This window comes from Erpetoichthys calabaricus, chromosome 4 (assembly GCF_900747795.2).
Source record: "Erpetoichthys calabaricus chromosome 4, fErpCal1.3, whole genome shotgun sequence".
NCBI lineage: Eukaryota > Metazoa > Chordata > Cladistia > Polypteriformes > Polypteridae > Erpetoichthys > Erpetoichthys calabaricus.
In genome coordinates this window covers 287,421,326-287,565,504 of record NC_041397.2, presented here as the reverse complement: position 1 = coordinate 287,565,504, position 144,179 = coordinate 287,421,326, and the positions used below count along the sequence as shown (strand labels likewise).

At 38.7% G+C, this 144,179-nt stretch overlaps 1 protein-coding gene across 1 annotated transcript; it reads right to left on the bottom strand.

Annotated features, from left to right (window-relative positions):
* Nucleotides 1–81,757: 81,757 nt before the first annotated feature.
* Nucleotides 81,758–143,254, bottom strand: cfap251 (cilia and flagella associated protein 251). The gene is made up of 21 exons (XM_028800874.2): nt 143,190–143,254; nt 138,543–139,311; nt 130,085–130,225; nt 129,860–129,969; nt 129,667–129,775; nt 127,563–127,643; nt 126,339–126,416; nt 124,748–124,792; nt 123,816–124,018; nt 122,123–122,314; nt 119,705–119,955; nt 114,578–114,729; nt 109,163–109,336; nt 105,774–105,958; nt 99,429–99,543; nt 93,720–93,883; nt 91,647–91,737; nt 89,745–89,888; nt 87,586–87,814; nt 85,031–85,132; nt 81,758–82,674 (listed from the first exon to the last, which is right to left on the bottom strand). The coding sequence occupies exons 2-21, from the start codon at nt 139,305–139,307 to the stop codon at nt 82,529–82,531; spliced, it is 3,477 nt and encodes a 1,158-aa protein (XP_028656707.1). The 5' UTR covers nt 139,308–139,311; nt 143,190–143,254; the 3' UTR covers nt 81,758–82,528.
* Nucleotides 143,255–144,179: the final 925 nt, after the last annotated feature.

Genomic DNA, 144,179 nt, shown 5'->3' with positions numbered 1-144,179 from the left:
AGCAAGGAGGTGTTGCAGAGAACTCTCAAGTTTGTCCCTGGTGAGATTGAGTTCCTTTTAATAATAAATAATAATAATTCATTACATTTATATAGCGCTTTTCTCAGTACTCAAAGCGCTATCCACACAGGGAGGAACCGGGGAAGCGAACCCACAATCTTCCACAGTCTCCTTACTGCAAAGCAGAAGCACTACCACTGCGCCACCTGTGAGGACTGTTTTGCCTTTCCAGGTAAAATTACCTTTGAAGTAGCATTTAAGAACAGAGTTCTGTATGATAAATGTGTGAGAATAGTAGAGAAAGACAAAAATGTTAGCTCAATGCTGAAATTTTTTTGAATGTTTGACCGGAAAAAAGGTAAATGTTATTATGTATACGGAGAAAGTCAAATGCAGGATATTTCTAATTGGATGTTGTAATTCTGTGAAGTAAAAACCAGTATGCAGATGACAGATGAAGATGGGACAAAGAATGGACTATACAAATTCAAAAAGGTGATACATTTGCCGCCAGTTGTACAAATCAGTTCAATAAGAGGATATGTTTTTAATCCTGGCCAACCACCAAGTATGTAGAAGGTGTGGTAATGAGGGACATAAAGCAATAGATTGTGAGATGATAAAATATAAGAATTGTAAGGAGGAAGGGCATATTGCAAGTATTGTAGGAGGCCAATATGCAATCTATGTGGACAGGAGACACATGTCTTCAGGGACTGTCCGGTCTCCTATGTGAATATGGTCAAAATGAATGATTATGAGAGAGAAAGTCATTACGCTCTTAGATGAGGAAATGAAGAAATGGAAAGGGAAAGAATTCAAAGAGGTAAGCTGAGGAAATATGGTGAAACAGAGCCTTTAAATACTGAAGTGAGGGATGAAAGAGGGTATGAAGAAGAAGAAGAGAGAAAGAGTAGTGGAGAAAATTACTTTCTAACATTTATGGAAAAGAAGATAGCAAACTGGCGGGATGGTGGCGCAGTGGTAGCCCTGCTGCCTCGCAGTTAGGAGACCTGGGTTCACTTCCTGGGTCCTCCCTGCATGGAGTTTGCATGTTCTCCTTGGTTTCCTCCCACAGTCCAAAGACATGCAGGTTAGGTGCATTGGCAATTCTAAATTGTCCCTAGTGGTGTGTGTGTGTGTATGCCCTGCGGTGTGCTGGTGTCCTGCCTGGGGTTTGTTTCCTGCCTTGCGCCCTGTGTTGGCTGGGAATGGCTCCAGCAGACCAGGATATAGTGGGTTGGATAATGGATGGATGGATTTTTACCATTGTTAGGATGTCAGACCACCTCAGGGGACATTCCAACAGACAACAAAACAGAGCAATTCTTTGAGAAGAAAGCCAGAATTGTTGGGAAATACTCATCAGACCCAGGGAATGGAGATGAACTGAGGTCCTTCGTGTTGTGGTGAGCAGCAGTAACTGTTACGCTACACACATCCTTTTGTAGTTGATTTGAGAAATATATTCTCGATTCATTCCCCATTATATCAGTTACCCCCTTATGTGTTTATAATACAGTGCCCTGGGACAGCTCTACAGTAAAGGGCTAGTCAATAAGAATAAAATTCACTTAAGTGCTTTTCAAAAGAATATTTTTCTGTATTTCATATGCATTTCATTTGCGCTATGGAATAGTTTTCCATAATAAACATTTGTTTATTAGCAACTTCTTTTCATCTATTTCTCCTCTTTTAAGTGTTTGGTCCAAAAAAAAAAAAAAAAAGAAAAGAAGCCCCAAAGTCATCGGGACATTTCCTTGATGTTGTGGGTTAATAACTTCAAACATTAAAATGTAATTTGTTACTTTATATTCTATAAGCAGAGCCATATTTTTAAATACAACTGTTTTCTGTTTGGGTTATTTCAAGTTTAACCCAATGTAGGACAAAGTGGGCATTGCCCATTCTACTCGGCTTTAGTGGCACACCAGGGGCCTCACTCATAATGCCGTACGTAGAATTCGCACTAAAACATGGCATATGGACAAAAGTCAAAATGTGTGTACGCACAAAAAAAATTCAGATGCAGAAAACTGCGTAAGCCAACTTAAACACATTTCCACTACAAAAATCCCGGTCTGTGTGAAATGTAACGCTCGTGCATGTGCCTGCCGCCCGTTCCAGACTCCTCCCAGAATGATGCCTCTTTAAATATGCAAATGAATATAAATATTCCCTTAAATTCATCGTTCTGTGAAAAGACAATAGCAAAAGCACAGGGAAAAAAGAACTTTAGCGAATGCCAAGTGGAGGAAAGGAAAAACGTACTATTTGTTGGTTTAAGCAGTTGTAGAAACAACAAAAGGAAGTTGATTGAAAGTTCAAGTTCACAAAGTCACAAAATGCATGAAAATAAAAAAGAAGTTGTCAGATATCAAAGGCGAGTCATAGCCCACCCTCTGAATGTCATATAGAAGCTTATTAGGGTACAGAGAAAAGAAAAAAATATGGCACAGTGGAAAAAAAGCTTGAAATGTCAACTTTAATCTCAAAATTTCCACTTTAATCACGTAGTTTATTTTGTCATTAAAGTAGAATGTCATAAACTTAGTCTTAAAATATTTTAATTTACTAGTTTCTGAAATCCCATTGTAACTAAAGTAGCACGTTAGCACACTTCATATTCTGTGTGTTCTTCAATGTGCTTTATGTGTGTGAATCACTACTTCTTCTTAAACAGGCTTTCTCTTACGTTGATAGGAGACAGATTTCATTACATTCATGATATTACAGCTCTCTGAACAATTTAAACACTAAAATGTATACTTGATATCATTTTCATGATGAAATGAACTAAAGCATGTATTAAACATGGGGTCACAGTGGCACAGAGGTAGTAATGAGCTGGCACCCTGTCCAGAGGTTGTTCCTGCCTCCCGTAAGATGCTTGCTGCGCGACCTTCGAAGAAATTATTTATTGCAGCAGTACTGTCTCTTTCAAACATACTAATCCCCAATTCCTGTTCTTCCTTTTCTTTTTCCAAATAATCAATCGCCACATAATCAGCTCTTTAATAAATGTCAAGCCATCTGTAAGTTTAGAACACAGATTCTTCAAAACTTTTAAGGAACATTGAAATATCTTCATAGTATATGTTTAATTATCCCATCCATCTATTCATCCAGGACCGTTCCAGTCCCAGCAAAAATACAACACGAGGCAGGAACAATCCCTGAACGGGGCGCCAGCTCATCGCTAACACTGTCCACTGTATCCATACGTTTAATAATAGTATACATTATTTAACACTAGAATTGCCAGAGCCAACAAAAAAACTCATAAATCCGGCCCACCTTAAATCCCCTCGCACCTCTCCGTCAGCGTCTTTTGTCTTCTAAATGTGTCAATAAGCCCAAGCAGCAAGCAGCCTGCTTTACCATCCATCCACCACCTCAGAATGGGCAAGAAGTTCTCCCAGTTCCTGCCTTGATTGATTATCTGGGAGTGAGCTACCCAGAATTATAAGGGAAAGTAATTTGATGTGTGTTTTGTGTCTACAATAATCTATGTAACCCATTTTTAAAACAGAAATGTTTTTCATGTTTTAATAATAAATAACAAAATGTAGACATGAACTGTATAATGTATGAAGGCTGATGGCCAAATATCAAAGTGCAAGTAGGAAGGCAGGCTCTATTGTTGGCATAGAGCTGGACGGTTTGACATCCGTAGCAGAGCAACGGGCACTCAGCAGGCTCCTATCAATTATGGAGAATCCACTACATCCATTAAACAGTGTCATCTCCAGACAGAGGAGCAGTTTCAGCGACAGACTGCTGTCACTGTCCTGCTCCACTGACAGACTGAGAAGATCATTCCTCCCCCAAACTATGCGACTCTTCAATTCCACCAGAGGGGGGTAAACGTTGAGCATTATTCAAGTTATTGTCTGTTTTTTACCTGCATTTTTTATTACTCTTTAATTTAATATTTTTTGCTGCTGGAGTATGTGAATTTCCCCCTGGGATTAATAAAGTATCTATCTATCTATCTATCTATCTATCTATCTATCTATCTATCTATCTATCTATCTATCTATCTATCTATCTATCTATCTATCTATCTATCTATCTATCTATCTATCTATTATACGACAGCTTCCGTGGTGCTGTGGTTAGATCTGCTGACTTATAATCCAGAGGTCGTGAGTTTGAAACCAGTTCCCAAATTTACCGTTTTGAGTAGTGAGCTGCTCTTATTGTTAATATTATACAATAAAAACATATATTTGATTTGTGTCTGTAAATTTATAGTACTTGTAAAAGCATTTTTTTTTTTTCAGTTTTACTCTCTCAGTCACGATCACGATACAACACCCACCCCCCGCCCCAGATCTGACACGGTTACTTTTTATCTGAAAGTGAGAATAACTGTAGATGTGAGTGGTGTTTTGAGACAATGGAACTGGAAATTCTCTGATCTGGAGGAATAAAAGCTGACACACAAATGCTGGTGAATCTGTCTTCTTCGTATCTCACCTTCACTTGATTTTTTTTTTATTCAGTTTTATCGAGTGTTCCTGCTCACGCTGAATTAGTATGCACCTTATGGTCCATGATGTCAAAACCGCATCTGACAAAAAAAACAGAGACATAGGTATATATGATATTTGCAATAACTCATTTTATGACCTGTATAGTACATTTCAGAAAACATTGTGGCACTGATGCAACATTATTCATATTCATTAATTAGTGATCTTTCGATCTTGCTCATGCAGTCTTCACATTTTGGTGCACAGTGCTGTTTCTTTTGTACTCCAAGACATGCAGAGGAAGGAACAGTACAGAGAGGTCAGTCCCGCGCTATATGCAATCATCAGATTCAAATGTTAACAGTTCCCACACACCCAAGGACCGTCCTTCCTACGTTTATGACATGTGTACCTGTTGCAATGTACACACTTCTCTCTGTCAAGCGTGCTATAGCACAAGCCACCGGCCACCCACATGCTCCTGCGCACACTGAAGAAGCTCATGCCTTCTGGTGCACAATGTCAACGCAGCACCGGGCAAAAAAGAAAGAGACAAATATATGTGACATTTTGAAGAAATCATTTTATGATCTGAATAGTACCAGTCAGAAAACATCATCACACTAATGCAATATTTTTTTAAAACGAACAACATGAGATCAGCTGTAAATGTATGGTATTTCTAAAAGCTTTAGCTTTTTTTCAGTTTTATTCTCTCACATTCACGCTCTCCTTCACCCCCCCCCCCCCCCCTTCTGTATCTCTCTTCCTTCCCACATTATTATGACTGTCACCGAGTGAGTAAGTTAAAATTCTTTTTCTTTTCTTATTCCAACTTTAGCTGGATAAAATATATTCTGAAAATAGATCGAACAGTTCTTGATTGTCCAGCTCTGGCTCTTTTCTAATGCCAATACTAGTTAACTATAAAGATGTACTTTACTCAGGTTTTGTAAGCCCACCATAGTAAAGTTTTTTTTTTTGCATGGCTTTCAAAAACATTAAACCCTTTACTATAATTGCCAGATACCTTTATCCAAAGTGAGTTACAAGGATCAGGCAACGGTACAATTGTTTGCATGTATTGTTTTCAACTGAAGCACAGGCAGGGGTCTGCTCCAGAAAGTGAGATTCGATAGTCCTGGATCTCAAAATCAGCACTGATTTGTAATAGCGTGCTGAATCTCATGCAAAACTCAAGATTGCAGCTGGCTGGTTCAATAGGTTGATATGGAGTTAGGCACATTCACAGCAAAATTTATAGGCCCTTATGAATTGAGCAGCGAGCAGAATATCAACCATGGACTGTCAGGTCTGAGAAAGAAAGAGCAGCAACCTTCACGCCTGCAGAGCAATGCAAGAGCAGCAGCTGCCAAGGAAAGGGAGATGGTGTGGAATAATATTAGTGATGGCGTGAATGCATAAAACAGTTAATTAGTGAAATCTGTGGGGACTTTGTGTTTGCAAAATGTACCCCTGGATGATATTGTTTTACTTGAATCATTGTATGCCCTAAAGATTCTGTTCCATTTTTGGAGCATTAAAAATGAAAGAATATGGTCTGTCTTTATTTATTGCATGTTTGACAGTTTTGTCCTCTATAAAATAGAGCAACACAGTTGTCATTTGGTGCTTTGATAAAGATGTGTGTTTCATCCATACAGCCAGTTACATTGGGAAATCCTGTAATATATTTATTCATTTAGAACAGGCTTTTGTCCAAAGCAACTCACAAGGGGTGAAATATTGTTGAGTAACCATCTGTCAATACAAACAGAGCAGTTACCTAAATAAGTAAAAGCAAGAGGAAAAATGGGAACTAAGCTAGTAGTCATAAGCACTATAGACACTAGTAAATGCCACCAGCCTAATGAACTACAATACAATACAGAAGCCATATTGTTGGCTTATTCCATTATAGAACCATGAATTGAAACTGCATCAATAATCATATGGGTATAGGTATTTACTGGAGAGGGTGGTCTTCAGAGCCGTTTCTTTAAAAGGCGAGGGACTCCACAAAGAGGATGAAGTTGGTCAACTTATTCCACCAGCAAATCTATTATCAGTTATTATTGCTCAGTTGTGTAAAATCAGTTTTTCTAAATGTGATTCTGATTCCTCTTTGATGGTGGTTATTTACGTCTGTCTCTGGAAGACAGCCTGTGTGTGTATGTGTATTTATGCAGACACCACTTCGAAATCAGGCACACTTTTGTGATCACTTTGCTAATATCTGCTACATCTCTAGTGTTGTGGAAAAAGCAGAAAAAAACCAAGGGGAAATGTATATGATGTACATTGATATTAACTCAAAGCCATAATGTATAACAATAAACATGTCATGTTTTAGAGGTTTTTAGAACATTAGAACACTCTAGATGAGAACAGGTCATTCAGCCCAACAAAGCTCGCCAGTACTATCCACTTATTTCTTCTTTGCTTGTTCAAATATATATGGATACCTTGGATGTAAAATGTGACCTGTCATGTAGACACTTCTCTGGGCATACCAGACCATCTGATCGGAATCTGATTACCTTTCTCTGGGCAGTATTTAGTAAAGAATTTGTGCTTTTGCATTGATTGTTTGTTCAGGAAAATGCACAATATTTTCAACATTTTGTTTACTTTTTCTGCTTCTTATATAGTGTAGCTGGGATCAGCATTTCTTAGAGGTCATGATTAGGTTCTATCATGAATCATTGTACCCTCAAAACCTGAATCCTTCTTGTTAAACTTGGTCTTTTGCAGGTTAGTTTCAGGGCATTGGTTGCTCCAGTAACTGACCTGGATTTGGTCAAATCTTTCTTTCTGGAGCAGACAAATTCTGCACCCATGTCAAAAACAGGATTAGTGAATCATCTGCGTCTTTGTCCCATCAGATCAAGTAGTTTTGGCTTAAAGGATAAGTTTGATATTTTCAAGTCAGAGTTATTTCTTCACAGTCATGGTACATATTAATTTGCAACGTAAAAATGTGTTCTAAAGTGAAGCATTTTTATAAATTTTAAAAATATGTTGGCAGCTTTTTACAGTTTTTTTTTACAGCAAATTATCTACATCTTTGGCATCACAGATTGTGTAATTCTGACTTAAAGGATAAGTTTTTTCAAGTTAGAGTTATTTCTTCACAATCATGGTACATATTAATTTGTCACAAAAAGTTGTGTTCTAAACTGAAGCATTTTTATAAGTTTTAAAAATATGTTTTCAGTTCTTACAGTTTACAATGGAACTAATAGATACATCTTCTCCACCAGTAATCATTAAAAACACACCTTGAAGTTCTATAGCATTGACACCGTCCAGTTACTTAATGCCATCATTGCACAGTGGAGAAGAAGGCAAGGGAGAGGCAATAAAGCTGAAGTTACAGGTGATTAAACTCAGGATGGACATAAATGGAATTCAAAGTAGAACAGACAGCAGGATAGACAAACTGAGTCAGGAAATATCACAAAAAAATGAAGAATTTGAGACAGCATATGAATGATATAGAGGTTTGTTCAAGCAATAATTTTGACGTTAAGTTGAAAGAAAACTTAGGAAAAATGGACTAAAGCGTTGAGAAAAAACCCCAGCAATTTTGAAAATAAAATCAAAGTATTTGGGGCTCAACTAGAAGAAATAAAGACATCCATCCATCCATCTATATCCAAACTACAGGGTCACGGGGGTCTGCTGGAGCCAATCCCAGCCAACACAGGGCGAAAGGCAGGAGACAAACCCTGGGCAGGGCACCAGCCCACTGCAGGGCGCACACACACACCCACACCCACTAGGGACAATTTAGAATTGACAATGCACCTAACCTACATGTCTTTGGACTGTGGGAGGAAACCAGAGTACCTGGAGGAAACCCACGCAGACACGGGGAGAACATGCAAACTCCACGCAGGGAGGACCCGGGAATCGAACCCAGGTCTCCTTACTGCGAGGCAGCAGCGCTACCACTGCGCCACCGTGCCGCCCAGAAATAAAGACAATGTTTACAAATCACATGGAGAAAGTAGAACAAATGACATCTTCTGCTGAAATAAGAATAACTTCTCTAGAATTTGAATGTAGTGTGCTTCATAATAAATTTGTGGCATCTGTAGATAGTTATATAAGGAAAAACATCAGGATTAAAAGACTACATGAACTAGAGATTTTCCTGTGAAATTTGTAGCAATATTTTTTTCTAAAAAAACCTTTATGTCTTTACCTCTCCAGAGAAGGCAGAACAAGAGGTGAAATGATTGATTCTAACAACTTTTAGAACATGAAGTGAGTACTTTAAATGTAAGGGTCACACAGCATATGGGGAATGCAAAGAAGAATGCAAATAACATGCTGGCACTTGGTTAAGTGTTGGGTTTGCAACTTGTAGCAGTTTCAATATAAAACATTTGCCACTATTATACCTCTCTTATTTTTGTTATACCCCTATTTTTCTTTATATCTGACTATCTTAGTATACGTTGCGGAATGACTTGCCTGCTAATATAAAGGATGCCCCTTTGGTCTAATTTTTTAACTCCAGACTGAAATCTCACAACTTATATCTGGCATACCCTGACTAGAGCTGCTGATTAGCTCTGTATGCTGCATCTCATTTTTTTGGTCTTTTGCACAAATATATAAATATTACGAACTATTACTAACCCTCTTCTATTCTGTTTCTCTATTTTAATGTGCCACTTAGCTCCATTACTCTGCTGCCAGGTTGCTCTCCTGCATATGGGTAATTGGAGCCCTGGAATCAATGGATGGAAAGATCTGTCATCAGATTGGACAGCCCAGCACAGACTCTACCACAGAATGTCCTCATGTAGTTGGCCGAGGTCTCTGGGACTCTCAGTTTGTCTCTTACAAGTGATCATGGTCATCCAGATGTTTCTTCTTCAGGGATGCTGCTGACTGGAGCTTTTGTTTTCCTCCATTGTCAACTATAGTTCAACATGCAAAAACATCTGTATCTGTATGTTTACTAATTCTAAATTTAGTAATTTGTAAAATTTATACTTCCATTTAACTGAGAACTTGTTGCAGCACTCGGCGCATGCACTTAGTGAAAAGTGCAAAAAAATAAATAAATTGAACTGAATTGAATTGAATTTTTCGTTCTCTACTACAAGACTTTGATATTATAATACTGCTGGGTGGACTTTGTGTCGAATGTGATGTGGAGCATCTATTGATGACGAGAGATTCACTGATCTTGACGATGCTGTGATCTTCAAACCAAGATCCAGGCCTTTAATGAACTTTTAGGCACAGCCATCAGCAGTGTGTCTGCCTGTGGAGAGAGTGCTGACCACATTGAGAGGTTTACTTACCTCAGCAGCAACATTCATGTCTCTGGTGACTCTTCCTATGAAGTCAGTAGATGGATTGGGGGAACTTGGGGGGTCAGGAGGTCACTGGAAAGGGGTGTGTGGCACTCCAGATCTCTTTGCAAAAGGACGAAGGTCCAAGTCTTTAGACTCCTGGTCCTCCCTGTCTTGCTATATGGTTGCAAGACGTGGATGTTATGCATTGACCGGAGATGAAGACTTGACTCCTTTGGTACTGTGTCTCTTTGGAGAATCCTATACCTTCCACCACAATTTATCTTCTTTAGTCAATCTTTGTAATACTCAAAGACAACAGAATGAGGCTGATATTTTAGTTCTGGAAAACATCCATCCATCCTCCAACCTGCTATATCCTAACTACAGGGTCACGGGGGCCCAGCCAACACAGAGCACAAGGCAGGAAACAAACCCCGGGCAGGGCACACACACACACACACATCCACACCAAGCACACACTAGGGACAATTTAGGATCACCAATGCACCTAACCTGCATGTCTTTGGACTGTGGGAGGAAACCGGAGCACCCAAAGGAAACCCACGCAGACACGGGGAGAACATGCAAACTCCACGTAGGGAGGACCCGGGAAGTGAACCCAGGTCACCTAACTGCGAGGCAGCAGTGCTACCACTGCACCACTGTGCCACCCATTTTGGAAAACAATAAATTTCTATTTTAATTTTCTACAGTACTTTGTGTGTGTGTTTGTATGGGAGTTGCCATTTTATTTGCTTAGTGGCATGGCCACTACCTTTTTATTTGCCTCGATTCTACGATATTGCATAGTTGCTATGTGTTATGCTTATGTTAATTTTTGTTTTATTGTTGTTTTCATTGTTTCTGAATTTTATATTTTTTTGTTTTTGATGTAATGTCGTTTTTGCTAATATTCTTATGTTCTGTGGGTGGAACCCCAAGACGCAGAGCCACGTTGACATCACCACACCCCTAGAGAAGGAGAAGGTCTTAACAACTACATTGAAGTTCATTGAGAGTTTTTGGAGTGACCATAATTGTGAGTATCATATTTTTCCTGGTTTCTGATTATTTTTCGCATTGTCCTTGGATGATGATTTTATTTTGCAGATTTGAATTTGTGTGCCAGTAGTTTCCTTTTACGCATACCCTTTTGGCAATTTTTTTTTTTTTTTGCTGTTTTCCTTGCTTTGCTTGTTTATTCATTCTTACCTTTGATTATCTGATAAATTCTTTACTTGTGAGGAACAATGCTTTGTGTCTAAGACATCCTTTAAAGGGTATTTTTGTGTTTTTTTTAACTTTTAAAGATGTATTTTGAACTTTAAAAATTAAGATACCAATTTAGGCAAAAGCCTGGCTTTGTAGTTTGGGAACTATCTGTCGTCGATGAGGGTACATCTGGGCAGGTTGGTAAAGGTCCTGGCCTACGTCATGAGACTTTTAGGTGGACTCAAACCCTTCTGCCATGTTTGTGATGCCTCCGCACCACACTACGCATGTGATGAATTAGCATAATGATATCTTGCAGTAAAAACATCATGGGTTCGCTTGCTGGATTCTCCTTGCGTGTAGAGTGCTTTGAGTAAGTAGAGATAGAGATAGATAGATAGATACTGTAGTGAGAAAAGAACTAATTAAATGTAAAGAACTATTATTATTGTAATGATGGCCATATATATGATGGCTGTGATTTGTTATGGTGCTGTTTTAAAGATATTCTTTGTAACAACCCGTAGCCTTTACTCCAGTTACTCTTTTCATTAAGAAAGAAAATGTTTGCTAATTCCCCTTGTTCTTAAAATTTCCTTTACTGATAGAGATTAGTAGGGTGTTGTAACTGTGTTAGCCATTATGAATGTAGTGACAAGTCAAGTAAAATGACACCTTTTATTGGCTAACTAAAAAGATTACAATATGCAAGCTTTCGAGGCAACTCAGCCCCCTTCTTCAGGCAAGATGTAATCTCAAAAGTTTGCATATTGTAATCTTTATAGTTAGCCAATAAAAGGTGTCATTTTACTTGACTTGTCACTACATTCATAGAGATTAGAAAATCTAAACACTAAAAATGTACTAATTTTTTCAAGTATCAAGATAATTTACATGGAAATCACCAAAAATACTGCAGTCATCTGGAAATGATAGTACTGTATATAGTATCTTGATCAGTGGGCAAATTAAAAACAGAAGATAAAAATAGTCGTAAAGTGTATCTGTACCCATCAAGTGTTGCTGAATCCACAAAGTTTTTATACAACAAAAAAAGGCAGTAAAAAGAACAAGTACGAGATGCAGATGCCCTGACAGATCCTATCACTAGTCTAGTTAAAGAAGTTTTAATTGAAGCCTTATGGATGAACCCAAAAAGGTTTGCTTCAACCAGCTTGACATCCGGGGAAAAATGTAAGCACAAGACTTCAATATCGTAGCTCCAGCAGAGAAAATAAAATACTACAAAGTTAAAAAAGAGAAAATAAAAGGAAAACAAAGGAGTGTAGCAGAACACAAGGCAGAAACATCAAAACACTGTGGCACAATTCTCTTGGAATTTGGAAGATGAATACAGCAGCAACAAGAAGGTATAAAAATTTGAAGAAAAGGTAGCAAACGCTTGTAAATGTGACATTTATACACTTTGTGGCCAAAAGTATATGTACACCCCTCCAGATTATTGAGCTCAGGCATTTCATTGCTAACAGGAGTAGAAAATCAAGCACATAAAGTAACTTTTCAATCTCTGTTGGCAAACATTGTTAGTAGAATCATAGAATCAGAGTCATACTGAAGAGCTCAGTGACTTTAAACATGGGCCTATCGTAGGATGCTACCTTGGCCTCAAGTCAGCACGTAAAATTTCTGCTCTGCTATGCCTGCCCTGGTCAACTGCAAGTTGTATTATTGTGAACTGGAAGCATCAACAAAAATGGAACACCACAAAAACTCATGGAAAAGAGTCACTGATTGCAGAAACACATAAATTGTACAAATTGATCCATCCTGTGTGGCATCACTCCCATCACATTTCTAAAAAGTCTCTGTAAGCATCAGCAACACAAGAACTGTGCATCTGGAACTTCATGAAATGCGTTTCAATGGCTGAGCAGCTGTGCCCAAGCCTAAGTTCACTATGCGCAATGCCATTGGCAGACTGGAGTGATGTAAAGCACAGTGCTATTGGACTCTGGACTAGTAGAAATGTGTTTTCTGGAGCGATGAATCAAGCTTCTGTATCTGGCAGTTAGATGGACCAATCTGGGTTTGGTAGATGCTAGGTGAGCTCTACTTAGACGAATGCAAAATGCGTACTATAAAAGTTTATGAAGGAGGGATAATGGTTGAAGGCTGTTTTTCAGGGTTTGGGCTCCCATTATTGGTTTGGTTCCATCATTGACAGTACTGCAGCATACTAAGACACCTGAGATAACTGTCCTCTTTCAACTTTGTGGCAGCAGTTTGGGGTAAGGGCCTTTGCTGTTCCAGCACGACTGTGCCCCTGTACACAAAGCCAGGTCTATAATGACATCGGGGAACTCAAGTGGCCTGCACAGAGCCCTCACCTCAACCCTATTTAACAGCCTTGGGATGATGCCCAACATCAGTACCTGACCACACAAATGCTCATTTGGCAGAAGGAGCATAAATTTCCAGAGAAACACTCTGAGATGTCCAACAAGCTCATATAGGTGGGATGATGGGGTCCACAATCTTTTGGCCATATAGTGTATAATACTTTTGTCACTGAATAAACTTCTGGGTTGCTTAGTCTTATTAAGTAGAAAATATTTGAGCCAATATATTTACATTTATTTAATTGGCTGACACCTTTTAGCTCACAATCTGCCTGGCCTGAAGTCCAAAGCCTTAACCACTACACCACACTGCCTGCAAGTTTCATAAAAAACTATGTCTGCTTTGATCCCCGGTTCTTTTTTACACTTCAATCAGATCATTGCATCATGAGGTGACATGTTCAGGACCCTTCAAGCCAATCATCTGGACCCAATCAACAAACATTTTCCACAACAGTGGATCCATTTGGCTCTGAATGTGAAACAGGTTTCCTAAGCTTTGTTTTTATAACACAAGATTGATTTGGCAAGGACTACTTTTGTGTTTCATCTTCCCATATTACTTCTCTCTTTCAGTTTCTCTTATTGGCTATTCTTTACACTCCAACTTCCAAATCCAGCGTCACCAGCCTTTTATTAGTAGTAATAGTAGTATTGTAAGTGTTGTGTTATAACCTTGAATGCAAGTTATTACGTCTGAAGATCTGCTGTTAGTCTCAAGGGGATTGCATTAGTCCTACCCCTATAGCTGTAACCTAAACTGTAAATACTGGCACAGTCAAGGTTAAAATTTTTATTCTTACAGTAATAATCTGTGAGCAACAACCTGTACCTCTTCACATTACTTAGACCTTTGGCTTTTGTTCTTTTCTTTATGAAAATCTAAATAGGACATCACCTGATATTAGAAACCCCATTTTCTGGGCCTGAGTTTGTAATTTACTTGGCAAATCACAATAAGGTCTATTTTCCTCTATAACATCTGAAAGCCCTAATGTCTTTGGAAATTTCCTACTTGGGACTCCATCCCCTGACATCACCAATTTGGTTAATTCAGTTCTAGGTTTGCAGTAAGACTGAATGCATCCTGATGGCACCTGACATAAGGTTGGAAATGTCTCATTATATCAATGTGCCACTTCTTTTTATACTTAAAAATATGAACAACATGCAATGGAGTGCCTCCCACATCTTAAAGAAAGCTGTTCTTCTTATGAGCACCACATAGGCAGAAAGGAAATATATGACCAGGCAACAAGATTTGTGCCAACTTTACTTCAATGCAGAATACAGTAAATGAATACCCAGCTTCTTTTAATTTTGGCAGATAGCCTTGACAGGATGCGTAATCCAAGCAATATGTTAACTCAATAAAGGACATGCCATAAATTAGTAGAAAATTAAATAGACAGATAGGCAATCAAGTCCCTAAGTGAAGGATGGCACAAAAGAAAATTTAAAAAAATAGCCTTACCTTGTTTTTTTTTTCTTTTTTCTTACTCAGTTACTTTTATAATTTTGTTCTCTGCCTGCTTGATGATTTAACCCACAGGACAGACTAAAGAATTAACAGATTCATAACACTGGTGGGATATGTCAAGTCATGAATGAAGTGATTATCCATTATGTCTACAAATCTACACACAAAAGGAGCACTAATTACAAAGCACTGTTTTACATTGAGGAAGTCTGTGTAAAGGCTTTAAGGGTTTACATTAATGCAATTGTCAGACATACCCAATTTGGGGGAACCACAAACCGCAGGCAAAGTCTGTAATACCAGACAGTAATAGAGTTAGAGGGCGGTGTTGATAAAACCTTCTCCTAATTTACCACCAAGACAGACAAGCTGTAGGAGTTCTAATGTCATTACCTCTACCACTAAACCAGAAATCCAACCCCTTCCATCTTGGACAGAATATAAAGATAGAGCTGGAAGTTGGCATTCGTTGGTTGAACCCATATCTGAGAGTACACATCAACTCTCCAATATTGCTATCCTTCAGATCTGTGATCACTATGACCTACATGGTCATTGATTGGTATTTTCATAACCTCATGATACCCCAACCCTTTTGCTTATGCCACTCATTTTACCACAGTGGCGTAGTCAGCAGGATTTATGTTGGAGAACATGATTGATTCAATGGACCTTTGTGAAGAAGTGCATCCGTAAGCTTGTATTGTGTATAAAGAAATAACTATTTATAGCCATCTTTGTTTGTTTAAACGGTGTCACACACGTGCGCATGGGAGACATCTTATGGGCTCGAATGACTGCGATTACCCACGAACCGGGAGTTGGTGCTCTACATCTTTCTCTCTCTTCCTCTTCAGACCAGCTGACTGACCATTCCACCTCTGGTGTCACTTCCGGTTCTTGCTTCTCTTGACCCACACCTTCCTGTCAACTGGCTAAATAAATCTACCATTGTGTCACCATCATCAGTTCTGTTATGAGCTTCGTCTCTAAAGACTGTTTATTTTTTCACTTGGCAGTTTCAAGTATATGGGGTTATCACATTGGTGACCCCAACTCTTTATCACAATACTTATTAGTGAGCAGTGCTTACCTTTGCCAGAGGGGAAAGTACAGAGGAAGGTCTCCAGTGAGGCGTAGCACTCAAGGTGAGAAGCTCCTACGTGAGAAACACTGCTGGGGTGGAATAACTTGAGTCAGGTGCTGGTACAGACCATAGAGAAAGGAGTGGGTATGAAACAGTGGAGAAAGCTTACGATGCGGAGAGATTGGCTCCACTGCCTGCGGGCGGAGTTCATGTGTAAGTTAGGGGACTCATTAAAAATGAAGAGTTCTGGGTATGGAAACATGGCATGTGGCCAGCTCACGACATAATGTCCCTTTGCAGGGGTCAAATATGGCATTGAATGGGACTGGGGGCAGTAGTCTGTGGCTGAATAAAACAAGGAGTTAAGTGTTAATGATGGGTTCTTTCCGCTGTGTTTGACACATTAGAGTAGACCTGCCTGGAGAAGCAATACTGGGAGTTACTGTTGCCCTTGAGCAACAGAGGGAAAGATAAAGGGGCTTATTAGGTGACCTGGGTGCTACAGGTTCTCTCTGTAAAATACTGTCGACAAATTCTTTTCTTCTTGATTGAACTCGAAGATCGGAAGAAGGAGAAATTTGTGTCATGTAAATACGTCCTTGTTTGCTCTTTGTTCTATTTTTGTGTCATCAGGACTAAGAATATTTTGTGATGAACACTACACTGACATGATTTTTGAATATTTGTTTTTCTTATATGTCACTGTAAATAAAGGGGTACTGTTTTTATTTTTTTCACTTTTACAATTAATTGTCTGTGTATTGTACCCCTTGTAATAAAGGCTCCATATAGCACCCGACCTGGCACAGACTCACTCAGAGGCACATGTAAAAACACACAAGACTTTTATTTTTCTTCACCTGTGGGGCACGTCTTCCCCGTGAACCCCACAGGCAATACACAGTCCCAAAAGCGCTCCAAACACAAAATACAACCCTTTCTTCTCAAACCACCACTCCTCCCAGGCAACCTCGTACTCTTCCTCCCGATTCTGGCCATGAGTGGTGGTTGCCGGCCCTTTTTATAGCCCACCTGGAAGTGCTCCAGGTGCTTGATCACCTGCTTCTGGTTGCAGGGCAGTTCTGTAGAGTTGTCCAGGCCAGCTCAGGGACCCATGCAGCACCCCCTGGCGGCCACCCCAGATCCCAACAGGGCTGTGGAGCACTCCATCTCCCATGGAGCCCTCAGGAAACTGAGGCACCATCCTCAGCCAGGGAGGCTGCCACCAAGCGTCCCGGGGGAGGTATTGAGCAGTCCATGATTGGTCCCCCGGGACATGTGTAGAAGGGCCGTCCGGGACCCCGCCGCATGTCACACCCTCCACCACTGGTCTTGGTTCATGATCTACTAGATGCCCAGAGTTCAAGATTGTGCCAGGGACATATAGACATGAGGTGTCACAATCTTGCATTAATTTAATCCATGGGAGAACAGTGCTGCAACTCCAGGTAAGCGTGAAGTTAGAACTCCCGTTGCTGGTCTGTCCTGGAGGTTAAAGAGAAGAATGTGTTTCCAACAGTGCCCTCTTGTGCTGGGAGGTGGTATTATTGACTTTCGTATACCCATGTGGTTGCCTCCTAATTATATTTGTCTGACAGCAGCATTCTTAACAAGCAGGCCAGTAGTTCTAATGTTTGGCTCAGTCTTGCAAAGCCCACTCCCCGGTTTTCATCATATTGAACTTCTTTTAATTGGAGACATACAGTATGTTAACTAAGCAAGCTCTTATTTCCCAGTTTCTGTGCTTTGATGTAAATCCAGAAATTATAAAAACTAGGTTTGCAAATTATTTTAAAGAAATAATAATAATTATTAAATAATTTAAATATTGCTCTTTAAGACATTTCTCATTTTCATAATTTTCACTATAATTTTTTTCCAGATGTTCTGATTATTTATGCAATTATTTACTAACCAGTAACGGCACACTGCACGATAACGTGCAGTGCAATACACTTGCATTGAGCATTCATAGTATTCATCCTCTTTCTCTGTACGTTCAGCAATCGTTTGCTCAGAGGTTGACGTGCTTGCTGCTTCCTGAGCAGCTCTTTACTCCACCCTAACAGCCGGCTGCTTCTCTTCTTTCGTCGGCATCTTTTCGCGTTAAAACTGATTAAGATAGTTTTTGTGTTGCAATTACTTACTATGTTTTCTTTAATCCTTCACTTAATCTGGCAGTTAAATCTTCAATCTGCCTCAAGAATGATTAGCGAAGGTGGTAGGGAATGAGAACGGCACCCGTACGCATGCGCCGCATGGCCGACCTGCTGCGCGCTGCCGAGAGTTGATTCTACAATAAAATAAAATAAAAATAAAAAGAGTAATAAAATAATCACCCCGAAAGTGGATAGTAGACGTCACGTAGTATATGTGTACCAAATTTCAAGTCAATAGGTGAAACGGTTTGCGAGCTACAGGTGATTTAAAATCCTGGACAGACAAACGAATAGCCACGGTAGCGTATTACAGAGGAAGATGGGCATGGTAAGGGGTACGTATGACTCTGTGTAGACCCATGACCATCTAAATATCTATCAAACAATTAACATGTCAACACTACAAATTTCAGATGGAAACTGTAACATTTAATTGCAAGAAATTCCAACTTTTAAGACTGAGCCGAGTTATCGCACAGCTTGCATGCACAAAAAATATTCTGTTCTATGCACTAACTATGAATAAGCTCAAATATATATTTTAGAGGTATTTTTACAGGTGGAACTCACATTTTTATTGTGAGTTTTATCTGTTCTCAATGTGGTAATCAGCGTGTTTAAATACATCCAATTTCACTGGTCCGTGGCTACTCAACTCCCAAGCAGATAATCAAACTGGAAGACTCAGCAATCTATGGCCCGAATACGTCTGACAAAGATCAAATTGTAGAAAGATGACTTCTACAATATAGAAGACAGAGTAGCAGAGGATTTCCAGACAGAAGTAGGGTCAACCTAATCACAGTAACAAGGAGCAAAGCCACCACCAAATAGACATGACAGTAACCGCAGACAGGTACGGTTGGAGAAAAATTGGGTTAGTGAGGAATATCAGTAAAGAGAACTGTAGTAATGGAGCCACAGATGGATGACCAGAAGGAGCAAACAAGAGGACAGTTTCAAAACTGGTAAAGGAGAGTTTAAAGAACATGGCTTTAGCAGCAAAGTGCAGTCTATGAAATGGTAAACAATGTCAAAGACAGCAGAGCCACAGCCGGAGGTAAGACACACCAAACAGCACCAACCCCGATTGAAGGATCACTATTCCGTAATTTTAATTGGTACTAATATGCAAATCTAACTTTTTTTTGGTACAAAAGTGGTAAGCATATTCCTTTTTAAAATGTTAAGTTGATTTTGTTAACTGCGTTACCAGAAGAACGTTGATTTCTACAGATGTGATGTAGGACATCTGTTGATGAAGAGAGATTCACTGATCTTGACTTTCCTGACGATGAAGTGATCTTCACAGAGTCAATGGAGGCTCTGATCTGGGCTATTGAGAGACTGAGCGAGGAGTCTGAGTGTCTGGGTTTGTGATAATAACCAAGATCCAGGCCTTTAATGACCTCTTGGGCACAGCCATCAGCAGTGTGTCTGTCTGTGGAGAAAATGTCGACCTTGTCGAGAGGTTTACTTACCTCGGCAGTGACATTCATGTCTCTGGTGACTATTCCTATGAAATCAGTAGATGGATTGGGAGAGCATGGGGGGTCATAAGGTCACTGGAAAGGGATGTGTGACACTCCAGATTTCTCTGTAAAATGATGGAGGTCGAAGTCTTTAGAGTTCTTGTGCTTCCTGTTTTGCTATATGGTATTGAGACATGGATGCTATCTGGTGGTCTGAGATGAAGACTGCACTTCCCCGTCTCTTTGGAGAATCCTTGGGCACCACTGGTTTGAATTTGTGTTGAACGAATGGTTACTCACAGAGTCTCATGGCGGCCCATTACCTGCATTGTATAAGTTACGGCACTACAGCCATGTGGCGCGATTCCCGAGGGTGATCTGGCTTGCAGAATCCTCTTTGTTGAGGACCTGAGTGGCTGGACCAGGCCAAGGGGACAGCCACATAATACATGGCTGCAGTAGATAGGTGGTCATTTCAGGGAGGTGGGACTAGACCTAGGGGTTTGACTAATGGGATCCTGAGCTCTTTCGTCGTGTGGTCGGTGTGGTAACATTTTGTACCACTCACTGCATGCTCCTCAACCTGATCTGACCTGATGTTACTCTCATCAGTTAATTTTCTGTGTTCTTTCTGTAAAATGAGCAAAAAAACAAAGCAGACATTTACTGATACAAAGTTTCGGAATTCCATGTTCATAATGTGTGAGTATATGCATGTGTCTGGTGGGGGGCATAGTGAGGTGGGGTGGGGGGGTCTTTTGAGTTTTGACACCCTGGGGCTTGTGGGGCTCTTACTCTGACCTTGAAAAGGAGTCAGACCAGTGGCATAACACTTCTGGAGTGTGAGATGTGATTCACAACTGAATTTGAATTTCTTGGTGATTAGGGTTTAGAGGAGTGTGAGATCATTTTTGAAATAGCATTCCAGGGCAAAGGGAAGATAATTAAAGGTCACACTTGTTATATTTATCATTTTACTCCATTCACCATTCAATTTTCCTTGTTAATCCAATAAAACGTGTTAAAACCACATCTTATCCAGGCAAAACTGGGCACAAGGCAGGAATCAACATGGGAGGAGAAGCCAATTAACATATGACAGCATTGTCTAAATACAGAAAGGTTTCCACTGATGTTATACTCAATTTGTAATAATGCTGTTTCTTTTGTATTCCTTAACATAACCATCTTATTATTCACCTCAAGTGTATCTATAACCTCTTGCAAAAGAGCATTTCATGATGCCTCTTCTGTTTATTTACTTTTAACCTCACCGTAACATTACAAATCACATACTTTATGCATTACCTTCTTTATGTTTGTTGCTAGTCTGTTTTTATGTTGCTATAGCGATTGGTGCCACCCATTTTGGACTCTGTTTAATAATATAATAATTTTCTCCATAATATATTGCACACATCTCACTTTTACTAAAGGTATACAGAGGATTCAAAAAATCTACAGTCCCCTGCATCTTCTGCACAATTTATTCTGTTGCCATTTTTACCTATCAGCTCTCACTTAAGAACCCATAATAACAAAGTGAAAACATATAATCTTTCAATTTATAAAGTATTTAGACCCTTTGCTGTGGTACTTCAGATTGTGGTCAGGTGTATCCTGTTTGTTTAAATTCTCCTTCAGATGTGTCTAGATCTTGAATGGAGTCCACATGTGGCAAATTGGTTTGGACATCATTTAGATGGCACACACACCTGTATATAGAAGTTCTCACAATTAATACTACATGTCAGGACAAAAACCAAACCATGAAGTCCCAGTAACTCTTTGTAGACCGCCATAATCAAAATGTGGTGAGGCGTAGATTAAGGCAGGGGGATAAAAACATTTCTAAAGCTTTGATTGTTCCCAGGAGCATAGAGGCCTCAATAATTGCTAAAGGGAAGAAGTTTGGAACAACAAAACCAAACTAAGTAACCAGGCAAGTAGGGCTTTAGTCAGGGAGGTGACTAATAGCCTAATGGTCAATCTTTCATGGCTTCAGAAGTCCCCTGCTGAGATTGGAGAACATGTTGGAAGGATAACCATCTCAGCAGTACTTCATCAATCAGGTGTTTATGGTAGGGTGGCTAACCTGCTTGGAGTTTCCCAAACAGCATCTGAGAGCATAAGCAAAGCCAATCTCTGGTCTGATGAGACAAATATTGAACTCTTTGGGCAAAACTCCAAGCACTATGTCTGGCAAAAAACAGGCATTGCTCATCACCTGCCTAATACCATCCCTATGGTGAAGTAAATTAGTGGCAGCATCATACTATGGAGGTGTTTCTTAGTGGTGGGGACAGGGAGACTGGTCAGAACTGAAGAAAGGAAGAATGCAGCCAAATACAGAGAGGGTACTTGAAGAAAATCTGTTCTGGACTGAACATTCACAAACTTAGGTGACAGTTCACCTTTTAGCGTGACAATAACCAAAGCATAAAGCCAAGAACACACTGGAGTGGCTTCAGAACAAGCCTCTGACTGTCCTTGAGTGGCCCAGTAAAGCCCACACCAAAACCTCATAGAACATCTGTGGAAAGTTCTGAAGATGGCAGTGTACAGACACTTCCAATCATATCTAACAAAGCTTGAAAGGATCTGCCCAGAAAAAAATGGGATAAACAACTCACATCTAGAACAGAAAAGCTGGTAGAGACTTACCCAAGAAGACTTGAAGCTGTAATTGCTGCCAAAGGGGCTTCTGCAAAAGGACAGAGTTAAAGGTCTGAGTGCTTAAATGAATAAGAGATTAAGTTTTTTGATTTTTTTAATAAATTTGTATCCATTCCAAAAACATATTTTTACTATTGCTATTGAATGTAGATACATTAGATGGGCAAAAATGGCAAAATGTTTACTTTTAAAATTAAATCCACAACAAAATAAAGAGTGCAGAAAGTGAAGGGGTCTGAATACTTTCTGAATCCACTGTATTTGCCTCTTTTATTACTCACATATTTCCCTGCACACTGAACATGTAAAATTCCTCTTTGACATTAGTGCACATAAGACCAAGGTCCCCCCCCCCCTTTACATGTGGGGGGGTAAAAACCTCACCCCCATCCCTGCTTTTTGCAAGTACACTTCATTCATTAAGGCATAGCTTGTCTCACCAAGGGGGACTACCCCAATCCTCCATTTTATAAAGGTTGAGTAACACTGTCCTAGTCCAGATGAACAAATCTGGCATTAGCATTCTATTGACTATGTTCCATGAGAAGGTGAGTAACCAGTCTCCACCATCACTTCCAAATCTATGGCTATCACTGGGGTTTGGGGCCTTCTTTCCACTCCTAATAAACTGAATAACCCTTAGTCCTCAAGGGATTTTCTTGTGTCTACAAACGTCCCCCTCCAGCAGTTCAGTCGGTGATGCAAACATCCTATCCTGCCTCCAGTCATGAGTACCCTCTACAGGTGCCATCCCACATGATGAAAAGATATTCTTCAGGCTAAAAAGGAAGATTGGGTCTTTCTTTAGTATCCAGATCACCAGGTTTTTGGGGCTTGAAAATATATTGTAAATACTGTGCAGAAGAAATCTTAGTCTGTTCTCCTCCATTAACCACACGTCTGCCCATATAATCTTCCTTTCTTTGACCCCTTCCCACCATGTCCATTTCCCCTGCTTCCTCATTTCTACTGTGTGCATGATCTCTGGCACCATCTTTCTTCTCTCTGTTTTTTTGGCCTTTACCCAGCTTGGATGTGTGATACAGTCAATGCGCATTCGTCATTTTTCCACTTCACCAACAATTCTTAGATGGTGTAATCTGGCCTATGCCTGAGTCTGCTGCTACAGCTGACAATTTTTGCCCAGTGCAGACTTTTATTTGAGCTCTCCTCACTTTCGTATCCTTGAAATCAAACACAGGAACACCTGAATGATCTCAACGGGTATGGAGAAGCCATATCAATCATTTGCTGAATATCTTAGGAAGCTGTCAACTAACTGGATATAACATCACATCATCAGTCCCTGTCAATACCACACTACTGTAACGGACAATGTTTCTATTTATGGGAGCATGTTTGTGGTAGCCATCATTGTCAAAGCAATAAATCTCATTCTCTTGTTCTCTCTGTCTTAAGCCTAGAGTGATGATCTGTATGCAACCTTCATTTAAATACCTTGATATAGGAGGAGGAGGAGGTTAGCGCATTGCCGCACCCACCACATGACAAACCAACTCAGGATCCAAAATTAGGACCTGAGTGCAGCCGTGCAGCAGGTGTCGCCTCAGCACCACACTAGTTCAGATGGATATAGAGCTTGATTTAATTCCAAAAAAGTTGCAACTGTATGTAAATTACTCAAAAAACAAAAAGGTGTGATTTGCAAATTTACTTTGACTTGTAACTCAAACAAAGACAGCCTAAAGACAAGGTATTTTATGTTTTACTTAATCAAAGCGTATTGTTTTGCATTTATTTATGAAACATTTCAAAAAAGTTGGGATGGAGTAGTTTAGTACTAATAACGCCGAGACAAGTGAAACAGGTGAAACAATCATGTTCAGGTATATCAGAATCCTCCGAGAAAGGCCTAGACCTTCAAGAGCAAGAATGAGTCAAGCCTCTCCAATTTGCCAAGATGCGTGTCAGCGAATAATTGAGCGCTTTGAGAACAATGTATCCAGAAGACAATCAACACGATTTTGGGCATTTCACCATCTTCAGTGCACAACATAATTAAAAGATTCTAGGAATACTGTCAAATCTGAAAACTACTCCTGAATGCACTTGATCTCGTTTCTCAGACGTCACTGTCTTAAAAATCATCATGCATCTATAATGGAGATCATGACATGGGCTCGGGAATACTTCGGTAAACCTTTGTCAGTCAACACCCACAGCCAAAACACATACAAGTTTAAGGCTTTACTATGCAAACAGAAGTGCCAGACTTCTATGGGCTCTGTCTCATCTGAGATGGAAAGTAGCACTGTGGAATCGTGTTTTGTGGTCGGCAAGTTAACATTTCGAATATTTTTTGGAGAAAAAAGCCATCATGTTTTCCAGGTCAAAGATGAAAAGGACAATCCAATCTGTCATCAGTGTCAGGCACAAACACCAGGGTCTGAAACGGTATGGGAGAGCATCAGTGCCCAAGGCATACGTGAAAGCATTATTAATACAGAAACATATGGACACATTTTGGAGAAACATATGCTACCATCCAAATGTTGTTTTTTTCAGGGACATCCTTGTATTTTCCAGCAGGACAACAGCAAACCACTTTATGCCCACGATAAACAGTGTATGGCACCATAAGCAACGAATGCAGGTAATAGACTGGCCTGTCTGCAGTCCTGATCTGTCACCAATTAAGAATATGTAGCACATTATGTAGTGCAAAAAATGGCAACAAAGACCCCTCAGAACTGTGAAGCTAAAGGCCTGCATAATAGATGAACCGCTTTTCCGTTTGGTAAAGTTAGCAAACTGGTGTTGCCAGCACCCAAACTCTTAATAAGTGTTTTTAAAAGAACTGGAGCTGTGACACAGAGGTAAACACTCAACTGCCCCAACTTTTCTGGAGTGTGTTGCAGCCTTCAGATTTGACATGAGTGTACATTTTTGAAAAACAATTAAATCATCGAATAATGTGATTTTTGAATTTGTGAATTTCCCCTTGGGATTAATAAAGTATCTATCTATCTATCTATCTATCTATCTATCTATCTATCTATCTATCTATCTATCTATCTATCTATCTATCTATCTATCTATCTATCTATCTATCTATCTATCTATCTATCTATCTATCTATCATGTGCTGTTGTGGTGTTTTCAGTATAATACAGGGTGAATATAATTTACAAATCACTCCTTTTTATTATTATTAGCATTTTCTGAATTTCCCCACTGGATTAATAAAGTTTATCTAATCTAATCTAATGTTTCATAATGTCTCAACATTTTTCGAATTGGGGTTGTACCATTCCGCTAGACCAACTGGGAGAAGACTTATCCATTCAATTCACCACAGCAAGGTGTGCAAGGTGACCAACCATCTTAGGTGATAAAGAACAATTTAACAGGAGACAAAATAAATTGTACAGAGAATAAGCAGCACATACGGTATATGGAAATGAAATAAATGTCCTGGCACTTACTTTATGTTATGAGAACTGTTAATGGTAGGTAGAGTGGGGGACCTCAAGGACAGTTCTGAATTTGGATAAGTTCTTGGAGTATTATGGAATTGTTCTGTAATTTCTCATATAATATTCCATTACTGCCACTCACCATTTGCCAACTTTCAAAAGTACTTTTTGATCATTGCATCAGATTTTGTTGGAAGTGTCTCAATGAATTATTGCTCAAAAACAACATGCCAGGTCTTTTGCTGTACAAGATGTTTTATAAAATTATTGGCAAATAAACCTCCAGTTCACATCATTTGTAGGTCTGTGCTTGTAATAAAAATAACAATCTGCCATGATCATCCATGCTGTATTAGTAAACATGTTTAATGCTCAGCTGAGATTGGTTTCACTGCTTGTTTGTTGCCTCTAAATGTTAGCTTATTTTATGTATAATGCTATTTTATTACTTTCCAATAAAAACAAATACTTCATGAGTCTTGACACCATGAATATAGTATAACAAAACGTCTTCTGTTCAGAAAAGAATTGCAATTGGAATTGCTTAAGAGGAGTTTATCATAGTCTGCAGCAGTTACCAAGCTATTGGTTCATGGCAATAAGCCCTAGTGGTTAAGGAGTTGCGAAACAAGCTTGTTTTATACATTCAAGATATTATTTGTGTGTCAGCTTGTTTTACCCTTAGGGTTATCCATCCATCCATTATCCAACCTGCTATATCCTAACTACAGGGTCATGGGGGTCTATGGTGTTGTGGGTCCACAGCTCTCTTAGCAAAGGCCGTTTTAAATAATCACCGCGTTCACGGCTTAGTGAGGGAGTGTGGTAGTTGTGGCTAAAGTGGGTCTCAGGACAATCTGCGGTGTGGGCGTTTCTCACCTAAGTGCACAGGTGAGAGACTGCCCACATCCGTGATTGTTCCTGGGGCTGCTAATGTGCTGCAGCTGCTATGTCCTCTTGGCATATATAGAAGCGCGAGTCGGCAAGAAGTAAGAGAAAAAAAGAAAGATGAATGGAAAGAGAAAGAGACGGAGGTTGCTGGAAGGAAGGGAAGAGAAAGTCGGTGAGATAGAGAGAGAGAGCGCAAAGGCGAACGAGCAAGAACATTCTCGAGTGCAGCTGGACTGTGGGCCCTAGAGAGGTGTGTAGCTAACACCTAGGGCAGTTGATTGTAGTCACTCCCGCTGAGCATTTGGAGAAGAGCGGGAGTGACTAGCGAGGAAGGGGACTCGCCGTGGAAGACAGCGGGAGTCAGGAGATTTTGGCTTATAATCTCCAGTGTGAGAGTCCTGGCCGTTGGAGAGAAGCTAAGTCTCGGTCTGGGATGAGAGCGCGACCGAAGCTAGGATCGGGAGGCCTCCAGACCTGTGTGAGTGAGAGAAGGTCAGCTGCAGAGACAGAGTCTCACCTGCTGCAAGGCCCTAATGGGAGAAGCAGGTGAGATGCTAGTGTAAAAGAAGCACCAGGCATAATTGTTTTAAAGGACTGCTTCCAGCGGTGTTTTAACCTCGGCTTTTAAAGGATTGTTTTTTCTAACGTTTTAACCTTATCGTCTTTTAATGGATTATTTATTGAACTTTGGACACTGCACTGTTGCACTTTTCCACCATCCCATTTGCTATTGTTGCCTCACTGTCTAGCTCATCTCGGTTATAACTATCAACGGTGTTGGGTTCAAGGGCTCCCGAACAGCGGATGGAAGCATGGAGTCGAACCCGCATTGTCACAGGGTCTGCTGGAGCCAATCCCAGCCAACATAGGGCGCAAGGCAGGAAATAAATCCCAGGCAGGGTGCCAGCCCACCGCAGGACACCCACGCAGACACGGGGAGAACATGCAAACTCCACGGAGGACCTGGGAAGCGAACCCAGGTCTCCTAACTGCAAAGCAGCAGCACTACCACTGCACCACTGTGCCGCTGCATATCTCTCTATTATATTAAAATTGTTTTCCATCGTGTCTGTGTTATTCAGCCTTGACCACGCCCCTCCACACCGCTCATCCAATAATTGCACCTACTGCGCACATCCTCTCTCCATGCCACCCTGTGACACTTTCAGTGCTGCTAACTTGCTGTTCAACACAGTTGGTTATAATGGCAAGAGAGAAAAGCAAATTATCTATTCAAGTACATTGAATTTTAGATTGTGATAGAAAAAGAGCAGCAAGAGCTGATAATGAACGTCGAAAAAAAGAAATGAACAAAAAAGAGCTGCATATAATAAAAATCAAGAACAAAGAGAATCGGCCAACAAAACGAAAAACAGAAAAATGTCCCGAACAATATTCTGTCGCACACATTTGAAAAGGAGACAGCTAAAGGGCCTGAGTAATAGTAATTCCATGCCAGACCAGGGGGCATGAAGCGAGGTGCACTAACTGTCTTTCTCAATGCCTTACAGACCGTTCTTGGGAAATCCCACCTGGTTGCGGCACTTCTGATGTTGTCACTTCCGGTTCCGGCACTATCAATGGTGAGACTTTCCGGTCCTGATGACGTCACTTCTGGGTCCAGCGCTACCGATGATGTCACTTCTGCTTCTGGCCCCAATGACGTGACCTCCTCCACTGACCGTTAAAGCCGCCATCTTACTTCCACATCATCAGTTCTGTTTTGGACTCAGTCTTGTGAACAACTCACAATTATTTTCAGACCTTTTCACAGCCAAGGCACATTATATGGGTGGCTGCCCCAAACCTTTATGATGTCTTCTTGTTGTTCTTGTGACAATGCGAACAGAAATGCAAAAAAGAAACATTTATAGAATGTAAGTAAGAGGAGAAAGTAAATTATAATATTGTTTTTGATGAGGTGTTAATGTAATTTATTTTTTATTTACATTTTATTATGCTTTACCTTTTTACTTCTACTTTTTCTTTTTTAATTTTTACTATGTTTTATTATTCACTGGTATTAAAAATAGACATTTGTAGTGAGATACTCAAGTAACTGATTTTCTACCTATGATAACTAAGGACCAAACTGTTCTTCGTCTCCAACCCATCATACTCTTCTATATACCAACTCTTTAAATACAATCGCTTTCTCTAAGGGAGGAGTGCCCTGATGCCCTTCGAGTGGCTCAGCCATGAGAGAGTGGGCGCTCAGCGTCCACCCTTGAGGGTTGGCGAGAGAAGAATTCAGGGGGCGGAGCCCTGTAGTAAAATAATAAAAGAAGTTCTATAATAGAGCAAACTTGCTGAAATGCATAAAAGATGCTCTCTTTTGTGGTTGTCTATGGATTCTTGTAACTAATCACTTTTTCCACATTAAAATATGTAAGAACTCCAATTGTTTTACAGTTTTCTTCAGTCACTTTGAAACTTTTCTCAATATCAGAATTGAAATTCTCAAAGCTACTCGTCCAACCTTCATGCCATCTTGTCACTTGTGCATATCATAAAAGCAATGTCTCATTGTTTTAAACAAACTACAAATGCGTCAGCACATGTATGCCAATGATTATGTACAAGTGTTTGATGTTTCCTGCATTATCAACTTCTTATGTCATGTTGTTCAAAATGTATTATACTGGTTCTCTGTTGAATAGTCTTACTCCCCAACACATTGAGGGATTAGTTCATTGCATAAGTCATTGCATGCAAAATGTTTGAACCAATGGTCATAATCTGTCAAGCATATATTCTATACATTTCTATTTGTCTTTTTCTGTAAATGTGCCCTGAATTGGTGAATTGTTCTGAGGTGAATCTTGAATTTCATCAATGAAGGGGAATGTTTGAAACATTAGATCAAAGAATGATCAGCCTGTCCTCTAAATAACTCAGAGATGCATATCATGAACCTTCAACTGGCCAGCACATATTGACAGAGAACAACACATGACAATGGAAGAACAACAAGGAAATGAGGCTATTTGCACATTGATTATAGCAATAAATGCCATTAGATTAAGGGAGATACAGAGTGCAATTACAGAAGACAACGATGTCTTTGAAAACATCCAGTGTGTTAGCATCTCAACTATCAACAGGGTGCTGAAAAGACACCAGATGAGCATGAAACAGCTGTACCATATACCATTTGAAAGGAATGGTGACACAGTGAAGGAGCTACAGTACCAGTATGTACAGGTAAACCATCTGTGTGCATACAGTAACTGTGCTTTACAGCAAAAAGTCCATCATTGTACTGTATAGTGAAAAACAGGACCAGTAAGTTTGACGTGTACACATTTGCTATGGCTGTAGACAAAAACATGAAATACATATACATTTGATGTAATATGTGTAATTCATACAACTCTTTTGTTTTTCTTCTGGGAAACAGTGCATAATGGAACTGGAATCAAGTGAACCACTTCACAACTTTGTATACCTGGAGGAGGCTGACTCCAACCTGGCCAAAGGCAGAAGATCACTATGTGTGCTGCTGTTTCAGTGCATGGTGTGCTAACTCATATTCCTATTATAGGGCCATACAACACACAGCATCTCCTCACCTTCTTAGACACTCTCTACAGGAATCTAATCCCTGAGGAAGAGTGGTGTCTGGTTCGAGATAGTTTACCAAAGCATGTGGCAATTTGGGATGATGTGAGTTTCCATCACTCAAGCACCATCAGGTAATGATCTGCATCCTACTACAGGATGCTGATGGAATTCCTTCAACCACTCTTTCCCATTCCTTAATCCAAATGAGGAGTTCTACTCAGCATGGAGTTGGAAGGTTTACAGTTGCCCCCCACTTACTCAGATGACCCTGCTGGATGTCATGGATGCTGAGGTTGTTGTCTCTGCACCACAAGACGAAGTCCTCTGCAACTTTCCTGTATTCTGACTCATTGCCATTATTAATGCAGCCTATGATGGAAAAGTCATCTGAAAATTTCAGTAGATGGCAAGTGCTACTGTTGTATTGGAAGTCTGTTGTTTAGAAGGGTAAACAGGAAGGGAGACATGACAGTCCACTGTGGTGCTCCAGTATTACACACCAATATTTCCGATATGCAGTCCTTTAGCCTCACAAACTGCTGTCTGTTGGTCAGGTAGTCCAGGGTCCGGGAGGTTGTGGGGCATCAAGATGCAAAGCTATGAGCTTTTTCCCCAGTTGATGAGGCAGAAAAGTGTTAAATGCACTGGAAACGTCTATTATCCTGACTGTGGAACCAGCTATTGTCCAAGTGGGAGTAGACTCTGTGGATTTTGAAACCTAAGACCGGTGATCTCCATTTAATTAATTCTGTTATTTCTAAACAATCACAAACAATTTATATTTGTAATAAATTTAGATAATTCTGTTTTCACTTTCACATTAAGGAGTTTTTTTTTCCACTGATCAGTGTCAAAAAAGCCAAATTAAATTCATTGTGATTCAATGTTATATAACAATAAAATGTGAACACTTCCCAGGGGTTGAATATTTTGTCACTCTTAAAATGTAGGAATTGAAAATGTTATTTTTCAATACACAATGGGAGGTCTGAAAATCGAGAGTCCACCTTATGAGAAGGATTTAGGAGTTATAGTGGACTCTACACTATCAACTTCCCAACAGTGTTCAGAAGCCATTAAGAAGGCTAACAGAATGTCAAGTTATATAGTGCTCTGATGTGTGGAGTACAAGTCCCAGGAGGTTCTGCTCAAGCTTTATAACACACTGGTGAGGCCTCATCTGGAGTACTGGGTGCAGTTTGGGTCTCCAGGCTACAAGAAGAACATAGAAGTGCTGGAAAACGTCCGGAGAAGAGCGACTAGGCTGATTCCAGGGCTACAAGGCAGTAATTATGAGTAAAGATAATAAGAGCTGAGCCTTTTCAGTTTAAGCAAAAGGAGATTAAGAGGTGACATGATTGAAGTGTTTAAAATTATTAAGGGAATTAGTCCACTGAATTGAGACTGAAAATTTAAATTTAGTTCATAAAGAACAAGGAGATACAGTTGGGAACTTAAGGGTAAATTTCACACAAACATTAGGAAATTTTTCTTCATACAGAGAACCATAGACACATGGAAGAAATTGACAAGTAGTGTGATAGACAGTTGGACTCTAGGGACCTTCAAAACTCGACTTGATATTATTTTGGAAGAATTAAGTGGACAGGACTGGCGAGCTTTGTTGGGTTGAATGGCCTGTTCTTGTCATTGCTGTAATGTTCTAAACCAATTAGTTCATGATGAATCCACACAGGTGTAAACAGAAACAAGTTAGATGGCGAACTGCTGGTATGTCATTTGCATCTGATTGCTAATAAAGAGCAATTAACAACAGTGAGTGCAGATGTTTAAAACTGAATTAAGCAAATAAGGGTTAGACATCTTTACAAATGAGACAACTAAAATGAAGCAGAAAAATGTCACTTGAGCAACAGGTGATTTATTAGCAACAATTGACTTCTCATTAAGCAATTGGGTTTGAACAAATACTTGTAGCCACTGTGGCCCACCAGGACTGATGTTGCTCACCACTAAATAAATACAATCTCTTTATGGAACCTTCATGTGGATCGTTATCTTCAAGGAACCCCTTTGGCACCCTTATTTTTGCTATTGTAGGCACTGTACGATCCCATCCTTTCCTATAGTCTTGAACTCTGAGAAGTGACCAAAAAATTAAAGGAACACTGTTTAATCAGATTATAGCATCAAGTCAATGAAACTTCTGGGATATTGATCTGGTCACTCAAGTAGCAGAGGGCGTTGTTAATCGGTTTCAGCTGCTTTGGTGTTAATGGAATTAACAGCAGGTGCACTAGAGGGGCAACAATGAGACGACCCCCAAAACAGGAATGGTTTAACAGGTGGAGACCACTGATATTTTTCCCTCCTCATCTTTTCTGACTGTGCCATTACCAGAAGTTTTGCTGTGTCTCCCAGCACAGTCTCAAGGCCATGAAGGAGATTCCAGGAGACAGGCAGTTACTGTAGGAGAGCTGGACAGGGCCATAGAAGGTCCTTAACCCATCAACAGGATCGGTATCTGCTCCTTTGGACAAGGAGGAACAGGATGAGCACTGCCAGAGCCATACAAGATGACATCCAGCAAGCTACTGCTGTGAATGTCTCTGACCAAACAATCAGAAGCGGACTTCATGAGGGTGGCCTGAGGACCTGACGCTCTTTAGTGGGCCCTGTGCTCACTGCCCGGCATTGTGGAGCTCGATTGGCATTTGCCATAGAATACCAGAATTGGCAGGTCCACCCCTAGCGCCCTGTGCTTTTCACAGATGAGATCAGGTTCACCCTGAGCACATGTGACAGAAGTGAAATGGTCTGGAGAATCCGTAGAGAATGTTATGCTGCCTGTAACATCGTTCAGCATGACCAGTTTGGTGGTGGGTCAGTGATGGTCTGGGGAGGCATATCCATGGAGGGACGCATAGACCTCTACAGGCTAGACAACGGCACCTTGACTGTCATTAAGTATTGGCATGAAATCCTTGGACCCATTGTCAGACCCTATGCTGGTGCAGTGGGTCCTGGGTTCCTCCTGGTGCATGACAATGTCCGTCCTCATGTGGCGAGAGTAAGCAGGCAGTTCCTGGAGTATGAATGAATTGATACCATTGACTGACCCCCACACTCACTCACCAGACGTCAATCCAATAGAACATCTCTGGGTGGGACATTATGTTTTTGGTCCATCCGATGCTGCCAGGTTGCATCTGACTTTCCAGGAGCTCAGTGATGCCCTGGTCCAGATCTGGGAGGAGATCCCCCAGGACACCATCAGTCGTCTCATTAGGAGCATGACCCCTCCCCCGATGCTGTCAGGCATGCATACAAGCACGTGGGGCCATACAAACTACTGAGTACGATTTGGAGTTGCTGCAATGAAATTTTGGCAAAATGGACTAACCTGCCGCATCATTGTTTCACTTTGATTTTTGTGGTGTCTTTGAATTCAGCCCTCTGTAGGTTGATAATTTTCATTTCCTTTGAACGATGTGGCCTCCTTTCGTTCCTACACATTACTCAGTCCATATCAGTAAAGATATCCAGCAGGATTTTTTTCCCATTGAGATCTGATGTGTTTTCAAAGTGTTCCTTTAATTTTTTTTAGCAGTATAGTATATTCCAATGATATGACCAAAGTGGTGATTGCAGTTACGTGACACATCTCTGCACATCTCGTAAGCAAAAGTCAGTTAAAATGAATGTCAAAATAGTAATTCAAAGGCCCTAAATTTCTTCATGATTAAAAAATGATTCACTGACACACAAAATAAGACAAATAACAAAATATTATAACAATGATGATTTTCAAATAAACTATTCGGGAGTGTTTTATGCTTCAAGACAAATACAAAACTAAGAAAATCATAGCAACATAAATTTATTAAAGAGGATAAATCAAGAGAAGCAGAGAAATCGTATGAAATTCCAGCCAAAATCACAGTGTGGATCAGTTTATCTTCCTAAAGAGCAGACATGACCCTGCTGAGAAGTAGCCCAGCTAGCCACCCAGCTGAAATGACAACGGCCAACACAGCACCATGGACAAATTAGCTCGTCTGAGAATTTTTTCCTTGTTCTCCATTGAACAAAGGCTCCACACCTTGGCATGGAATCAAAAGAGTTTTTGCTAATTGTTTTGTCTTTTTGGGAAAAGGGAAGAGCTAAATTGCCTTCGAACTGCTTCTCCCTGCAAGTCTGAGCCTCAGAAGCAGCAGGCTTCCCTTTTAAAAGCTGTAAAGATGCTTGACAGGGGAGCAGCGACAGATCCCCCACTGCTTCCTGCCTTGAGCGAGTATTTGATTTTGCTGGCAATAGTCAGTGTTTCAGCTAGAAACGTGTCTCGTGTCTGCCTCTGGAAGTGTGGGCATGTGTTCCTGTTGCATATCTCCAGGGCTAAGAATACAGACAGCCAGACACACATAAAACGAGCTTATCAAGGGATTTTTGGCTTTCCTTCAAAATAATGAGATGTGGCATATTGTGCGTACAATCTTTTGTAACTAAACGGTTTTGCCAGGGGATTTCTAGTAATACATAGCGACTGAAAGCCACCACACTGAGATATATTTACATTGAACTTTCCATAAGCTGCGTATTGTAGGCAGCAATCCCCCATCATCTGTTCAGGCAGCAGCCTCACTCTGACACAAAGATTGATGCAATACAAATCAGAAATTATTGTGGGCAATACATTCTACCTGCAGATGCATTTTAAGTGCAGTGGGATGCGTTATTTAGCCAATTCAGTCCTGTCACCACAAGACAAAAATATCAAGCTTCACTTTTTCATAATATCTGTAAAGAGAGAGGTTTTAGAGATTAGCTTCACAATGTACCACTACTTTCAGAAATATGACAAACTTAAAGACGAACAGTATACCTGCTGTTCAATGAGCTGGTCTGGGGCTTCAGATTCAGTTGTTAGTCCAAACTACACAGAGGAAAAGTCCCAGGACCAGATGGAGTCGGTCCTCGAGTTCTCAAGGCCTGTGCTGACCAATTTGTGGTATCCATGTCACCTGTTCAGTCTGTCCTAGTCTGACTCCAAAAAGTGCTGCTGCTGTGGAAAATATCCTGCATTGTTCCTGTTCCAAAGAAGACTGGCACCTCCTCCTCTTTATCCCTGACAACGTAGACTCACCCATCTGCATATCTCTGAGTTTACTCCTTAACAGAGATGACTGGATGGTATTGAAGGCCCAGGAGAAATCAAAAAACAGAAACGTCACAGAGCTGCTGGGTTTGCCCAGGTGAGAATAAGCCTTGTGGAACAGATAGATAAGTTTATCCTCCACTCCAGTCCTTGTCCAACAGGCAAACTACAGTGGGTCCAGGTGGTCTACCACAAGATGACTCATATAATCCAAGACCAGCCTCTCAAAGACATAAGTGCCACTAGTATATAGTCATTAAGAAGAGAAGAGGCGCCTTTATCTATCTATCTATCTATCTATCTATCTATCTATCTATTGTCACAAAACAAGTCTGAGACAAAAAAAGGTTTGGGGCAGCCACCCATATAATCTCAAATCCTTGGCTGCAAAGTTGTAGTGATCAACAAGGTAGCACTGAAGTGCATACAATCGAGTCCAAGATCAGACTGAGGAATAAGGACAAAGGGCAGGGTTTTAGAGGGGAAGACAGGAAGTGAGGTCATAAGGATCAGGGATGTGTTCATTCTCCATTGGTTCGGGCCCGGACGTGACGTCAGAGGAGCCGGAGCCAGTAAGGACTCCTTCCATTGGCTTGGTCCCGGAAATGATGTCACGAGATTCAGGTGGAATCTCCCGGGAATGGTCTGCAGGCAAGAAAGAAAAAGAGTCCGTGCACTCTGCCACCTCCCAGCATCTCTCAGAACTGCCGTCACTCAAGCCCTTTAGCTGCCTCCCATGCGCACGTGTGTGACACTATCTATCTATCTATCTATCTATCTATCTATCTATCTATCTATCTATCTATCTATCTATCTATCTATCTATCTATCTATCTATCTATCTATCTATCTATCTATCAGGTAAGGTCATTACAAGGTAAGGCTGTTGTACTCACTAATCATGGTGCCAGACGGTGGCAATCTGTTGCATGTTGATTAGCACATGCAAGTGAAGATTTTTTCTGAACATCTGGTAATTTGCTATAGGAGAAATGCTTTTAAAATGTTTCTACTGCTTCTTTACAGTTGAAAGTTTGTCAGTTTGTATTTATTAGAATTTGCTTTTAAATAAATATGAGAAAAGTATAGCACAATAGGAGAATGGTTAATACTACTGCTGCTGCATAGATCCAGTATTCAGGGTTTAAATCCTACACTTGGTCATTGTTGTTGTGGGTTGTTAAGGTCACAACAAAATTTAGTAACATAATCTAGCGTGTGATAAAAAAAATCATATGAATAGAACTGAAAGGCAGAAGTAGGAAATTTAAAAAGAAATAGTGAATAGATCCAAAGCCAAAATTGACACACATACTGTAAATGTTAATCGAGGGGCAGAAAGGAGTTAAAAATCAGAGATTTTTATAAATGCTCAAACAATAATTTGAGTATCAGAATGTATCTACAAACTTGGACAGTGAATGTTCCATGCTGCCAGTTACTGTATATGTTATTGCACTAATGATGCTAATTCATGTGACCAGCAATCTGTGAATATGTCCCTAACTGGGGGTGCTCATAACAATACTCCTACTTTTAAAAACCATTAAAATGAATCAGATTCAAAAAGCAATATGATCTTCAAAAGCCCAGAAACAAAGTTTCAATTAGTAATTTGAAACCAATTAAAAATATGCACCAGATCATACAGCAGTATTTGGCAGATAGCGTTTCAATTATATAGAGTAAGGATCTGTTCTGAATAGCGCTGACATGATTTTTATTTGCACACATCATGCATATAATGCAGCTTATATGCAGAAGATACGCATATCCTTACTGATATATTTTTCCATATCTAATTAATTGTATATTCCATCGTACTAGAATAAGATTTCAGAGTTCAGCCAATGGGACTCTCCCAATTACCAGACGATATTTCACAAACTAAACAAGATAGTAATAATGATGTAAAAAAAATTAGAAGTATCACTTTGTAGTATTTGTACAAAATAAATAAATAAATAAATAATCACTGGCTGCAGTGGGTTGGCACCCTGCCCAGGATTGGTTCCTGCCTTGTGCCCTGTGTTGGCTGGGATTGGCTCCAGCAGACCCCCGTGACCCTGTGTTCGGATTCAGCGGGTTGGAAAATGGATGGATGGATAATCACTGGAGTCTCGAGATGTTTCATTATTATTGTTAATGCCAATTAAGTTTTACCACAAGTTGCAACAAACTAGCCAGGCATAGAGTGGACTCAAGAAACAAATATTTATTTGTATACTTTCTGACTTCAGAGGACAGGCAGGTCGGTGTTAAATAAATGCCTTGTTTCTGGGTCGGGGGCCCAAACCTTTGCTACTGTGGTGGGGGGAAATGGATTTTGTGCTACACTAGTGGTTTGAGTATGTTTTTTCCATAATGTTAAAAGCAATGAAGCCCTGTTTAATCGTGGTAGGGTCCTAGAGTGACCCTATTCCCTGTTTATACTCTTTATTATGTAGACCTGAACAACATGCCCCAAATCCCTGCTAATATTACTCCCTAATATAATACACTACTTTTTATATCTATGATCTCAGGCAACAAGATAGAGCACTAAAACATGCAGGAGAGAAAGTTAAACTTTTATTTATGCATAAATTAACTTAAGATTTACAATTATGCCCAAAATTGAAATGAGCAGAGTAAAATGAGTGATGGTGAAATAATACAACCTAAGGTAGCAGTGCATTTTGTGTCCAAATGCTTACTACTAGGTGGCTCACTGTCTTAGTATGTTGATTGGTCTCTGGTCCAGTTTGGTCTTTGCTATAGCGTGGCTTTTGAATTGAAAGAAGGTTGGCCTTGACTCCACCATGAATAAAAACAGTAAAAAGAGGCACAGAGAGAGATGACCAGTCCTCGGGATTAAAAATGGCAGGGAAAGCAGCATGCTGTTGCAGGCCTCATTTGTCCAGTCCTTGACACACCTCTTGGAGTAGTGGGTGTGCAGTTTTTTCCAATGACTCCGTTCAGGTAGACTCAGCCAATCCCCCAGACCAGTCTGGAGCTGGTCAGTCAGTAGTCAGTTTCTGCTTGTTCCGATTAGGTATTTGCAGCTAGAGGCTAAACACCTTCATGTCTTCATCTGGAACATCATAGATGTCCCCAAGCAATGGGCTAATACAGCTTCCCTGCATTTTAAAATTAGCTATTGTTAAACATTAATAAAAAAATATATCAACTTCTAGGTTATATTTTAAGACATTACTTGAATCAGTATGGAAAATAAGAATAAAAACGTTAGACAGTAGTAGCCAATGTACTGTGACTACAGCATCTATCAGTGTCAGTTTCACTCCATTGAAACAAGTACTTCTGTCTTTTAAAAGTGGTTTACATTTCCATGATGTTAGAAATCAGAACCATACATTTTGTATTACTTCAGTATATCACACTTGTTTTTAATCAAAATCATGAGCCAATATTTCTCATTTTTAATCTGCTGATGTCTTGCATATTTTATTGCTCTTTTGAAAAATTTTATGTTTCTTTCACACTAAATATGTTGGCATCACTGCACCTTAATAAACATTATTAATGATCCCAACTTAATTTTGTTTTGTCTGTTGGTAACAGCAACATAAATCCTGTGTATTGTGACAGTAGTGCTGGTGCTTAGTTTCTTCCAACTGCAAACTCTATTAAAAGCACATTTTTTTCATGCTCATACAACAATTCATAATTAAAAAAATAGTAGGCAAGTTGATTGTGATAGGGAAGCATGATGAAATGTCAGTGTTAAGTGGAATAGCCTACTGTATATGTAAAGTTAGCCAACACACTCCCAGCCAAATAGCTATTCATTCATCTCAATCTACTTTTCCTTTAGAGCAGGGCTTCTTAAACATTTTAATCTGAGGACCCAAATAAGAAAATTAGTACCATACTGGGACCCAAGAAGTGGATTATCATAATGACAGTGGAGCCATAAACAGACAAATAACAGTGGTCGTATAATAAAAAATTGTAGACATTTTTATTTCCTTTCATGTACAGTATCTCTCTCACATGAATATTCCTAAAATATTACCTAACCCTAACTCTAACCCAAACATATTGTTAATAAAATAATAATCATTCCAAACAGGGAATTGATTCCTGAGGTACAGTGTATTACTGCAAACAGAAATGCTTAGTGTGAGTGTTAGTAAAGCTGACAGAAATAAATTGATCAAAACAATTTTTAAAAGACTAGTATTTGGGGTTGCCTTATTCACACAAAATAGGCAGTGGCAAAATTTAGGGGGTGACATTTTCTCAAACATTGCAGACCATACAAACATTCTGATTCAATACAAGTGACTGAATCCCATTAAGTTATTATATTGTTTTATGTTTTTTCACATATTAGCAATGTTTGCTCTTAATATCTGAAGACCTACATAAGCATATTACAGATGGACTTTTAGAGACAAATACTGTACATCCTCAGAGGTTTCTGAAGGAATGCTCTGGGAAACTCTGAAGGTTTTCTTAAGAGGACAGATTTCATATCTTTCCCACAGAAGTAAATTGGAATCCAAGAAGGTATCAGAGCTAATCAGTGAAATTACCAGAATAGATCAAGAACATGCCAGGTGTCCAAATGAGGCACTTCATAGGAAAAGACAGGCTCTGCATTCAGAACTCAACCTCTTGACAACTAAAGAAAAAGAAAATTCATTTTTAAATCAAGACATCATTATTATGAACCTGGAGAGAAAGCTAATAAGATCTTAGCTCAACATATCCACAAGCATGAAGTTCGACAAAATCATTGACCATAAAAATATAATGCACACATTTAGAGACTACTATACGTCCTTATATTCTACTGAGTTTAAAGAAGACAAGACACAACTTAATGCATTTCTGGATGCATTACAGATTGGATAAACCTCTGGCACTATCAGAATTACTAGATGCTACAAACTCACTTCAGAGTGGGAAAGCAGCAGGATGGCTACCCTGCCAAATTTTATAAAAAATTCTCAATTAAGCTAGCTCCCCTTTTATTAGCAACATTTACACAAGCTAGACACAATGAAATTCTACTTCAAACTTTTCGCCCAGCATTAATTACCGTCTTTCCTAAGCAAAATAAGGACTTATTACAATGTGCATCATAAAGACCAATTTCACTTTTAAATGATAATGTTAAGATACTCTCCAAAGACCTAGCTAGACGGACTGAGAAACTGCTTCCTTCGGTAATATCACAAGACCAAACTGGATTTATTAAAGGCACACTTAGCTTCCAATCTTTGACGCCTGTTTAATGTAATATATTCTCCCATAAAGTCTACCACCCCGGAGATATTATTATCGTTGGATACAGAAAAAACATTTGATATGGCTGAATGGAACAATCTTTTCATTACATTGGAGAAATTTTGTGCATGAATCAAACTACTGTATACCATTGCAGAAGCTTCAGTTTGTATTAACAACATTAATTCAGACTTCAAACTTGAATGTGGTACTGGACAAAGATGCCCCTTGTCACCACTGCTTTTTGCAATCATCATTGAGCCATTGGCAGTTCATTGTCAAAATCCTGATGAGATAAAGGGATTATCAGAGAAGGATTTGAACAGAAAACTTCTCTATTTGCAGATGATATTGAACTATATACTGTATATCAGATCCACAAAATACTGTGCCTACTGTCTTAACAGCACTAACAGAATTTCAAAATATTTCTGGTCTCAGAATTAATTTGAATAAAAGTGTGCTCTTTCCAATGAACTCTCAAGCACACAATATTAGATTGAACACTTTCCCTTTTATCATCGCAGATCAGTTTAAATACCTAGGGGTAAACATCACAAGTAAACATAAAGCTCTTTATCAACAAAATTTTGCAGTCTGCATGGAAAAAAATAAGTAAGACTTGCATAGATGGTCAACCCTTCATCTCACTTTAGCTGGAAGAATTAACATTGTCAAGATGAATATCCTTCTTAAGCTTCTTTTTCTATTTCAAAACATTCCAATATACATAAATAAATCATTTTTTAAGAAATTAGATTCAACCATAACCTCATTTATTTGGAATTTAAAACATCCACATATCCAAAGGGCGACCCTACAAAGACCTAAGGCAGAAGGTGGCATGGCTCTACCTAACTTTCAGTTTTACAACTGGGCAGCAAATATACAAGCTATAAAAACCTGGACATTGACACAAATAGATGAACAGACACAGGCTTGGTCCGCAATTGAAATAAAATCCTGCAGTACTTCTTTATATTCCTTGCTTTGTACCCCAATAAGTTCAAGTTATTGCCAATATACTATCAACCCAATTGTGCTTCATTCACTCAGAATATGGAACCAATGTAGGAAGTACTTTAAAATAGAATAAGATAAAGAAGCTTTTATCTGTGGCACCTCTGCACGAGAACCACCTTTTTCCACCCTTTCAAACAAATGCAGTTTTTAATATCTGGAGAACATTTGGGATTAAAACACTTAGAGATCTGTACATAGACCATGTCTTTACATCCTACAAACAATTACACTCCAAATTTAACTTTCCAGCAACATATTTCCTTCACTACCTCCAAATTAGAAACTTTGTCAAATAAAACCTGCCCAATTTTCCTCACCTCCCACCTACCTCTATTCCGGAAGAAATATTGATCAGTCTTAATGACTCATATAGCTTTTCTGTAATATATAAAAACATTTTAAAGTCCCTCCCTTTCAAAGATCCCAGAGTACAGTGGGAAAAGCATCTCTCACTCAACATCTCAGAAAAGGAGTGGAAGGTAGCCATGCACAGAATTCACTCAAGCTCCAAAGCATACAACTGTTCAACTTTAAATTATATATTGAGCACATCTATCTCATTTAAAATTGTCCAAAAATTTTCCAGGGCAAAATCCATCCTGCAAACATTGCAATCAAGCTCAAGCCACACTAGGCCACATGTTTTGGGCCTGCACCAAATTAGCATCATTCGGGACCAAAATCTTTAAACGCCTTTCAAACAGCCTTTGGAATCACAATCCTTCCTAATCCATTAACAGATGTCTTTTGTGAGCTCACAGATGGGCTTAAAGTGGAGAAGGACAAACAAACTGTTATTGCCTTTATTTCACTATTGGCACGTAGACTTATTTGGCTCAACTGGAAGAATCCTAAATCTCCTCTTTTAAGTCAGTGGGTAACTGATGTTATATATTATCTGAAATTAGAAAAAATCTAATTCTCTCATAGAGGATCTGTGCAAAACTTTTTCAAAATCTGGCAGGATCTGATCAATACCAGTTTAGAATAAGCTTTTAAATTGAGGAAGTGGATTCTCTCCTTTCTTTTTTTATTCTATTTATTTTTATTCATTTATCAATTTATCTATTTACTTATTTTTACTAGTTCAAAGTTTTACTCTGTTGGCCTAGCTCTCTTTCTCATGGGTGGGGGTTGAGTTGTTTTGAATCTAGTTTTGTTAAACTTGACTTGCTTGTATGGAATATTATTTGATTTTAATAAAATCAATAAAACATTATAAAAAAAGAATAATAACAATTATAATAATGACAATAATAATAATAATCCTCAAAGTGGCACAGAATAGGCCACACAGATGCGGCAAAATAAAATAAATGATCAAAATGGCAAAATGGCTGCAGCTCTTGAATTCATTGCTAAAAGCTGATTTAATTTGAACTATAAACATCTCTCAAATGGGCTTGCATTAAAACTTAGCAACTATCGTCCTCTATTGTCTACCACCATCTTTAACGTTCTCTCCTGGTAGGCTAAAAAGTTCTCTATAGTTTGTGTCTCGATGTAAAAGCTCTTTGAGGACATATATTGATTGGATCTTTATATTACATTATTTGCATACATTTGCAAGGATATAGTAAATAGGAATCATAGGTAAACATTTAAAGATAATCATTATACTTGAATTTAATTGCCTTTTGTGATTATACTAAGCTTGTCATTTTATCTCTGTAGCCTAAATGTATGTGTTTATAAAGCTGCCATGGTAAGATTATAACTAGATTGTCACCATCATTGTAAACTACCTGCTAACCCAAGTGTTTAACTATAGAGCTACAGGACATAGTCATAGTTTAAGTAGTAGTCTGTTTACATGAAACAAATATGCTTTTTTATCTTTAGAGAAGTGTTACAAGAAATATTAAATAAATAAATAAATAAATAAGTCTGCTAATACAGCCCAATTTCGGTGTGTAGTCCGAAATGGTACTCCATAAGCTCATATCGTATTGCAATCGATGTTGCAATAAGTAATTAACCATCCCCCTCAACACTCTCAAATTGTCAGTCCACTGGTTTGTATTCAATTTTCGCTCTTCCCTGTCCTGCCTCCCCTCTCATGTCTCCAGGTTTCAATGTAGCGGTCTGGCAGTGATGGTTCCACTCAAAGCAATGAGGTTTGACGGGACACCATTTACAGCTTCATCTAGGACATCATTTATGCTAGAGCTGGTCCTTCTGGTATTAATGATCACTTTGTCACGTGACTTATTGTGTCAGATAAAAAGGTTAAAAAAATTAATAAAAGCAGTTTAATCACCTTGTTTTAAATAACATTTTTCTAATGAGATTTTCAATTAATACTTGCATAACAAGAAATATTTTTTAAAATAATTTCAGAATTACATCAACATTGTCCATTTTTCTTTAAACAATTCAGTAAACTGAGTAAAAAAGTAGCTACATTATTCCTAAAAAATGTGTGCATGATTTGCATTTTGCACAGATCATTGGATAATCCTTGATGAAGAATGTGGCGAACAGTCCAGTTTGAAATGATTAATGCTATCAACTGATGTTTTGCTGAATGCCTGCAGCTTGTCTCACCTTTTTATACTTTCTGACATCCTTACAGTTATGCACCAAACCTACAGTATACACCTTCAGGGATTCAAGAGGAAAAATACAAAACCTTTTGCAGAACTCATGACATATGTAGACATCACATGGACAAGATTCAGGTCTGGGATTCAGACCCAGCATGGTATATCTGTGAAACATCTACACTGACCACTACGTTACACTCATAATCCACCGTGTTACCCATATTTCTAGTCTCATTTCACACCATTTCAGTTAAAGTGTACAAAGTGAATTAGGTATTATTGAGGGTCATGAACTTATTATGCTTAATCCCTTTGAGTACTGTAGAGGTACACATACCACCCTGGCATTATTGAATACAAACAGGAGTCTAACCTGGACATTGTCGTTTTTGGAGTATTTCAGAGTATAATTTCATTCTATTTTCAGTTTTTTGGTTTAACAATTCAGTGTTTATGGCTTATGTTTTAAGACTACTTATTTTTGCAAAGTTCAAATTTACAGTATTAAAATCTTTTAATTTATGCAATGTTCTTTCACCTTGCAGTCACAACAACTGTGTCACTGAATGTGACTGTCTAAAATACAGAGACAATGGCTGGATACGTATCTCTCAGTGAATACTTTTGAAAAAAACTCTCAAGACTTTTTTGCAAGTAGGCCCTAGTGTTAGATTTTTTTAACTGTTTTCTGAGGGATCTGTTTTGTCTTCATAGTTATAATCTCAACCTGTTATTTACCTTTGTGTTTGCTCATGTTTTTGTTTCCCAGTCAATTTTTACTCTCATACTAATTCCCAGAGACTATGCGCCTTGTGACAGACATAGATGTTATTAAACATAGCCAAATTTATATTGAAATTAAATAATTTGAAAATAATTTAGCAGTGCTATACTTTATTAACATACAGTATATTATATACAGTATCCTTAGGCCTATCCATCCCACCATTTTTCAAGTCTACTTAATCCTTCACAGTGTCATAGAATGCCAGAATTTATTGGCACACCACCCTGTGGTCTATGTGAGGTTCCCAATGCTCCAGTGCCTTGACGGGGACACTGTGCTCTAAATATGGCACCATCCTTCAGATGAGATGTAAAACCAAGGCCCTGACTCTCTGCGGTCATTAAAGATTCCTGGGCATCATTTGAAAAGAGTAGGATTTAACCCAAAGACTTGGCTAAATTGCTCATCACAGCTTGGTCATTCTGGCCCCCTAATCATGTGTGGTGAGCATTATGGCGCAATAATCTCTGCCGTTACAACATCCAGGTGGGTGCTACATTTTGGTGGAGGTAGAAGTGGTTCCCCTCTGTCTACATAAATTGTTTAGAGTAGCGAGAAAAGCGCTTTATAAATGGAATGAATTATTATTATTATTATTCCAGACAAATTGAGAATAAACAGCTCACACCCTCTTAGACAGATAGAACTGTATTTGTTCCCAGTGGGAAATATGGCTTTTTATAGAAGCTTTTTAAATAAATATATAAATACATAAATAGGTAGATAAGTAGGGTGGCACGGTGGCGCAGTGGGTAGCGCTGCTGCCTCACAGTTAGAAGACCTGGGTTCGCTTCCCAGGTCCTCCCTGCGTGGAGTTTGTATGTTTTTCCCATGTCTGCGTGGGTTTCCTCCCACAGTCCAAAGACATGCAGGTCAGGTGCATTGGCGATTCTAAATTGTCCCCAGTGTGTGCTTGGTGTGTGGGTGTGAGTGCACCCTGTGGTGGGCTGGCGCCCTGCCGGGGTTTGTTTCCTGCCTTGTGCCCTGTGTTGGCTGGGATTGGCTCCAGCGGACCCCCGTGACCCTGTAGTTAGGATATAGCGGGTTGGATAATGGATGGTATATAAGTACCGTATATACTTGCATATAAGTCGGATCTTGAAACCCGAAAAATCGATCATAAAATCAGACCTCGACTTATACGTCCATTCAAAATGCGACACTTAATTTTTTTTTTTTTTACATCTTCTTGTCTCCTCCAGTCTCGCACCAGTTTCTCCGATGCATCGAATTTTGTTGCAGCAGCACTGTTACCAATTTATTTCGCCACTTCAACGACTTTTAAATTTAAAAGTAGCTTTATACTTTCTTCTGATCGAACGCTCCAACGTAGATAAGGGATGCTCTTACGATAAAGGTGTATGAGGGTTGTGGCACGCGGCTGGGGGTGGTACCCAGCCGGGACGCCCAGAAGGACAGGAGGAGGGCTCATGCCTCCTCAGAACCGCCAGGGAGCGTCCTCATGCCTGGAGGACTTGGGACCTCAGCACTTCCGCCACACTAGGAAGGGCTGGGGGGAAGAAGGAAAGAGAGACACCCAGAGTGCTTCCGGAAAGACAGCCGGCACTTCCGCCACACAGGGGCGTGTCAAAGGAAGATTGCCGGGAACCACCTGGAGCACATCCGGGTGACTATAAATGGGGCCGCCTCCCTCCTATCAATGAGCTGGAGTCGGGAGCATTAGCAGGACGAAGCTCCTGGAGAGAGAATAGAGGTGGCCCAGGGACAAGGCGAGAGAAGGCCCAGGAGAAGGGAGACTGGGGCTAGAGCACTGTGAGTCGTGCGGGATTGAGCTGTGTTGTGTGGAGAACGGGACAAAAATAAAAGGTTTTTGCATAAAGATGTGGTCTCAGTCTGATGGTGTCCGGGCAAGTCTCACAGGGTGTAAGATACAAAAAACACAAAACAGTGCAAACGTCGCTTCAGAATAGTTTGGGTATTACCGTGTGGTCAAGTAGGCATAATACATAGAAAACAAAAGGCTGTGTGCTCTGTGGCGACTCTCTGAGTTGGGCGTTAGCATATTATAATTTCTTGGACCAATAGCATGAGTTTTCTGCATTTGACTTATATGACCAACATTATAAAATACCTGAAATTATAAAGTAAAATCAAGCCCCGACTTATCTGCAGAAGAACTTAAACACAAGTATATACGGTAAGTAAGCAAGTAAATAAATAAACACTTTGATCTGAACAGAGAAATTAGAAAGAAAACTTCTTACTTGGCTGCCTCACTGCAAGTGAGGCATTATGCAGACGTATTGGTGTTGGTGTAAAGGATCCTCTTGACACACTTCTGCTGAATGATTTGTTAGCTGAAAATCCTCAGTGTTAATGTGTCAGAGAGAGGATGTGCAGCATTGTTCATAATGACAATCAATTTTGTTTTAACTCTCTCTTTCACTACGGCCTCCGGGGTCCAGAAGGTGTCCCATTACTTTGACGGCCCTTTTAATTTGCTTGTTGGTTCAGTGGGCTTCTTCTGAAGTGATGTTACCAGCCTAGCACACCACAGCTTAGAAAAGTTATAGAAGATGTAAAGAAGTCTCTTCTGTCCTTTCTTGTATAGTTCCTCTGGGTTCTGAGACCAGTGTAACTTGTCATTAATGTGGACCCACAAGTACTTGTAGGAGTGGATCACCACTACAGGGTGAGGCAGAAAGGACGGACGTTTTTTACAAAATCACAAAATTGTTATTTTTTTCTTACAAAGAAATTTATTGAAAGATTTGAGTTCATATTGAAATAGCATTTGACAAAATCAAGTGTGGAAAACAACATCTCCTATGTGGTGTCCGTTATCACTTATGCATTTCTGAAGGCGTTCATGGAAGTTGGTCTCCACTCTTTTCAACATCGCTCTGTCGATTTGGGCGACTTCCATGTGAATGGCTTCCTTCAGTTCCTCCAATGTACGGGGTTTATGCTCGTATAAATGTGCCTTGAGGTGACCCCACAAGAAATAATTTCACATGGATAAGTCAGGGGACCGAGGAGGCCAATAAATGTCACCAAACCTGGAAATGAGGTGACCAGGGAAGAGAGGACGAATAACATCCATTGATGCTCTAGCTGTGTGGGCTGTCGCCCCATCCTGTTGAAACTACACACGCCGGATGGGAATACGTTTTCGTCCTACTTCAGGTAAAAAGAAGTTGTTTATCATCTCGATATAGTGCTCCGAACTATTACTGAGGCCAAGTTCAGAAGAATGCTTCAGAGCAGATCGACTTGGACTGCGCAGCAGGGCTAGTTGTACACTTTCCACATTTTCAGGGGTATGTGCCGTTCGTGTAGCCCCCAGCAGTCTTTTGTTCATTAGTGTACCTCGTGTACGAAGTGCTTTAACCCAACGTAGGATAGTGTTACGAGTGGGAACAGCTTTATTTCTGTGGATATTGAAATGGCAACGAAACTCACGCTGAACAGTGGTAATAGATTGGTTGTTCTTGATAAAACAGTCGTACGCAAATATGCGGTGTTCTATCGTCCACGGCTCCATGGCTTCAACTAAAAAGAAAATAAAAAAAATGCTAAGACTTCGCGAACCTAACGCCACCTACCGCACATCTGTCACTGCACATAGTGGCGAGTTGTAGCCATTTCAAAGACGTTCGTCCTTTCTGCCTCACCCTGTACATCCACTCCTTGAAAAGTAACTGGACGTAGCTTTGATGTGGTGAAAGTCAATAACCAGTTCCTTGGTTTTGCTGATCTTAAGGTGCAGACAATTGTCTTTGCACCCAGAGACAAAGTTCTCCACCTGACCCCTCACCTCTGTCTCATCCCCTTTATCAATACACAACAAAAGGGCAGAACCACCTGAGAATTTCTGAAAGTGACATGACCTGGTGTTTGGCCTCTTTGGGGCAATTAAAAAAAATCTGATTATCATAACGGCACATTGCGATTAAGAGGAAGCAGGAGTTCCGGAGATGAATGTTCACACTCCACACAGATGATGAGTAGGGCTGCCGTTTCAGCCAGGGGTTGTGCCACTATGGACAGACTATAACATTTCAAAATACAGTCATTCAGACAAAAATCAGTCATCAAATTATGCCTTAGCTGGTTTGACAACACTGGCTGCTTTTCTAGATACAGAATCAATAAAGTGCTGTTATTAACTTACAAGACTGTCAGCACACATACCCTAGAATATTTGTCTATGTTTCTTACCTCTTATATAACCGTAAATCCTCAAAAGAAATTTTTTTTATTGCTTTTATTGGTTTATATTTGGCAGACACCTTTAACCCTCAGAGACTTGCATGATTAGGATTCATTTCAACTGTTAACATAGATTTTTCACATTTGCAGATCAGGCAAGCAAAGTAACTTGATTAGGGTCACACAGTGAGCTGAAGGCATCAGCTGACTCACAACTGTGTGCTTTAAGGTCCAACATTCTAAACACAGCAGCACACTATGGACCCTACTTCCAATGTGCTCATTTAAATTCATTTAAATCTTCTTCTATAATACACTACCGTGGCTGTTCGTGTGTCTGTCCAGGATTTTAAATCACCTGTAGCTCAAAAACCATTTGAATTATTGACCTGAAATTTGGTCCACATATACTACATGACCTTCACTGTCCGCTTTCGGGGTGATGATTTTTACTACTCTTTTTCTTTATTTTATTTTATTGTAAAATCAACTCTCAGCAGAGTCCTGCAGGGCGGCCGTGCGACGCATGCGTGCGGGTGCTGTTCTCATCCCTACCACCTTTGCCATCACTTTCTCTACTTCTTCATATATTAAATCATTATTGAGGCAGATTGAAGACTTAAGTGCCGCTTAAAAGAAAAATTAAGAAAAACGGACTAAGTAATTGCAACAGAAACACTGAAGTAATCAGTTTTAATGCGAAAAGATGGCGATGAAAGAAAAGAAGAAGCGGTGCCGCTAGAGTGTAGAAAAGAAGAGCTGCTCACGAAGCAGCAAGCGCATCAACCTCTGAGGAAATGAATGCTAAACGTACAGAGAAAGAGGATGAAAACTATAAGTCAAGTGTATTCAATGTATGTTATCGTGCAGTCTGCCATTACTGGTTTTGTTATATTTCCATTTAATCCTATATTGTTTGAGTTCACCTATATGTGTATTCAAGCAATCCAGTTTTGGCATTCATTTATTATTTTAAAACATCTTATGAGAGTTTAAAATTATTAAAGTTATGCTATGGCAACATTTTTATTGTCATGTGGGCGTGGCTGTTTTTTGACCTGTGTTTTTACCAATTTTCATGGTTACATTGCCAGAAATCTTTGGGGCTATGACATCTTTACACGATCATATAAAGGTTGGCATTATCTGATATTGGATGAAACTGTGTGTTTGTTACGATCGTTCTTATTGGTCTAAGTCTGGCTTAAAAACCGAAGTTCTGACATCATGACCAAAATTCTTGTTTTGCCCCTTGTTCTGTTGAAAGATCGGTTTGATACCTAGTTAATGTACTTGGAGCATCTCCTCTCATGGGGTCAGATTTATAAAACTTGCATACGCATTTACACAAGCACGTCGGAGGACCTCCCTACAGGCTCTGTCATTGTATGTAATAACCTGCCGGGACAAGAGGGGGCACTATCACTATCACTGTCATCTCCTTTTCTCTTCACAGTGTCAAGAAACCAGCCAGTGATGGCAACTGATTCCACCTCTTCTGGTTCAGCTTCCTTAAAAACCCGAGCCTCCCAACAGAAGGTATCATTTCTGGCAAGAGCAGCTCGCTGGGTCGGGCTCTGCTACCCTAGTGACCTGTATACTGGCTAACATCCTGAACATCTTGTTTTTGATTTTAATTCTCTGCAGAGCAGGAAGTGCACACCAAAGAACAGTTTGTTGTGTTTTTGGACAATAAACTGGATGACATGATTTTTCCAGTTTGTGGAGCTGTCATTCCTGCTCCCGGCCACAACACACAAAAAGAGGCCCGAAATGAGCATATGTAACACAATGCAAAAGTCAGGATTTATAGAAGAAAACTTGACAGGAGAATGTACGTATATTTATGGCAGTTCTGGCTCAACTGGGAAATGATGACAGCCTTTGATCAAGTAGGGATATGCAACCAAATCAGCTTAATGTTTTCTAACTCATTTAAATTACTTGTTAGTTGTACTAGGGTGTTGTACCGTGTTAGCGGTTATGGATGTAATGAGAAGTCAAAGAAAATGACACCTAAAAAGTTTACAATATTCAAGCTTTCGAGGCTTTCGAGCTATTTGACCTTTTCAATGTAATAATTACATCTTGCCTGAAGAAAGGGCCTGAGTTGCCTCAAAAGATTGCATATTGTAATATTTTTAGTTAGCCAATAACAGGTGTCATTTTGCTTGACTTTTCAAGTTACTTGTTGTAAATTTTATTGGTTTCAAAATATTAGTACAATAAAAAATGTAAAAGTTAGTGAACTACACACAGTTACATGTCAAATATATTATCCAGTGGTATTGTTTGGAACCCTCCTCTATAAAGGAAGTCATTCATAGGGCCCACTCAGACCTACTTGGGGCCAAATTGGATTTGCCATTTAATGTAACCTGCATATCTGTCTAGAAATTGAGTGACCTGAGACGAAGACTGGACTCTTTTGGTACTCTTTTTCTCTTCAGAGAATCCTTGGGTACTGCTGGTTTGACTTTGTCTTGAATGAGCGGTTGCTCACAAAGTCCCAAATGAGGCACATTACCTGCATTGTGAGGGAGCGTCAGTTACGGCACTACAGCCATGTGGGGCGATTTCCCAAGGGTTATCCGGCTTGCAGGATTCTCAATGCTGAGGACCCGAACAACAGGACCAGGCCAAGGGGACACCCACGTAACACCTGGCTGCAGCAGATAGACGGTCACTTCTGGGAGGTGGGACTGGACCGCGTGTCTGCATTGGTGGTTGCCAACCAGGATCCTAAACTGTTTCATCATGTGGTGGGTGCGGCAACACGCTGTACCAGTGCATGCTCCCCAACCTGACCTAATCTGACCTGACCTGCATATCTTTGGAGATATGGATGGAAAACTGGAGTAGTTGGAGAAAAAGCAGACAGACACAGGGAGAGATGCACATTCCACACAAACAACATCTGTTAGCTTTGCTGCACTATCAGTTGTGCTATTATTCTTCTCTAATGTAGTAATACACCTCTAGGCCCATCCATTTTTCAAATCAGCAGTATCACGTGGTGTGATTTTGTGTAAGTGGGAAGAGTTCACATCCTATGAGGTGCTCTCTTTTCCTTTTATTGCTGTTTGCACATGTGTAAAGTTATGTCTAGAGGACTATTGGGATTAATATAGTATCTATCTATCTATCTATCTATCTATCTATCTATCTATCTATCTATCTATCTATCTATCTATCTATCTATCTATCTATCTATCTATCTATCTATCTATTATAACATGGGCAGAGAGATCTGAGTGGACCTTCAGGACATCCTTCTAGTTATAGTGAAATGGTCAAATGTGTATTTATGTTTTACTGTTGGGTTTGCTTTTCTGCTACTGCACTGTTTTGGCATCTGCTTTGCAAACTGGACTGGTGCAAAATCAAAGATAACAGAAAAAATGTGCATTGAGGGTGCTATATACAGTGGAATTAAAAAATATTCAAATCCCTTCATTTTCTGCACACTTTATTGTGTTGTAGATTTAATTTAAATAGATGCATTTGCCATATTTGTCCTTCAATCAATATTCAATAACCCAATTTACTAAAAATCAAAAACTAAAGTCTCTCATTTATAGAAGTTTTCAGACCCCTAGTTTAGTACTTTGTAGAAGTGCCTTTGGCAGCAATAACACCTTTGAGTCTTCTTAGGTAAGCTTTTCAAACCTGGATTTGAGCAGATTCTTCTGCCATTATTCCTGGCAGATCCCCTCAATCTCTATTAGATTGGTTGGGAAGCGATTGTAAACGGCCATCTTCAGGTCTGTGCACAGATGTTCTACTGTATGGAGTTTAAGTCTGGGCCACTCAAGGGCAGTTCACCCCTTGTCTCAAAGTCTACTGTTATCTTCGCTGCTTCCTTTGGCTCATTAGCATACTGAAGGTTGAATGGTCACCCCATTGAGATATCACCTGCACTTTGAAGTAGGTTTTCTTTAAGGACCTCTCTGCATTTGGCTTCATTCAGTCTTCCCTCAGTTCTGCCCAGTCTGCTTGTCCCTACTGCTGAGAAGCACCATAACAAAATGTGACAACCACCATGCTTCACAGTAATGATGGGCAATAAGCAGGTGATAAGCAGTACCTGATCTTCACCGGACATAGTGTTTGAAGGTCTTCCCAAAGAGTTCAATTTTTGTCTCATCAGACCAGAGAATCTTTCTCATCATGCTCTCACAGTCCTTTAATATTTCATATGCTTTTTACTCAAGAGTGGCTTCTGCCCAGCCACTCTGCCATAAATGCCTGATTGATGGAGTGCTGCTAAGATGGTCACCCTTCTAGTGGGTTCTCCCATCTCAGCAGAGAACTTCTGAAGCTCTGTTAGGGAGACTATTTGGTTCTTGGTCACCTTCCTTACCAAGGCTCTTTTTGGCCAGAAAGACAGCTCTAAAAAGAGTCCTGGTGGTTCCAAACATCTTTCACAATTTCTGAGGCCTCTGTGTTCTTGTGAACACTCAAAACATTAGAAATGGTTTTGTACCCTTGCCCTCATCTACACCTCAACACAATTTGATCACTGAGGTCCAGAGAGAGCTCCCTGGGCTTTATGGCTTGTTTGTTGTCCTGACATGCAGTGTGAATTGTATGACCTTATATATGCAAGTGTGTGACTTTCTAAACATTGTCCAGACAAATCAGTTTGCCACATGTGGACTCCAATCAAGTTCTAGACACATCTTGGGGAGAATTAAAGCGAACAGGACGCACCTCACCCAAATGTGGAGTGCAACATCAAAAGATCTGAATATTTAGAATAGAAATGAGAGACTACAGCCCTTTCTGCAAACACATTTTCATTTTGTCATTGCAGTTTCTTGAGTGGAGATTGATGAGAAAAAATGGCAAATATATCCATTTAAAATGAAATGTACATCACAATAAACTGTGTGGCTACTGAAGTGGTCTAAATATTTTAATGGCTTAGTTCTTGTCCTAATATGCATTATGAATTGTGAGACCCTTATATACACAGGTGTTTGACTTTCTAAATGACATCCAATCAATTGAATCTGCCACCGGTGGACTCCAGTCATGTTCTAGACACATCTCAAGAGAAATAAAGCAAACTGGATACACTGGACCCCAATTTGGAGTGTCAAATCAATGGATTGGAATACTTACAACTCTTCAGTTTTTGATTTTTGATAAATTTGCAAACCAGTTCAGAAAACATGTTTTCACTTTACCATTATGGGTTATTGAATGTATATTAATGGGCAAAAATAGCAAATGTATCCATTTCAAATTAACTCCACAACACAATAAAGTTTACAGAAAATGAAGGGGTCTGAATACTTCCAGAATTCACTGATGAATTATTGACCAATTAATTCTTCTGTTGATATGATTTTGTTTTCTCACATATAGTTTTTAGAATGCAGGGATGTTTTTTGAGGGTTGTGAAAGTATGCATTTTCTGAAAAGAAATAAATAATAAAAACCCAGCGGTGTGACTTCAGAGCATTCCCCAGTGAAACTGAGACTGTTGATCAACGAAGACCGTTTCCTTCCTGTTCCTTCCATTATTGTCCTTTAAGCACACTGTGCGTTCCGGGGATTTGTGACTAAGCCTAGTTGCCAGATGCGATTGCTCTCACTTTCAGCTTGATTTCCCCATAAAAATGAAACTGCAAGACTTTTTATTTTATTGTTGAGAAGAAAGAGGGAAGTGACATTTGCCCAACGGGTTTTAGGTAACATATATCTTTTTGATGTCGCGTTAGCTTTTTTACAGACATCCGTCATCTGGTTGCAGTCTCAGGACCAACAAAACACGTTTATTTATTACACTCTGGCTGGACCAGGTTTCATTTTGAAGAATTATGATTGCTTTAAAATATGCATTTGTGACGTCGATTTTGGTTCATGTTTAAAAACAGTAGAGCTCGTTTTTTAGTAAGGCTCGAGTGTCCACCATTGTACCATTATTATTTTTTATGAAATTACAATAACTCTGGCAGAGCGATTTATACAACATATTTTGTATTGTAACAAGTTGGCTTATTTGCTCCCTTGAGTGGAGATTTTTCCTTGCAACATCTGGAAGTGATTTAACCTTGGATCGCATTGTCTCTAACCACAGATTGGGTCATCTATTAAATAATTAGACGATTTTAAGCTAAACATATGAGTTATGCTGTACTGTTGTAGTTATGACTTTGTAGGTTGGCCCTTTCTATTTATTTTTGGGCCTTTAAGAAACCAGATTACAGCTACAGTAGATGTAAGATAATCAGAGAGTCCAAATAATAACTTATGACATCTTCTTAATTTTTTTTTCATACACTGTAATGCTGACTATTGATGTTTTTGCATTTTTCTTTTTGTCTGACTTTTATTTTTATGTTTCTGTGTTAAATTTCCTAAATTAATCTAATAAGACCATGTTTGGTCATACAGTACAGCTTCTTCCCTCATATTTTCCACTTATGCTTTACTTTATCATGTCGTATAGCTCAGCTTGTGCCAGGGAATATGCACTGCAGGTCTCATGTGAAGGTTCAGTCCTGCATAATGGTAGCTCATCAATCTTTTGACTTTCTAATGTAAGTGAACATGTGGAAACGGTGGTAAAACTTGGTTAGGTTAGCTTAGCTTTGAAGGGAATCGTTACTCTCCACCCTACATTTAATTTCACCCGATTTTCACTCCCTCCTCCTCTCCCTTTCTTAAATTCTAAAATGACTTTAAAATTCTTTTTAATAACCTTTTCTAATCTCTATTTAATTATCTTATTCTTTATTCTTTTGCTTGTTATTGGCTCTTAAGTGCTTCAGCTTGACATTTGTGTTGTCTTCGACTAACTGAAATGATGTTTTCCTGATTGTTGTATAACTTCATAGTGTGGGTTAAAGGTCATTTAATTCCCCTGGGCCAATCAAATTTTTTTATTTCTTTAAAAATTATTTATCCTTCATTTTATAAAATTGAGTTTCTTTATAATTTTTTCTGATGGTAGTTTTTTTATATAATATCTTTTGACAACATATGTGTTGTGTCATTTTTACAGTTTCTGATTTATTAATAATTGTTTGTTTGTAATGGATATTTGTAATGGTTTGTAATCCTCTTTAAAAAAAAACCCTATGTGCATCCAGTGTCCGTGTGTGTCTTCTGGTGAAGTGCGCATGCGCGGGGTACGGTGCGATGCTTCAATGCAGATTCTTCAAAGGCCGCCTGACGCGTCACACAAGACAGAGAGGGCGGGACCTATAAAATATCGCGTGAACGATCCAATCGGATTTCTGGAAATGAGGTAAGACTTAAAACAAAAGGCACGAAAAATCCAATCGTGTACTGAGACGCGGAGACCAGCTTCTCCAAAGAGGTGGGATTAGTGTTTGTTGTTGTGCGAGTGTTCACTCTGAGGATGTCAGCTTGGCCCGGTAAAGTGTAAAGTGTCAGTTGTTGAAGGGGTTTTCCTAAATATACGAATTTTCATGATATTACAATAGGATGACTTTTAAAAGATTTATTTTCATGCACATTAAATCTGTTGCTGGGGAGATGCCACACATACAATAATCAGCTGCATGCCAGCACAGATTAAAATGCTTGCTGGGGAACTGAACAGTACTTGCTGGAGAGACGCCACAAGCATGATTATCAGCTGCACGCCACACATTACATCAGTTGCTGGGGAGAATCTGCTGATTGCCTACTGTTGTGACAGAAAATTAAACGCATATTATGGAAATACAAACCAGTATTACTGCGAGAGAAAATTAAAGGCACACAATACAATGATGCATATTACAGCCACATACAAGCCAGTAAATATACAGCCATTTAATATAGACTGCTCCTACTAATGTTTATGCACTACTGTTCTAGTTATTGAGATTGTAAGCATTCACTACAAAGTACTTACCGTGCTAGAAAGCTGGTAAGTGTATTTGAATAATAACTGGGAGAAAAGGCAAAGTCAAAAAACAAAAAAATACTCAAAACAGGAATACCGCAATAAAGCCAAAACATGAGGCAGAATCTGACATCAAAAATGGCAGCACGAGTCAAAAACTAAAGAATCAAATAATGAGCAAAAGATTTCAAGGCTCAAAGGGGGTTTTATTTTGAAACCGCAAACTTGGATAGGAAACTTTTCGATGACCTTTTAAACCCATTGCATCATTAATAAAGGACATGGCTTCCAAAGACATGCCCCTAACAATGGCAAGCTTCCTAACAATGGGAGCAGATAGATAGATAGATAGATAGATAGATAGATAGATAGATAGATAGATAGATAGATAGATAGATAGATAGATAGATAGATAGATAGATACTTTATTAATCCCAATGGGAAATTCACATTGTAAAAGTAAATGTGTCCAGGGAACGAATCCTCATAAAATAAAGTGATAGGAGTGATCAATAAAAAAGAGTAGAATAAAAGTAGAAAAATAAATAAGTAAAAATAAATAAGTAGAAAAATAAAGTCGTACACGGAGCTGCTGAAAAGGCTGCCACTCTTGGCGGCGCCTGAGTCATGAATGTGGTGTAATCCATCCATCCATCCATCCATTTTCCAACCCACTGAATCCGAACACAGGGTCACGGGGGTCTGCTGGAGCCAATCCCAGCCAACACAGGGCACAAGGCAGGAACCAATCCCAGGCAAGGTGCCAACCCACCGCAGGACACACACACAAACACACACACACACCAAACACACACTAGGGCCAATTTAGAATCGCCAATCCACCTAACCTGCATGTCTTTGGACTGTGGGAGGAAACCGGAGTAACAGGAAGAAACCCACGCAGACACGGGGAGAACATGCAAACTCCACGCAGGGAGGACCCAGGAAGCGAACCCAGGTCACCCAACTGTGAGGCAGCAGCGCTACCCACTGTGCCACCGTGCCGCCCATGTGGTGTAATGTGTGAAACAAAATAATTGCAATGAAAATGTCCCAAATAAATTTATAGATTTGAAACCATACTTCCAATAAACAAATTAAAAGTAGACTTGGATTCTGGAGTATAAAAAAGCAAAAACTAAATGAGTCCTAGAACTCTAAAAATGATGGAGGATATCATACAAAAAATTAAATTATTTCCTTTTTCAATCTGTTGAGAATTGGGACACACTAGAAATATTTGTTGTTTTAGACAATATTTTCTATTCATCTGTTAAAAATATTTTGAAAGCTTAAGCCTCAAGGAATATATACAGTATATTTGGTAAAAATAATTTGGAAAAATGTATGTAAGAAAAAAATGAATATTTTTGTTGATTAATTTTGAGTGTGTCACATCTCCATTTTGTAGCTTCAGCATTTTTGGCTAAGATGTGCTGTCCTGCTGCTAAGCCACTTCATGAAGACTTCACTTTAACATCCAGGGTATCACTCAAGCTCTTTGCCAAGAGAAATTACAGTTTGAAACCTTGAACAACCTTAGTATCTGGTTTTCTAGTTAAGGATTCACAGCATTGCACTCCTCTGTTTGGTTCACGGTTTTAGTGTCTTGGCTTTCGTGGTAATCTCATTTACTTGTTAACGACTCCTAGCATTTCTTGTTTAGACTTTGTCTAGGGTTTAACCCTTCAGAGTTAAACACAATATCAAGGATTAAATAAACAGGAAGGACTACATAAGTAAAACAAGATTTATTAGTCATTCTGGTGTATATTCAGAGCAGATTGTATGTGTGTGGGTATTTATTTGCTTACTTAAAAAAGACAAATTTTCCCCTGAAGACAATTAAAGTTCTATCTATCTATTTACTGTATATATCTATCATTGGATTTTCAAAAAAACACATGCATTTCGCAGTCTGTTTTAACTCATATACAGTATGCAGGACAAAATCAAAAATGAAAACGGGAGAGAATTCATAACTAAAATATCAGGAAAGAGAAATCAATGAACTCTAGAATTTCTCTTTGAATATCCAAAAACTTGGACAATCAGAAAGTGTATGATGATGAGCTTTAAACCTTTGACCTGGTGATGTCACATGCTGCAGACTTCCTGTTGGTACTGGCTCACAAGAGACAGGAGAAAAGAAATGAAAATCATGTGGAGAATTGAAAGTCAAAAAACAGGCCAAAGGTGAAAACTGAGAGACAAGGAGATCTTTTGTCAACGGCAGAATGCAATCGAAAACTTCAAAGTTAAAAACAACATCAAGGATTCAAAAACCAGAAAATACTAAATAGGTGAAACAAAGTTTATTAGTCGAGCTTGGCTAACCCAGGGCCTTTTTATCAATGAAAAACTGACATCACGAATGAGCGTACACTGGGGAATTCTGGGAAACATCTCCATGGAGATGGCAGAAAAAGAAACCTAACATAGCAGTGCCCAAAAGGGAAACAAAATGTGATTAAATAATTCACTTTTAAAAACAATTTCTAGACAAAATCAAACTCCAAATTTGAATTCATCGAGGATTATTATTATATATTCCATATATAGATTGATAAGAACTGCACGGAAATTGATGCAGAAGTTTTATATTATAACACTGTTGACTTCACCTAGCAACAGCTTGGCAACCAGGCCAATCAAACAGCACACACAGTGGAAGAATGTATTTCATTTGTTAAAAAAATCACTAAAAAGCATACAGTTTAGCATTGAATTCCTCAAAATGATGCTTTGGTGACTATAAAAAAAAAAAATAAAAATAAATGTCAAATCATGACACTAATGGCAGTGGTAAATTCAAATGGGTGGATCTTTAAAAGTTTACAGCCCTTTCAATGGCCTGGCACACGTGAGCGCGGATGGGAAAGACTCAGGACTGACTGCTATGAAGGAAGATGTATTACTTGAAAACAGACCCCGGTTTTACCTCAGAGAATTACTAATAAGGTGGTCTGCTTTAGTCCAGTCAGCTTAACCACAAAAAGAAATAAAGGTTCCCTTGAGTTTCCCACCAACTATCTGGCATTTATGCCTGGAATGGTAACTACTAATTACACAAATTTGCCTCTAGGCCAGCGGTGTGCCATAGCAATTAAAGCTGTAAAGGACTTCAAATACGGAGAGAAGTGTTTTCAACCCTTGCCACAAACAAAATTTGTGACTTTACATCAGTTCATTTACCTCAGAGTTCTGAGTATCGGATGAAGCAACATTGACAATGTAATGTTATATTATTAACAACAACAATCTCTTTTCTTGTATTGCCCAAACTCACATAAGGAATGCCTCAGTGAGCCCTGTTTTTTGACAGCCTCCCAGCCTTGACTCCATAAGAAGACAAGAAAAAACTACACTGCAAAAATAACAAACAAAAAAACTCTTGTAGGGAAAAAATGGAAGAAATCTTGGTAAAGACAATTCAGAGGGACATCCCCTTCTAGGTAGCTTGGGTGTACAAAGATTGTCAAAAAAAGGGGTAAATATAACACACTGTGAAGTAATCCTCTTCACAGAGCTAGATGGTCAATCTGTCATTGCCACCTCAGAAATACAACACAACAGTACAAACTACAAGGCAACATGCAAGAAAAGATTACACTACTCACTAAATACAGAACTATCATACAGTATATGAGGATATGGATTTGTTCAAATGCATCAAAAACAAAGAAGAAATTAATTAACAAAACTAATAAACAACACTATCTGTCCATCAGCTGACTGTAAAACCACTGCCAGATTATTGAAGGAGTCAGACAAACACACAGACAGACACAGTCCGAGTCCTGGAGACCTCAACCAACAAGCCGCCTCAGTCCTATTGGCCTTTCTACGGCTGAGTCAGTCCTGCGCAGGCCAATCTGCTGAAAGGACCCTTGTACCCCATGATTACAGTGCTCCTTACACTGAAGGAATCTGAGCTCTAATGAAGAGTGAAGAGAACTTGAGAAGCACAATTAGATGAACACCTTGCTGACATTTCAAAACCAACCAGAATGTCCACCACAGTATAGCAGTGTGAGATGTCCTTCTCAGTTCAGTCAAGAACAAAATGTAAGAAAAACAAATCCCCTGAACTCCAAGCCCATCAGTAAGTGGTGGTCACCACATCCTGAAAAGAGATCCACACATCCAACTAGACCAGGGGTCCTCAATCACAGTCCTGGAGGGCCGCAGTGGCTGCAGGTTTTTGTTCTAACCCAGTTGCTTAATTAGAAAGCAATTCTTGCAAATAATTTAATTTCATGGCTTGTTAGTGCTTTAACTCAACTATGTCAGGTAATTCTCATAATCTAGATTTTCTTCCCCTTTCTAAGTTTATCATCCAAATGATTTGATGGCTAAAATGGAGGAGTAATTCTCAGTCCTTCACTTTTTTCTCTTCACTTTCCTTCCAAGTATTTAATTAAACCCAATAGTGTCTGATAAATGCACACAGGTTTAAATGGTAACAAGCTAAATGGAGAACTGCTCTTTTGTCATTTGCATGTTATTGCTAATTAGGAGCAATTAAAACCAAGACTACAGCTGTTTAATCGTTCAAAATCTTAACAAACGAGACAACTATAGTGAAACAGAAGTGTTTCTTGAGCAGTAAGTGCTTCTTATTAAGCAATTGGGTTGGAGCAAAAACCTGCAGCCACTGCGGCCCTCCAGGACCGTGATTGAGGACCCCTGAACTAGATGGTGATACCTCAGATATTCAACAATTTTATTTAAAAGCAGAAACTACCTTGCCCTGCAATGGACTTGTGCCCTGTCCAGGTTGTTTCAAGTTGGTGTGCTCTATGCTATCGGAACAGGCTCCTCTTTATTTCTTAATATTGTTTATAAGGGCATGGTGAAGAGAGGATGTTGTTTTTATTTAAAAAATCAATATTTGATTAAAATTCTAAATAAACAAAACAACTAACCAACATGTCTAGTGTGTGACGGGTAGCCTATCATACCACAATGCCATAGTTGTGAATTTCACATAGTCCCTCTAGCTGGCCTTCTTGAATGGGATGCTAATCTTATTAGAAACTGATGATCAGTGCAGAGTTTCTCCTATCCAGCTGTGTACAAGAAGATAGCCTCTTGTAAATAATAATCATAAATTCCACCAGTCAGCAAAATTTTACATTGGGGAATCCTCCCTGCTGTTTCACAAGGGAATAGGAAGCATGCTACAAAGACTTTGTTACTGCTAAAATGTACAGAGAAAAGGCTACTAAAATCAACAGTATCAATCAGGCAGCCCATCAAGAATCTTTTTCATTTAGCACTTTACCATACAAAGTATGTTCCAGAAGAATTAAGAAGAAAATGATCAACAGCTCAATAGTGTAAAATGAAGAATTGAGCACAGAGGGTGCAGGCTCTGATGTTGGATTCATCTGTTAAATACCATCAATAACTCTTTATAATGTTGCTTAAGAATTTGCCTTATAATTGTATTGGTGGCAATTCTGGCCACTGTCTTTCCTGTCAAAACAGACTTTTGCATTCTTAGTTGTTACTTCATCTAATCCATTTCTAATAATTGTAGTCTTTTCTTGCTAAAAATGGTGTGCCATTTATGAGTACCAAGGAGCATATCAATCAAGGAGGTGAAGATCCAGCAGAGGTTGATGAATTGAGTGTCTGGTGAAGTTATACAGTTTTAGAACTAAAACATATCATCTTACATCTCTGTTGGATTCATGTAGATTTTTTCTTCTTGCATGGTCTTGCATACATTTTAAAATAATTATCTTTGTAGTAATTTGATCTTAAACTCTAGCTCAGAATACATTACATAAAATTATGTTTTAATTCTTACTCTCCATGAAATTAATGATTTCAGTTTTCTAATGACTAAAATATGCCATTTTTAAAAAAAATTTCTATGGACATATGTTGTGCTTATGCATGATCAAAGAATAGTTCGGAGTAGAAATCATGAGAAACATCATAGTCAACAATAGTAAAAAGATCAGAACCAAGAGATCTACCACACATTGACCAAACCCAAAACAAGAATTAAAAGTCAGTCAAAAACATGAACATGAATTAACACCAGAACAATTATCTTAGAAAAAGGGTGTTATTCAAAAAAGAGATGTTGGAATCTACAGACTCGAAGGAAGATGTGTTGCCTTTTAAACTCATCGTGTTGTAATTGGTGGTTGACAACCTCTGAGTCCACGTCCCTAACAACACGAGAAACTGCCTTAATGACAGGACAACCAAAATATCTATGATCAGAAATAAACAACACAGAAACAGGAAAGTCCCAAAATATTTCAAAGAAACCAAAATAACCTTTAAATAAAAACAAAAGAGAAATTTAGATTCTAGGGCTCATAAAATGAAATCTAGATCTCAGAAAATAATGAAGGAACAACGTGAATAAAATCAAATAATCAACCCATTCATAAAAACATGTAATAAAGTTTTAAAAGACATGATTTTATTAATTAAGGTGAGGACTGAGAACAGATGATGAAAAAGATATTTTAGGACCAAGACAAAACTCAAAATAAGTCAGCAGTCAAAGGCCAAAATTTGAAAGTTCAATGACCCTGTGTTCGCATTCAGCGGGTTGGAAAATGGATGGATGGAATAAAAAATATATAATGACAAAGTCAAAAAGAGACACAAAAAACCTTGAAACTCCAAGGAAAAATAGTACAAGTTCATAATTTTCCTCCAGTTTTTATGACTCTCTGCACTCTGAATGGTGAAAGAGTGTGAGGCCTGTAAAAAAACCCATAAACCAGGCCTGGGTCTTCCATAGCCTGCCTAGAAGTAGGCCTCACCTCAGGCAGCCTGACCACTAACTCTACTGGCAAGATTTGGCCTGCCCAAGCCCCAAAAATGGGCAACAGGCTTTTGAAGTTCTGAAATATCCTAAATATCCAAAAATGAATCAAAATCACCTTCAAGGGAGAGGAACCATAAAAAAAACTTTTGGATTTAATGACCTGTGACTGCCAAAAGGAGCACCTATTAAATACTGAAGGGATGAGGTGAATACTTATAAGATCAGTTATTGGGTGCTTTATATTTCTAATTAAATTTGAATATCTTACAGAGATTTATTTTCATGTTTCTTTTTCCTGTTGATCAGTGTTATAAAAGCCAAATTAAATTCTACTGTGATTTAATGTTGTATAATATAAAATGTAAAAATGCCCAAAGGGGTGAATATGTTTTGTAGTCACTCTAATTCATACACTTTGAAAGAAACATATTTATGTGTCTGAGATGGAGACATGAGGATGGAGTTTGCTGATGTTCGGAAGAGCTTCTGAACAAGACAGTAAACAAGTGTAGTGGCACCAGCTGAGCAGTTACAGTATGTGGTCCTTGCTTCTGCCATGGGCTCTTAGAGGAAGGCCTTTGGGAATCATTAAATTGAAGCAAACTAATTAACTGGGCTTGTATTTTTACATATTTCTTCTGATAAAGTCAGACATGTAAAAGTAGCCTGTGTCTCAGAGCTCCCAGTGTTTAACAGCTGCCCTTTGGCACAAGTGACACAGGTGCAACTCATTCTGAATGCCAGCCACAGCAGGGATTGTCTAAAGGAGAGTAAACATTTAAAACTGGACTCGAAAAGGCATAACTTTCTAGTCTTTATATGTGCAGTATTTGGAGAGGGGTCTAATAATATAAGGTACATGACAGCATACAGGCTTGGACAGATGAAATGTAATGAAAGTAAATGTGAAGTATTACACGTAGGAAGTAAAACTGTTAGGTTTCAATACACAATGGGAGGTGTGAAAATCAAAATACACCTTATTAGAAGGATTTAGGAGTCGCAGTGGTCTCTACCCTATCAACTTCCAGACAGTGTTCAGAAGCCATTAAGAAGGCTAACAGAATGTCAGGTTACATAGCGCCCTGATGTGTGGAGTACAAGTCACAGGAGGTTCTGCTCAAGCTTTATAACACACTGGTGAGGCCTCATCTGGAGTACTGGGTGCAGTTTGGGTCTCCAAACTACAAAATGGACATAGCAGCACTAGAAAAAGTCCAGAGAAGAGGGACTAGGCTGATTCCAAGGCAACATGAGGAAAGATTAACAGAGTTGAGCCTTTACAGTTTAAGCAAAATAAGATTAAGAAGAGACATGACTGAAGTGTTTGAAATTATGAAGGGAATTAGTCCAGTGGATTAAGAACACAGAGACAGAGTTAGAAATGTAAGCATTAGGAGGTTTGTCTTCACACAGAGAGCCATAGACATCTTGGAATAAGCTACCAAGTACTGTGGTAGATAGTAAGACTTTAGGGATTTTCAAAACTCGACTTGTTTTTTTTTTTTGAAGAATTAAGTGGCTAGGACTGGTGAGCTTTGTTGGGCTGAATGGCCTGTTCTCATCTATATTGTTCTAATGTTCTATGTATTGAAATGCTCTGCTGATTTTATCACACTGGGTGACTTTTGAAGTGTAAGGAAATCATTACAGTATTTGCCTTTATCTGAGGCGACTTACAACATTTGAGATACAACTGGTTCCATTTCTTTTGGTTTTTCAATTGAAGCACAGGCATGTAAAGTGACTTGTTCCTGGTCACACAGTGTCAGTGGCAGGACTTGAACCCACAACCTCAGGGTTGGAAGTCCAAAAACTTAACAACTACAACACAGTTCCTGTCTGAAATGAATGCAATACACAGATGTATTCTAATTGTATAAACCGATGCCAAAACCAAGCATTTAACAAATATTTTCAATGACACATTCTTTTCTTGTTTAACCAAATTCTTTGGATTTTCTTAATTGTTTGCTGCACATGGCAGTCTAATGATAGATCCACTGCTAACAATAATAATTTCAGTACAAAAATGCAAGGTTTTCACTTTGTCAATATGAGTTATTGAGTACGGATTGAGGAGAAACAATGGTCAGTTTCAAAATTAAATCTACAACAAAAGAAAGTGTGCAAAAAGCAAAGGGGTCTGATGACTTTCTCTTCTGAGTCACTAAAATAGCAGAATGGATTTACAATGGATAGGCCAGAAAGCACCTTAGGGTACCACAGAACACACAGAATGGAAGTCACTTTAAAGAAACAGGACATGATAAAAAGATAATGAACCAAACTCACAGAAATAATGTAAAACATTAAACATAGCAAAAGACTAAATCAAGAATTGCACCACAAGTGTCAGTAGCTGGATGTTGTGTTACAGGTGGATGTTTCTCCATGGCTTGTATTTACTGTATTTGTCTATTCTTGTCTTTGTTATGCTATAATGTTTAATGTTTTATGTTTTTTCTGTGAGTTTGGTTCATTATCTTTTTTATCACGTCCTGTTTCTTTAAAGTGACGTCCATTCTGTGTGTTCTGCGGCCACCCTGACGTCACTGCTGCAGGTTCCCCCCTCTGGTTATTTAGTTCACGCAGAAGGAGAGGACCAGCAGTGGATCATTGAATGTTAGTAGTGAGAGTTGCTTTTCTTGTTATTTCTGGTAAATTAGATTATGTATTTTTTATTTCGTTTCTTGAATTTGCATCGGATTAATGTTTTGGGATTTATTTTCTTCAGATTTCCTTTTTAGGCAAATCCTTTTTGGTTATTTCTGCTGTTTTTGTTCACATTTTTTTTTCTTCCTTTATAAAAATGAATTATGGAGCTTGTTCCTATAAGCCAGAATTTGACTGCTTTCTCTCTGTGGTGATGAACATTTGTGTTCAAATTTTTCACCTCTAAAAATTAGTCGTACATCTTTTTTTTGGATCTTCTCACCCACAGAATGTGATTCTGAAAGTTATTATCAGTTTGGAGGCTTTATTCCGTGGGTATTCATTTTTCAAGTCAGTTTTCAACACCATTTTTCATTTTGCTTTTGGGCACAGCTGTTTTCTGAAGTTGAGTCACCCACTGCTATAGGAACTCCTCCCAGGATTCTATGGGGTCTACGTCATTGATGTGACTGAAAAACGGTCGCTTTGTGTGCCGACCCAACTCATCTGAGCTTGACTTTAACTTGTGATGACGTAACTCCTCTTTTGCGACTTCTGACATTAGTATTTAAATTTGGTTTTTTGACTCTGATTTTCGATTAACATTTTTGCTTTTGTCATTTCACTTTCTGATTTCCAGTACCGACTTACCTTTTGTTTTTTGAACACATCTTTTCTCTTGGTCCTTTCTCTTAAAATCCTATATGGATGTTCCATTTCCGTCAGTACACTATCCCTTGTGAGGCATTTTTGAGTTATATTATTGGAACTCTTCTTACTTTTGAAATTTATAATCTTCTTCATCTTTCGGCTGCCCAATTTCCACCAGCACCCTATTGACTAACAGTACTGGTGGCGGGGCTCGACTGATCCAGTATGGAAATTTGTATTGTTATCCGCATATTGATTTGGCAAAATTTTACACTGGATGCCCTTCCTGACGTAACCCTCCCAATTTTTCCGGGCTTGGGACCGGCACGAAGAAACACACTGGTTTGTGCATCCCCTGTGGCTGGGTTTTTGAACTTTATTAGCTAGTTCCCCATTTTTGGAACCAGCTTAGGGAAAAGCATACAGGTGGTAGTTGGGGCTGGCTGACTTGAGGTGAGCCTCTTCTGTGCAGACCTGTGAAGTTCCTGGTCTTCTTTACGTGTGTTTTGGAGGTTTCCTGTCCCTGTTATGACACTGGAGTGTACTGATGTGGTGCACCTTGGTGCATCCCAAAGTTACAGGAATGAACTTTGATTTGAAGAAGCAAAATTTGCTTTGTTGGAAGAATTCTCAAGGCCTACTGTGTGTGAGGCAGGCATTTAGACTAAGTGCTTTTACAGTTGGATAAAGTGTGTAAGCTATCTCATGATTTGGACAAACGCATTAGGAGCCAGTGTGCTTTGGCCTGGTTTATTCCCACTGGATTTCTCTTTCACTGTGTCTGTGACTGTATGGGTTTCACAGATAATCTGCCTGCAGTGATATGTTCTGCCTAGCAAATGGAGGATGTCAGTCTGCAGAATGTCAATTTATGCATAGGCACCTATTTGCATTTCTTTATCTGGAGAATTATCATGAAAGAGAGAGAGAGCGATAGACTACTGATTTGGAAGTTTCAAGATTCTTTACAACATAATTTGACACTTTAACAGAGAATGATAACATCATAGTCAGTCATTGTACCTAGCTTTAAGCAAAGCCAAATTCAAAATTACTCCTCGAAACATGTGGCGCAGCGCAGAAGCCAGGAGTAATGAAGCAAACAGATGTGTTGCAGAGTCAAATCACCGCACGCTGCAGGTAGTGGAAACCTTGCCTAAAATTATACCTTGAAAAATAAATGTAGTATTAGGTCAAGGCAGCTCTAATGCTGCACATCTGCAAGCATTTCTAACAGAAAGCAATTGAATATGCAGAAAGAGACTGTGAATGCCATCATTAGCGTCATCCCCGTTTACTGCATTCTGTAAAAGGCTTACGCGGTTTAAAAATGGGAGAGGCAGAGATTACTTTTGGAAGGAAAATGATGATAAGAGAAGTCAGAGTCGCCTCTGTTTGCCTCCCTGAAGAGGTTGAGGTCGTTTTGGTGTATGAAGGCCACTCTTACTTGCTTACTGGGCTGTAGTGGCCAGCATGTCCTAGTGGGCTTGGGAAATGGAATGAGTGCAACTGCTAAAAAGGTTGGTTCAATCTTGAGAGTCAGGCTGGACTCCAGGGTCAGACTGGGACCCTTAATGTTGACGGAAACAGTAAGGATTCTGGCGGCCCTCTAACCGTAATATCTCTGTACGACAAGTGGATTTATCTGTGCATCATGATACACCCGATGTACACAATAACAGACTCAGACATCCAAACACGATCAAAGAGCTCACGCCTTCACTGTAATGAATATTTCCACAATAAAGTCTATAGTGTTAAAAATGGGCAGAACAACTGAAATGTTAAAAATACAAAACAAAACAAAAGCTGACATCCATCTTAATGAAGTAGTTAGGTCCATGCCACGTACACCTGTGACACTGCAGGTGTGATGTCATAATGCAAATCTGTAAACCTTGTGATGGACCAGGGGTGCCAGTGAGCCCCAAACACGATGACACAATACAGTCCCGGGTTCAAATCAAAGGGTGTTTATTCAACGCAATACCTCTCAAAAGATGACAAAAGCACAAAACACAGGTTCTCTCTCTTCCACAATTACTCTCTTCTCTCACCACCTCTCGGTGTTGCCTTCCTTCCCCCCAGCTCTAACTCCCTGGATAAGGGAGTGCGGTCTCTTTCATTACGGACTCGGGAGTACTTTTGGTGCCATTGCTGCTGCCTGTTGGAAGCACTTCTGGGTCATACGGAAGTCCAACAAAGCAGGGAGCAGATTTCCCAGATGAGACCTCTTGCAGCACCTACATTACAGGCCCCAGCAGGGCTCCTCTGCCAGATTATATCTCCCAGCATGCCCTGCTGGTTTCTGACTAGGTACCTAGCTGCTGCCATCTAGTGCCCTGGGGGGATACAGAGTCCCCAGCGATATCTTCTACTTCCAATGTGCTGTCCATCCATCCACTCTAGCTATCTATTTCGGGTCTGAAACCTTTCTCTCTCCTGCCTGCTAGGAGCCTCCCATCCAGGTAGGGAACCTCCCCTCTTCTGGTCGGGATGCCCGTCCAACCCATGTGGCACTTACAACCTCAATAAACGCACAACTAAAAAGACGATGGCGATATAAAATGTTGTTCACTTTTTTGCATCAAGTGTTGAAAGGATGTGCTTTTCAGTTGACATTAACATAAAACCCTCCAGACAGTCCTGTGACAACGTACTCTTCAGTCTGTGTCTTATGAACGTCAGAGTACAAGAGCTCCTCTTTTATTATTTGAGCAGAGTGCTATAACAACACAGAGGGCAGACTCTGATTGATGTACAACATTTGTAAATAAGATCAAGTTCCTATTCACTCTCCATGTACTTTTCATTGGTTGTGAGAGTAGTATGAAGTTCCTCGGGAGCTGTCCTCTTTAGCTTGTGCCAGTGAGAGGCCAAACTGGTCAGTTCTAAAATTAAATAATCTCAGAGTAATCTTAAATTTGAAAAAGGACCATTTTGATGACGTAGGTAGGTTAATCCTATGAAGCTCCATGTGAGGCCGCTTCTATCATCAGCCATCAGGCTTTATATTGAGACCCCGCCATGGTCAAGATGGTATTGTTCCCTCTGTGCTGAATTATATCGAGCTGGTTTAGCAGACATCTTTACTGACTATGACGCCATGTGTGGTAAGCTGTGCCAATATACTGTGGCAATGTCTGACGTACCATATTGTGAAATTTAATCTGGTAAGTATGTGCAATTATTTTCACGTTGCACTTCATGAATATCTACACATTAATAGTATATCTATAGATAATCCTTGTTATACGTGCATTTGTACCTTGTTAACATACCTAAGATTATGATAATTCTTGTCATGTGTATGCTTGTTTCCGGGTGTGGCAGAAGTGCTGCATGGGAACCCAGATCCTCTTCTGGCAGCATTTCCAAGCTCCAAGCCAATGGCTCCGATGCCATTCAGAGGGGCTTCCCAGTCATGTTCCGGGGGAAGAACTGCTGTTGACACGTCCTCTCCTCCAGTCCTCTCATCAGAAGGGTGTCCTGACCGGGCAAGGACCCCGGCCGTCCACCACACACCTTAATTAAAGGATATGTGTCAATGTGTCCCTCTTTTGGCTATGTCTCCACCATTCCAACAGATGATGCATCACCTACATTTGTGGTAATTAAATTGCACAATACTTGTGAAGGCACATCACAAACATTAACAGTACTTTTACAAATCCTGTACCAAATGGCATATAACAGAGACACTTTCAACTGAAAACAGCACTGCTGTGCACAAAACTGAGTCCAAAACAGAACTGAGGGAATAGGGAAAAGGTGCAGGCTTTTAAAGGGGAAGACAGGAAGTGAGATCAAAGGGGTCGGGCTCATGAAGGTCTTCAGCCATAGGTTTGAACCCGGATGTGACATCACAGGGGCCGGAGCCGGCAAGGTCTCCTTCCATAGGCTCGGTCCCGGAAGTGACGTCAAGAGGGTCAGGTGGGATCTCCAGTGAATGTTCTACAGGTAAGGGAGAAAAAGTGTCAGTGCACTCTGCCACATCCCGGTATGCCTCGGAACTGCCCTTATTCAAGCCCTTTAGCTGCCTCTCACGTGCACGTGCGTGACAGTGGATAGGACTGGCGAGCTTTGTTGGCCTGAATGGCCTGTTCTCATCTAGATTGTTCTAATGTTCTAATGTACTACTTCTCTGTGTGCTGACCCATGGATGTTGTTTAGACTCCAATTCTGCCAAATGTCCTTCAGTATCGCTGACACTCAATTTACATTGATTCAGAGTACAGTAATCCCTCCTCCATCGCGGGGGTTGCGTTCCAGAGCCACCCGCGAAATAAGAAAATCCACGAAGTAGAAACCATATGTTTATATGGTTATTTTTATATATTTTAAGCCCTTATAAACTCTCCCACACTATTATAAACATTATACGCACAATTATAGGGCATAAACCCTTTGTATTCTCTTAGATATTAGGTAAGATTCGTTGAAATTATGTATGTAAACACAGTTTATATACAGTAAAACCTAAATATTATTTTAAAGATATCGCGCGTCTCCGATATCACATATGTAATGAATTATTATTATTATTATTATTATGTTACAGCCATTACGACAGACAGGCCACCAGCAATAAATATGTACAATGCAAGAAAAATTGTATACAGTAAAATGTGTGTACAGTGACACTAAACTATGTACATGTAATAAGTACTGTACGTAAATAATTAATTATGGTTACTCACCAACAATGACACGACGACTTGTCCGATAACAATGAGTTTAATTTTACTGCACAACAAAGGAGAGTGTTACAGCTCTTCTAAAGGAGCCTCTTCAGGCGACTGTGTAGCACCGCCGTTGTTCTTCTTCCATCACTCTTCAATCCAAATCCCTAAAGCAGATTCCATCCAGACTACTGCCTTATCACGCCCACTTGCAACTCGTTTTGCGCCCTGGTTAAAGGACACTGCGGCCGTAGATCTTATATGCTTTTCCTACTTTTTAAATAAAAAGAATCGTGGACTCATTTATGCTGTAATGGTGTCCTGCAGCGGTGTAGCTGTTCCCTTCCTTCAACATATCCAAAACTTTTACCTTTTCTGCAATCATTTGCATCTTCTGTTGGCGCTTGGGCACGTTAATGCTGAATGAGTGAGATTAGACTTCCTGGTTAATGCAGCACTCCGTCGCTGAGCCAATCAGCAGCACACAGGAACTTAACCGCGTACTCTGATTGGGTAGCTTCTCAGCCATCCGCCAATAGCGTCCCTTGTTTGAATTCAAATGCATCCCTTGTTTGAATTCAAATGGGCAAATCAACTGAGGAAGCACACGTACTGTAGACCGCAGACATCCGCGAAGCAGTGAAAAATCCGCGATATATATTCACATATGCTTACATTTAAAATCCGTGATGGAATGAAGCCGCGAAAGACGAAGCGCGATATAGCGAGGGATCACTGTATTGTTATTTTTGATGGAAAGGTGTAGGACAGGAAAGTCACTACACAATGGTTAAAATAAGGCAGAAGACGCTTAAAACCAAATCGAAGACTTTGGAATGTAATTGATTTTTGCTTTGACTCATCATCCTGTGCCACCCTACACAAAACTGATTTCTAAAGACTCTTTGTTGCTTTCATTCTATTAAAGAGGAAGGCTGCAACCAATATAAATAAAAGTAGTCCATCCAGAAATAGAAAAAATGTTTATGTGGACAAAGGTTACACTTGCATGTACAGTATATTTACAAGTTAAAATACGCACAAACACGCATATTCAAATCTAAAAAATATGCCAGCACTTTATCTTAATATAAAGTTGATTCCAAATCTGCAGACACACAGTATTTAACAAACAGAGTGAGCCAAGATATCTAAGAACTTACACATTTGTCTTTCCTGCAAGACGACATCAGAAAGCCTGTAATCAATTACGGGAAAACGTCCTACTGGAAACTGCAACAACAAACCATTCAATGTGTAGAAGCGCTTTGGCTTCTGACCTTTTGTCGTTTTTCTTTTCTGTTAGCAGTTTCAGAAGTACCAGACACCTCGTCCAATCTGTCAATTTAATTCACATAAAACAGAAACAATGGCAAAAAAAAAGTTTTCAGTTTTTGACACTGAGGGTAAAAGCCAATAACTTTTTTTTTGTATTTTTTTCCTTTAGTTTGAAGGAATCCAGCAAAGGAAAATAACATATTTGGCTGTGGATGAAAACTTCACACCACTCCTGTCTTGACCTTTTATTTTTCATATGGAACCTCCTTGAGGATCTCACAACATGTTCTTCTTTCGGTTAATGATTATGTATGGGTTGGCAAACTCTTTTTAGAATCTGCAGCTGTTTAAAATTTTTTTTGGAGTGTTTAGGGTGATTTCTAATCCTTTTATTGAAATTTACTTTCATTTCTTTTATATTTTTTCTTTGCGTCTTTGAATGACACCATCTAGTCCCAGCGGTTCTGCTGTTGTCAGTCAGCCAATTATTTTCTAACCTGCTTAGTCGTGAACAGGGTCATGGGGGGTCTGCCAGAGCCCATCGAAGCTAGCATAGGGTGCAAGGCAGGAACAAATCCTGGACAGGGTGCCATCCCATCGCTGGAAGAACACACACACACACACACACACACCCCAACCCCATACTAGTGCCAATTTAGTATTGCCAATCCATCTCACCTGTATGCCTTTGGGAGGAAACAGGAGCATACGGAGGAAACCCACGCAGACACATGGAGAACATGCAACATCCATGCAGTGAGGACATGAACCCTTGTCTCCTTACTGCGAGGCAGCAATGCTACCACTGCACCACCATGCCATCCCTGTTGCTGTTGTGCATGTGTTAAATGGTTACATGTTATCAACAGCTTATTCTGTTTGAATGATAAAAATACCTTTAGCATTTAAAAATAAAAGGAAAGACTATTTATCATGAAGGGAATAACATACTGGTGCCAGTATTAAGCATCCATGTCTACTCTTTAAATTATGTGCTATTTCTCCAGTACCTTCAGTACCATCCAGCCATCTCTGTTAAGGGGTAAACTCAGAGATATGCAGGTGGATGAGCCTATGGGGTCCTGGATAATGGACTATCTGTGGGGCAGACCCCAGTTTGTGAGACTCAAGGACTGTGTCTCGGATATGCATGTGAGCAACACTGGAGCACCACCAGGAACAGTTCTGACTCCTTTTCTCTTCACTCTGTACAGCTCAGACTAGAAATGTAACAGCAGGTCAAGTCACTTACAGATGATTCTGCACTTATGGGGTGTATTAATAAAGAGACTGAGACAGAGGAGAGGAGTCAGTTGGAAAACCTTGTTTCTTAGTGTACAGAGTATTGTCCACATCTTAACATCATCAAAGCCAAGGAACTGATTATTGACTTTCACCACATCAACAAGCCTCTATGTCCAGTCACTACTCAGGGAGTGAATGCATAGAAGTGGTCCACTCCTACGAGTACTTGGGGGTTCATGTTAATGACAGGTTGGACTGGTCCCCTAACACAAAGGTATATAAGAAAGGGCAGAGCAGGCTCTTCTTCCTCAGGAGAATGCGTTTCTGTAATACGGCAAGTGACATCCTTCACAATGTCTATAACTTTGTGATGGTCAGGGCGATTTTCTACACTGTGGTGTGCTGGGCTGGTAACATCACTTCAAGAGAGGCCCACCTGATCAACAGGCTAATTAAAAGCACAGGCTTAGTTATAAGATACACTCTGGTAGCTGAGAAGACAAAACTGAGTGCCATTATGAACAATGCTGCACATCCTCTCTCTGACACACTAATGCTGAGGACTTTCAGTCAATGAATTATTCAGCAGAAGTGTGTCAAAAAACATGGGCTGCATCAGGAGTGGGCAGGAGGAGGAGTATAGGAACCTAATCAAGGACTTTGTTAAATGGTGCGACTCAAACCACCTACACCTGAACACCAGCAAAACCAAGGAGCTGGTGGTGGATTTTCGGAGGCCCAAGCCCCTCATGGACCCTGTGATCATCAGAGGTGACTGTGTGCAGAGGGTGCAGACCTATAAATACCCGGGAGTGTAGCTGGATGGTAAATTGGACTGGACTGCCAATACTGATGTTCTGTGTAAGAAAGGACAGAGCCGACTGTACTTCCTTAGAAGGCTGGCGTCCTTCAACATCTGCAACAAGATGCTTCAGATGTTCTATCAGACGGTTGTGGCGAGCGCACTCTTCTGCGCAGTGGTGTGCTGGGGAGGCGGCATAAAGAAGAAGGACGCCTCACGCCTGGACAAGCTGGTGAGGAAGGCAGGCTCTATTGTAGGCATGGAGCTGGACAGTTTGACATCCATGGCAGAGCAACAGGCGCTGAGCAGGCTTCTATCAATTATGGAGAATCCACTGCATCCACTAAACAGTATCACTTCCAGACAGAGGAGCAGCTTCAGCGACAGACTGCTGTCACTGTCCTGCTCCACTGACAGACTGAGGAGATCGTTCCTCCCCCAAACTATGCGACTCTTCAATTCCACCCGGGGGAGTAAATGTTAACATTATACAATGTTATTGTCTGTCGGTATACCTGCATTGTTATCACTCTCTAATTTAATATTCTCTTTAGTAGTATGCTGCTGCTGGAGTATGTGAATATCCCCTTGGGATTAATAAAGTATCTATCTATCTATCTATCTATCTATCTATCTATCTATCTATCTATCTATCTATCTATCTATCTATCTATCTATCTATCTATCTATCTATCTATCTATCTATCTATCTATCTATCTATCTATCTTTATACTAACAGCAATACACCTGCATGAGGCCTCATTGGGACTGGTTTTCTTTCTTTTTCATTTTCTTGCTTTTTAGTCATTCTGATGTGTGTTCAGACCATAGTGTGTGTGTACATTTATTTATATATTTAAAGAGATTCGGTAAAATACCAAATTTCCAAATAAAGTTCTATCTATTATAAAAATTCATCTGATTGATTGGCCACCACTTTGTCAGCTTGTGTTGGTTTATTGTTACTGTGATTTAACCTCTGCAGCTAAGAATGATTCATGCAAAATTGCATTTGCAACAAAACTCGAGTTTCACTTTTCAAAATAATTCACAAAAATGGTGTTTTTTATGGTTGGTTTATCGTTACTGAATTTCACCCTCTGAAACTCAAAAAACAAAAGCCAAATAGAGATGGACAAAATGATTTGCACCGAACTGAATTTTATAGTGAAATTCAGAGTTTCATTTCGCAAAAGGAGTTCATGAAACAAGCGATGTTTCGTGGTTGGTTTGTTGTCACTGCGTTTGATCCTCTGCCGCTTGAAAAATCAAACAACAAACTGGTGACTAGTGATGTGTGAAGGGGTTTGTGAAAACCTGAATTTGCAATGAGAGTTTCACTTCACCCAAAAGAATTCGTGATACAAATGGTGTCTCGTAACCAGTGAAATTAATGCTATTGACACAAGAGAAGAGATGTTTAGTTCCTGCCTGGAAGTGTTTTCTTGCATTAATTCTATACAGGTTTACTTATTTAATATTTAAATTAAAACTTTTATGGAAAAAAAAAACAAATCAACAAACTAATTTCCTGATACTTGTAGACAATTAGTTCAGCTGTGGGCAGCGAGTTGTGGTTGTTCTGGAAGTATGTTACCCACTTTGCCAATTATGAAGACCATCAAATTGAAAATCAAATCTCCTAAACCATATTAGAAGATCTCGATCTTGACAATAAAATCTTACAAGAACATATTTCAGATCTTGAAATACTGCTGGGAATTCAGCTATGTGCCCCATTGCTCTGATTTTAGTACCTCTGGTAATATCATTCAAAGAATTGGTGTGATTTGTAAAACCTAAAAATGAAATGTCAGGTCAGGAATTTGAAGGCTCACAATTCCTGAACTGGGAGACCTCTGTAGATTGAGAACATCACATTCTCCACAATGGTCCTTAAAATAGGCACATCACAGGGTAGCGTGCTACGCACCCTTCTGAAGTCCTTCTTCTCTTATGATAGGTGGTCAAACACAGCTCCAACTCCATCATTAGATTTGATGATGACACCACCATTATAGGTCTGATCACCACAAATGATTTAAAAACTTCTGGAGAAGAGGTCTACCTGCTGATACAGTGGCATCAGGACAACAATCTCAAAGTCAGAAACACCAAGGATCTGCGTATAGACTTCAGGAGGCAGAAAGCAGGCCACGTTTCAATCTTAATCAGAGACGATCCTGTTGAGAGGATGAGCGATTTTTCACTGTTTGGAGAGGCCTATACTAATTCAATGGTGCCAGGGCAACAATCTCATCCCTAATGTCAGCAAAACTAAGGGGCAGAAAACAAAGTACTCTTCCATTTACATTGTAGGAGATGTTGTTGAGAAGATGAGTACCTTTAAATTTCTTGCAGTGACCATCATAGATGAACTCAAGTGGGAACAACATATTTATGGTCAAAAAGGCTCACCCCTACTTCTTCAGACATCTGAGGAGAATTTGGATGTGTCCATCTGTTCTCGCTGACAGTCACAGTGAGATCCATCCCAGTATGGCTTCTGTTTGGCCTGATTGTAAAACACTGCAGAAGGTGGTAAAGGCATTACAGGCAGCCAGGTGCTTTTTGTTCAACACACATGCAGTACAACAGTCGCTGACTTACAAAATCTAAAAGGTTTATTAAAGACCTCAGCCACCCAGCACAGCTGCTGCTCTCACTCCCCTTTTCAAAGGGTACAGGACCATTGGCACTTGCAATAGTAGATTCAGGGACAGCTTCTAATCACAGGTCCTAAGGTTTGTGAACAGACAGTCAAAATATCAAATACTGTAAAAAATATTTAAACTTAAAAGTACATGTATACACTAAATGGCCAAACATAGGTGGACACCCCTTCAAATTATTGAGTTCAGGTGTTTCATTCTTAACATGTTCATAAAATCAGCGCAGAGCCATGCAGTCTTCATGGATGAACATTAGCATTAGATAATAATAATAATAATAAACTAGGGGGCCTCGCCCCCTGCTTGCTTTGCTCGCCAACCTCCTCGCCTGCGCTACACGCCAGCAACTTCGCGTCTCTGCCGCTCACGTATGTGGATTTCACGTTCACCAAACAACAAATCTTTTAATTCTCACGGATACGCCTCTTCATTGGGAAGAAATACTACTTTCCCCTGATGGCAACACAAATTAGACGATCTACAAGTCTGCAAATTAAAGTTTAAATTCAAACAATATATTCGATCTCTTTTCATTGTTCCGTTATTTCACCGTGTAATAATTTTCATTTGTTTGCACTAATGCAATGTTTACTATCCTTTTTTTGAGACTTCTGAATTTTCGTCTTTCCATTATCTCTAACCTGCTCTGCATGTGTACTGCGCCAACATTTTTGAATTCTTTACGACATTCTACTTTGTCATCAACTCTTTGTCTTTTATTTCCGGCCCCGGGTGTGGTTAAATCTCTTGGCACAAAGTGTTGCGGGACGTGAAAGTGTCTCTCTGAGAAAATAGAGAGACCCATGCTCAAGGTGCTTAAATGGGAATGTACTTAAGAGTTCAGTGACTTTAAATGTGGCACTGTTATAGGATGCCACCTTTGACATAATTCAGTATGTGAAATTCCTGCTCTGCTCATTTACCCTGGTCACCTGTAAATGCTATGATTGTGAAAAGGAAGCGTCGAGGAGCAACAGCAGCTCAGCCATGAAGTGGTAGACCACACAGACTCACAGAGTTACATTTTGTGTAAAAATCCCCTACTGTGTGTTGCAACACTCACAAACTGCATCTGGAAGCAACAACAGCACAAGAACTGTGTGTTGGGAGCTTCATGAAATGAGTTATCATAGCCAAGCAGTTGCATACAAGCGTAAAGTCAAGCACAGGCCAGAGTGGTGTAAAGTATATCATCTTTGGGCTCTGGAGCAGTGGAAATGTGCTCTGGAGTGATGAATACCACTTTACTATCTGTCAGTGTGACTGATGAATCTGGGTTTGGTGAATGCCAAGAGACACTACTTTTAGGACCTCATAGTGCCTACTATGGAGTTTGGTGGAGAAGGCATAATGGCCTGGGGCTGTTTTTTCAGGGTTTGGGCTCATTCCCTTGTTCCAGTGAAGGATACTGTTAATACTCCAGTATAGAAAGGCATTTTAGACAACTTGGTGACAACACTTTGTGGAAGGCCCTTTTCTGTTTCAGCATTACAAAGATATGGAGGAACTCGAGTGGCCTGCACACAGCCCTGACCTTAGCTCTATTGAACACATTTGGGATGAACTGGAATGCTGATTGTGAGCCAAGTCTACTTGTTCCGAAATCAGTACCTGATCTTTGAAATAATGTTTTGGCTCAATTGCCACAAAATTTTCAGACATAGTCCAAAATCTTCTGGAAAGCTGTTATAGCTGCAAAGGTAGGGGTTGTGGTATGGAGGGACAACTCCATATTAACATCCATGATTTCAAAATGGGATGTCCAACAAGCTCATATACTGTAAGTGTGGTGATCAGGTAAACACAAACTTTTGGCTATAATATATAGTTTTTAAATAGTTTATATAGAGGGTGTAGTAACACAGTCTGCTCCAAATCTGCTTTAAGACAGCCAGAGGGTTTTTAAGTAATCAACAGAGGTTGGGACACCTGTGCAAATTGTTTGCTTCAACTTTCAAGGCTTTGGTTACTTTTAATTGCTACAGAACATCAGCAAGTTGTAACCTATCAGTTGTTCTCTGAAGAAGGTCCATTTGTAAAATTCAGAAATTTCTTGTTTTTTTTTTAGTTTTTGCTAATTTAAACTTTAAATTTAAAGCTCTGGCAATTTACTGCTTGCCTCTTCACCATTTTAGGTCATTCATTGCATTCCAACTGATTAAATTTGAAGAAAAACTGGAAAAACTGAGGTGTTCCAAAACCTTTGAATGTTAGGCAAATTGCAGATATTTATATGCACATCATCAGACACATACAGGTGTGGAGGATTCTCTCATATCCATGCTCCACAGAGCCTGCTCCTACTTGGACAAAGCTGGTACCATAGTCAGGATAATGTTCTTTGATTTTTCCAGTGCCCTTAACACCATTCTACCCCAAAAACTGGAGAAAAAGCTCCAGGCTTAGCATCTTGGTGCCCCCACAATTTCCTAGATCATGGACTACACACCAACAAACAGCAGTCTGTGAAGCTGAGAGACTGTGTGTGTCAGAAATGGTGGTGCGTAACACTGGAGTAGGTCAGGGAACTGTCCTGTCTCCTTTTCGGTTTACCCTCTACACAACAGACATGCTGTTCAACACCAGCACTTGCCAGTCATTTTCAGATAACTCATCCATCACAAGCTGCAATCAATAACTGAGATGAGGCAGAAAACAGGAAGGTTGTGGAGGACTTTGCCTTGTGGTGCAGGGAGAAACATCAGCAACTCTACATCCGCAAAGGAAAGGGATTGGTGATGGACTTCTGGCATGCCAAAGAGCCTCTGAGACCAGTCACCAGTCAGGGGGAGGACTTGGAAGTGGGTGCAGAGTTAATCCGTTGATTCACATAAACAACAAACTGGACTGATCTGACAATACAGTGGCATTGTATAAGAAGGTTTCAGACCTCAGGTTTACCGTCCTTAAATTGTAAATCCCCACCCCGGCCCACCTTCAGGATAACTTTGACAACCTGTTGTTACATAGGAAAGCACATTGGACTTTTCTGTTACATACATTACACCCCATTGGTTTCAATGAGTCACTTGATTGGACATGATATCTTGTGATATAACCCTTAGCCTGGGTTTGTTTCCTGTTGCCATTCCCATTTAGATAGTTGCTGGGCTCTATGATACACTGGTGGGGGGTTCTGATTTAAGTCAATTGTTTGCTGATTTATTTGGCATCTCAAATTAATGAGAGACGCTATCTCTTCCACCTTTTCACCTCAAACGGATACTCAAAAACATTCATCAATCGTAGCTTACACAGGAGTCACCAAATAAATCAGCAAACAATTGACTTAAATCAGAACTCCCACCCCATCTGGCACTCACTCCCTTATCACCACAATGTGTCAGAAGGCACAGCGTGCATCCTGACCAAGTGGGGGCGTCAGAATAGCACACAAACCCACGAACAATCTATGCACAGTCCTCTTTAATGCCAAAAACAAGAAATCGACAGCAGAAACACGAAACGCAGTTTATAGTATCCCATGCAATTCTTGCTCAGTGGTATACATAGGACAAACTTCAAAAAGAATCTCAACACGTGTACAGGAACATTGCAACGCCATCAGAAGAAAGGACGCACTATCATTGATCTATGCACATACTAAATCAACAGGACACACATTCAACTGGGACAATGTAAAAGAAAAATTTAAGGCCAGTACTAAAAGTGCCAGAGAGTTGGCCGAGTCTTGGCTATCAAATGAAAACGCCATCAACAGACACTTGGACATAAATCCAGCATATGCTAACTTAAGAAGAACATGTACATAATAAATAAACTGTACACCCAATACCCCCCCCCCCCCCTCGACCATACTGACTTAGTCACCTCCCCTACCCCCCACTTAATGTGTTGCTATATATTGCCTTTGATTCTTGTAAGTCTAAGCATTATCCTCTGATGAAGACCCCTGGTAGGGGTTGAAAGCTCAGGAATAAAAACTACTTTATGATACGTGATGCATTTTTTCTCCCTTTGTGGATCTCCAGCTGCAAATATGCAAACCGTATCACAGACCTTCTCTTCCATATATATATATATATATATATATATATATATATATATATATATATATATATATATACTGTATATATAAGTAAAAAACTGTTCTCTTTCACTACAACACACTGGAGGAGTGTCATGTAATTATTTATTGTGCCTCAGAATTCTTAGAAATACCAGGCATCCTCTAGAAATTATATGCAAAAGTAAAGATTAGTGATCAGTGTATTTTCCCCAAGTTCATGCCATATCAGCAGTCCTCAACCATTTTTGTGTATTCTGTAATCTCCAAGTCTATTTATCTATCCATCCACTTTTTTGTGATATGGTGTTTAGAAGTGGCAGTGCATATCCTGACTTGTAAAGGTGACAGACAAGAATCATTTCCATCCCTGCACACTGTAAATATTCCCACTAAGATAATTTAGAGGCACCAGTGAGCCTAAATCCACACGGTGAAAGAGCCACAGTCAGTCATGTAACTGGAGACAAAGCCCCGAGAGACAACGACAATCCATGGTGTAGTGCTATGCAATTCTGAACTCGGATATTCAATCTGATCAAGAAAACCAAGTCAACATAGGAGAAGCTGGAAGATGGACTTGCTAAATTCTGCTAGTTATGTTTTCCTTCCTCCTCACATTTGTTAATGACAACTCTTAAAAAGAAGCATTGTGTCTTATTTAAAATCGTTTTTTAAATATTACAACAAACATTTGACAAAGCTTCAAAGAAAAGTATATACAAAATGAATTGTAGCACACTTCAGAAATGAAAAGAGCACAAGTGTTTCCAAATCCATACCCTCTTTACACAACTACAGTATAAGGCCAAACATCCTGCCCTTTCTGCTATGACAGCGACGAGTCCCGATCTGTCAGTTGTTCCTCAGAAGTCTCAGGCTCGATGACATAAACCGGCAAACCTAGAATGTCAGCCGTAAACATGTCTGCCGTGATTTCGTCTGGAATCTCACTTTCTAATAAAGCTTCAGAATCTGCAAATCAGATGAAGATGGAAGTAAGTCAAACATTTCTGGACCATTTAACATAAATTTAAAAGACATTATTCTAAAAAAGAGACTGAAACAAAATGTAAAACTGTTGCTGAATCCTGAAATTAACAGCAGCCTGTAACTGTGAAGCAGTGATTTACCTTTCAACAGTAAGACTGCATTTTTAACCCAACATTATTCTTAAATCCAAGCAAGTTTAGAAACACCAACCACTTCCATTCCATAACACAATTCCATAAAAGGATCATGAGTTGGTCTTTATCACAGCATGGAGAGTATATGGCAGCTTTTGTGATGCCAGTTCACTGTTTGTCACACAGAACAGCTACACCTACATTTGGTAATTTAGAGATGTTGGTTAACATAAAAGAATTTCTTTAGTCTATATAATCATGGAAGGAAAAAAGGGAGACCATAAAAGCTCTGCACAGAGAGCAGTCAACATTGATACTGAATGTGGGGCTCAAGTACTGTAAGGTACGAATGGATAGCTGCTGTGAACTCCTCTACATTTGATTATTCATCCATCCATGCATTCATATTTTTGAACTGATTCACTTTGGCCACCATTAAAAGACAAATAAAACTGAGAAACACAGCAATGCGCATACAGTGGATTCAAAAAGTATCTGGACCCTTTCACTTTCGGCAAACTTTATTCTGTTGTAGATTTCATTTTAAAAGGATAAAGTTGCCACTTTTGCCCAGGAAGCTGCACTAAATAATCTAAATAACATATTTATTAAAAATCAAAAACTAAAATTTCTTATTCATGTAAGTATTCAGAATCTTAATTCAGAACTTTGTAGAAGAACTTTGTGGCAGCAATTACAGTTTCAAGTCTTTTTTGGTAAGTTTCTACAAGCTTTGTGCACCTGGATTTGGGTATATTTCCTGGCAGATCTTCTCAAGCCCCATTAGATCAGACAGGAAGCATCTGTATACTGCCATCTTCAGGTCTCTCCACAGATGTTCTATGGGGATTAAATCTGGGCTTTGGCTAGGCCACTCAGGGACAGTCAGAGACTTGTCCTGAAGCAAATCCAGCATTGTCTAGGCTGTATGCTTTAGGCCACTGTCATGCTGACAGGTGAACCGTTTCCCCAGTCTGAAGCTGCATTCACTCTCAAGCAGATTTTCTTCATGGATTGTGATAAATGGTCTGTGGTGTTGTTCAAACTTTAAATAAATAATAGTGCCCGAGAGTGTGCGGGTTTGGAACAGGCAAGATGACGGCACACCGGGGATGGTTGGGGTGCCTGGCTGATCACACATACAGTGCGAGTGTGGGTCAGGTGAGTAGGCACAGGGTCACAACTGTCCCCAATCAAGGTAATATAAGAATCCTGCATGGCAGAGAGGGAATAGGGAAAAGGAAGGAAACAACGGAGAAGAAAAAACAAGAAGAGAGACAGATGTTAAAGGATGGAGAGAAGAGCAGGAGCGAGAGAGAGCCGGTACAAGACAGGGTGGAAGCGTGTGGGGATGGCACGTGTGGCTGGCACTCAAGAGGGGGTGAGAGTTGCTCCTGCTGAGCAGCTAGGGAGCAGGAGCAGCACAAAAATAATCCTGGAAGACTCCACTGCAAGGCCGGGGAATGGCAGGGGGAGTTGGACTTCGACGTGCACCATGGGACATCATGGGACTGGCGGCGGGGACAGGGGCCAGGAGCAAAGGGTTGTCCGTACCTGCTGGTTGACATCTCCTCACACTGTGACGTGCAAATAGGATGAGCTGGAGAAATGTCAGATTTAGAGGGATGCAACTGGGCTTGTGAGTTTTTAAAGGTCTGTTTCCTGTTGAATTTCAACTTCATTTTAATGGAATATTAATTTATTGGATATTTTAACTTCTCACGTTTCACTGATTTTATGGATTATTCATTTATGGAAGATGAATGTAATGCACTGTACTTTTTAAACACTATTTCATAATAAAAGGACAGTCACTTTTGCACCTACACCTTGGCTGTTGATGTCACTAGACGATTATAATGTTTAAATGCATTGTCCCTGGATTTATTATTTATTTATTATATTACATATCTTACACATCAATATTGCTGCTACTTCTTTGTCTTTGTCTTGTCTTTGCACAATGTCTTGTCTTGTTTGTGTTTTCATTTTAATTTAAATTTTAATTCTATTTTAAAATTATTATTTGCACGTCATGTTGTTACACTGTGGACCCTGAGCTTCGCAATTTCGTCTATCTGTATACTTGTATATGGTTGAGATGACAATAAAGTTCACTTTGACTTGACTTTGATTTGTATTCAGTGATAGATGGGTAGATACTGATAGAATGGGCTAACAGCACAAAAGACGCTACATGGTACCTTCTATATCAACATAGCCTGGTTCAAATCTTCCTCCTTCTGGGTTTAGTCCTAAAAGTGTTGAGAAATATTCTGCTAGATCTTCCTCAGTCAAGTGCTCACCTTGGAAACAAAAAAAAAATGTTAAGAAACATTTTAAAGCTTTAAGTAGTTACTCTACAATGATATTTTTATTCACTCCGTTGGAGGAAAAAAACTTTGCTTATATGGTTTACTTAAATGTATTTTTTATAGAAGAAGCTCAAAAGTGCTAAGGCAAAGATTAGAAATACAAATGAAATGCTGGAAACAGGGAAATAACACAGAATAAAAATCAATTTACAGTATGTGCATCATAGTCCATGCAGTGCACACATGTTGCCTCAGCTGGGCTCCTTTCCAAATATCGTATTGTTATCATATCAACCTGTGAAACACATGGGATTTTCTCAAAGTGGACTTCCTACTCCTCCCAAGACTCATTATGCAACTCTTGGTTAGCACTACTTTGGTTTTGTGATTTGTGCTTTTTGGAACAATCTTCCCAGGCTCATGAGGCTCCAACAATGCTCAGTTCATGCTTAAAGAGAGTGGTGGACAGGTAGTGTGTGCCAAAGAGCCTCTCAGACCAGTCACCATTCAGGGGAAGGACGTGGAAGTACCCGGGGGTTCACATGAACAACAAACTGGGCTGGTCTGACCACACAGTAGCGCTGTACAAGAAGGGTCAGGGAAGACTGATTGTGCTAAGGAGACTCAGGTCTTTTGATATGTGCAGCAAGCTGATGGAAATGTTCTACCAGTCCATTGTAGCCAGTGTATTGTTCTACAGTGTGGTCTCCTGGGGAAGCAACTTTGTTCAAAAGACATATGTTGATTGACAAACCTATCAGGGAAGCCTGTGCATAACAAGGCTAACCCTGGACATACTGGAAGCTTATGTGGAAAAGAGGATGGTGGCAAAACTGCATGCCATCATGAAAAATCCCCTCCATTTGCTGCAAAAGGTGTTGTCTTCTAATCACTTTTAGCCGTGTGCTAAGAAGCACCTCTGGGGATCTTTTCTGCCCATTGCTATCAGCTAATTCAGCGCTTCCTCCTGACATCTCAGACTAAAATCTCTACTCTTTAATTTTCATTTTCTGCATAATATACATTTATTATTTATTTATCTATCTATTGATTGGCTGAATTATTTGTCCTGTGCGTCTGTATCTTTATTTCTTAAATTTCTACTGTTGCATGCATCTAAATTTCCTGTTGGGAATAATAATGATTATCTAATCTAATCTAAACCATTCTAAACCAACCTAATCTAATCTAATGTAATCTAAATTAAACTAAATTGTCAGTGAAATACTAAATCAGACTGTAAAAGCATTTAAAAATGTGCCTGTTCAGACTAAGTTATAATTAAGTCAAAATAAAATGCTTTCATAAAGTCATTTTGGACAGCTGTAGAGGTGAGAGGCAGAGACAGTCACTTTCCATGGTCTCTCTGAACGCCTCTAGGTTTCTACTTCCTTGACCACCAAGCACAGCCTTTTTGACCTGTTGGTAACTCTTCCTGCTTTAAGAGTCACCCATGCTAACCCAACATGAAAGACCTTCTTCAGCCTGATGGCAATCCTCACCTTTGGTGTCCACCATTGGGTCCTTGGGTTGTCACCTCAAGAGGCTCCTATGGCATTCAGACCACAGCTTTTTGAAGCTGCTTCCACAACAGAGGGTTTAAACAAGGTCCATTCAGACTCTATTTACCCAGCCTCACCGCGGGAAGTGAGTAAAGCTCTTTCAGAGGTGGGAATTAAAAATCTTCTGGACAGGGGCCTTCTCCAGATGTTCCTAGTCCACCCTCACTACTCGCTTGGGCTTTCCAGGTTTGTCCAGTCACCTGTCTCACCATTTGACCCAACTCACTACCAGGTGGTGATCAGTTGACAACTCTGTCCCTCTCTTCACCAAAGTGTCCAGAACATAGGCCTCAAATCTGACAATATAATTATAAAATTGATCATAGATCTTTTGGCCTAAGGTGCTTTGGTACCAAGTACACTTATGAGCCACCTTATGTTTGAACATGGTGTTTGTTATGGAGAAACCATGCCTAGTACAGAAGTCCAATAACAAAATACTGCTCCAGGTTTTACCATTATTACCCTCATGGGCGTTGAAGTCACCCAGAAGAACTATGGGTTTCCCAGCTGGGACTCTTTACAGGATCAGTATATGATATTATTTGCACAATCCTGACAGTGATTAATATGATATTTAAAAACTTCACAAAGATTTGGACTTTCCAAACGTTTGACATTGATTGTTGGTTATCTGCCAAGAAGATCTTACTCATGAAGAGCAAGAATGGGATGATATAAGTACTGTTGAGCATCTACTCAAATGTGGTCAGACAGGATTACTGAAAGCCTGCAGTCCTTTATGAGACAACGGCAGGGTGACCGGAATCAGCCCAGTGGCTGAATATCCCCCTTTATATTGTCCCTCAGGATGTACAACTGATTAATACGTTTAAAAAATTTTCTCTTAGGAATGTGGGGACACAAAGTAACAAGACTTACCCCTGCTCTGCAGCAGCTGCAACAGCTCCTTCCGGTTAATCAAATGTTCGCCATTCTCTTGATCATAGCCAAGGAATTCAAATGCTTTCTGTACTTCATATCTTGAAATGCCAAAGGCAGGTCGATGGTTTATGAAGAGCTTTAAAAACTCCCCAATGTCAACCTCGGTTACATATTTCCCAGTATTCACATACTCACTAAACTTGACCTCATTTTGCATGTCATCAATCTGCAAAATAAAAATGTCAATGGGTTTTTCCAAGTTTCTGCTTAAGTTTTCTTATCTCTTAGTTTTTGCTGCTATGATATATTTGTTTAATCTTGTTTTTTTTTTTCTTACATCGTAAAGGATTATACCATTTGTGGAATGAAAATCTTATTCTTGTGTCTTTGATAATTCAATTTGATGAATTCAGTGACTTGTATAAATCAATTTTTCTGCACAGTATAAAGTGCCTATAGAAAGTTTTTTTTTTCTTTTAATGATTTTGTAATTAATTTAGACCACTTTGCAGAGTTCTGTTTTCATGTTTACATTAAAGAGTCAAAAAGCCAAAATAAATCCACTGTGAGTCAACATTGTATGACCCTAAAACATGAAAACTTACAAGGAGATGAATACTTTTTAGAGGCACTTTTTTATTTTATAGGCATCTAATTTGTTCCTGGATCTGAATCGTATGTAGGGTTCAGAGTTTAATTTGTGTGAGTATGTGTGGCTGTGGGAGTGAGTATGCCCTGCAACAGACTGGCACCTAATTCTGATGGTAAAAGCACAATGTTGTTAAAGAACTACAGATTATAATCCAGCACATGACTATAACGAAAGTTTGTTACATCAATTGACCTCTCTGTCTGTCTTAATAGATACAGTTTTAGTGTGTGTGCCCAAACTTTAGTCTCCTGTGCAAAGAACTAAATCCTTGAACATACACTACTAGAGCAGGCATGGTGGCCCAGTGGTACAGCCGCTGCCTTGCAGTAAGGAAACTGGGGTTCGCATCTAGGGTCCTCCCTGCATGCAGCTTGCATGTTCTCATTGTGTCTGCGTGGATTTCCTCCTGGTGCTCCGGTTTGCTCCCACAGTCCAAAGACATGCAGGTTAGGTGGATTAGTGACATTAAATTGACCCTAGGCGGCACGGTGGCGCAGTGGGTAGCGCTGCTGCCTCGCAGTTGGGAGACCTGGGGACCCGGGTTCGCTTCCCGGGTCCTCCCTGCGTGGAGTTTGCATGTTCTCCCCGTGTCTGCGTGGGTTTCCTCCGGGCGCTCCGGTTTCCTCCCACAGTCCAAAGACATGCAGGTTAGGTGGACTGGCGATTCTAAATTGGCCCTAGTGTGTGCTTGGTGTGTGGGTGTGTTTGTGTGTGTCCTGCGGTGGGTTGGCACCCTGCCCGGGATTGGTTCCTGCCTTGTGCCCTGTGTTGGCTGGGATTGGCTCCAGAAGACCCCCATGACCCTGTGTTCGGATTCAGCGGGTTGGACAATGGATGGATGGATGAAATTGACCCTAATGTGTGTTTGTCCTGTGAGTGTGTGTGTGCTTGCCCCGTGAAGGACTGGCGCTCTGTCTTTGCACCCTATGCTAGCTGGGATAGGCTCTGGCACCCCCAGCGACCCTGTTTAGGACTTAGTGAGTTAGAAAATGACTGACTGGTGACATACACTGCTTTCTTATAAGATGTCCTGATTATATATATATTATATTTATAAACCAAATAATTATGCACCACAAAAAATGAAATCTAAGCAAGTGCAAAAGTATTTATATCATGACGTTAAATCTAATTTTCCTTATTGTAAGAATTAATAAATTATCAAAAAATTTGTATTTATGATTATTTAGCTTACTTTAAGAAATCTTGTCAAGTAAATTTTGCTTACCCCATTGGCAGATTTTTTTTTTTTGCGAAATAAAAGCAAAATAATTCCCGTTTAAAGTTTTTTTTGTCTAGTTTTTGCCAACGCATTTTTTGCAGTGTGTAAAAAACAGTTCTCAATATTAGGTTTAAAGTATAAATAGTAATGGATAAACACTTCAGACTAAGAAATCCTAATATAACACAATTTTTTTCTATGCAGCCAGTCCAAATAATTACATTTGTACTATTAACCAAAAGGTCATTTTTTTAGTGTACATTTGCAGTTAGGAGGACACACCTCTTGTTCTGTTGGGTAAAAACCGAGCGCTCTCATCACAAAGGGAACTTCCGAGAGGGGGATTGTTGTAGACACCTGCCGGGGCTCCATGCAGTCAATACCTTGACAACGTATCTGGCAGTAATAAAAGTAATCCTCAAGCTCCTGGTGGGATAGGAAAACAAAGATGGAGATTTAACACAACATATTCTTATTTTCAAAGATACAGTGATAGAAAAAAAAAAAATACAAGGCTAAAGCTCTGTGTCATCTATACTAAAATTTGAATCTTCATTTTGATATATTAAAAATTTGAAGAGTTATTTAAATACTGGTGTTACAGGCATACAGAATGCTGGAGGATTACAGGCAATCCCCGGGTAACGTACGAGATAGAGACTGTAGGTTTGTACTTAATTTGAAATTGTATGTAAGTCGGAACAAGTGCATTATTTTAACAAATGCTATTGTTGACCGACTGTAACCAAGTGCTCTGCCAATGAATGATGGAGTTTCACCTCTTTCTGACCTTTTTATTATTTCTACTTTATTTTCAATGGTGATGGTTTTTTTCTTCTTTACTATATCACCAGCATTTGCATCAAATTTGTGTTTCAGAGACATTGTAGAAGGGTGAAGACAAAAGGTTAAAATGAGCTCTTCTGCACAGCACTGTACAGCTATCATAGCAGGAAGGCACCAGTCGTCAACACGTCTGATGTATGGGGTGGTCCAGATCTAATTATGCAATTTTCATTACGCTATAACTTATTCAGTTTATTACAAAGAAAATCACCCGAAAAATCTCGGACCATCGAGAAGTGTGCGAACTGACAACATGAAGAATCGTCTTCACGCCGAACAGGAATCGTCCCTGCATAAATCAAAGTCATGCAGATGATCTGGATCTGCATAATTAGATCTGGACCACCCTGTACTGACAAGAGACAACTTCCTGCTATGTGCGTAACAGTACAAGCAGGCTTGCTATTGAGAATGAATGGGGGCAGCGAGGGGAGGTTCATCACCAGCCCACCTCACAGTCACCTCCACTACAGTATGCTGCCTGCAGCATACGCAACACCACCGCCCCCATTCAACACGCAGCTATCTGAGGCACACTACAATGCTACCCCCCACCGCCCCGTTCAGCCACAACCGGACCACCGCTTGCAGCATTACCAGCCGCGCACCTAGAACGAACGGGGCAGCCATGTGTGGTGGGCGGGCAGTGAAACCGCTTGCAGCCGGGAGCCACCCGAGGGACACTACACTGCGCTCGCACCGAAATTGCCCCCGTCCAGCCACCACTTGCAGCGTCCGCAGGCCGAAGATGATGGAGCAGCAGTTACTGAGGCGCATGAGTCGCAGCTACGGCCCCGTTCGTATCTTGTAGGTCGGATGTCCGTAACCTGGGGACTACCTGTATTGCGAGCTAAAAATGACCAGCATATGATCTAAACACTTAGCAGATTTGGCCAAAATGTGGGAATGTGCTTGGGCCAACATTCAGGAAAGAGAACAATAATAAGCAACTAAATTCAAAAAGGGCAGACATGAAGTTAAAAAGGGTATGAAGTTAAATACAGACAATGAACACATGATACAGAAAATGAACACCTGATGAGCCTACGTAGATATGAACCTAACTGACAGTAAAGAAGCGGAGACTTTGCATCCTCTGTGGGACAACTTTAAAGTGTGAGCACCACCCTAGCTCTGTGTGGAGTGGAGTGATGTCAAAGGTGGAATGGTCATGAATATGTGATCAGGAATAGTGAGTCTCATAAATAAGAAACACTTCTGACTTGAAAATGGAGTTTTCAAATGTATCCGTGTGAACTATGTATTAGTAGTATGACTACAAAAAGTGTGATTAATGATAAATAAGCCAATGTTTTATTTGACTGTTTACCACCTTACCCGGAAAAGCTCTCCATCTCTTCCTCCATTTATGAGCTCATAGAATGGGTCAAGGTCTTTTCCCCCAAGGGTGGCTGCAGCTTCAAGAGCACTGTGGAACAAACACAAGGTAAATACATAGGTGTACAGTACAAATATACTGCTGTGTATGTTATATTAAAAATATAAACACTTAAAGCAGAGTCCACTCATATCATTAACCACTTATGTAACTAATGGTAGTAAGATACTGCAGCATATTTCAAACCTGAAATCATATTATTCTGTACGTAAAGCTATTTAAATTGACTGAGTAAGAAACCCATTTTTTTTAAAGGCAGCATGGTGCTCAAATGCTCAGTTCTACTGTATAAAAGCTCTCAAGTTCTGGGTTCAAATGTCAACACAAACATGGCCTGCATGGAATTTGTAATTCCGTAAGGGTTTCATTCTAGTCTCCTCTCATATCTCAAAGTTACATTAGTTATTTACTCTAAACAGGCCTGATGGAAATGAGAATGAATGTGTGAATGAACCCTCCATCAACCTTGTACTGTTTTTTTGGAGCTAATTAATTAAATGAATTAAGGAAAATATTGTTCAACGTAGAAATTTTGAAGCCCATCAGAACTTTCAAAAGCTAATTTAAGGACTCATAATTTATGTATTAAGTAAATTCCTTTTTTTTTCCATTAACACCTTAGAAAAAGTTTGAACGAAAGGAGGCCACTCAGCCCAACAAAGTCTGGCAATCTGATTCACCTAATTCCTCCAAAATAACCTCAAGTCAAGATTTGAATGTCTCTAAAGTCCTACTGTCTACCACCTACTTGGTAACTTATTCTATGCTTCTCCGTGTGAAGAAAAACTTCCTAATGATTGTGTGAAATCTGCCCTTAACACATTTTCAACTGTGGTCTCATGTTCTTGATGGACTCATTTTAAAGTAACATTCTTGACATACTGTACTAATTCACAAAATAATTTTAAACACTTGAGTCATGTCAAATCTTATTGTTCTTTTACTTAAACTTGAAATGATTAACTCCTTCTGTCTTTCCTCATAACTCATATTCTGTAGACCTGGAATCAGCCTAGTCGTTCTTTATGTTTTTTTTTTTTTATAGCCCGGAGACCCAAACTGCACCCAGTACTCCAGATGAGGCCTCACCAGTGTGTTATAAAGCTTGAGCAGAATCTACTGTGACTTGTACTCTACACATCAAGGCGCTAAATAACCTGACATTCTGTTAGCCTTCTTAATGGCTTCTGAACACTGGCAGTTGATAATGACAAGTCCACTATGATTCCTAAATCCTTCTCATAAATGTATTGAAACCTAACATTTTCACTTCCTATATGCAATACTTTACATTTCCTTACAGTATATTTCATGTGTCACAAATCTGCCCAAGCCTGAATGCTGTCCAAATCCCTCTGCAATGATTCAACAGATTCTAGATCATCTGCCCTCCCACCAAGCTTGGCATCATCAGCAAATTTACCTTGATTGTTGTTTCTGTTCTTTTCCAGACCGTTTTTGTATATTAAAAATAGCAAAAGCCACCACATTGACTTCTGAGGGACACCACTGTTAACATCACACATTTCTGACTGTTTCATTAGATTATGTTCACTTTAATAAAACAAACAGCAATAAAAGAGCTATAAAAATATGTTTTTCTTTGGGTTCTCTACCCTCTTCAAACACTTTCAAAAGTGACTGTCAAACGGGGGTGAGCTTTCCAAAAATGCTAATTTTAAGTACTTTGTTAACTTCATTTTAAAATTGTTTTTAACTAACAACTATTTCCCAAAATCCTTCTTAAGTAAAGTAGTACTTTTACTAAACCCTAACCAACTTTATCCTTTAAAAGGAATACCACCTTTATAGAGATAGATAGATAGACAGACAGACAGACATTACTCTATGAATTAAATCAGAAGTAACGCTAACATAACTTTCATGAAGGGCGTAGTAGGAGGAGGTTTTTGCAATCAATAAAAGCCATTTGCTACTAATATATGACAAGAAATTGAATAGTACAAGTACAGTAAGCTCATTCAGTTTAATTTTCATCTGTATGGACCCACTTCAAGTTTGTTTCCCAAAGATAAACAATGCAGTCTTCTCCTCCAGCTGTAAATATGTATTTTCCATCACAGGAACAGGTAAATGAAGAGACTCCTTCAGCATGACAAATAAGGGCAGACGATCTGTGGGGATTCCCATCTACTGGTAAGATCTGGAGTCCAATCTGAAAAATAAGAGCTCAATTATAAGTGTTACTCATAAAAACAGATTTTAAACAGACAACAATGTACAGATTGCTGAGTTTGATTCCGGCTAATATTGTTTTTTTTTTTTTTTTTACTATTTTCTAGAGATTCCTTTGTGAGAAACTTTAGTATGACTGAAGGAAGCATATCCTACAGTCCAGAGTTGCTGAAAGTGACAAATGTCTAGCTTAGTATGAACACTTTGAGGCTAAGTAAGATTTCAAGCAAGTGGTATGGCAAGCCAAATTAACATTTAGAGATATCTCAAAATGAATTTCGGATATCTTAAAATGTAATTTACTTTTTAAGATATCTGAAACTCGCTTTGAGATATCTTAAAATACTTTCCTTTACATTTTAAGATATCTGCGATACATTTCAGGATATCTCAAATGCATTTCAAGATATCTCAAAATAATTGTGTCTGTATTTCAAGATATCTCAAATGAATTTTCAGATATCTTAAATTGACCTTTCATGCTTTTTAAGATATCTTAAATGCATTTCAAGATATCTCAAAATCATTTCCTGTAAAACTGCCTATTATTTCAATGGGACTTCTTGTTTATTATAAGATATCTTAAAATGTATTTGAGATATCTTGAAATGAGCAGGAAGTGATGTTGAGATATCTGAAAATGTATTTGAGATATCTGAAAATGGACAGGAAGCTGTTTTGAGATATCTGGAAATGTATTTGAGATATCTTAAATTGTATTGTAGATATCTGAAAGTGCTATTGAGATATCTTGAAATAATTGAGTGTCCTTTTAAAGATATCTTAAAATGCATTTTAGATATCTTGAAATACAATTTTAGATATCTTGAAATACATTGTTAGATATCTGAAATAGAGCAGAGACCCATTTTAAGATATCATGAAATTAATTTTAGATATCTAAAAATGTATTTCAGATATCTGAAACAACAATGAATTTCAAGATATCTTAAATGCTTTTTAAGATATCTAAATTATATTTCGAGATATCTTAAAATAACTTCCTTCTCATTTTAAGATATCCCAAATTCATTTTCAGATATCTGAAATGCATTTTCAGATATCTTAAAATGACTTCCTGCACATTTCAAGATATCTCAAATACATTTCAAGATATCTTAAAATAACTTCCTGCACATTTCAAGATATCTCAAATACATTTCAAGATATCTTAAAATAACTTCCTGCACATTTCAAGATATCTCAAATACATTTCATGATATCTCAAAATCACTTCCTGTGCATTTCGAGATATCTTAAATGCATTTCAAGATATCTTAAAATAGGCAGGAAGTTCCATTGAAAGTATAAGAAATTTTACAGGAAGTGATTTTAAGATATCTGAAAATGTATTTGAGATATCTTGAAATACACAGGAAGTTACTTTAAGATATCTGAAAATGTATTTGAGATATCTTGAAATGTGCAGAAAGCTATTTTAAGATATCTGAAAATGTATTTCAGATATCTCAAAATGCCTGCAGATGTATTTTAAGATATCTTGAAATGTATTTGAGATATCTCAAAATGCACATGAACATATTTCAAGATATCTCAAATTGCATTTAAGATATCTTGAAATGCATTTCAGATATCTGAAAATGTACAGCATATCACTTCAAGATATCTTGAAATCTGTTTGAGATATCATACAATTCTTTTTAGATATCTTAAAATAGATGTATTTTTAGATATCTATAATTCAATTTGAGATATCTAAAATGCATTTCCAGATATCATAAAATTCATTTTGAGATATCTCTAAATGTTAATTTGGCTTGCCATAAAGTGGAGAAAGTAACAGAAGTAATTGAATGAACACAGAAAAATAGGTTACATGGTGGGATAATAACTGCTACTTATAATGTTGTAAAGAATTGGTTTAGATAATCCTTGTTAGGCAGGGGTCTAAAAATGACAGTTATTTACAGTTGGGCTTATTACTTTATCTTTGTTTATGTATGACAATCATGGTCAAAGTCTGTTTATACTATTTATTAACAGCTCTCAAATTCATGTTTGCCTTCTTCTCAGAGTTCTTCAAACTATCACTGTCAACCACCAGACAAATGAAAGAATAAGAATACTGCAGGAGCCAATGAATTGCAGACCACAAAAACAGTCATAAATATTCATACAATGAGACATTTTATATTTGTAATGTTAGTTTATATTGATTAATTAATTAATAATTTTTTAAAATGTGATGCTATATTTACTTCTTTTGTATATTCCTATTCTTAACAATGATAGAACAACACCAAGGACAGAACTGTCAAGAGAATTTAGAGGTAGAAAGAGTGACTTATTTTATCTATCCAGATAGCCTGATTGATGAAATGTGCTTGTTGGGAAAGAAAATAGAGTGCAGGATTAATCTTGGGTCTTTCAGGTTAAACCAACTGAAAGAAAACACTGCGGAATGTAAATGGTGTTAACCATGAAACCAAAATAGCAGTATACTGAGCCACAGTCTTCTTAACAGTTCCACATGGAGCTGAGGCATGGACTTGCACTGACAATGACTATGCCAAAGTTAACTCATTCCAAACTAAGACATTGAGAAGTATATTTGGCACAAAAGGAATGGAAATAAGTAATGCAGCACTATACAAAGAGACACTACTCTGATTATGGTCATAAAATGCTGGTTAAGATGGGCTGGACGCGTCAGAGGAATGGGCGATGATAGATTCCACAGTGTAACCTTTTCAGACCTCTTGTAGAAAGCAAGTCAACCAGAGGAAGACCCAGGATGAACTGGGTGGACAACTTGAAAAGAAATTGGTGACCAATGGAAATAGAAGGCCAATAACCGACCCTAATGACTTTGCATCATCTTGTTCCAAATTTCCAAAAGGAAGAAACAGAACACATTATATTATCCATCCATTATCCAACCCGCTATATCCTAACTACAGGGTCACGGGGGTCTGCTGGAGCCAATCCAAGCCAACACAGGGCGCAAGGCAGGAAACAAACCCCGGGCAGAGCGCCAGCCCACCGCAGCACATTATATTATTATTATGATTATTGCATATCCCCATTGCTTTGTGTCTGCTGTGTTGTTGTACTTTTACTTTATTGTGACTATATTTTGTTAAATACAGGTATCTCTAAATCAGTAAGTCTAGCAACAAAAAAATTTTAATTAAACTTTAAGTATGATGGCTGTAAATTTAAAATGAAAAAAAAAAAGACTGAACTGAAATTACGTTAGCACTGGTAAGTCAAGACATTCTAGTCAAAGTTTAAACCTACCCTAGAAAACCCCATGTGGTATAAGTGTGAGTTTCTGAATTTTGACATCTAAATTAAAACAAAACAATTTATGACAAGGAAATTACTTTTTTAAACTCTAAAGCTGCTATAAGTAACAAAAAGCACACTGTACTGTGATTCTTTCAATAATGAAATGAAATAGCTCTGGTAACAATGACACTTTAAATCCTCGCCCCACTGGCTGCATCGGGTTTTCTTTTAAATTGCTCCATTGTTCAATAATACATTAATTGTTAATTTTTTCAATGATAAATGAATTGTGTCATTTAAAGCCAAAATGCAGTAAGATCAAGTTGCTTTTACAATAGTACTTAGTGTCATGAATCAGCAGGCACTCAAAAGAAAATTATTCATGCTACTGATCATTTTACATTTTTAAGTGATTAAGAAAAGTGGATTGATTGTTGTGAAAAGCCAATACACTTTATGAATAACCCAACCGAAGAAAGGCTATCAGAGTCACTACAATGTAGTTTGAAAGTTTTTACGCTGTTATTTATGACCAATGAGACTAGAAAAGAATAGGCAACACAAAGAAGAAAAAAAAAATCTAATTAGAAAACAATGAACTGATTATTTATTACACTGGGCTTACGAATAGGATTTAACATGCCAATGACATAAATATTGCAATCTTGAGTCATTGATGACAAAAGTTAACAGTTGTAGCAACACATTCTATCTCATGCGTACACATCTCAGTGAAACGGGTATCCTCCCATTAGCCATAGGGCGAGAAATCTGGCAACTATTGTGGTAATGTCTCAGCAGCCTGACAAACAGAAGCAAAACCTCAGATTTAAATTAATTGCTTGGAGGCAAACTCGGGAAACCACTCATTCAAGTGGTATTAAAGAAAACCAAAAGTCTCACACCCATGTGTATCTTTTTTATTAATATAGTACCAAAAAAGTTAAATAAAAAACAGGAACCTAATTCTGCTTCTTAACAGCTTGCTTCACTTAACCAGTGTTATAGAAACTGGAATTAGGCACCTCACTACAATATTATTTGATATCTTAAACATTAAGGCGCAAACCACAACTACACACCAAAGCAATGGTTTAGTAAAGAGTCACAAATGCAACAATGTAGTCTTTAAACATATGTAAAAGTCTTGACAGATTAGCTTGTGAAAAAATTACAACATTAGACACATTTTGATGAGAACAGACCAAATCAACCCAACAAAGCTCACCAGTCCTATCCACTTAACTCCCCCAAAATAACATCAAGTCAGCTTTGAGTGTCCCTAAACTTCTACTCTCCACCACACTACTTGATAATTTATTGCAAGTGTCTATGTGAAGAAAAACATTCTAATGCTTTTGCGAAATTTACCCTTAACTCTGTGTCTCTGTGCTGTTGTTGAATTCATTTTAAAGTGACAGCCTCGATCGATTGTACTACTTCCTTCATTTCAAAATTACTGAAAGATCAATCAAGGCACCTCTTTATCTCCATTTACTAAACTGGACAAGTTCCTATTTATTGAACCACTGCTCACTAGTAAACACAGTGACACCTTCACACTCCTCAAGGCACACAAAGGTGTGCACATTAACGGGTGACATAGAAACTGTCACCAGCTGTGATCCTATAAACTATAGAATAGTGGCAAAAGATATCCAGGAAAGCAAAAAAAAGGAAAAACTAATAGAATCAATCAATGGAAATAATTTCAGAAAACTATACCTGACAGATAAGTGGAACTCTTTTTATCAAAGTACAATGAAACAACTGAAAAAATAAACTGTATTATTTGCTACTACACGCAAGAAACGGCTGCAGAAAATGAACCTTCTCTCCATTTTTGAAAGAGTATCTTTTCCCTGGAGTTAATTCTGTCTTTTGTTCCTGTCTTCATTTAACTGCGTGCTCACTGCATTTAACTACAATATATTATAGCATGATATTACATAAAACACATCTTTAAACCAAAGGGTACAAACAAAAAAAGAAGGGAAAGATGTTATCCAGAGAATATCAATATAGTGGAACTAGAAGTGAAGTTCCTGGGTGAAACCCATCAGCACTCAATAAGAAAGATTACAACATGGAAACCCAAAAATTATGGGACAGTGAAGGCAAGCAGTATAGCACTATGTTTGAGCTGCAAAATACTTTAATCTTCTAAGCTTCTGTAAATAATCTTGAATCATTTCTTCAGTTTCTTGCCATCTTCATTCCACCTATACATAGTAACAGTCTACATAGTAGAACTCCCACATTTTCTTGCTCACCTTGTCATTGGTGATGTACGCGAGATAGCTGGCAGAGGACTCGGTGTCAGTGAAGCCTGGCAAGACTTGCATTTTCTTTATGGGAGACCCATATGTTGGTCCCAGTTGTGTTTTTCTGTTAAAAAATGAGAGAATGGATTACACCCATTATGCCACATTTTGTGTGTGTGGAACAACTTTGGCAGGCAAAACATGCATTATTACTAGGCACAGGATCCTGGATGGAGTTCTAAAGGATTGACTGACTTATCTATGTTCTGCAAAAGCATCCAAGCTATACTGCAAAATAACGCAATAATTATTGTGAAAACTTACAATACTTTTGTGAAACAACCCTATAAAAATATTTTTGAGAGGTGAGAATAACATCACACAAACTGTCAATCTTTATTTTTAAAAAGACAGTATTTCAAAGAACACAAAAGTATAGTAAAAAATACAATAAAACAATCAGCATTAAAAAATTATAAAAAACATGACAACTTTGTTGATGAATATAATGAATTCAAATGATTTAATTTAACAACCTTACACTATATACATATTTACAGTTAGGTCCATAAATATTTGGACAGAGACAATTTTTTTCTAATTTTGGTTCTGTACATTATCACAATGAATTTCAAATGAAACAACTCAAATGCAGTTGAAGTGCAGACTTTCAGCTTTAATTCAGTGGGGTGAACAAAACGATTGCATAAAAATGTGAGGCAACTAAAGCATTTTTTTAACACAATCCCTTCATTTCAGAGGCTTAAAAGTAATTGGACAATTGACTCAAAGGCTATTTCATGGGCAGGTGTGGGTTGATTTGAGGTGTGGTGCTTGCATGTGGAAGATTTTGCTGTGAACAGATAACATGTGGTCAAAGTAGCTCTCCATGCAGGTGAAAGAAGCCATCCTTAAGCTGCGAAAACAGAAAAAACCCATCCGAGAAATTGCTACAATATTACGAGTGGCAAAATCTACAGTTTGGTACATCCTGAGAAAGAAAGCAAGCACTGGTGAACTCAGCAACGCAAAAAGACCTGGACGTCCACGGAAGACAACAGTGGTGGATGATCACAGAATCATTTCCATGGTGAAGAGAAACCCCTTCACAACAGCCAACCAAGTGAACAACACTCTCCAGGGGGTAGGCGTATCGATTTCCAAGTCTACCATAAACAGAAGACTGCATGAAAGTAAATACAGAGAGTGCACTGCAAGGTACATGCCACTCATAAGCCTCAAGAATAGAAAGGCTAGATTGGACTTTGCTAAAGAACATCTAAAAAAGCCAGCACAGTTCTGGAAAAAACATTCTTTGGACAGATGAAACCAAGATCAACCTCTACCAGAATGATGGCAAGAAAAAAGTATGGAGAAGGTGTGGAACAGCTCTTTATCCAAAGCATACCACATCACCTGTAAAACACGGTGGAGGCAGTGTGATGGCTTGGGCGTGCATGGCTGCCAGTGGCACTGGGACACTAGTGTTTATTGATGATGTGACACAGGACAGAAGCAGCCGAATGAATTCTGAGGTGTTCAGAGACATACTGTCTGCTCAAATCCAGCTAAATGCAGTCAAATTGATTTCATGATACAGATGGACAATGACCCAAAACATACAGCCAAAGCAACCCAGGAGTTTATTAAAGCAAAGAAGTGGAAAATTCTTGAATGGCCAAGTCAGTCACCTGATCTTAACCCAACTGACCATGCATTTTACTTGTTGAAGACTAAACTTCAGACAGAAAGGCCCACAAACAAACAGCAACTGAAAGCCGCTGCAGTAAAGGCCTGGCAGAGCATTAAAAAGGAGGAAACTCAGCATCTGGTGATGTCCATGAGTTCAAGACTTCAGGCTGTCATTGCCAGCAAAGGGTTTTCAACCAAGTATTAGAAATGAACATTTTATTTCCAGTTATTTAATTTGTCCAATTACTTTTGAGCCCCTGAAATGAAGAGATTGTGTTAAAAAAATGCTTTAGTTGCCTCACATTTTTATGTAATCGTTTTGTTCACCCCACTGAATTAAAGCTGAACGTCTGCACTTCAACTGCATCGGAGTTGTTTCATTTAAAATTCATTGTGGTAATGTACAGAACCAAAATTAGAAAAAAAGTTGTCTCTGTCCAAATATTTATGGACCTAACTGTATGTGTCACACTTCTGGCACATGCCTAAACGCTAGATGGTGGTGTTTGTAGCATGCAAGAAAAGCAAAAAAAACATTAAAATGCAGGCAGGATCACCATTCCTCTTGCTAGACATTTTCTTCTTTAAGCGAATATATTTGTCCCTTAAAAGTTTCCAATTTTTTCCCTACATTCACCACATTCCAAAACGCTGTTAGCAGATATTTTTGCCACAAATTGTCTGCCAACAATTTTTTTCGATCTGCATCATATTAATACAAAATAGAAGAGAATCAACATAAATGTGTTTCAGTAAACAATCTAACTAGTTGTAGGTTGTAGGGGTCTGCGCAGGGTCTGCATCGACGTGACACATAGTCACATTTTTCAGGAGGTGCATGTCAGGCTACACTGTAGCTACACTGTATGCTACCGGGGTGCAGAAGTATAAATCAACCTTTATTGTGAATTTTTTCCTTCAAACAATCTTTAATATTAGATTAGATATCATATATAGATCTCACCAAACTTGGTTGATATTTTTTTTGTTTTTTGTCCGGAGGGGTACAAATGCAGGATACTCTAGTAACAAAAGGGACATCAGAAGTACCAATGGGGTAAGAATGAGGTAAGAAAAATGAGGACTGCCCCTTCCAGTCATGTGACCTCAAAGGAAGGTAAAACTTTTTTGTCATAATATTCCTTTGAATGTGAAGCATATTCAAAATGGATTCAACGGCACTCACTGTTAAGCAAATAATAAGTAAGATTCATTTGCCATTGGATGTGTACATTTTTATATTATGTAATCACAGTTGCAATAAAGATGTGCTCTGGCAAATTTGAAGAAAATATTTTCATGTAACTTTTTATTTAATGAGCCTCTCCTTGAGAGTTGGAGCATTTTCTAGCAGCACTTAGGACAAGTAAGACCAACCATGGACAAAATGAGAGCCTATCACAGAACACACTTAAGCACTCACCCAGACTGTGTCATACTATACCAACTCAAGGTGAAAACACAAACACATTCTATACGCATTGCTTTGAAGTGCTACTGCATCAAAGTAGTTTAGTTAAATGAAGTATAGAACCTCATTTACTGAAGATATTAAAGGAATACTCCACCCAAAAATGAATTTTATTATATGTTACTTACTCCATGTAGTTTGTAGTGATGGCCAAGAAAATTTCTTAATCTCATGTTTTCATGGAGAACAGACATAACAAAGTTTCTGATAGAGCAGGAGCCAGGGGTGCAATGCTGGACAACAGCAAACAATTTCAAAAACATCCATGAAAAAAATCTCACATTATTAAGTCACATAATCCATACAGTAAATCATATGCTCACAATGTGAAAAATGCATGTATTTTTTGCTAAAATGTTGAGAAATAATTCACTCCGGAAAATGAAAGTAGTGCACACTTCACTGGTCAAGAGTCCCGTCTTCAAGTTAAACTCGTGAATGAGGGGGAGAAACAAATCTGCAATTCAAAAACATGTTCCTGTGCGAAGGGGCTTCCTGTTTGTGGACCACTTTCATTTAATGAAACGATATTTTAGTGAAAAATACATGCGTTTTGCATGTTGTAAGCATATGACTGTATAAACTGATGTGTAGATTATGCAACACAAGTAACATGACATTTTTTTTCATGGATAGTTTTGATATTGTTTACTGTTGTCCAGCTTTGGTCACCTTTGGCCCTCATTCTGTTAGAAACTTTGTTATATTCATTCTACACAAACCATTTTTACAATCACTACAAACCACATGGGGTAAGTAACGTATAAAAAAAATATTATTTTTGGGAGGAGTACTCTTTTAATATAGCTAAGCTACTATCCATATTACTAACCGAGAATGCTAAACCGGATGATGGACGCAGGCACATCCGGCAATGGGCCGTAGCTGCAAAAAGACGTACTGAGCAGGCGCAAAAAGAGTCCGCGAGAGTCGGCTGAGGAGCCGAGAAAGGCAGACAAAAGAGGGCGAGAGAGGCGGACAAGACCACAGAAAAAAGGAGTAAGCACAGGAAAAATGGAGAAATGAGGAAACGCAGGCAAAGCACGAAACACATTGCACACGAAACTAGACCCAAAAAAAAAAAAAAGAGGCTCGCGCACAACAGCAAGGCACCCCCCCCCCTACAGGCACCGGACGGGACACACACCAAGAGGGGGATTCAACAAGCCCATGGAACACAAAAAAAAGAACACAAAACCACCCCACAGACCCTACAAGCAAGGGACGGGACACACACAAACAGGGGGATTCAACAAGACACAGGAACACAAAAAGAAAGAAGATGCTCGCGCGACAACAATCCTCAACCCCCCCCCCCCACATACACACACACACACACATCCATAAGAAGTGACACCCAAAGCCACATATTCTAAAGTGAACATCAACACCTTCACACTAGACAGCATAAGTGTCAGCATTGGTGTATCTCCTTACAATAAAGCACTATTAACCGTTCAACTGCAGAAAAGGAAACATATTAACAGTGACTGCGATCCTCCTTATTACTTATCCATATTTCGCATGCTGAGAAAGAAACAAGTCATGAATACACGGTCACGGGTACAAAACGAAAAGGAAAGGATAACAGGAACAAACACACGAACACGAAAGAAACAACAAAATAGACGGCTATGCAGCATAGGTGGATCTCATTACAATGAGGCACTATTAACCATTCAACCGCAGAAAAGGCTCCATATTAACAGTGAGTGCAATACTCCTTATTACTTATCCATATTTCTAAAAGAAAAAATGACTCGACTCCAAAAACGCAAAGCTCAACTAAAGCTTCTAACTAACGATGTACCTAAAAGTAAAAACTTTATGAACTGCATTAGATCCTACAATACTTCATTTAATATGCACAAATCTACATCCTAGATCCACATGACGCAAACTATCAATCAAAGTGCTGCATCGCAACAGGCATGGATTCAAAACGAAACACCTCCCATCTCAGACATACGTTGATGGCAGCGAAGGCTACAACGGGCTTCTCACACAGCACAGGCAAATCGATTACAGCTCCAAAACAACACGTCCCAAATACTACACATGCAACAACGCGCCTCTCAAACGGCACAAGCAAAACATACACCAGGAAAATTCATTCGGATTAATGAATGTCATTTGCAATCATTGTCATTCAGTTCACTTCCCTGAAGAAACAACTGGCAATACAAGTTATACATTTACACGTTGTTGTCAAAAGGGTCAAATTAGACTGCCTTCTTTACATTCATATACTGAATATCTACAGAAGCTTATAACTGACGATGTACCTGAAAGTGAAATCTTTATCAACTACATTAGATCCTACAAATCGGAATCCACTATGAACATTAACAGTGGCACTGCACGTGACATCCGTCTTGAAAAAATGTTTATTGATGAATGTTCAATGGCATGAACAAACGTTTATGAATAATAATATTCGATTTGGAGGAAAGGTACTTTTATGAGGAGGAGATTTTAGACAGTGATTAGCTATTCTTCCAGATACCATGCACTCAGCTATTGTTCAGTGCACCTTAAAATATGCAGACAATTGGCATTGCTTTCAAAAGATACAGTTAGTAAAAAAGATACGATGTCCAGAACCAGATCATAACAATTGCTTATTACAACTGAGAGATGGTACACTCACGAATACAGATGGACTTCAGCCACATATTATTACAATTCCTTAAGCCTTTATCTGCGACGACTTAGTTACAGAGAGATTTGGAACAGCAATCTCATTAGACCAAATGCCCCTTTTAACACAACGCACTATATTATGTCCAAAAAATATTAATGTGGAAAACATAAATACCCAAGTCATTCCATTACTTCCTGGGAAGACACAACTCTTTCTAAGCTCTGACAAACTTGACTCTGATCACAACAATAACCATCTTAAATGACCTTACAAGTTCTGAGCTGGAATTACCTTTTACACTTAAACGGCGTGTACAAAGAAATTTGCAAATAAACCTTTACACTGTGCCACACACTTTATTGTTTGCTTTCTATTTGCATCATCTACACCGTCACACTATTCTATATCTCATTCATACATCACGCTCTTTGTCATTCCCAACACCAGGGGTTGGCGAGCAGGGGGCGGAGCCCCCTAGTAACAACTATTCTTGAATATTTCCAGTTTTACCTCTGCAAAAACACTTAAAATAAAAGAAAGCATTTACCTGCACATTTTGGTGGTGGAATTATAGAGTTTCATCTTAAATTGATCATTGGCAGTGAGGATAAAATTCTCTTTCGTTATGGCAGGGTACACAGTCATGCAGTATGGTACAGCACTCTGCTCAATCCGATCACTAGCCAGTATGCGAAGGTCATCCTTGCTGCTGTTGATTAGGTCATACTCTACCTATAGGTTACAAAAGGCAAGAAACATACAGTTTTTCAACATTTATATTTTTATGATCTATTTTTCTAATTCATTCAGTGAGAGATTTCAAAATGTATCACTTATTTCTTCTACAGAAAAAGTGATACACATGAAAATGGGAAAGGTCTTCTTGCTTTTAGTGTATTTATTAGTGCAGTTGTCATGGTTTAATTAAGTAACTGTGCTCAGGCACTGCCATTAGTTGTGGAAATACATGATTGTAATAGTAAACACTTGCTACCACTGCTCATGTGCAGTGGCATTTATTTAGTTATAACTGTGTTTTATCCACCATTTTGTTTTTTGGAGCATGCGTGAGAAAATGCAGTATGGCAAAAAGGTGAGAAAATTCCACCAGGTCATATCTGCTGGTATTTACACAAAAATGGGCCATTTGGGATCATTACCCCTATACCTGATAGGTGGCAAAACCGAGTCCCTAGTTGAGGAAACCAGGCCCAAGTTATTGGTTAAAGGGTCAGGACTATGAGGACAAGTCAAGTGATGGGCAGTATATAGTACGTGATTGAAAGGAGTGGAATTGTGAGGCTACATTAACTAAGGCAGCTGATGATCTCTCTAGCACTAGTTCTTCCTTAAATTCCGCTGACTCAATGATGTAGGAAGAGTGCGGTCATATGTGGGGAGTTCTATGATTAAATATCTACAGCCAATGTAGATTTGGCTCAGAACGGAGGTTTTAAGTGGTAATATTGTACTTTCTTTGCTATTTTTGCTTTATATTTGTTTTCCTGACTTCTCAGAGACAGAGTTATTCTGTTGATATTATTTTGGGTGTTGCTAGGCACATCCGCTACGTTCTGTGTAATGTGTGAGTAAGCCCAGACTATATGTCAAATGTGATCCAAATTTAGTGTTAATGACGAAATGACTGTGAATGAATATTGGGGCTGGTGCTTGTGGGTTAATCACTGCATCTCCAAAATTTTAATCTGCACCTCCAGGTACAAGGTATGCAATCTGAATGAATAATACATAACAAACATTAACCCCAATGGCCCCAAAAAGTTATCCATAATCCCTCAGAAATTAGTTCCCATTCTCAATGCAAATACTCATTAGGGAATTATTTAATTTTATTGCTACTATTTTTAAGCATCCACTCACCCCAGTCCACATGCTCCACATGGGAGGGACAAAAAAAAAACCCTTGCCAACTCTCTAAAATCTAAAATTTTTCACATATGTAATTTCTACAGTGTATATACAGTGATCCCTCACCTTCTGTGGATGCAGAGGAAATGCATTTACATGGGGTCGAGAGCTTCAATTGAAGACTCGCTTCCTCCCTTATTTACTGGTCAAGTGTTCCAGTCTTCAGTTGAAAAGCGTTTTCCCTTGTGAACACATTTCTTCTTCATGCATTGCTCTTATTTTCCAGAAGTATTTAATAAATAATGCTTTAGCAAAAAAAATGAGAGCGTTTTATCTGTTGTGAGCATACTGTATGACTATATGTGCGGACATATGGATTATGTGGAACAAGCAACAAAAGAGTTTTTTTTTCATGGACATTTTTTGACATTGGTCGAGCATTGGTGCCCTATTTTATCAGAAAATGTGCTATTTCCATTGTCCATGAAAATATGAGATTGAATTTTTTTCTTATTACAAACTGAAATTTTTTAAAAAATATAATTTTTGGGTGGAGTATTCCTTTAAGCTATATAATATAATCAAAGATAAATAAATTTAGGCTTCAACCAGTGCTGGTTTTGTGACCACAAATTTTGTTTTGGCCTTGAATTAGTATGAGTCAGCCATCACCAATAGATAACTACAGGAAACACAAAGCTCACAATTAGAATAAAAGACAATAAGACAGAATAAAATACACAAATACAGACTACTAGATAGATAGATAGATAGATAGATAGATAGATAGATAGATAGATAGATAGATAGATAGATAGATAGATAGATAGATAGATAGATAGATAGATAGATAGATAGATAGATACTTTATTAATCCCAAAGGGGAAATTCACATACTCCAGCAGCAGCATATATTAAATTAATATTAAATTAAATTAAACACAATATTAAATTAAAGAGTAATAAAAATGCAGGTAAAAACAGACAATAACTTTGGATAATGTTAATGTTTACCCCCCTGGGTGGAATTGAAGAGTCGCATAGTTTGGGGGAGGAACGATCTCCTCAGTCTGTCAGTGGAGCAGGACAGTGACAGTAGTCTGTCGCTGAAGCTGCTCCTCTGTCTGGAGGTGATACTGTTCAGTGGATGCAGTGGATTCTCCATAATTGATAAGAGCCTGCTGAGCACCCGTTGCTCTGCCACGGATGTCAAACTGTCCAGCTCCATGCCTACAATACAGCCTGCCTTCCTCACCAGTTTGTCCAGGTGTGAGGCGCCCTTTTTCTTAATGCTGCCTCCCCAGCACACCACCGCGTAGAAGAGGGCACTCGCCACAACTGTCTGATAGAACATCTGCAGCATCTTATTGCAGATGCTGAAGGACGCCAGTCTTCTAAGGAAGTATAGCCGGCTCTGTCCTCTCTTGCACAGAGAATCAGTATTGGCATTCCAGTCCAATTTATCATCCATGAACATGAACAAATAACATAATTTGTAATACAAACACATATCACCCTAAGCACTTAGAGAAAGTCAGGGGAAGTTAAATACCTTCCTGAACAGATTTGCTTTAAAGAAATACTCCAAAAAAAAAACGTTTCTTTTTATCATGGTATTTAACCCATGTGTATTGTAACGAAGACCAAGAAAAATTTTAATTTCATGTTTTCATGGAGAACAAAGATAAACAATTATTAACAGAATGGTGCACTGCAACCAATACCGTACAATGGCAAACAATATAAACAATGCTGATGGAAAAAAAAGAAAACTTTGACATTACTTGTGTTACATAATCTACATGTCAGTTATCCAGTCACTTCCTCACCAGATGAAAAGTGTGCTTCTTAAACAGGGAATGCAATTCATATAGGGCTGAGTTTTTGATTTGAAGATAGGAATCTTGACCAATGAATGAAGGAGAGAGGTGAATCTTCAATTCAAAAACTCAGGCCCTTCAGCTTCACCTTCACATAATGCAGTACTTGGAGTTCTATATCTCCATTATTGGTTAAGGTTGAAAAATACAGTATAGTCGAATGGTATTAAATAAAAGGAATACTTACTAAAAATTGGTCCATGCCAAGAGACAAGAGCCTTGGAAGACCACTGTCCAGATCATCCACAAACATGATATCCTGTATGGTTTTATAGTGAGAATGATGCCTTCCTAACAGCTCCCAGCATTGCTTTCCGTTTTGAGGGGAAAGTTTAAAAACAGTTACAACAACCTCAGAATCCTATAAAAAAAAAAGAAAATGGATAATGAAATCATGTGCAAAAAACAGTAATAAATATAATATGACAAGAAATAGGCTGTACATGTACACTTGAGCCAATAGTGGGAATCTTCCTGAAAATGTTATATGAATTCAATAGAGGATGATGAAATTACAATATAAAAAGTAAACACTGATTCTGTAAAACCTAGAAGGTGGAAAAGGAGTATGCAAATGTAAAAAAACAATAGAGCCATATATCAAAAGAGCATATATTTTAATTATACTTGTGTTCATACAGAATGGCTCTTGAGGTATAGTGCAACTGTCAAAAACAAAATTGCACATATAATAGTAAACAGAAAGATATAAATCGCCTTTTTTTTTAAATATATTTTTACTTTACTAATTTTCATTGTAATCATTCCATACAAACAGATCAATTTATAACCCAACAAATTTGAAGACTAATCAAACCCCACCCCTGAGAAGGAGAGCTTAGCTAAAGGAAAATTGCTTAAGACTTTTTAATAAGGCAACATTAAACAAAAGAAAGGGAGAAGTAAATATCTATGTAAATAAGAGATGGAGAAGGGAGTTAAATGCGGTAATAGTTATTTCTCTTATTCTAAAATAATATTGATTAAATCCTGCCATGCTTTGAAAAAATTTTGTACAGATCCTCTAACTGAGAATTTGATTTTTTCCAATTTTAAATAATATAAAACATCGGTTTCCCACTGACTTATAAGAGGAGAATTAGGATTCTTCCAATTTAACAAAATAAGTCTGCGTGCCAAAAGTGTAGTGAATGCAATCACCGTTTGCTTGTCCTTCTCCAATTCAAGTCCATCTGGAAAAACACCGAACACAGCTGTTAATGGGTTAGGAGGGATTGTGATACCAAGGCTGTCTGAGAGGCACTTAAAAATTTTTGTCCAAAATGATGTTAGTTTGGTGCAGGCCCAAAACATGTGACCCAGTGAGGCAGGAGCTTGGTTGCAGCGTTCGCAGGTTGGATCCTGCCCTCGAAACATTTTGGACAGTTTTAAGCGAGACAGATGGGCTCGATATATAATTTTTAGTTGAATAATTCTATGCTTTGCGCATATAGAACTCGAGTGAATTCTCTGCTTTGCTACCTTCCACTCCTTTTCTGATATATTGATTAAGAGATCTTCTTCCCAATGTCCTCTTGGATCTTTGAAAGGTAGGTACTCTAATAAGATTTTATATATTGCGGAAATAGTGTTTATTTCCTCGAAATTGAGCAGTATTTTTTCCAGCATTGTGGAGAGTGCAAGGTGGGGGAAATCGGGCAATTTCTGTTTAACAAAATTTCTAATTTGAAGATAGTAAAAGAAATGTGTAGCTGGGAGGTTGAATTTTGAACGTAATTGTTCAAAAGATGTAAATATGTTGTCTATATAAAGATCTCTGAGCATTTTAATCCCAAAACTTTTCCAGGTATTAAAAACTGGATATACTTGCGAAGGTTGAAAGAGGTGGTTCTCTTACAGAGGTGCCACTGATAAAAGACTTTCCATCTTAAAATGCTTTCTAATTTGGTTCCATATTCTGAGTGAGTAAAGCACAATTGGGTTATTAGTATATTTGCGATAACTTTCATTTATTGGAGAGCAGAGCAGGGAATATAAAGAAGTACTACAGGATTTTACTTCTATTGCGGACCAAGCCTGTGTATGTTCATTTATTTGTGTCCAGGTTTTTATGGCTTGTATGTTTGCTGCCCAGTAATAAAACTGAAAATTAGGTAAAGCCATGCCACCTTCTGCCTGAGGTCTTTGTAGGGTCGCTCTTCGGATACGTGGGTGTTTTGAGTTCCAAATGAATGAGGTTATTGTTGAATCTAACTGTTTAAAAAACGATTTATTGATATATATTGGAATGTTTTGAAATAAAAAGAGAAGTTTAGGAAGGATATTCATCTTAACAATGTTAATTCTTCCGGCTAGAGTGAGATGAAGGGTTGACCATCTATGCAAGTCTTGCTTAATTTTTTCCAAAAAGACGCCAAAATTTTGTTGATAAAGAGCTTTATGTTTACTTGTGATATTTACCCCTAGGTATTTAAACTGATCTGCTATGGTAAAAGGTAGGGTGTCTAATCTAATATTATATGCTTGTGAATTCACTGGAAAGAGTATACTTTTATTCAGATTAATTCTAAGACCAGATATCTTTTGAAATTCTGTTAGTGCTGTTAAAACAGCGGGGACAGTGTTTTCTGGGTCTGATATATATAAGACCATATCATCTGCATATAGAGAAATTTTCTGTTCCAGTCCTTCTCTGACAATCCCCTTTATCTGATAAGAATTTCGGCAGTGAACCGCCAGTGGTTCAATAGCGATTGCAAACAACAGTGGCGACAAGGGACATCCTTGTCTGGTACCACGTTCTAGTTTAAAGTAGTCTGAGCAAATGTTATTAATACAAACTGAAGCTTCTGGATTGGTATACAGTAGTTTGATCCATGCACAAATATTCGGGCCAAATCCAAATTTCTCCAATGCAGTGGAAAGGTAATTCCATTCAATCATATCAAATGCTTTTTCTGTGTCTAATGATAGTAATATGTCTGGGGTGTTTGATTTTGCTGGTGAATATATAACATTAAACAAGCGTCGGAGATTTGAAGATAGGTGTCGGCCTTTAATAAATCCAGTTTGATCTTGTGATATTACCGAGGGCAGCACTTTCTCCATCCTTCTAGCTAGGATTTTTGAGACTATCTTAACATCATTATTCAGGAGTGAAATTGGTCTGTATGATGCACATTGTAACAAGTCCTTATTTTGTTTAGGAAAGACGGTGATTAATGCTTGTCGAAATGTTTGAGGTAGTATTTGGTTGTCTCTAGCTTCTGTAAATGTTGCCAATAAGAGGGGAGCTAGCTGAGTGGAGAATTTCTTATAAAATTCTACGGGGTAACCATCAGGGCCTGATGATTTCCCGCTTTGTAGTGACTTTATAGCGTCTAGTAATTCTGTTAGCGTTAGAGGTTTATCCAGTTCCTCAGCACTTAAAGCATCTATTTGTGGTATCTGTGATGTATCCAGAAATGCATTAGATTGTGTGTTGTCTTCTTTGGGCTCAGTAGAATATAAAGACTTATAGTAATCTCTAAATGTGTGCATTATTTTATTATGGTCGATGATTTCTTCTCCATTCTTGTTGGTGATTACTGGTATTGCATTGTGAACTTCTTGTTTATGAATTTGTTGAGCTAAAAGCTTATTAGCTTTTTCTCCGTGTTCATAGTAATGCTGTCTAGACTTATAAATAAGTTGTTCAGTTTCTTTAGTTGTTAAGATGTTGAGTTCTGTATGCAGGGCCTGCCTTTTCCTGTGGAGAACTTCATTTGGACGCCTGGCTTGTTCTTCATCTATTCTAGTAATTTCATTTCTTAGCTCTGACACTTTCTTGGTTTCTAATTTATTTCTGTGGGAAAGATATGAAATAATCTGTCCTCTTAAGAAGGCCTTTAGAGTTTCCCAGAGTGTTCCTGCAGAAACCTCTGTGGACGTGTTTGTCTCTAGGAAGAAGCTGATTTGTTTGGATATAAATTCTGTGCAGTTCTTGTCTGCCAATAAAAGAGGGTTAAGACGCCATCTGCGAGGTGAGTGTGAGGGGCTTATTGATTTTAGCTCCAAGACTAGAGGGGCATGGTCAGAGATAACAATTGTGTCGTATTTGCATGATTTAATTGTAGGCAGGAAATTATTATCTATAAAAAAATAATCAATTCTTGAGTAGCTATAATGCACTGGTGAGTAGAACGAATATGTTCTTGAGTTTGGGTTAAGAAACCTCCAGGGGTCTGATAAGTTGTGATCATTTAAAAACTGTGTAATTATCTTTGCAGTATTAGATGTCGTCCCCCCTGTCACAGGAGTCCTATCTAAGAGTGGGTTTAAAACACAATTAAAGTCCCCAGCCATTATAATTTTATGAGTGTTCACATTGGGAATGGATGCAAATAGATTTTGCATGAATTCCTTATCATCAACATTGGGTGCATAAACATTTATCAAAATCATTTTACTCTTGTATAAGTTGCCCATGACCATCACATATCTCCCTTCAGGGTCCGACACTACATCTGATGCTACAAATGGAACTGTTTTATGTATAAGAATTCCCACCCCTCTAGTTTTCTTTATAAAGCTAGAATGGAACATTTGGCCAGTCCAGTCTTTTTGTAGTCTGAACTGATCCTTGGTTAGTAAGTGGGTCTCCTGTAGAAATACTATTTTAGCGTTTAAGCCTGTTAGGTGAGAGCATACTTTCTTTCTCTTTAATTCGTGATTCAGGTCTTTAACATTCCAGCTCACAAAGTTAACTGTCCCATCATGGAGACATTGATTCTGAGTTTTTAATGTCATTTTATAGTTTTAATTGGTAATATGGCAGTTTTAATCTTAGTTTCAAGATTCCCCATGAATTATTGTATTTTAGCCTATTGTTGCATTGATATTTATAATTATAAGGATTACAAGAATAGATTAGATATAACCTGCTCTCCTTCTCTCCCCCCTTTATCCCCCCACCCCCCTATTTTGCCTCCCCACATGAGGCTAGATCCCACTTTGCGATGTCCCAGTCCTCTGACATACGAAGAGACAGAGCACGTCCAAAACAAAACAAACCCCACCCTGCAGCGGCGTTAAAGAATTAAAACAGAGATATCTTTTGCAGCTAAATTCTTAATACTATCTGCCGAAAATATTCTCATTAACAGTATTTAAGCTTGAAATAATCTTCAGCGCTTTTAAGTTAAGATATTAAGATTAAAAAAAAAAAAAAATCGCTTTGTTTTTACATCTTCACTAAACATATATAAAACATAGTAACCATTTTTTTAAAATATAGAATGTATTGTGTTACAGTAAAGGAAAAGCAGCCCAGAACCATAGAAGCTTCAGGGGTATGATGTGCATTCAGTGAGCTGCTTTCTGTTATCTATTTTAAAAAAAATGGAATTGTGTAGCTTAATACATTCTTGTTTATTATGGCACCAGGGAGTGAAGACATGTTACATGTAGGCTGGACATGTAAGGAAGAATTTAACTGTACTCTGTACAGACAAGTGACAATACCAGTCATAATTGTAATACTAATAGTTCCTTGATCGACTATTGTTGAGTGGCGATTCATTGCTTCTTGTTTTCCACTTAGAGAATGCCAGCTGTTTGCTGTCTACATTATGTCAGCAGGAAGGATATTTAGACTACTCACTGCAGTAGCCAGGTACTGAGAATCTCCAGAGAAGGCCATGTGGGTTATGGCCCCTTTAGCAAATGTGAAAGGCTCTTCACATTCAGTTGCCAGAGTCAGAGCATCAAGAATGTAAACAGCCCCATTGACAAAACCAACGGCTAACAGAGAACCTATAAAAAAAAAAAAACACAGTTGATGGGTTATAAGTTGTATCACAAAGTTTTCCCCCAAAACCTATAAAATTAACAAGACAGAATCAATGGAAGGGCCATTAGTATGAATGACCAAAACACCTCAGGTGACAACCAGCTAAATAAAATTGTACTGCAATGGGAAACAGGAAGTGTGTCAAATAATGAATAAGAATCAAGGAATGTAGCCAAGGAAATGAGCAAAGTACAATACATATGGGCTCTTCAGCCTTTAGACTCGTCATGGTGACTAAATATAAGGGGAAATGTAACATAACATTGCATTTCACTGTCAAACCTGCTAAGCACAATTTAGGGTCATCGAGCACTAAAGCCTGTAACGGCAGCACTGTCTGCCAGGTATAGCCAGCGCTGGAAAAGTTGGTAATTTATAAGTCCACTCATGCAAGCACACACACGCACACTCCCATTGGGCGAATCTGGAATTGACATTTAACCTAATGTTCACGTCTTTGGGGATGTGGTAGCAAACTGGAGTACCCTGAGGTAAAACCATGCAGACACCGGGAGACTGTGCAAACTGCATATGGGCAGTAACTAGGCATCAAATTTAACGAAAGATGCTAGATCCCAGAGGCACCTTATGCCATCCATCCATCCATCTTCCAAGCCTGCTTTATCCTGAACATTGTTGCAGGGAAGCTGAAGCCTATCCCAGCAGGCATCACAGGGTGAACACACACCCAAGCCTAAAAAACACACACACTCGGGCTAATTTAGCATTGCCAGTCCACCTAACCTGCATATCTTTGGACAGTGAGATGAAACTGGAGCATCTGGAGGAAACCCACACAAACATGGAGAGAACATGAAAACTCCATACAGGAACATGAACCTTGGTCTCATTACTGCGAGGTAGCAATGCTACCCCTGCGCCTTTGTGTCACTCCTTATGCCAATGTATTTGTAAATGAATGATAAATCACACAATTCATCTATTTATTAAGTTTCTAAGACAGCTTTTTCCAATATAAGGTCACAGGGAACAGGACACTGTCTGACAACATCTTCTGGAAGGTAGGAATAAATTGTAGACAAAGTGTAAGTACAGACTACTCATATTTATAAAAACACCTTAATCTTAACTCATCAATTTGGCGTTATGTGTTACAATTTGGAGTTAGGTCTTTGGAATATGGGTTAGAATCCAGGACCCCTGGACAAAAGTCTGTGAAAGAATCAACAATCACCAGGCTAAAATGTGAACTCTAATGTGAGGAGTAGCGATGATCGGCAAAATTCGCCAAAGTGCTTACTGCAGTGAATATGCTGTGTTCATTCGTGACACACTGTTTGCCAAATATCTTCCTGCAAAATTGCTGTTTAGTCGGATTAGATTAATATTTCTTTCCCAGCGGCCCATCATGTTTTCTAGGGCCGGCATGACATCACAACTATAGCAACCATGTGCAGAACTTTTACACATACTCACTGTAAGATTGTTGTAGATCTGCTTCATTCATGTGTGATGTCATAACCTGATCAGTACTCTAGCAGGATTTCTGTCTTGCATGCATAAAAAAAACTGCAGGACATGGCTAATTTGCATGTATAATTAGCCATGTGCCAAGCTACAATTTCAAAATAAGCCTTATAAGAGCCCTGCCCTCACCTTCTCCTTCTTGAATCAGAATGAGGTCCTGTGTGAAATAATAATAATAATGAAAGATGTATTACTATTTACAAGGCATTTATTTCTTCTTGATGGAAGAAAAAAGTGCAGAGCACCTGCAGAGATAGGGTGAAAAAAAAAAGACATGACAGTCCAGTAGCAACTGCAGCCCCGACTTCAAACAATGGCATAATCCAGCCCCACAGCCCCTGCTTTTTGGCACTGCCAATGTGATCCACAAGATTGGGACTCTTTGATCGCAATGATCTATATTTTCTTTACTTATAGCTAGTTTGTGGCCATTTGTTGTATTTTGTCTATGGTATCCGTTTCATTTGCATTTTTTGTTGTTTAATACATGGTGGCACTGTGGCTTGCACTGCTGCCTCACAGCTCAGATCACATCTTTTGCCACTCTGATTGGTCTCTCATAGTTGGCAGATGCATCCCTAGCTCTTAGTGACACTTAAAGACCATTATCCATCCATCCATTATCCAACCCGCTATATCCCAACCACAGGGTCACGGGGGTCTGCTGGAGCCAATCCCAGCCAACACAGAGCGCAAGGCAGGAAACAAACCCCGGGCAGGGTGCCAGCCCAACGCAGGGCGGGCACACACACACACACACCAAGCACACACTAGGGACAATTTAGAATCGCCAATGCACCTAAGCTGCATGTCTTTGGACTGTGGGAGGAAACCGGAGTACCCGGAGGAAACCCACACAGACATGGGGAGAACATGCAAACTCCACGCAGGGAGGACCCGGGAAGCGAACCCAGGTCTCCTAACTGCGAGGCTAAAGACCATTATAATCCACTCAGATGTAATTCTACTTTTTCTTTCTTAATGATCTGAAAACATTTTGCGGAGCTCGTGAACATTTCCATAATTTTGCTGCACTCACACCAAAGCAAACTCTGCAAGGTTTGCACAACACTACTGAGGTGCAGCAAGGCAGCTGTGATACATATTAGAACATTTAGAGCAGTTTTGACAAATAAAAGCCATTCATTGTAACAAAGCTTTTTAATCCATCTCACATATTTTTCCAAAATTACATCTAGTTGAATTTTGAAGGTCCCTAGAGTCCTGCTGTCCATCATACTATTCAGTAACTTATTCTATATGTTTATATTTCTCTGTGTAAAGACAAACTTTCTAATTTGTGTGTACAACTTATCTTTTAACAAATTTCAATCTGTGTTCCTGTGTTCTTGTTGAAGAACTTAATTTAAAATAACAGCTTGGATCCACTGTACTAATTTCCTTCATGATTTTGAACATTTCAATTATGTTACTTCTTTCCTTAAACTGTAAAGGTCCAGCACCTCCAATCTTCCCTTGTAGCTCATACTTCGTGGTCCCATAATCAGGCTAGTTGCTCTCTGGTCTTTCTCAAGTACTGCTATGTCTTTTTTGTAATATGGAAATCAAAACTGGACACAGATGAGCACTGCATGACTGTTGAAGCTTTAATTAAACATAAATGAGAAAATGAATCAACTGCTACAACCCAGACTGGGTTTTTATTGCTGCACAGCTTGAAAGCCAAACTATGTGGTCTGCAATCTGCCTCATTACCTTCTATGGCTTTGTTTCTAATTTGTTTACTTAAGGGCTACGTAAAAATATTTGCTGTGAAACCTACTTTCGTGGGACAGCAAAATTGCTATTTGTGACTGAAGGCATTTTGTTTAAAAAACAGAATGTACTGCTATTTGCTACAAGTTTTCTCTTGTGAGCAATGGTGAATTTCAATTGAACTCTAAACTCTTTTTATTCATGAATCTGGAATTTTACTCACATTTGTTTTATATGTTGTAAGAATTTGTTTAATGTTTTAGTTCACCGTCCTCAGTATTTTGTCTAAGTTTATACATAATCTCTTTGAATTTATGTCAGTTTTAAACTCACATTAAATATTAGGGTTAGAGTAACTGCGGAGTAGTGTTGGATTGGTAGTAAAATTTTGACTTCGGTATTGATGTCAGTTTTCAAACATCAGTACTGGTACCAAAATGGTACTGAAACAAATAATGGATAACCCGCCAGCCCCACTGACTCACCCCAGCATCCCTGGTGTGGCGCACATTCGTGCACATATTGATTGCACTGCAAAAAAGCGTTCCTCCCTGCCTTGCCATGGTTTTCCTTTTGAATGTTCCTGAATGTCAAATTTATTCCCATGAAATCTCCAGCACATGGGGGGATGTGTCACCTGTGGAGTCTCCAGCATATCAAACAGCAGAAGAATCAAGTGATCAGCACAAGGTCTTTAAAACCTATGATTTACTTTGGGTACCTAAAGTACCAAACTGCTGGTACCGTACCATTTTAAAAATTGCTTTTTTCGGTACTTTTTCATTACTGATATACCACGCAGCCCTACTGCTCAACATACAACTCAGATTCCTGATTTATCCCCAGGGAGATGAACACAGTATAGACAATCGCAATTGACAAAATAAACTTTAATTCTCCATTATCAGAGTAGTGTAGTGAGCCAATTATCTCTGTGTAAATCATGAGGTCTGGATCATGTACTGTTTTTGGCATAAGGACCTGAGGTTGAGAGAGACAACCATTAATCTGGACATCGAAGGTGCCACCCATGCATCTGCCTGACTTCTGAGTCAAGTTGTGTCATCTGAAAGACAAGCTCTTACTCTCTTCTTTTATCGCTCTCTCATTCTGTGACTGCACTTCCTTTAATGCAGATTCCACATCCTTACAGAAAGGACTGTTGAAAATTTTTGTCTTTGAATCATGGGGATATTTAAGGTCTTAAAACGAGAATCTGCTATTACTGCTATAATTTTATTCCAATTAATACTGCTTTGCTTTAATTTTGTATACTTTGTACATCTTGAGTGATGGTAGTAATAAAGCAAACATAGGTATCCTAGTGTGGGTAGGCCTACGGTGTTGTGGACTGAAGAGGGACGCCTTCAATAGTGAGTAGCACAGAAAGGAGTAATGTACCACTGGTAAGGCATAACCAAGGTGTTTCAGTCTGCAGTGTTTTTGGGAACTCAACTGCTTTGCTTAAGTCAAATCTAGTAAGTTCCTAAGGGAGTACTGAGGGGTGATAAGCTGAGCAGGCATCACTCATAATCAGTGATTAAGTGCAAGTATGTGCAGGTCTTTCCTTGTGTGTGTGCGTGTTAAGTTGGTACATCACTGGGAAAATTGCATTGCAAATGTAGATGACTATGTAGAAAAGTGATGCAATTTGTTTTTGAAATTCTTAATAAATAGATTTTTAAAAAGTGTGGAAAGTTTTTGAACATCCCTCGTAAATGTATCATTTTTTACCTTGGAGATCAAATGTCAGGCTCTGAATTTCTTTATCATTCTTGAAGATCCTGCTACAGACATTCTTCTTCAATTTGTAGTTCCACAGGTTCAGGAGTCCACAGTAACTTCCCATAGCAACAAGAGGATAGACAGGGTGACAAGCCACTGCGTGCAGTGTGTCCCAGTGCTCATACAGAAGCGTCTCCATGTGTGTTCCACTTGCACTTATATGGACCACTTTAGCTTCAGCAGTCAAAACAACAAAGTTCCTATGGAAGACAAAACACTTGTGAAAGTCCTTGTTACTTTAGTAAAAGACCTCATTATTTTTATTTGACTTTTCACAGGCAGTTATTTTCTTCTCTTATTTAAAATTAGTTGAATGGATAGCAAAAGAACAACAAAGAAAAACTATTATTTAGCTGTTGTTAATGTCATTGTTACAGGCTGGCATCCATATACACATGCGAGTGTTTTACTGGGTAGGCAAGTAAGTATGTCTGGTTCCTCAGTATCAGTCAATGCATGAATTTTAGTGGATAGGTAAGTATGTCCAGTGCCTGTGTATCAATTAAATACTACCTATGTTCTACATGCTACCTTACTACCGCTTAGTGTGCCACCACATTCGTATTCATGTACAACAACCTCTGTATGAGCGAATGCATCATACATATGTGGATACTGAAATTAATGTCAGCGCAGAAAAATTGTCATCTGCTATTTCTCAGCCTAAAGTAAGCATTTCATTTTGAACCATTGATTAATCAACGCAATTAGATTTCATTTCCTACTTTCATTTATTTAATGTTAAGAAAACATTAAAGTGTGTGCTCACTATGCTTGCTATATACACCACTCTTTTTTTAATATCATGGTTTTTACAATTTCCTTTACTTGTGTCAAGCGGTAGTACACAGTTTTAATTGGTTTTACATTACAGGTTATACATCCATCCATCCATCCATCCATTGTCCAACCTGCTGAATCCGAACACAGGGTCACGGGGGTCTGCTGGAGCCAATCCCAGCCAACACAGGGCACAAGGCAGGGAACCAATCCTGGGCAGGGTGCCAACCCACCGCAGGACACACAGGTTATACAATTTTCATTTATTCAGACATTCCAGGAAAGTACTAGAAAAGTCATTTTTGTTACTCAGAGCATAGCTATCCCCTGCCCTGAGTAAATCTTTGTAATTAACTGGCACTTCTGCAATACATGACTCCAAAATCAGCACCCACTATGCATGGCAGTACTTTTCCTGATTTTTTTTTTATTGTCTAGTTTATACCATATTTACTCGTGTACCACGCACCCTCGTGTAAGACGCGCACCCTAATTTTTACAAAGAAAATCGAGAAAAAAATTTGCCCTGTGTACGACGTGCGTTGTGATTGTATAGGAAGCGTTTAGGGCACGTTTTCCGTGAAATGCACTTGTTTTTGTTGCATGACATAAGAGCGAGTGAGAGAGAGAGAGAGAGAGAGAGAGCATGCGCGAGTGAGAGAGAATGATAGAGATAGAGAGGGATGCGTGCGAGAGAGACAGAGAGAGCGCGCATGCGAGCGAGAGAGAGAGAGAGCGTGAGCGAATGAGCGAGAGAGAGTGAGCGAATGAGCAAGAGACAGCACGTGCGAGTGAGCCCAAGCAGAAGAAGTAAACATTACAGAAAAAAATTTCCTCGTGTATGACACGCACCTGCTTTTCTAATGCTAATTTTTGGGAAAAAATGTGAGTGTGGCACACACGTAAATACGGTAATTACAGATCAGTAACATCACACTTTGTCTAAGACTGACTTATACTTGTGAGTCAAGCCTACGCCATAGCCTGCGTAGCCCATGACATAGCCTGACACACACTTCCTCAAAAATGGGTCTATATATCACATTGATGTGGAGTCTAAGCAGATACCTATGACTCTGAATGGCCAAGTTGGTAATTACATATTTCCTGAAACATATTTCCATTTGTCTTCCAATATTCTAAAGAAAAAAAGGAGCAGATCAAAGAAAGACTTATCGAAGAAGTTAGAAAATATGCATATTTATAACACTACTATCTGCAAATATTGGCTAACATTGAACGGATTATTCACTTTTCTTGCATGCTACAAACACTAGTGTTCAGGCATGTACCTGCAGCGTGTTATGATGCAGAAGTATAATGTGCTTTCGATGGTATAGCATACAGTGTAGACTCAACGCAGAAGTATAAATCAGCTTTAAGATATTTTTTAAACTAGGTTTATACCCTAGATATCACAATCAGTACAAACAATCACATCCTGTCCAGGGTTACGTATAGCCTGCAATGTTGCAGGGATAAAATTTCCTTCCATGTGACACTTCAATGGATTAAGCAAATTGATAGACCAAATGGAAATGCTGTTTAAACAAACATTCTTGAAATAAAAAATCTTACATCACTCACCTGACAATAAATTGACTCGCAGTGATGGTACAGTCCTTCAAGTAATCCTCTTTGCCTAGTGGGTTTGGTGGCTCAGTTGAAAAGCAAATGGAACGAATTGAGGCCAGATTGAAGCGGCTAAACCAATTAATTAGCCTCAGTTGTTCATCATAAAACTTTATGTGACCTTTAACATCACCCGTAACTATATAGCTAAAATCAAGAAAAACAGAGTATGTTATGAAGCTGAAAAAAGCAATCCAGGAATATGCTGGCTGACTCTTGGTGCACTGTAGCTGCTCAGTTTGTAATGAATAAACAATACAAGTCAATAGAAAACCATTTAAAGCCTCTTTAAATTGTTAATGTGCTTCAGAAAGTGAATTGGCAGATGCATAGGACTACAATGCTGTAACATTTCAATCAATCAGTTAATCAGCCATTCGATCAACTAATTAATCAATTAATTCTGACTGTGGTAGTGGGATGGAAGGGCAAATTAAGAATAACAGGCAACATGGGGTAAGATAGAGCTGAGGCAGTATGGCCCTTACAAATAAGAAAACTAAAATGAAAAGGCTACAATCAAGAAGCAGTACGTTAACTATTGGCTTAATAAATACCTGGAAGTATTATTCCATAAAAAAGAAAGTGAATAAAGTGAGTCAGATTGACATTCTAAAAAATAGCATGTAAAGGCCTGTTACCATATAACCTCATACCGATTAGGGTTTCCAGACTAGAAACAGGTTAGAGCAAGGGTTCTTAACCTGAAGTCTATGGACCCCTAGGGGTCAGTTAAAAATTAACATTTATATTCACTATACAGCCCGGTACTGTTGATTTAGAGTAAATGTAGTAGTAGTAGTAGTAGTAGTAGTAGTAGTAGTAGTAGTAATGGTAGTCAAAAACGTAGTAGTAGTAGATCTGTTTTAATTTGCACAAGAGGATTGTATTTCATAAGTATAATGAGTGGCCATTACTTTTAATATTCAACATCAATAATGGCACTTGGTGATGAGTTTCCAAGGGAAATCCGCTCCGCTGGAGCTCAAAGGTTGCTTTGGGGGAAGACAAGCAGCGAAGTGAGCTACATAGCTGGTAATATTTTGCTTTTACTTTTTCATAAAATGGCGTGTGTACATTGTTTTGCAATATGTGTGCAATCTCAACACTTGAATCAATGCCTGGTAACATTGTTTGGCTTGAAAAACGGATGTACTCTGTGAGCTTTAAATTTTGTTGTGACCCTGGTAGTCATTAGCTCCATTATAAAATGAAACAGCGGGCTTGTTATGTTTGAAAATTTATAAAATATGCTTCACTTTAGAATGCAGTTTCATGTGGCAAATTAATATATACCATGATTGTGAAGAAATAAGGTTGACGTGAAAAATACACAACTTTTTCCTTAAAAGATCCTTTTAGGGCAAAGATTGGATAACTAAAAGTTCGGAGATGAGATGGTTCAAAAGTTCAACTGGAATAAGGATGAGAAGCCATGTGTTCTGAAAAAGTGGTACAGAAGGTAAGAGAGAGGAGTGCTTTTTGGTACTGAGTTTAGATATTGACCAGCCACCCCATGTAATGGACAGGGAGCATCTACTAACTTAGGAATGCTATAAGAGATATTAGGATTTATTTTTTAAATGACAAAGAAGCAGCACCAATAAGCAAAGTTAAAAAACACTGCCCACAGCAATGAATATGTTACCTGTCACTAAGAGTTAGCACAGTAATGGCCTCTTTCTGCAGATGCATTAGTTTTATAGCTTTTTTATTGTGTGGCTTGAAGACTGCTGACATGTGAACCACATCCCAGATGACTACGTTTCCTGCTGAAGTGGCTGAGAGGGCCTGAGAAGCTTTGAAATGGTAAATCGACTGACTCAAAGATCCGACAACCTTGTTAAAAGTCTGTTGGTGGAGAATAATTAACAACAAAATAATTAGAAACATTTAATGCAAAAGTAAATCAGCAGGTCCAGAATTAAAGGCAAGCAGAGGTGGTAAGTTGTCAAGACATTGGGCTCAGTACCATAGGGCCTGTCTCAACCTCTAGGTGACTGTGTGAGACTGGGTGAGTCGCCTATCCTGTGTATGCTGCACATGTAATGATATCGGCCAAAACTGTACTGTAGGTCTCTACTTACAGAGATGTCACTTGCTATAACAAAACACTAGACTATATAAAGTTCTTGTGATACAGTATGAAAAAATAAATAAAGAAATAGCTTGTACATGTCACCAAGTTTCCCGGCCAATATACGTATTTTCTAGACCTTGCATATGCACTAATATAATTTGCTATTTTTCACTGCAAATAATAAATTACAAAAAATGTGCTATAATAAACAGGATAATGATTTACTTCACTCATTTAATCAGAAGGAATGCTATACCTCAAAAGTCAATCTCCCTACAGCAAATTCATTAATGGCATGTATGAAAAAAATAGAGACTGGCTCCCTTGGAATTAATGAGGTATCAAGTGTTCTGTGTATCTATTTATGCTTGGCCATGTGGAATACAAATATAATGTTTATTTTGGTAAATATCAATATCAGTTAAAAATTATTATTGCAAAATTAGACATTGAATGAAATGATCTTATAGCTATTAGTAAGAAAAATAAAATTAACATACCTTTTCTGTAAGGCTGGGAGTTTCATATTCCAGCTGTTCATTGTGCTGAAACAAAGAATAAAAAAAAATATTATTTTGGGACTACCTAGACTTTCCATCTCTCTTCCCTCCTCCTGGATTCTTGAAATTGTTTCAATCTAATCAAGTGTCATCTAGGTTTTTATTTTATTTGTGTTCTGTTCTGTTATTTTATCAGACCTTTGAACTAACTATACCACTACTGTCCTTGTGCTCTGCTCTGAATTTTGTTCTGTTTCTTGTGAATGCCATACTTTATAATCTCTCATATTCAATGCATTATAGTTTGCTTTGGCTAAATAAAATATCTATCTATCTATCTATCTATCTATCTATCTATCTATCTATCTATCTATCTATCTATCTATCTATCTATCTATCTATCTATCTATCTATGGCCTACTTCAGCTAGCTATTCAAAAATAGTTTAAGAGATTGGTTTGGCTGGACATTCCTCTACTGGCTGTTATTTACATTACAATATTCATGCAAGTAGTCTTCAAATTTTATTGTGCTAGTAATCTTAAATGTACCTAACTATTTTCATTTTTCCATGAAGGCCAAATGAATAAGCTTTAAAGAACCAGAATGACCTGGAGATACCATAAGTTAAAAACAGGGAGAACAATCTGGACAAGGCTGAGGTCAAAGCACTGGATGACAAAAACATTTGCAAACAATTAAAAAGGAACAGATGTTGCATTTTAATCAAAATGGTGGGATGACATTTTTAATATATTACTATTTCATAAAGTATGGCAGATATGACATTAATCTGGGTAGTGGTACCTTTATTGACCAGTAGAGGATACTGCTATCACTGTCAGCTGTCTTTCAGGACCCAAGACGGCATAATATAAGCCTATTACAGGGCATGATTTTTGCCAGACTGCTAGGAGGCAATGTGTTGTGGCCTCAATCGCTACAGATCACAATGTCATCAGCGAACATCACAGTCCACGGGGACTCCTCTCTAATCTCGTCTGTCAACCTGTCCATCACCATTGCAAATAAGAAAGGGCTCAGAGCCGATCCCTGATGTAATCCCACCTCCACCTTCAATGCATCTGTCACTCCTACCGCAGACCTCACCACTGTCACACTTCCCTCGTACATATCCTGTACAACTCTTACGTACTTCTCTGCCACTCCCGACTTCCTCATACAAGAGTCTTAAATCTATGGATGCCTACAATTGTGAAAAGTTCAGCAAGTGAATGTAGGTTTTCTTTGTCTCACATCATCTTCCCAAAAAAAGTACCCTAATCTACATCCAGTTATGAAAAAGCATAATAATATGTACAGTAATGCCTAAATTTACGCACAGTTTGTCAGGGAACAAATACATACACTTCACATACATGTATGGGGAGTCTCTTCTGTACTGTTTTATGCTACTGAAACTGCCTTGTATCAATAAAGCTTCTACTGTCTGTTTTATATAATTTAATATGACAGTTTAATTCTACCAGTTTCTCTTTATAATTTCAGGTTACTCTACTCTATACTGTATGTCTACATCTGATATTTTAAGCATATTAAACTTCTTATTCAGAAAAGAACAACAACTTACCCAAGAATAAAAGACAACTTGGCTTTCGCTGTTGCTGATGAGTTCCATACAGTCACTTGGATTAAATAAAATATGAGTCTGTTGGGAAGGACAGGGAGCAAAGGAGACATGTGCCAAACATAACATTAAAAACTAGTTTATTATCGACTTCTTTTCTTAGTAAAATGCTCTAATAATGTTGTTATTCCTCATATTATAATAACCTATCAATATTTTTATATTAAAACAATTTAATATAATTCATAACATATTTTATACATTTTATAAATGTAAAATTAATTTACCACATACACAGCATATGCACACAAACAAATATATTAACATTCAAGAGTCTGGAATCACTCACACATTTTTATGTTTGTGATATAAGCTGATGCCTTTTTTATTAAGATATCATTAAATTAATTTTAAAATACAGCCAAGACATTGTTATTGTTGCTAATGTCTATTACTGCTTAAAATGACTGATTTTCAGTTTAGTATTCACATATGACTACCAAGCCCTATTTTCAGTAGCCATTCCTCCAGTGTCCTAATGGTCGTCTCCCTTAATGTACCCTTAATTAGTCATGCTTAAATGCTAATTGGTGATTAGAGAAACCATTGTAATTGCATTAGTACTGCTGAAACCTGTTATTTTCCTCAATAAAGCAAGAAAATTGTCTGTCCCTGGGTTGCAAGGCATTAGCATTTTTAAAGTAAAGTTCTAGGTTCAAAAATGGGCAAAATGAAAAGAAACAGGCGAATCTATTCATTATGTTTTTATTTTATTTTTTTGCTAAATGAAGATTTTATTCCATTTGACAGACTCTTAAGAAACTGAAGATTTCAAACAAATGTGTCCACCACTATTACCACTATCTTGAAATGCAACTGCATTTAACCAGGGCAAAAAATTAAAGGGAAGGCCCAGATGCATAACTGCATAAGAGGAAAAGGACATCTGAGTCTGCAGTTTGAGAAGCAAACACCTTAGAGGTCCTTAGTTGGATTTTTCCTTAAATGTATGTCAAATACCAGTGTCATCTGTAACAGACAAAAAATTTTCCCCGGGGTGCTGACTATAATATGCTTTTCCAGTCATCTTCTGTCCAATACCTGTGTTTTCTTGCCCGGTTTAACCTTTTCTTTTAATTTGCTAGTTTTAGATGTTTTTGGTTTTTTTACATATATATACAGTATATGTACTGTAGTTAATTTGTTGGTTCCCTCAGAAAGTCTCACCTGAACACCACAGTCTGGATGTAGTTTGGTGCTGCAGATGGGTCCTTCTCTGTCTGAAGTCCAGTCCCAGATGCAAATCTCCTAGAGAAGTAAATGAATGAGGATCAATCAGCATCACAAATTAGCCAGAATAACAGATGAATGAACATCCATGACAGCTGGAAGGGACAGCTATCAGCCCAACCCAACTGGGATGCCCAAAAAATAGAAGGATGGGGGAAGGCAGCATCTCCCTAGCACACTGCCTCCCCCAGAATACAAGATGGCAGGCCCCCTAGCATGCAGCAGTGCCTCGTATTCTCACAGGGCTCCATGGAAGTTGGAGTTTGGCACAGCCCTGTTGGGCTCCCTGGGTGCTGCCAAGAGGAGCTGCAGAACCCTATTTTGGGTTTCCATCATAACTGGGAGTAATTCCAGGTAATGCTGATGAGCCACCTGAAGTGCTCCTAGGTGTAACTCGAGGAGCCAGAGTCGGGAGGAGGAGGACAACGCTTGTGAGGAGGAATGTAGGAGGCAGACCCAAGAGAAAGAGAGAGAGAGAGAGAGAGAGAGACAATTAGGAGAAAGGGACTGTATATTGGTGCCTTACTCTAGTGTACTGTTTGAACTGGGCTGTAGTGGGGAATAAGGGAAAGTGCTTCCCCATGTAAATGATTAACATCTGTGTTGCAGAGACTTCTGCCTTTGAATCATTTGTGTGGTGTTTGGAGAGCTGTGCAGCCCCGGACCTTCACATAGCACTTGACTTGTCTTAACTGGGGTACGTATCTTATAACACACTTAAAAAACTCAGGTTGAATGCAAGAGGCTTACAGCTAGATCTGTAACCAGACAGTAGTTTACTCTATTTTGTGCTAATTAGCCCCCCCATGAAAAGGATTTGAATCCTATTAATAAAAAAAGCATTACTATGAACATAAGAGTGGAGATGATGAAAACAAAATGTCAAATATTCATTTTAAACATTAATATATAGATAGACTCCAGCAGCAGCATATTGATAAAAAAACAATATTAAAATATTCATTTATTTATGAAGTGTGCAATGTATACTTGATTAAACTGCATTGAGATAGTTCTTTTTAACTAGATGTGACATACGCAAAGTAAAAGTCATCTGCTGCATGTTTGTTGAAACTGGTTATAAACCACAAAAAGGGCTTACAGATCATAATATTTTAATGAGAGTGTGCCAATCGACCAATGCCATTCTGACTAGTAAGAAGATGCAAGGGTAGGAATATTTCTACTGCACTGCTCTAACCTACATAGTTTGAAGATACACAGGGGTCTTTTGTAACCATTGGACTTTTTCCATAAAGTCCTGACAAATCAGTTTAGATATCTGTACAACAAACCTTTTAGAGATATTCAGAAGAGGTATCAGTTGTAACCAAGGTCACAAAGTGATTAGAGGTGGGAAAAAAATGACAGGCCACAAGTGTAAAAAGTACAAAATGGAGCAGGCAAAGAGGAAAAAATCAAAATTTTCCAAGATCAAAACCCAGAAAAGATAACATTAAACTGAGTAAACTAAGCCCAATATGTGAACCAAAAGTTGTTGTCAAAATGTCATGCAAAGTCCTGACTTTTTAATTAGATTTCTGTATTAGTTTAATGCTCTGTGAAGTTTTAGTTTTCATAGACCCTGCGAATAGTGCGCCTTTGTCTTTTATTAATGATGCTGTAATGACATTAACATGTCGAACGTTCATCATTCATGTGATCATACCCGGGCAACAACAGTAACAACTATATAGCTGCAGTAAGGTGAAAACTTCAAAAATAGCAAACGAGATTCAGCATTTATATACACACTCACACTTACTTACATTAGAAGTGATAAATAACTTAATGTGCATGACTTTACATACAAGAGGAAGCCAGAGTACCCCATAAACACAAATGTGGACACAGTGAAACTCCATGCAGACAGGGACTGGGAACGGAACTGAACCCACGGAAGTGCAGTTGTAATGTAGCTCAGCAGACTGCTGGGCCAGTATGCCATTTCATTTTTAAGACTTTACTAATCTAAATGCATTTGTGTTCATCTTTGGCACCAGTCAAATATAAGACAGAATATAAAGTTAGTAACAAGTACCTGAACAGCTCCAGCACTCACTGTTACCAGATATTTGGCATCTGGTGTCATTGCCATGGCTTCTACTCCTTCACCAGGGTGACAGTCAAACAAGGTTTGCACTGGGATTCTATTCAAGAAAAAACATTATCATACAGGTAAAATATGTGGAATGTGGGTCAGCAAACCTGGGTAAGGAAGGTGTAAATGTTACCCTGAGAATGTGTCCCATATAATCACTAGGCTCTCGTGACCTTTATCTGCTGTGACAGCCCATCGCCGATCTTCACTGATACACAGACATGAAACAGTGCTAAGATGACCCTATCAAATGAATAGTGTTAGGAAATGGATGACATGCACTGGAAATGACACATTTTCTTTAACTGAATGTTATCTGTGTAGTTTATTACAAACCTTTAATACAACAAACACTTACTTGCAGAATGTGCTGTGCCATTTTCTGAGAATCATAGATCACAGCAGTATGTGCACATCCATATAACAGGACAGTTGTTTCTGCATCTTGCAGGGTATACACTGGAAGGTGATGGTTTAACCCCAGAGCCCAGTTAATATTCTGTTAGAAAGACATTGAAATCAAGATGAATGAGCTGTAGATAAAGTTTTCAATTATCTGTCTATTATAATAAAAAAAATTTCCATTGTGTCTGCATTATTCAGCCTTGACCATTCCCCTCCGTACTGCTTGCCCAATCACTACTCCTACTGCGCATATACTCTGTCCATCCTACCCCGTGACACTCTCAGATAGAAAGAGATAGAAAAAGAGAGGCACGAGTTGATAATGAATGTCAAAAAAAAAGAAAATGAACAAAAAAGAGCTGCAGTTAATAAAAATCAAGAACAATATGCGAACAGAAATGCAAAAAAGCAATGCTTATTGAATATAAGTTAGAGGATAAAGTAACTCATAATATTGTTTTTGACAAGGCGTTAATGTAATTACATTTTTTATTTACTTTTTATTACGTTTTACTTTTTTACTTCTACTTTTACTTTTCTTACATTTACTTTTTACTATGTGTTATTATTCATTGGTATTTAAAATAGACAGTTGTATTGAAATACTGAAGTAACTGATTTTCTATCTTTATATATAATACGCTACTGTGGCTGTTTGTTTGTCTGTCCAGGATTTTAAATCACCTGTAACTTGTAAACCGCTTGACCTATTGTCCTGAAATTTGGTACACATATACTACGTGACGTCTACTAACTGCTTTTGAGGTGATGATTGACCTCCAAGGTTATTCCTCTTTTTATTTTTGTTTTATTTTATTGTAGAATCAACTCTCAGCAGCGGCCGTGCGGCGCATGCATATGGGCGTCGTTCTCATTCCTTACCACCTTCGCCATCACTTCCCCTACCTCTTCATATCTTAAATCATTCTTGAGGCAGATTGAAGATACCAGCTTAAGTGAAAAATTAAGGAAAATGTACTAAGTAATTGCAACACAAACACTGACTTAATCAGTTTTAACGCAAAGAGATGCTGACGAAAGAAGAGAAGAAGCGGGCCGCTTGGGTGAGAAAAGAAGAGCTGTTTAGGAAGCAGCAAGCGCATCAACCTCTGAGCAAATGAATGCTAAACGTACAGAGAAAGAGTATGAAAATGATGAATGCTCAACTCAAGTGTATTCGTTACCGGTCTAAAAATAACTAAGGACCAAACCATCTTGCTGCTGTGCCCCGCATACTCTTCTATATACCATCTCTTTAAATACAATCGCTTTCTCTAACAGAGGAGTGCCCCGATGTCCTTAAGAGGGTGCAGGGGTTGGAGAGTGAAGTGAGTAGGGGGCGGAGTTTAAAAGTTTATACTGAATATATTTTTTAAATTGATTCTAAATTACTTCTGGATAAATTATTATCAGTTTAAGCAACCTTGCCCTATGATTGACTAATAACCCATATAAGACTGGGCCTTCATCATGTACCCTTTAATGCATGGCACCAATAACCATATAATGGAATGTTAACTCATAAAATGGATGAATTATATGGGTAATATAATATTTAATACATTTATTCCTAAAACTACTAAATGTTATGTTCTAATCTATTCTAATCTAATTTATAATATATTCTAATCTAATCTGTCCATTCATTTTTCAATCACAATAATCCTGTTCAAGGAAGCCGGTTGTCGGGGGGCAAAACTTACCATCGCAGCATCAAATTTAATGCAGGATCTAACCCTAGATAGGATAAAAGTCCATTTCTGGGCATTGAGAACCACCATTTAAGATAACATGCATGTCTTCGGAATGCGGGGTAAGGATATTCCCAACACAAAACATGGAGAATGAGTACACTCCTCACAGAAGTTAGGCTTTGAACATAGTCTATTAGAGTTGTGAGACAGCACTAACCCACTAACAGGAAGAAATATAATCTTCATTCCCTCTTTAGCTGTTTGATTTGGCAGAACATCTTACTTTTTCAAAACAGGAACTGTATCATGCTGCTTGGAGCACAGAAAGGACCTGTATATACATCTCATATTAGGAAATAGGATATATAATTAAAAGATTATACTCACATGGACCACCATCATTTATTCCCATCACAGAAACATTGGTAGGTACAGAGTTCAGAGCAAGAATCACTTGGCACTTAAACAGTATTTTTCCTACTGCAGACACCATTGTCAATCACAACTTCTCTCTGCTCTGCACTTCCAGATTTCTGAACACATTTCTCACCTAAATCACATTTACTTTTAAAGACATACATACAGGGCATGAGTAGGGTTCTATATATATTGTCTTATATTTGTATTGTATTTAATGTGTTTTTTTAAGCATTATTACTTATTTACTGCTGTTTGAGATGATGTTGTGATATTGCACAATTATATTTTACCATTGTTATATCTATGGAAGTAACACCAAGACAGACTCTTAGTAACTGTATTGTATAATAACTGTTTTGTATAATATAATATACTGTAATATAATATAGGGTGGCACGGTGGCACAGTGGGTAGTGCTGCTGCCTCGCAGTAAGGAGGCCCGGGTTTGCTTCCTGGATCCTCCCAATGTGGAGTTTGCATGTTCTCCCCATGTCTGCGTGGGTTTCCTACGGGTACTCCGGTTTCCTCCCACAGTCCAAAGACATGCATGTTAGGTGCATTGGCAATTCTAAATTATCCCTAGTGTGTGCTTGGTGTGTGGGTGTGTGTGTGTGTGTGCGCCCTGTGGTGGGCTGGCGCCCTGCCTGGGGTTTGTTGGCTGGAATTGGCTCCAGCAGACCCCTGTGACCCTGTAGTTAGGATATAATGGGTTGGATAAAGAGCTTAAAGAGACTCTGAACTCAGTATAGTGAGAGATACAATATAATATAATCTATACACAGTATATAAAATGCTAAGTTCTACCTATCTGTTACACAATTACTCACAAACTACTGGGGATAAAAACTTGATCTTTGTCATAATCAAGACAGTCATGACCTGATATGTTCTGGAAATTCAAAACATTTTAAGGAGTGGCAACCCTCATGTGTGTTTATTTGTAAGGTAATCGCAAAAACAGGGGACATGGCAAGAAGCAAAAGAACAGCAGTGACATCTCCTGAGCGTGGAGTGTAGGATATAGAATGCAAGGATGGAGAAATGCATGCTGACAATCGAGAAGACCGTCAAATACATGTTCAGAATTCATAATCATGTGTAAGTTCTTATGTGTGTAAAAAACAATGGGAGGAAACTTTACTGTTGTTTCTGTCTAACCTGTTTTTGTTTCACATAACACACTCCCTGACTTGAAAGGCTCCTTACTTTACCTTCTAAAAACAACGTGCTTATAAAACCAATATCCTATTTTTGAATTTATTGTATTTATTGATCATTGAACACTGAACTTTATTAAACGTGCATAAAAGCAGGCAAAGGAATTGAAAAACAAAGTGCTAACCACCATAATGGCAGAAAGAAGAAGAATAGAGATATCAAGTAAATTGCAGAAAGCACTCAAGTGATGAAAAATAAGAAATAATAAGAAGACAAAACAGTGAGGCCCACAGACAAGCAAGAAGTAATCTTCAATATGGACCAACTGACCTGCAAGCAAACACAATGGCTTATGTTTGTTCAAGACCAAGTCCAGCATACAAAGTGTAAGAACAAGAACAAAAGAAAAATGCTTGACAACAAATTAGAAGATTGTCAAATACTTGAAACTTCTGACAATATGCAGGCATTGCCTTTACATCCTTAGACCAATGTTTGTTTGAAGAGCACTACTTAAGAAAGTTAGATCACAAATGTGATCATTGTGAAGCTGTATTTTTTAATGGTGAAAACAAAGGAATGTGTTGCCAAAATAGAAATGTTCAGCTTATTCCATATGAACCACCAGAAGTAATCAGGTCCTTATTAGTAATGTGAGAAACCCGCAGAGTTTGCTTTGCCATGTGTTCGGTAAAATCACAAAAATGTTTGGGAATTTTGCCAAACTCTGCAAAATTCATTGAAGTCAAAGGGAGGAAGTAAACTAGTTTTGAGTGGATTATAGTGGTATAATGGTCATTTATGTGTCCCTAAGGGCTAAGGAAGCATGTGCCAACTATGCTGGATCAATTATTGTGATCTGGGCTGAGTGACCGTGTTTCATACAGCAAAAAACACAGATGAAACAATAACACAAACAAAATACAACAACTAGCCACAAACTAGCCGTAAGTAAACAATACATATTGTTGCACTCATAAAGTTTCTAATCTTGGGGCACACACTGGCCATGCTCCAAAGCGGCAGCGTGCGACTGGCTTGTTCCATTGCTTAAAGTCACGGCTCCAGGTACAGCTGTAATATCCTTTATGTTTCTAATCTATACGTGCAGATACTTTGCACATTTTTCTTCCATCAAGGAGATAAAAAAAAAAATGTTGTGTAAACAGTAATAAAGCTTTTATTATTATTATTATTTCACAGGGTCTCTTTCTGACTTAGGTGGCGGGGTGCTCCTTTTAAGCTTATTTTAATTCCTAGCTGCAATACATGGCTAATTATACCTTCATAATTAACTGTGCAGTGCAACTTGAGGGACTGAGTGAGCATACAGGGATCAATAATATATTTCTGGTGGCAGTACTCAAAATATTCTCATTATGGTCAGCTAATGTACTCCTCAAAGGAAAATTCTGCAAGTTAGTTGTCAAATAAATATTTTTTATAACTTCAGGTGGTTCGTTGTGTGGTGGGTGTGGCAATGTGCTGTAATCAGTGCATGTTTCCAACCTCTTGTTCGAATCATGGAGCCATGGAGCTTCCCGCTTCTTTTCTGTCTTTGGCATTGCAATCACCAGGGGCCTCATGCATAACGCCGTGCGTAGAATTCGCACTATAACATGACGTAAGCACAAAAGCCGAAATGTGCTTACGCACAGAAAAATCCAGATGCAGGAATCTGTGCGTTCGCCAACTTCCGCGTTCTTCCGCTACATAAATCCCACTCAGCATGGAAATAAACACACGTGCACGCGCTTGCTGTCCCGCCCCAACTCCTCCCAGAATTACGCCTCTTTGAATATGCAAATCAATATAAATAGCCCTTAAGCCCAGCGTTCTGTGAAAAGGCTGTGGCAAAAGTACGAGGAAAAAATAGAAGAATTTCAGTTAATACCAAATGGAGGCAAAGAAAAACGTACTATTTGTTGGTTTAAACAGTTATATAAGCAACAAAAGGAAGTTGATCGAGTGACATAGCGTGTCGGAGAAACTCGAAAGCTCAAGTTCACAAAGTCGCACAGTGCCCGAAATAAAAAAGTTGTCACATATCAGTGAAAAAAAAGGCACACAATGTGAAAAAAGCATGAAATGTCAACTTTAATCTCGAAATTTCCACTTTAATCACGTAGTTTATTTTGACATAAATTAGAACATCATAAACGTCATCTTAAAATCGCTTAATTTACTAGTTTCTCAAATCCCATCGTAACTAAGGTAGCACGTTAAATGCTTTGTTGTGTATTTGATCTTATATGTGCTCTATGTGCCTGACTCACTACGTGCTCTTCCTCCGACAGGACACAGAATCCATTACGTTCGTAATATTACAGCTCTCTAAATAATTAAAATACTGAGAAGTATACGTGATATCATTTTCATGATGATATGAGTTAAAGCATGTTATTAAACATGGGAACACGGTGGCGCAGTGATTGTTCATGTCTTACAGCAAGATGCTTGCTGTGCCAGGCACGACCTTCAATGAAATACTTTATTGTAGCAGTACTGTCTTTTTCAAACGTACTAACCCCCAATTCCTGTTCTTACTTTTCTTTCTCCAAATACCCAATCACCACACAATCAGCTCTGTAATAGATGTTAAGCCATCTGTAAGCTTAGAACGGCGATTCTTCAAAACTTTTAAGAAACATCGAAATATCTTCGTAATGTTTAATTATTCTATCCATCTATCCTTCCAGTGTCGCGCCAGCCACAGTATGAATACAGCGCGAGGCAGGAACAATCCGTGAAAGAAGCTCAAACTCGCTAGCGCTGCGGCAATGTGTAGTTAAAGCTAAAGTTTTATTTGCATAATATAATCAACATATTTTGCTGCATTTCATCTTAAAAATGACATCGTCATCATATGTAAATACATGCTTTATAAAGTGGTTCAGGTTGTGCAATATTATAACTGTATCATAAGTACAATTACCTCACGGTAACTTGCAAGTACAAACAGTTCTACAAGGAGCACTTGATGGACTGATTGAGTGCGTTTAGAGTTCTTTGGATGAAACTGTTTGTGAACCGCAAGGTCTGAACAGGAAAGGCTGTGAAGCGTTGGTCGGAGGAGAGTAGTTCAAATAGCGAATGGCTGTGGCAGCGAGTGCTGTATACCAATAATTCTCTTTCCGATCGCTGTAGATCTGTGATTCACACTCAGATACAGTGATATAAATACTCCGAGTGGTGCAGTGAGAGAAATATGGAAAAAGATGATCCGCTCTGGCAACCCCTAACGGGAGCAGCTGACAGAAGAAGAAAAAGGTGCAGTGAGAGTAACAATGCTAAAGCAGTTATGGTATTTAGAATAGTTTGACCATTCTGTGGACCATTATATTGTTACAGGTTAATTACAATTAGATGCATTAAATTTATGAACGGTATGCGGTTAATTTCAGCGTATTTGATAAAGCCGCCATCGTGGATGTGGATCTAAGAAAGGGTAACCACACAGGAACAGTAGCAGTGCTTTGACGCTGGGTGCCGCCAATCTGCAAAACCGAGCGGAGAACTTGCATACGACAGGGTATGAGGTACTGTGGAAAAGTACGCGGCTTTACACCAAGTGTAGGTTTTATACATCGCGATTTGAACATGGAAATGTTCTTACGCAACATTTCTGTGCGTACGCACCATTTATACATGAGGCCCCAGGATTGGTATCATAATTGACAAAGTGGGGATTATACTATAGAACAAGTGTGGTGGCTCAACAAAACGTCTACATGAGACAGGAAAGGTGTGTATTTTTTTTTTTCTCAGTAGAGATTTTTTTATTTAAATAGTAAGAGGCATGCAGACACATTCAGAATTAGAGTATCTCCTAAATGACAGGTCTTGAGGAGTGTTCCCAGTATGCAGTGGTTAGTATCTACCAAAAGTGATTTAAGGAAGGACAACTGGTTAACCAGCAACAGGGTATGGGCCCCCAAGAGTCACCGATGGGCATGGGGAGCAAAAACTAGTCAATCTGGTCCTATACAACAGAAGAGCTGCTGTAGCATAAATTGCTTAAAAATTTAATGTTTCAGATGAGCATATGGGGCTAGGCAGCCGAAGAATGCCCACAATAACCCATGCCTACTCCTGAAAGCTCCAAAAATATGTGAGCATCAGAACTGGACCATGGAGCAATGGAAGAAGGTGGTCTGGCCTGATGAATCACATTTTCTTTTAAATCAAGTGAACAACCAGGTGCATGTGTGTCATTTATCTGGGGAAGAGATGGTAGCAAGATGTACTTTGGGAAGAAGGAAAGTAGAGGCAGTGTTATGCTCTGGGCAATGTTCTACTGGAAATCCTTGGGTCTTGGCATTCAAGTCGATGTTAATTAGATATGTGCTACCCTGGCCTTCTTCAGCAGCATAATAAACTCTGCTACACTGCAAAAATTGTTCAGAAATGGTTTACGGAACATAACAAAGAGTTCAAGATGGTGACTTGGTCTCCAAATTCCCTAGATCTCAATCTAATCAGTCATCTGTGGGATGTGCTAGAAAAACAAGCTTGATCCATTGAGGCCCAACCTTATACCTTGGAGGACTTAAAGGATCTGCTGCTAATGTCTTGGTATCAGATAGCACAGGACATCTTCAGAGGTCTTGTCGTGTTCAGGCCTCAACAGGTCACAGCTGTTTTGGTGGCATGAGGGGGACCTACACAATATTAGGCAGGTGGTTTTAATGTTGTGGCTGATCGGTACATATATATATATTTATTTCGATATATATCTAGGACTTAATCTGCCCTTTTGATTGAGGTAGCAGAGTTCTCTCTCTAGAAGCACCACCAAAAATGTTTGATTTTTGTAAAAGACTCTTAAAGAAGAAGAAGAAAAGGTCCTTGGAATTTAAAGAGGCCAGTTCTTAGAAATGAAGTGGGAAGCTTGGTAAAGTATCAGAGACCGGTTATTTGATGGAATATCTCAGAGGTGAGTTTGGGGTTCAGATTAAAAATTCCACACAATATGTCCTTGATAAAGAAATGCATCCACACACTACTGGTGCATTACTTACTGGATAATTACTAACAGGTTACTTATCATAGGGTAAAAACAATGTCAGTCACACTTAAGATCATCATACCCTCTTTTTCCTAAAATGAAATTACATTGAATTCTGACAAAAGACTTACCAAGGGGTGTGATCTGAGAAGAGATTCTTCCTTCTGTTCAAACAGCATTCCAGGTGTGGCAGTGTAAACCAAGGAGTTGTCTGGTGAGGTTACATTAGATTCTGGCTGCTGATGAGCCATTTGCATCTCATTGCCAGTCTCAGATTCCCTGTGAGAAAGCTCATCGCCATCATTGCTCAGTCTGCCACTTTGTTGACTCAGGTGGCTCAGCTTATCGGCTTGATCATCTGGGTCTGTGCCTTCAGCAGGTAAATGAATTTTCACATCCTCCTCCTCCTCTCCTAGCTTGGCACCCTCATTGTTCAGATTCTTCTGTGAGCTTAACCTTTCATCTTCATTGATTTGGTTGCCTTCTTCTTCCTCCTTCTTTTCCATATTCTTTTCTTCTCTTGGAGTACCAGTATCTTCCTGCACCATCTGGCTGTCAACCACGGTTCCACTCTCACTTTCACTATGCTGGCTTATTTTATCCACCTCCTCATCTGCTATACTGCCTTCTTCGTTTTCCTGCTTGCTTTCAAAGATTTGATCCACAGCCTCCAAGCTTACTGCTTCAGATGGCTCTTCTTTTGATAGATGGTGCACTGTAGGCTCCTCTTCTTCTTCTTCCTTCATAGCCCTTTCTTCATTTTCCTGTTCATGGTCACTCTGTGTGGATAACACTGAGATGGGTCTTTCATTTTCAGCCTCCTCCTTTAATGTGAGCGCAGTGTTAGGTGCATTATCTGAGGCCTCAACAGTCGGGTTTTCTTCAGCACTGGACATGTTGCTGTTAACAAGGTGGATACAAAATGATTTTAGGCCCTAAGTTATAACAAAGTTAAAGCAGAAAAGAAGTTTGTCTTTATACATTGCAATTTTTGTAAAATGTATTCATAGTATTTTGAGTAGTAGTTTCTTACTATTTTGGATTTTATGTGTCTGCTTAGTTTTAACACTGAATGTTAGTAGATCCTATTATAAATCCCATCTTTCTCAAAAGCTTTAAGACAAAAAGTTTTTTTATATTTTACAAAACTGAGTAATATCTATTATTATTATTATTATTAGTTAGCAAATCATTGCAGAGAAAGCAGTACTGTAAAAATTGTACAAGACTGTGGTGTGAAGCAGAAGCTCAGAATTTCCTGGTTAGTCTACAGCGTTGTCTTTGCCAGGGCAGTGACTGAAAAAATTAGATAAAGACTACAAGAGTCCAACTTCCTGTACAGGGTTGTGGGCTCACACTCCATGACAGGATGAGGGGCTCTGCAGTAAACAGGACCTCTGAGTGTGTTGCTACATCTTCTGTCACAGTTTATATTCCTTTTGGGTGTTCATCCCATCCCAACTAATGTGTATTATTAATTTTCAGTCAAGTAACTGTACTGTGTATTGTAATAACATGTATTTTACATTGAATATGTGATGTGTTCCCAAAGAAAGATTTCAGTTCACTATGTCATACCACTTAGTGAATAAAATTGTCCTGCATTTTTATTACTAGGAACTACTAATAAACCAGTATTATTTTGCACCTAAATTATTCAGCTGTAAACCAGGAGGATAAATCAAATAAAGTAGGAGCTTAAATCTTCTAAGAATATTTCTGAGGATCTACATATTGTCATGCAAGTTCAGCAGAGGAACACCTTCCAGGCTCACTTAAGGTATGTGGTACCAGTCTGGGATGAGAGGGGGCACTGACGCTAACAATCTTGTTTCCTTTTTCCTTCACAGTGCCAAGAAACCACCACTTGAGGGCAACAGAGCCAGAGAAGCCCCATCTATTATCTGGTCCAGCCAATATAACAAGGAGATGTCCAAGGAAAATGGTGCCTCATTTGGACAGTCAGGAACAACTCCAAACTAGTTATGCCAAGAAAAGGTGCTAGAGAGTGATAAGAGGCTACTCTGTGCTTTTGTTTTCTAAGCGCCATCGTGCATCTGTTAATTTTGTTTTAGTTTGATATTAAATGGGGTTTGCCTGGATGGCACCCTAACTATTTTGGGACTCACTCTGCCTTCTTACTCACTCTCCTACAATATATACTATATTTCAGTTTGTACATTTTTGGCAAAATTATACGTCTGAATCCAATATGTCAAATATAGCTGATTAGCATTTTGAAGATTTGCTAATAAATTAAAAAAATGTTAAATGAATAAATGTCTGATGTAAGAATGAAAGCATCCCATCCAGGCTTAGTTCCTGCCTTGTGTCTGATAGTCATAGGCTCAAAAAACATGGAAAAAGTAGTTTAAAAATATTGATAAAAGAACTGATTTAAAAATTAATAGAAGAATTCAGGAATGAATATAGAGCATTTAAACTTTCGTTTTACATTTGTTATTAATACTGCAGATAACAAAATAATTGTCCATCTTGGAGTCTAATTATCACCTAAAGTATTTTAGTAGTTTAAAAAAAAAAAACAATAACATGGCATAGCATTCTCTAACCTGCTTAATATTATTAAGAATCTGCAGCATCAGGCACAAAAGAAGAAACCAGGCCTGAACAACACACCATCCCATTGAGTAGTGATAATAATAATAATAATAATAATAATAATAATAATAATAATAATAATAATAATGAGGATGAGGATGAAGATGAGGATGATCATGATTATGACTGAGACTGAGTAGACAAGAACGAGTTAATATATGTGTATGTATAGAGGAGCGTACCATAAAAAGGTTCTCCATCCTATTCAGGTTTCCTCCCTGCAATGAAAATGTTATTGTTGCTTGTTACTTTTACTGTTGTTCCATGACAATAAACTAGATTAATAAGGTCTGAGAATGGACGAAAAGGCTGTTGATAGTAGCAAGGACAAAATTATGGTGTGCTGTTCCATTGAGGAGAAAGTGATCTGTTGTGAGGACCAGAGAGCATTTAAATGTGTAACACACTTCCAAGGCTTTTTTTTTTTTTTTTTGCTTTACTTTTCTTCATTTTCCTTCTTGTACCCTAAAAACTGGATAATTAGTTTTTATTATTATTACTATTAGCACCAGTAGAAGTAACTTATTATTAATTATTATTATTATTAATCACACATATTCTGGGATAATCCCATTGCTACCTCCTATACCGGGTCTAGGCCAAGACATAGGGCAGTTTTATGTGGTGTGTTTAAGTTAAGGGATTTGCTCACTATGCAACAAGTATTTAAAATGGTTCCTTTCTATAGTTTTATGTATGTGTATTGGTTTATATGTAATGTCTATAGTGGTCTGTGTAGTGTATATGTGGGATAATCAGTAGTGGATACAATAATGGACATAATGATCACCTTGTTCATCCTGCACATGCGGCATATTTCTTCTGCTTGTTCTGAGTTCTTATTCGTTTGATTTGTGTGTGCATTTTGTAAGTTGTGTGTGTTTGGTATGGCAATGTCAGTAATATATGTCATTTTATTTTTCTAGGCTACCAGTGATATGTCTGGTCTGCTATGGTGGACAGATTTATTTGTCAGTATAGTTGCGTTCCAGTATATTTTATTGTCCCAGTAAAGTTTTTCTTTTCTTGTTTTTTGTGGCATTTTGTAATACTATAACGTGGTGTATGTTTCATATGTGTCTATTAGTTTGTGTTGTTATGCCAGTTCTTGATGTTTATTGTTTGACATCTGATTGTGTCTGTGCATTATAGCAGTCTGTCTGTGTCATTAGTTTACAGCCTGGCGTGATATGTTGGATTATTTCTTGAGGCAGTATCTACATGCACTGTCTGTAATGTTTGTGTCTTTAAGAGTATACTTTGTGTAGTTTCTTGTGTTTATAACTTGACCTTCTATAATTAGTATAAACCCTTCTGTCTCACCAAACATACCACCACAGCTTAGCCAGCTATTTGAAGTAAACTTTTCCTCACAAAGTTGATAAAGCCTATGAGGATGCCTGCCTTGCCATGTTTTCTGGGCACAGGGATGTGCATCCACTATTCACATAATTTTTGCAAACAAGGAATTAAACTGAGGGCCTTTCAGATTACTATACAAACAAGCATGACAAGTGACATGCTCAGTAGTAGTGTTCGAATCTGATAGATATAAAATAATAGCAATATTCTAAACAAAGTCAAATGTAATATAATATCACATTTGTGCAGCACAACTTTGAATTAGCTAGTAAAGTTACTTCTGATGTATCGATCATTGTAAACGTTATTAATCTCAAAACCGTTGCAATTAACTACAGAAATAATTTGCAGTTTGCCTGCTTTAAATAATACGATCAATCGCAATTTACAGGCAGACGGTATAGATTATTAATGATGGCTCAACCACTGATACGTTTTGTTTGTAAACTTTTCATCATTTAACTAACCTCACTGTTTTCTTTTAAAGGTGAGCATTTACGGTGCCCTTGTCTAACTTGTATACACGTTACTCTTAAACATGCCATATCGTTGTCTTTAGAACATGTCCATGATAATAAAGCAGAAATCACTCCTCCTGTTGTAGCCTATATACTAAAAACAACTTCACTCGTTCTCTCGTAGTGGCTTATTACTTTTACATAAACATCTCCTTCGTAGCTCCATTACATCAGTAATGTACCATGAATGCCAATGATTAAAACACATATCATAAATCCGCTCTTTGTAAACGATTTCCCCCCTTCCCCTTACAATATATTAAAACTCAAACTTACGTTTGGTGCGTGCGCCTTCCTAGACCACACTTCAAAACAGCGTCCCGTTGCCAAGTTACAGTTCGCAAGGACTCTTGGGATACTTGCGTCAATTTCAAGTCGAATCGCGGAAGTGCTGGGCTCAGGCTGTAAAATCAGTGGAAGACGGCAGCAAAGAGAACGCATCTCTTTCTAAATTATGTCTAATATATATATAAAACTTGTTAATTTATACATGGAAAAAATTTAAATTACAATTTTAAACTGCGTCTCGTTGGTAAGAATTGCTAGAGAGGAAATATACGGACAGTCGAATCCTTGTAAATAAGTGAGACTGAAATCGGCGAGTTGACTGAACTCGCATAACGTTAATGTGGATTAATTGAGATACAATGCACAAGACCGGATAAAATGGAACTGACAAACAGGATAGTAAAGAATTACATTAGACACTAGCAGTTTTATTATTATTGTTAGTGTTATTTGAATACTGTGGTAATAAGAAAGAGGGAATCCGAAACCAGTGACTTCTGCAGAATCTCATATCTTCGTTCCAAGATGCAAACAAATAATTAAATGTTCATCTGAAATGAAACGAGCTTTTATTTAATAGATTAAGATGTACATTATTGAGCCAGGAAATTTAAGTGTTATATAAGCATATAATCAAAACAGTACAATTTAAAAATAATTTCAAAATAAAATCACCATTTGTATAGTTAAAAAAAGACCTCCGAATCAGAGGAATGCTCACAGATACATACAATGGATTCAGAAAGTATTTTATTTTCACCTCTTATGTGCTGCTAATTTATATTAGGTATCCATATGGGGTTTCACTATGAATCTTGGTTTCCTTTCACATTAATAAAGTATCTATCTATCTATCTATCTATCTATCTATCTATCTATCTATCTATCTATCTATCTATCTATCTATCTATCTATCTATCTCAAAGATGTTTATTTAGCGTATACAGTGCCATCAGAAAGTATTTATACCCCTTCACA

Coding starts and splice junctions, on each gene's coding strand:
- cfap251 (XM_028800874.2), bottom strand. CDS start 139,307: ATGTCCAGTGCTGAAGAAAACCCGACTGTTGAGGCCTCAGATAATGCA. Junction 126,417..127,562: donor ATCCAGACTGTGGTGTTCAG/GTGAGACTTTCT, acceptor CCTTCCCAACAG/ACTCATATTTTATTTAATCC. Junction 91,738..93,719: donor CTTTGGGAAACAAACTTGAA/GTGGGTCCATAC, acceptor TTTGTTCCACAG/TGCTCTTGAAGCTGCAGCCA.